Below are 135,756 nucleotides of genomic sequence, written 5' to 3' on the forward strand. Positions count from 1 at the left end.
CTACAGCTACAGGCACATCGATATGGATGTATCTCAAAAACATAATGTTGAATGGTAGCTGCTTTTAGTGGGGTTGCCACTTCCCATGCCCTGGAGGGAAGTAGTGCAGCCCCCAGGGCAAGCAGGAAAGCCTGACTGGAGAAGCCCAGGTGAGATGTCTGCTACAGGAGATCCACTGTCCGGTACTTTCTCACTGTCCGATGAAAGGCAGGATCTTGCTTACGATGTAGGGGGTCTGAAACATGGGAAAGTGTTTGGGTGCTGAGCAGCTGAAAGGAGTGACAAATGTCATTCCAGAATCCCAGAGGAAGATGCGAGATTCCTGAAGCAACAGTGAGCAAAGAAACCAGCTAACTCACTGATAAGCCTAAGTTTTAATTGATATTTTAAAATGGAAATAGGTCAGGCACGATGGCTCACACCTGTAATCCTAGCACTCTGGGAGGCTGAGGTGGGAGGATGGCTTGAGCTCAGGAGTTCGAGACCAGCCCGAGCAAGAGTGGGACCCCCCATTTCTACTAAAAGTAGGAAAAAAAAATTAGACAGTCAACTAAAAATAGAAACAAAAAATTAGCCAGGCGTGGTGGCACATGCCTGTAGTCCCAGCTACTCAGGAGACTGAGGCAGAAGGATTGCTTGAGCCCAGGAGTTTGAGGTTGCTGTGAGCTAGGCTGAGGCCACAGCACTCACTCTAGCCCTGGCAACAAAGCGAGACTCTGTCTCAAAAACAAATAAATAAATAAAACATAAAATGGAAATAGTTGCAGGACAAATCGAAATTGCAAAGACATGGAGTCAACCTAACTGCCCTTCAATTCATGAATGGATAAAGAAAATGTGGTGTGTGTATTATATATCATGGAGTACTATTCAGCCATAAAAAGGAATGAAATAATGTCATTTGCAGCAACTTGGAGGGAATTGGAGACCATTGTCCTAAGTGAAGTACCTCAGGAATAGAAAAGCAAACGTCATATGTTCTCACTAATAAGTGGGAGCTAACAGATGGGTACACACAGGCACAAAGCAATATAAAGGACACGAGAACCAAGAAGAGGGGAATGTAGGAGGGTGGGTATGGGATGAAAACTTACCTATTGGGTACAATGAACACTATTCTGGTGAGGGGCACACTAAAAGCTCTGACTTAAGCATTATACAAGATATCCATGAAACACTTGTACCCCCTTAATTAATATTTTGAAATAAAAAAAGAAAAAAGAAATAAATAAAATGGAAGTAGTAACTTAGAATTTAAATTCCTGGTGATATCTCACTGGAGGTGAAGTTGGGGGGTGGGCAGGGCAGATAGAAAACCAAATACATTCTAAGAATCTCATCTTATTTTGGAGGGCAAGTAATAATGATTCGTTCTAGTTTTTTATGGAAAATTGCATTTAAATGTTATGTTAAAAGTAAATGAATGGGCTGGGTGCAGTGGCTCACACCTGTAATCCTAGCACTCTGGGAGGCCGAGGCAGGTGGATCTCTAGAGGTCAGGAGTTCAAGACCAGCCTGAGCAAGAGAGAGACCCCATCTCTACTAAAAATAGAAAGAAATGATCTGGACAGCTAAAAATATATAGAAAAAATTAGCCGGGCATGGTGGCACATGCCTGTAGTCCCAGCTACTTGGGAGGCTGAGGCAGAAGGATTGCTTGAGCCCAGGAGTTTGAGGTTGCTGTGAGCTAGGCTGACACCACGGCACTCTAGCCCGGGCAACAGAGAGAGACTCTGTCTCAAAAAAAAAAAAAAAAAAAAGTAAATGAATGAATACCATATTAAAACGTAAGGATAGTCCCTTGGAGGGCAGTGACTGGTTAGGTACACAGGGAGAGTTTCTGGTTACTGCTAATGTTCTATTTCTTAATCTGGGTGCTGGTCACATGGGTGTGTTCAGTTTATGATGTGTATTTTCCATGTATATATCATTCAATAAAAAGTTTTTAAAAGTTTAAGAGTCATAATTAGAAGAACATAAACAGGGCTGGCTGTGGCGGCTCAACCTGTAATCCCAGCACTCTGGGAGGCTGAGGAGGGAGGATTGCCTTGAGGCCAGGAGTCTGAAGGTGCAGTGAGCTATGATCATGCCATTGTACTCCAACCTGGGTGACAGAGCAAGACCCCCTCTCTTAAAAAAAATTTTTTTAAAGAAGAATATAAATAGAATATACATCTTCCAAACCTTTAGGAAAAATATACTTCATCAAACAGGTAAAAGGAAAAACAGAGAAAAAAGAATAAAAATGACAGGAATTAACTCAGATATATCTGAGAAAGACATAGTGTATTAGGCTGAACTCACCTATTAAAGAGACATATGTTCAGATTGCGTTACAAAATAATCCAGCTATATGCTGTTTGTAAGACAGACACCAAAAACAAATTGGTAAAAAGCTAGAAAACAAGAAAATAAAAAAGTTATAGCATAAAAATACCAACACAAATAAAGCAAATATAGCAATATTAATGGCAAACAAAATATAATTCAACACAGAAAGCACTAAAAGGGACCGAGATGGATATTTCATCCTTGTAAAAGGTATAATACACCAAGAAGCTATAGTAGGTGTAGGGGGCTGAATAATCTCCCCACCCTCCAAAATATGTCCATGTCCCAATCCCTAAAACCTGTGAATGTCATATTATTTGGGGAAAGGGTCTTTGAGATGTAATTAAGTTAAGGATCTTGAGATGGGGAGATCATCCTGGGTTATCCAAGTGGGCCCTAAGTCCAATGGCCAGTGTTACAAGAGACAGAAGAGAAGCTGCAGACACACAGAAGAGAAAGCTGTGTGGAGAAGCACAGATCGGAATGGTAACGCCACATGCCGAGGAAAGCCTAGAAGAGCTGGCAGCTGCCAGAAGCCGGAAGAGGCAAGGAAGAATTCTCTCCGAGAGCCTTTAGAGGAAGCATGGCCATGGGGACTCCTTGATTTCAGTTTTCTGGCCTCCAGACTGTGCAAGAATAAATCTGCTTTTTCAAGCCACTCAGTTTGTGATAGTATGTTACAGCACCCAGAAAATCAATACTAACCAATAGTTGTATGCATTTGTGCATCTAACAACATAGCTTTGAAACAAAGTAAACTTGTGGAGAAATAAAGAATAAATTGAACAATTCACAATCAGCAAGCTTGATTTGAACATACCTTGCTCAGATCAAATACACAAAAAATAAAAAATATACAGGAGTTGAAAATATATATTAATATAATCTCAACAAGGAATACATATTTTTTTTTTTTGAGACAAAGTCTCACTCTGTTGCCCAGGCTAGAGTGCCGTGGCGTCAGCCTAGCTCACAGCAACCTCAAACTCCTGGGCTCAAGCAATCCTACTGCCTCAGCCTCCCAGGTAGCTGGGACTACAGGCATGTGCCACCATGCCCAGCTAATTTTTTCTATATATATTTTTAGTTGTCCAGATCATTTCTTTCTATTTTTAGTAGAGACGGGGGTCTCATTCTTGCTCAGGCTGGTCTCAAACTCCTGACCTCGAGTGATCCTCCCACCTCGGCCTCCCAGAGTGCTAGGATTACAGGCGTGAGCCACTGCGCCTGGCCTACATGTTCTTTTTAAATACACATGGAACATAAAGGAAATAACAAATTCTAGAAAGTGAAAAAATATGTATTAGGGTTCTCTAGAGTAACAGAACAAATAGAATGTATACACACACACACACACACACACACACACACACACACGAGAAAGAGATTCGTTTTAAAGAATTGGCTCACATAACTCATGATTGTATGGGCTGGCAAGTCCAAAATCTTCGCTAAAGGTCAGCAGGCTAGAGACCCATGGAAGATGTAATATAGTCTTGAGTCCAAAGGCAATCTGAAGGCAGAATTCCTTCCTTCTCAGAGGAACCTCAGAATTTTAAGGCATTCAACTGATTGGATAAGACCCACCCACATTATGAAAGGTAATCTGCTTTATTCAAATTATACTGATTTAAATGTTAATTACATCTAAAAATACCTTCACAGCAACAGCTAGACTGGTGTTGGACCAAATGACTGGGCACCATTATTAGCCTAGTCAAGTTGACACATAAAATTAACCATCACACCATAGGGGATATTTATTGTCCACTACAATAAATTTAGAAGTTTGCAATAAGAAGTTACCAAAACTCATCTGAGGGATTTCTGCTTCTGGGAAGATGGAATAGGTATACTTGCCCCTATTCCACCTAAGTACAACTAAAACCCTGGACATTATATATAAAACAAGCATAAGAACATGAAAGGTGAAAAGAAGGCAGAAAGGTTAGGGACCTTGGGAACCAAGGAACAACATGATAGCGAGTTCCCTGGATTTTCTTTTTGCCTCATATGACCACTCTTGTAGGTGAAGAAACCCAGAAACACCAGTAGGCACAGACCAAAAATAAAGCCCCAAAAAAGCCTTCCATCTCTAGCCAAAGGGGCAGGAGTAGGCTAGGAGTAGCCTAGAAAGGTAGAAAACTTAGAAAATAACCACTCCATCCCAGCCAAATACCACAGAAAAGTGTGGCTCCACCCATAGCCACACCAACAAAAGTGAAGTGGGGAACCTAGATTTCCACCCTCCCAAGGCTGTGATGAGGCACCCTGACATCCGTGCTGTGGTGGTTTCAGAGAAGGCCAAAAAGGGAGTGAGGACTTTCACTCCTGCCAGCTGGTAGTGAGGCCTCCTGCATTGCGGGGTCAGTGGAGACCACATAGGGAACTGGAACTCCCACTCTCAGCCAGCAGTAAGGAGGACCCCCCTCCTCTACCATCAGATGTCAACAGAGGCTGAGGGGGGAACCTGGACTTCTACTTCCACGTTCCAATATAGAGGCAGTACCTCCCCTTTCACTGCTAGGGCAGTGCTAGGGTAAGTGCTAGGAAAGAAGGTTTAAATAAGATCTAGAACCTCATATGATAATACAAACATGTCCAAGTTTTCACTGAAAATCATTCATCATACCAAGAACCAAGATGTCAAACTGAATGAAAAAAAAATATAGATGCCAACACCCAGAGGATAGAGATGTTGGAATTATCAGAAAATATTTTAAAAGAGCCATGATAAAAATGCTTTAATAAGAAATTATGAATATACTTGAAACAAATAAGAAATATAATGCCACAGCAGAGAAACAGAAGATGTAAAGAAGAAGCAAATGGAAATTTTATTTATTTATTTATTTAGAGACAGGGTCTTGCTCTGTCACCCAGGCTGGAGTACAGTGGTACAATTATAGCTCAATCATAGCCTCAAACTCCTGGGTTCAAATGATACTCCTGCCTCAGCTTCCCAAGTAGCTGGGACTACAGGCAGTCACCACCACACCCAGCTAATTTTTTGTACAGATGGGGTCTTGCTGTGTTGCTCAGGCTGGTCTTGAACTTTTGGCATTTAGTAATCCTCCTGCCTTGGCCTCCCAAAGTGCTAGGATTACAGCCATGAGCCACCACACCTGGCCACAAATGGAAATTTTAAAGCTGTAGAATATAATAACTGAAATTAATGCTCAGTGAATGGGCTTAACAACAGAGGGAACAGAGAAAAGAATCAGTGAACTGGAAGATACAATAGAAATCACCCAGTCTGAACAACAGAGAGAAAATAGACTTAAAAAAAAAAGGCCGGGCGTGGTAGCTCGCGCCTCCCGAGGCGGGTGGATCGCTCGAGGTCGGGAGTTCGAGACCAGCCTGAGCGAGACCCCGTCTCTACTAAAAATAGAAAGAAATTATCTGGACAACTAAAAATATATATAGAAAAAAATTAGCCAGGCATGGTGGCGCATGCCTGTAGTCCCAGCTACTCGGGGGTCTGAGGCAGAAGGATTGCTTGAGCCCAGGAGTTTGAGGTTGCTGTGAGCTAGGCTGATGCCACAGCACTCTAGCCTGGGGAACAGAGTGAGACTCTGTCTCAAAATAAAATAAAATAAAATAAAAAATAAAAAATTCATAGACCAGAAAAAAAGAACTTTGATTTTAAATGTAAAATATAAAATGATAAAGCTTTTATAAAACAGCACTGGAGAAAATGTTGGAGGTATAGGGCTAGACAGCATTCTCAGCATTGACACTGAAAGCATAATCCACAAGAGAAAAAAAACTGGTAAGTTGAATTTTGTTAAAATTTAAAACTTTTGCTTTGTAAAAAATCCACTAAGATGATGAAAAGATAACCTACAAACTGGGAGAATATATTTGCAATATTTGCACATATCCAATAAAGAACTAATATTTAGGATATGTAAACAAGTCTCCAAAATCAACAGTAAAAATAAACACTCAAATTAGAACATGGACAAAACACATGAAGAGACATTTTACTGAAAATGGTATAGAGAAGGCAAATAAGCACATGGGAAAAACCCTTTCAGCATTATCACCCATTTAGGGAACTGCAAATTAAAACCATAATGAAACATCACTACACATCTATCAGAATGACTAAAATATTGACACCACCACATGCTGACGAGGATGGGGAGAACCTGGATCACTGATAACATTGCTGGTGGGAAGTAAAATGTTACACCCACTCTGGAAATGTTTGTCAGTTTCTTAAAGTGAACATGCGACTACTATATGACCCAGAAATTATAATCCTGGGCATTTATCCGAGAGAAATGAGGACCTATGTTCACACAAAAATACATTCCCTAATGTTTATAGCAGCTTTCTTTGTAACAGCCAACAACTGGACTCAGCCCAGATGTCCTTTGACTGGTGAATGGTTAAACAAATGGTGGTAAATCCATACTATAGAATTACCACCCAGCAATAAAAAGAAACGAAGTACTGATGTATGCAACAACCTGGATGGATCTCCAGAGAATTATGCTGAGTGAAAAAAGCCAATTCCTAAAGTTTACATGCTGTATGATTCCATTTATATAACATTCTTGAAATGACAAAATTGTAGACATGAAGAACAGATAAGTGGTCACCGGGGGAAAGGAAGAGTAGGGATGGGAAGGAAGTGTGTGTGGCTATAAATGGACAATATGAGAGATCCTTGTGATGATAGACGTGTTCTGTATCTTCACAGAACAGTGTCAATATTCTGGTTGTGATATTGTACTATAGTTTTTCAAGATGTTACCATTGAGGGAGACTGGGTAAAGAGAACGTGGAATCTCTCTGTACAATTTCTTGCAAATGCATGTGAATTTATAGTGATCTTGAAATAAAGTTTAATTGCAATAAACACCTGAAATTTTAAAAATATCTTTGTCAGCAACTCCACTTAAAAAATAAAAATTGATCTGGACCATCTTCCAAGAGAAAAAGAAAAAAATATAATAAATAAATAAATAAAAATTGAAAATACAATTTTTATCTCTTAAAGCACATTATGTTGTAAGAAACAACAGTTCCAACACCAACCTTTTTTTTTTTTTTAAATAAGGGTATTTAGGGTCCATTGAACTTCAGAATTGGTTTGATACAGCCACCAAGGACCTGGTTTCTTTCCATTTTCTTCATTATACATTTATAGCTTCATCATAAGGGCAGATCGCCTTGTGATCATATGTTGGATGCCAACAGCTTGCCTGGGGTTACATCTTTCCTTGTCTACATTCAGAGAAAGTTTGTATACATCAACCATACAAACAAGTCTTGGGTTTCATTATGAAAAGACCAACTGCCTATTTCTGTCCCTCGGCCAATTACTATGATCATGGGACTACCCATGGAGTCTACTGAATGGTGTAGGTCCACTCAGGCAGCTGAGACAGACTCAGTGTCACCAAAAATTCTAAGGATGAGGTAACAGTAGTTTCTCAGAAAAAAAGGAGGAAATAGGCCGGGCGCGGTGGCTCACACCTGTAATCCTAGCACTCTGGGAGGCCGAGGAGGGAGGATCGCTCAAGGTCAGGAGTTCGAGACCAGCCTCAGCAAGAACAAGACCCTGTCTCTACTAAAAAATAGAAAGACATTAACTGGACAACTAAAAATATATAGAAAAATTAGTCAGGGGTGGTGGCACATGCCTGTAGTCCCAGCTACTCGGGAGGCTGAGGCAGTAGGATTGCTTGAGCCCAAGAGTTTGAGGTTGCTGTGAGCTAGGCTGACACCATGGCACTCTAGCCCAGGCAACAGAGTAAGACTCTGTCTCAAAAAAAAAAAAAGCAGAAACTGGTTCTTTGAGTAGTCCAATAAAATAGACCAATTTTTGGCAAGTTTGAGGAAGACAGAAAGAAAGGCAGCAAGAGAAAGGAAGAGGGAGAGAGAGAATGCAAATAAACAACATTGGGGGTCATAACTATGGATACGGAGATTTTAACAAGTGATGAAAGTATAAATGTTTAAACTTGTAGTGATAAATTTGAATATCCACTTGAAATAAATGATTTTATTAGAAAATATAAATTACCATGGGTGCAAAAGTACAGTTAGATAGAAGGAATAAGTTCTAGTATTCAACAGTATAGTAGGGAAATTATAGTCAATAATTTATTGTATATTTCAAAGTAGAAGAATTATGTTTCCAACACAAAGAAATGAGAAATGTTTGAGGTGATGGATATCCCAATTACACTGATTTGATCATCACACATTGTACTATGTATCAAAACATCACATGTACTCCAAAAATATGTACGCTATTATGTATCAACAAAAAATATTAGCCAGGCATGGTGCATCCTCCTGTAACCCCAGCACTTCGGGAAGTCAAGGTAGGAGGATTGCTTAAGGTCAGGAGTTTGAGGCTGCGGTGAGGTATAACGGTGCCACTGCACTATCCTGGGTGACAGAGCAAGACACTGTCTCAAAAAATAAACAAACAAATAAACTTTAAAAAGAAAAGAGGCCAGGTATGTAGCTCATTCCTATAATCCTAGCACTTTGGGAAGCTAAGGCAGGAGGATTGCTTGAGCCCAGGAGTTTGAGGTTGCTGTGAGCCAGGCTGATGCCACAGCACTCTAGCCTGGGCAACAAAGTGAGACTCTGTCTCAAAAAAAAAAAAAAAGAAAGAAAAGAAAAGAAAAAGAAAGCAAAATGCAAGTATATTCAGCAAAAACAAGCAGCTTAAAGCTCAACAGCCACAGATACCTGAGGGTGGGGTCAAGACCAGTCCCAGCCAGAGAAATATGGACACACAACCCAGATCCCCTGACGCCACCTATCCTGTAGCCCTCATTTATGCAGGTCACCAGGCACCCTCATACCAACTCACCTTATGCCCCAATGTTAAGGTCCCTACAGTTGTCTTCCTTGGCCACAGAATAGTCCATTTTGGCGCTGCCAAGACCCTAACATTTACTGCCTCTATCCCATTTTGGAATCCCAGGTTGGTTCTCCATGCTTCAGTCCTAATGTTTTTGGCTGTTCAATTCTACAAAATAGGGAAAGACACCAGATGTAAAAGGTCACATGTAATGATTCCCATTCAAGAGAACACTTGAGGTAGATAGACACAACAACATGGATGGATTTCAGAAACATTACGTGGTGCAAAAAGACACAAAAGGCTACATACTGTATAATTCCATTTATATGAATTCCTAGAGCAGGGAAAAGAATAGTGGCTGCCCATGTGGAAAGAATTAAATAGAGGCACAAAACAAAGTTATTGGGGTGATGGAAATGTTTCATGTCTTAATTAGGGGTGGGAGTTACTTGAGGGAATAAATTCATCAAAACACAGAACTATACATCTAAAATCTGTGCATTTTATTTCATATAAATTAAACTTCAATAAAGAATATATGATAAAAAAATGAAAAAGAAGTTATAAATTACCATTGGGCGCAGTGGCTCACGCCTGTAATCCTAGCACTCTGGGAGGCCGAGGTGGGCAGATTGTTTGAGCTCAGGAGTTCCAGACCAGCCTGAGCAAGAGTGAGACCCTGTCTCTACTAAAAAATGGAAAGAAATTAGCTGGGCAATTAAATATGGAAAAAATTATCTGGGCGTGGTAGCACACACCTGTAGTCCCAGCTACTCGGGAGGCTGAGGCAGAAGGATTGCTTGAGCCCAGGAGTTTGAGGTTGCTGTGAGCTAGGCTGACGCCATGGCACTCTAGCCCGGGCAACAGAGTGAGACTCTGTCTCAAAAAAAAAAAAAGAAAAGAAAAGAAATTATAAATTACCAAAATTTTCTCAAGACATATTAATAGGAATCTCAACAGATCAGTAATTAGGGATTAGAAAGGTATTCAAAAAGCTATCTCCCAAATGGCATCAGATCCAGATGGGTTTATAGGTGAATTCCACCAACTGCATAGAACAGAAAATCCCTATGATCTATAACTGTTCCAGAGAATATCAGGTTTTCCAACTTATTTTTACAAGGCTAGCATAACCCCAATCACAAAACAAAACAAAACAAAACAAAACAAACAAGCCAACAGAAAGACAAAGATCCCCAAAAGAAATCTACAGGCCACTCCTGTTTTCTAACTTAGATGCAGAAGTTCTAAATAAAATGTGAGCAAATCAACCCAGAATCATATTAAAAGAATAATTCATAATGACCAAGTAGGTTTAATTCTAAGCATTCAATGATGCAAAATTTGAAAATGTATTAACATAATTCAGGACATTGACATCTGAAGAAAGTAAAACATAGGATCTCTTCAGTAGATACCAAAGCATATGGGTAGCTTTTCCATGTTTGGAAAATTCTTCAACTTAGGAATGTTTGGAGAAGCAGAGCATACATAGTATTACAGAAGCTGAAAATGCCAGATACTTGCTTTTCCTGATTGCCTTGCAGCTAAGTCACAGGCACATGACCAATCAGACTCACCCAGACTTTGAATTAGGAGTTAGTATCACAAGGGAATAGGGATGGTATAGGATTCCTCCTTCGCAGCAGGGGAGACTGTGGTAACACTGACCTTCTGGCTCAGCAGCTGGAGCAAGGCAAGCTTCAGTGCCCTGGTCTTGCAGCAGGAGCAGAGTTTTGCTCACCAGACTGGTTCTGCAGCCTGGGTCTGGGCTCTGTTCCTGGCTGCATAGCTCCATGTCTAGTTCTGTGAATTCTGTGAAGTAGGAATTCATTTTAATGAATTCATTTGCAGCCTATTTAGCCAGAACATTTTCCATTGCTGACAATAAAAAATTCTGATACTAATGCAGTAAAAACAACAATTTTGGGGTCCTTACCATCATTGCTTCTCTCTAGACAATCTTACACCTCACTTCCTCATACTAACTGCCTTATTTTCTCCACATTTTCCAATACTTTTTGCAGCTAGCAAATTATATAAATAGCAAGTCTAAGGCCAGGCGTGGTGGCTCACGCCTGTAATCCTAGCACTCTGGGAGGCCGAGGTGGGAGGCTCAGGAGTTCGAGACCAGCCTGAGCAAGAGCAAGACCCCATCTCCCTCCCTCCCCCCCCCTATATATATACACACATATATATATATACACATAGCAACTCTATGAATTAACTGGCTCAAGTGTCCGGTCACCCACCATAAGCATATAGGGGCAGGCTCAAGTGGGTGCATGGTGCTCCTTCTGGGGAACAGTAAAGGGTGCATTTTCATCATTAGAAGGGACAGTGGACCAACAAACAGGGTGGCTGACTTTCTGAAATAGACACCTTACCTGGTCTTGGGAAGTCAGAAAAGACTTTCCAGAGGAAGAAATTCTGAGCTGGAACTTGCCAGATAAGTAAGAGTTAGGCAGAAGGTGATAAGGGGTGAGTGGAAAGTTCAGGTACAGGAAGGAGAATGATCAAGAAAGAGGGTAGAATGGTAAAAGGTGGGGTGGGACAGGCAGGCACCGGCCAGATCTCACAGGGCCCTGCGGGCCATGCTGGGGATTTTAGACTTCCTCCTGAGATCTGTAAAGAGCCACTGGGGAGTGGAAGGGTGTGAGCAAATTTGCAGCTCTGAAAGAACACACTGGTGGAGAATGGACAGGAAAAGGGAAATCAGAAAGTTGGGACACCAGTGAGGCGGCTATTGCAGGGATGCGGTGAGGAGAAGATGGTGCCCTGGACCAGGAGTGGTGGCAGTGGGGATGGAGAGTAGACTGAGAGAAAATGGAGATAAAAATCTGCAGAACTTGGTGATGGGGTTGGATGTGGGGATGTAGGGATGTGGGGATGAAGGCAGGGAGGAGTTAGGGGTGACTATCAGGGACCTTGTTTGTACTGACTGAATGGTTAGGTCAATGAGTAGACGATGGTACCATTCACCAGGTTGAACAAACACCGAGGAGAGGCTATTTGGAGAGAGATGATGGGCTCAATTTTGAACCTATGTTTTAGTGCCTGGGGGACATCCAAGTAGAGAAGTCCAAAAGGCAGTGGACACATGTGTTTGGGTCTCAGGAGACAGGTCTGGACTAGAGATACAGATTTGAGAATAATTGGGGTATAGGTGGTAGAAGGTATAGGGGTGTAGGCAAGGGAGTGAATGAGGACAATCTCGGGTGGTTGTGTAGCATAAGAGGAGGGCCGAGGAACAAACTCTGGGGCAAATTAATTGCTCAGCAAGTGCAGAGGAAGGGGAATCCATGAAGGAGATTGAGAAGGACCAACGAGACAGGTAACAGGAAAACCAAGAAAATTACAGGGTCATGTGTCAAGGAGGGAACAGCCATGGGTCCGCAGCCAGCAGGAATCCAGTGGAGTCACCATGGAGAAGTGTCCAGTGCACGCAAAGGAACGGAAGGCACCAGTGACCATGGCAAGAGCCAAGTCAAGGGAGTAGCAGGGCAGAGAAATCAGCCCAGCGTGGAGTGAGAAGACAGAGGGAGGTGGGGTGGGAGAGAATGAAAATTGGGCAACTCTAAGAACACAGCTGGAAGGGGAAGAGAGGTGGCATCTGGAGAGGTTCTTAAAAGATGGAGGAGGGTGGTGTTTGGAGGAGTCTGTGGAAGGGAAGCAGGAGAGAGCAGAGCAAAGGGAGTGCCTGGGGGAAGCTGTCTGGGGGAAGCTGTGGAGGGAGGCGATAAGGGCCTGTGTCCCAGGGGGACACTGTTCCCTGGCTCACAGGAGTCCCTATCAGGCTGGCGTTTCCTCCCCATTCCCAACCCCTTTCTGCCCCTGGCCAAACCCTCCCTGGGGCTGGAAGAGAGAGGGACCAGTCACACCCTGTAAGCAGCTCTGTGCCTTCGGAGGTCTTTCCGCCTGCCTGTAAGCCAGGGCTGGGGCTGGGGAAGGTATGGAGAGCTGAGGACCTGGAGCTGGCAGTCTGGGCTCTGGGGGCAAGGGTGGGAGAGGGGAGCAGGGAGGATGGAGCTGTGGCAGCTGAGTTTCTGGGAGGGAAGCTGTGGGGGACTGGGGGCTGGGGGAATGCTGGGGCGTCCACTCAAGGCCCGCTTGCCCACAGGTCCCCATGCCTCTCCTGCTCTTGCTGCTCCTGCTGCCAAACCCCTTACACCCCTGTGAGGTCACCAAAGTGGCCAGCCAACTAGAAGTGAACTGTGATAACAAGCAACTGACGGCATTGCCTCCAGACCTGCCAAAAGACGCAGCCATCCTCCACCTGAGTGAGAACCCCTTGCACACCTTCTCCACGGCATCCGTGGTGTCTTTCCCTCGCCTCACTCAGCTGTACCTACGTCAGTGCGAGCTGGCCAAGCTGCAGATGGATGAGAAGCTGCCACTGCTGGAGACACTGGATATATCCCACAATAAGCTGCAAAGCCTACCCAGGCTCGGGCCAGCACTGCCTGCTCTCAGGTCCCTGGACGTCTCCTTCAACCAGCTGACCTCCTTGTCTCCAGGTGCCCTGGATGGCCTGAGCCAACTCCATGAGCTCTACCTACGTGACAATAAGCTAAAGACTCTGCCCCCAGGACTCCTGGAACCCACACCCCAGCTGAAGAAGCTCAATCTAGCTAACAACGGGTTGAAAGAGCTGCCCTCTGGGCTCCTTTTTGGGTTGGAGGACCTGGACACCCTCTACCTTCAAGGGAATTTGCTGTACACAATACCAAAGGGCTTCTTTGGGACCCTCCTCCTGCCTTTTGCTTTTCTCCATGACAACCCGTGGCACTGCAACTGTGAGATCCTCTATTTCCGTGGCTGGCTGCAGAACAATCCCCAGAATGTCTATTTATGGAAGGAAGGTATGGATGTCAAGGTCATGACCCCCGATGTGGCCAGTGTGAAATGTTTCGATTCAAGCAAGGTACCCATCTACAAGTTCCCAGGGAAGGGTTGTCCCACTCTTGGTGATGAGGATGCCGAGGACTATGATGACTATACAGATGAGGACACTGAGGGTGATAAGGTGCGTGCCACAAGGACTGTGGTCACCACAGCCCATATAACCCACTGGGACCTACCCTACTCACAGTCTACTGCTTCTATAGACAGCCAAATGTCTTCCTTGCATCCAGTGCAAGAATCCACTGAGACCCAGACTGCATTCCCAACCAGATGGATCCCAGATTCTATCACATTCCCAACTACCATGAAATCCATCACAGTCTCCCAAACTCCAAAACCCACCAGTAAACCCACCACAACCCTGACCCTCCCAGAGCCCTCCACAACCCCGACCACCAGCCCAGAGCCCACCACAACCCCGACGACCACCAGCCCAGAGCCCACCACAACCCCGACCACCAGCCCAGAGCCCACCACAACCTTAACCACCAGCCCAGAGCCCACCACAACCCCAAACCCCATCATATTCTTAACTACCATAGAACCCACCTCACTCTCTACCACCTTAGAACCTATCATAACTATCATCCCTGAATCTGTCCACCCTAGGGTGGCTCAAGGGAATTTAGATAGCTCTAGAAATGGCCCTTTTCTTAACCCCGACTTTTGCTGCCTCCTCTCCCTGGGCTTCTATGTCTTGGGTCTCCTCTGGCTCCTGTTTTCCTCTGTGGTCCTCATCCTGCTGCTGACTTGGGTCCAGCAGGTGAAACCACAGGCCCTGGACAACGGCCAGAGTGCTGCTTTGGCCACAGCCACGCAAACCACACATCTGGAGTTGCAGAGGGGAAGGCAAGTGATGGTGCCCCGGGCCTGGCTACTCTTCCTTCAAGGCTCACTGCCCATTTTCCGCTCTAGCCTCTTCCTGTGGATACGGCCTAATGGCCGTGTGGGGCCTCTGGTAGCAGGACGGCGGCCCTCAGCTCTGAGTCAGGGTCGTGGTCAGGACCTGCTGGGCACAGTGGGCATTCGGTACTCTGGCCACAGCCTCTGAGGGTGGGAGGTTTGGGGACCTCAAGAGGCTCTGATGGTCTCTCCTATTGGGATCTAGCTGGGGGTGGGGGTTGGGGGTGGATAAGGAGCACAGGGTCACGGGGGCCATCTTCATTCCTTTCCTTTGTCAGGAGCCCTCTTCACACTGCACACACAACCTCAGAACCAGCAAATCAGGAAGGGCAGAGAGACGGAGGAGCTGGGTGGCTCATAGGACAAAGCTCCCATCACTGCACAGGGTGTTGCCAGATCACATGGCTATCACCACTGCGTTTGGGAAGAGTTTTTAGGAAAAGCAAATAAGCAGAGCAGAGCGTAGCTCCCACATGCATCTGAGCACAGAAGACAATTCAGAGCCATGGATCAGGTTATGAGCACTAAATTGTCTCTGGGTGTTATAAACATGGGTGTTTTTTTTTCTTTTTCTCCGTTTAGCATTTTCTAGTTTTCCATCATCATTGTGTATTACTTGTATAATAAAAATTAAAAAAAAATTTAGTTTCTTTGGAGAGGGAAAGAGTGGCTGGGGCACCTGTCATGAGAATTCCCAAGGCCCCAGGTGCCCCCAACCTGGTCATAACTACTCACCCACTAAACCTCCCCAGCCTGGGGCTGCTCCTTCTGTCCTCCAGGGTTGGACACCCACAGGCCACCCCAAGCATCAGGTCCAGTTCAAGAACCTTAAGTCTCCCTGGAGTTTAGGGACACTATTGAGGCCCACCTTCCTGCAGCCTGCAGTACTAAGGGCAAAGGTACCCACCTCAGAGGTGCAGCTCTCCTCACTGCCCAGGTCAGTGGGACGAGAAAGGTGTGGACCCAGCAGTGTGTGCCATCTCGGAGGGTTTCACTGAATAGTCTTGGGTTTCCTGCCCTCAAGCTAGGACACAGGCAAATGGAACCCACTTCTCTCCCCTGGTTCCACAGGGCCTGCCATTCCCTACCCACACTGGTGACGCTTCCCCTCCTGCCTTGTCTCCAGCCCAAACCAAGGCTAGGGACCCAGGGAATGGGAGAGAAGGCTGGGCTTTTCTGACTCCATGAAGATCCCTTTCCTCTTGATGGTACTGAAGGACCTGCCTAACCGGAAAATCTGACTGCATCTCTCCCTGCTTTGAACTTCTCCCCAGGTAGAGGACAAACTCCTGAGCTTAGCAGTCACTTACTTCTGAGCTTGGTCAGTTCCATGCATTGACCCCACCTAACAGTTCAGCTTCACCTCTCACAGCAGACACTTCACAATCCTCGCTGCAACTATTGCCAACTTCTCATGGATCACCTGCTCTCCATCAAAGTTCTCCAGGCCTTTGCCCTCACTCTAGCCAGGAGTGCAGCCCCTGTCCTGTCCCCAACCACTGGGGAGGTGTCTCCTAGGCTGGGCCGGGTGCTCTGAGTTAGCCTGCAGTGCTCTATTGCTACACTCTGTTTCCAGCTGTTTCTACATAATCTTCCCCTTTAGAGCAGGAACTCCTTAAGGACAAGGCCCAGGACATGGTGTGCACACAGGGGCCAAGAAGGGAGGCAGCAGCAAGGGTGCCAGGGTGCTGAGCTCCACCTCTTCTCTTGACAAGGTTCTGCCAAGGGGACAGCTCCCACCTGCTGCCTGCCTATCCCCTGGCCTGGCACAATGCTCTCAGGCTGCATGCTGCCCAGCACTCCTCTCAGTTTGACCTTCCCATGCCCATGTATGCTCCAGGAGGTTTTTAGGGTCCTTAAGGGCTGGGCCTGGGAACCAAACATCTCCCCCTAAAGAAAGGATAAGGCAGTCACTCCCCAGCCTGGCACCCAGATCCAGTCTCTGGCCAACACCCTCCTTTTCCTCAAGCCTCCAGGCTTTGGGCCTGGCTCCAGCCCACAAAGGTCTGACTTCTCCTCTCAGAATTTCTTTATTCCCCTTCCCCCACCTTTAGGCTGCAGAAGCAGTCACCAGACCCCAGGGGCTTTTCCTGGGGATTATGTGAGGCGATTTGTGCGCCTGCTGCATGCTTGGGCCAGCGGCTGGGAAGCAACACACAAGGCCTGGAGTCCGGGGTTTCCTGGCCCCGTCAGCTGCTGTAGCAGGATGGATCTACACAGCATTTGCACAAAACCAGCGGGTGCTTTTTCTTTAATAATTTTTCTTAAAAACTCCAGTTCCTGTTCTCCAGGGACACCAGATTCTTTGTCCAGTCTCCTCCCCTCCTAAACCCCACAACTCTCCAGATTGGGAGTAGTATCACCAATCCAATTTATTATGTCCTCAATGAGGAGGAGGAAGGGCCAAGTCCTCCCACTTTAGACCCTTTGACCATCTTGTTAGCTTCTGCTCTCTCCTGTCCCCTCAGCTCTGCCTTGGTTTCTCCACTGACAAGGGGGATCTTCTGTTGTCCTGTGTGCCCTGAAACTAACACCCAGGAGGAGACCAGAAATCCTCAGGGAGTTCTCCAGCTCCCCACAAGTCACAGCCAGCGACAGAGTTGTCATAGGATCAGGGCAAGCTGGAACAGGGGGTAGAACAGACCAAAGTCCTTTACCGCAAAGGAGGAGACCACACTGTGGAGGGGAAATAAATAGAGGGGCCCAGGGCAGCAGAATCCAGGCCTCTGGGGTGCAGTGACCGTAGGAGCAGCAGCCAAGTGGCAGCTCTGGCACACTGGCTCCAAGCCACCTCAGCTGCTGAGGAAGAGACGCTTGTAAATCTTGTTCATCTGCTCCAAGAAGATGAAGGTGAGGACAGTGTGGGGGCCCAAGCGGGCATAGTACGGTGTGAAGCCTTTCCACAGGCTGAAGAAGCCCTCGTAGCGGACAACCTTCAACAGCACATCCTAGACAGACAGGCAGGCAGGGTGCGGGGGCTCAGACCTGGCCTCTACAGCTCTGTTTCCCTTATCCAGCCACCTTCACAGCCCTCCCGGGGCACCCAACACTCCCACCCAGGCCCAGCCTCGCTTTCTCACCAGCCCATTCTTGTATTCTGGCTTCCCATCAATCATTCGCATGTTCTGGATCCTGAAGGAGAGGAGGTACGGATGTGAGAGAGAAGGGGGCCCTCCCACTGCCCCCCAGACCCAGGCCTGCACACTCACCGTGTCTTAGCAATGTCCACAGGCATGGAGGCGGCAGTGGTGACGAGGCCGCTGATCATGCTGGCGCAGAAGTGGCACAAGATGTTGTCAGAGAAGTAGCCTGGAGGGTGAAGTGGGGGTGGCAGTCAGCTAAGAGGTGGCCCAGGCCATGCTGGGAGCTGAGAGCCCAGCTCTGGGTCTCACCTGAGTCCAGCAAGAACTGCTTCGATTGGGAGTAGGAGGCCAGCTGGGCAGCATTAACGACGACAGCCCGAGCCATGGTAGGGATGCAGCCCTGGAGGTAGGGGAGTGAGAGAAAAATCAGAAACACCTGAGACCAGACCCCATATCCCTCAAATCTCCAGACCCTTCACTCACCCGCCAGAGTGTGGGGACGCCCTCTTCCCGGGCAATTCGAATCAGGGCATTAAACACGTTTTTGTAGCCACGGCGCTGGTCAACTGGAAGCCTGGTGGGAAGTCAGAGAAAAACCAAGATCAGGAGAGCCCACCCTGCCCCACAGGAGCAAAAAAAGGGAGACCAGAACAGGTAAATGCTCTGTTCTAGATCTGGGATAAGAAACTGGTCTCTTCGTCCTGGATTCCAGGGAATGGGGCTGGGGGAGGCTTGGGGCTGGGGGAGGCTCTGACGTGGAACTCACCGGCCATCAGCAGTCATGCGAATAAGAGCCACCTCAGCTGGTGTTCCCACAAAGGCACCAGTTGCACCTGCGGTCATGCCAATCAGAGCCTTCAGCAGAAAGCCAGGGGGTGTACCATCAGCCCCAGTCAGGCGCTCAAACAGCACGGTATAAATGCCAAGGCGTGTAGTGGTGTAGGTGGCCTGGCGCAGCAGGCCAGCGGATAGCCTGGGAAGCAAAGGGGTCAGTACGTCAGACCAAGGTCTAGAGCTGCCAACCCACACCCTACCCCATATCTTGAGGCCCCAGTACCCAGTGTAAATGCCCCTCAGGCCTTCTGCCTTCAGGATGCTGGTGAGGGCATGGAAGCTTGTTTTGTACTCCCGAGTTTTGGCTCCTTCCCCACTCAGCTGCATCCGGTTCTTCACCAGGTCCAGGGGCTGCACAAAAACTGTAGCTCCCATCCTGCGGGAAGAAGGGGTGGAGTCAAGGGTCAGGTGTCCCAGATCTACAAATGCCCACTTGAGACTGCCAGCAAAGAGTTACAAAGGTCATGCAATTAAGGATTCAGGACGCTGGTGAGCATGTGTATGAGTCTGAAAAGTCCAGAAGTCCAGTAGGGGCGATGCAATGAAAGTGCTCCAAGTAGCTCCGTGAGTCAAGAGGTAACCTGGGACCGCATGCAGTCCGACGCAGGAAAGGAAAGGGGGGGGGGCATCCACGACCTGGGACTCCGAGTAGTCCTGCAGGAGCCATTCAATGACCTGGAACCCCATACAGCCAAGCAGAGCCAAGCAATGGCTGGGAAACTCAAGTGGGCTGGCGGGGGTTGTGCAATGACCCTGCATGCAGTCCAGCAGGGGCCGGCCCTAAAATGGGCTCCTGGCAGCCCATCAAGGCCCTCGCAAAACACTAGGGATCGCGCTGACCCCGTGCCGGCGCAGGTCACTGCAAAAGACCCAGAGATAAAATGGGCCCGGTTCCTTGCTCCCGTCCCTTCCTCCTCCTTTCCCATCCCTGGGGCCTGAGCTTACCCGGCCAGGCCCCCGAACAGGAACTTGACGGACTTAGGGGAGGTACGGGGCTTCCCGTCTACCCCGCCGGCCCCAGGACTCGCCGTCGCCGCCATCGCCACTCAATGGCCCTTAGCTCCGGGTCCCGTGCGCGCGCGGCCCCGCTCGCGCCCAAGGTGACACCGCGCGCGCAACAGGGCGAAGGCGCGCGCGCACACCCCTCTGGCTCTCAGGTCCGGCACCAGCTGGAAGCTGGAGCGGGCGCAAGCGCGCAGCGCAAAGGCGGCCGGGAATAAGGCGGAGCTGAAGGAGGAGCTTGAAGGATACGTGCGGGAAGGGGTGTGACTGATCTAGGAAAGCGGAGCACAGGCGCACTTTTTACCGAATTGGAATCGCGGGAAAAGACAGAAGAGTTTGTTTGAAGATCTCGCGAGATCGAGAGAGTCAGGCTGGCCAAAGTTAGAGCTCTCGCGATAGATAATAGTAAGATTTCTGCTGACTGGGGTTGGGGCGGAGGTGGTGAGTACTCTCGCGAGATTTGGAGATACGGCGACGGCGGCAGCCAGAGGAAGAAAGGTTTGTAAACAGGGCAACTCCAAGATCCTGGGCACTAAGGCGGGGACGATTAGGTCATCTTCTGAGGCATCGGTGCTCCCTCCAACTCCACAGGCACCCCCTCCATTTCTAACCTTTCTTTTAACCAGCTTTTTAGGACCGGAAGTCCATTTCGAGCGTCCAATGCTGGAAGCGGCCTGACTTTTTTTACCGGAACCCCTTTTCCAGGGGATAGGAAGACGGACTACCTGGCCGGAAGTCCCACCTTCTTGAGCTCCCCCACCCTTTCAGAAGTTTTTCTGTCACCTGTGTTTGTCTCCGTTCCTCTCCCCGTTTTGTCTTTATACTAGAAAAGGATACCTTTAGTGCCTTCCTCCCAGCTCCAGTGAGCGGGTTAGATATCTCACTCCCCGAGTTGGGATTCCTTGTCTGGCGCCCCCATGTAGCTGGGAAGTGGGACCTGGGGGTGGTTGGACCCCTGGGATCCTAAAGAAGGGGCAGGGAAGGCGCAGAACTCCGCTTCTGCTCCTGCTGCCAGGACGCGGCCTTCTTAGCCTCTCTCCTCCCGCTGCCATGCATCCTGCGGCCTTCCCGCTTCCTGTGGTTGTGGCCACTGTCCTGTGGGGAGCGGCCCCCATTCGGGGGCTCATTCGAGCGGTGAGTCTGAGGGGCGGGGGGCGGGGGCGCTGAAAGGAGGGGTTGCAGGCTGAAGAGGAACATGGGTTTTTGTCTGCAGACCTCAGACCACAATGCCAGCATGGACTTTGCAGACCTCCCAGCTCTATTTGGGGCTACCCTGAGCCAGGAGGGACTCCAGGTGATTTCCTTCCTTTTTTTTTTCTATTTTACAGAATCTTCCATCCTGAGCAGGGATTGGGAGCCTTGTCCTGGGTTAAGCTGATGGTAGGAAGAGTCAAGTTAGGAACCAAGTGCACGAGCATGTCTAGTGTAGAATCCAGAATCTTGAGGGAGAAGTCCAAGTGTCCAGCCCTGGAACTCCCAGCATATCAGGGAGAACCGAAAGTGGATTAAGATAAAAGGCAGGACCAAGTTAGTGTTTATCAGTACGGTGTCAGGAGCCAGTTATTGGTTGTATGACCTTGAGCAAGTTAATTATCTCTATGAGCCTTATTTTTTTTTTACTGTAAAATGGGATAATAGAAGTTATCTTAGGGTTATTGTGAGGATTAAATTATATAAGCAGTTTTGCGGTACTTCATTACAATGACTGCCACATAGCAAGAACTCAGTTGGGTCATAGCAGTAGAGTTGTGAGATGGGTAACTGGAAAATTGAAGAGAGGGGAGTATGTTCTGTATGAGTAGTGTGTACTGGAGAGGAGAGTGTGAAACAGAACTTGAGAGAAAGTGACAAGGTTGGGTAGAGAACTGAATTACAATCGGTGGGGAACTGGAAGGCAGAATTGAATTAGTCTGGAGTACAGGGTACAGTTTAGCCCATCTGGGACAGGGAGAGGGTTAAGGGGGGGGGTCTGGAGAAAGGATGTTTGATGTAATTGCATGTTTAGGAGGCTAAGAGAAGATGTAGATTTCTGACTTGGGTGTGATGCTCTGACCCCAGGAATGAGAAGGAAGTGAGGATAGAGAATGTGCAACATGTGGAGACCAGTGTGCTTGGTGGGTCCTGTGGAGAGCAGAACCTAAGGACAAGAAATCTAACAGTTTGCTTCTCTTCCCCAGGGGTTCCTTGTGGAGGCTCACCCAGACAATGCCTGCAGCCCCATTGCCCCACCACCCCCAGCCCCGGTCAATGGGTCAGTCTTTATTGCACTGCTTCGAAGATTCGACTGCAACTTTGACCTCAAGGTTGCTGAATGTGGAGTGGGAGCTGGGAAGCTGAGAGTGAAAAAAGGCACCACAGGAATGAAGAGGGGCAAGGCCCATGGTGGCTCCTTATCCTATGCCTTGTCTCCCTAGGTCCTAAATGCCCAGAAGGCTGGGTATGGTGCAGCTATAGTACACAATGTGAATTCCAATGAACTTCTGAACATGGTGTGGAATAGTGGTAAGGTTGGGGGATCTGAACAGCTGGGTTTTCAGTAGAGCTCAGACAGAGATGGTGGGAGGGTTGAAGCCTTAGGGAAAAGAAGCCAATCCTTTGGCTGGGATGGGGCAAAATTGCCAAATGCCAGGGTTCCCAAAGGATTTGAGGAGTGGAACTCCAGGGTTGAGTCCCTGGAGTTAATACCCTGATCCCTGCAGAGGAAATACAGCAGCAGATCTGGATCCCATCTGTGTTTATTGGGGAGAGGAGCTCTGAGTACCTGCGTGCCCTCTTCGTCTATGAGAAGGGGTAGGACATGTCCCTCCCTCCCGCTCGTCCTTCAGCAGTTCCATGCCAACTTGAATCTCAAGCCTCACTGCCCCATCCATTCAGCCTCAGGTCCTTCCTTCCCTGACTCCTGACTTTCTTCCCACTCCCTTTCCCACCCATGGGCCCTATCCAGAGCCAGTTATTTTGACCCTCTTTCATTGTGCCTTTGCCTTCTTGCCCCTGTGAGACGGGTCTTCCTTTCCCCAGGGCTCGGGTGCTTCTGGTTCCAGACAATAGCTTCCCCTTGGGCTATTACCTCATCCCTTTCACAGGGATAGTGGGACTACTGGTTTTGGCCATGGGAGCAGTGATGGTGAGTAGCTCAGGGAGTGTGGTGGGAAGACCTGGGGCCTATAAGGCCAGACTGGATCTGGAGTTGGAGGTGGGGGTGGTTTGTCCTAGATTATTCAATGTTGCTTCCTAAGCCTGGTCTATCACTCCCCCTTTCCCCAGATAGTTCGTTGCATCCAGCACCGGAAACGGCTCCAGCGGAATCGACTTACCAAAGAACAACTGAAGCAGATTCCTACACATGACTATCAGAAGGGTGAGGGGTTTAGGGGAGAGGAGGGCCTTTTCCACAGCTTACCTGGTTCTGAAAGAGTTTGAGCCTGGGAGATAAGGGGTAAAGAAAGCTGGTAGTGAGAAGATATCTGCCTGAAAAGCCATCATTTCTTCTCTGTGTACCCACAAATACACTGACAGAAGAGGTGGACTACAGGAGATGGAAAGCAAAGATGGTTAAGTAAAATAGTTGAGGGAAATGATGGGGGGACAGACATTGCTTATAAGGGAGGTGGAGGGAGTAGAAAAATGGAAGGAGTGGGGGGAGGCTTGAGTCAGAAAAGGAAAAAACAGGTAAGGAGGGGCTGGGTCTTTAGGCCCTAGAGCCTCCAGTGCCCATATAAGGCTGTAGCAGAAGCCCTGCCCCCCCACTTCCGCTCCTCCCGCTCCGTACCTCTCCACCCTCATACCTCCCCAAAAACCCACTTCCCTTCTTACCTCTGCTTCTCTTTGCTCGTCCCTTCTAGCCCCAAATTCTTCCATGTTCTGCCCTGGCCTTATCCTGCCTGTCTTAGCTCTTCCACTGGCTCTGTAGACCAGGGAAAAGAATTTTTGCAAGACTTAGCTCTACTACAGGCCTGCCAGAGTGAGTTCTTGTGGGCCGTGGTTCAGGATGGCTCAGTGATGGAGTAAATTGCTTTTCCTTCTCCTCCAGGGGACCAGTATGATGTCTGTGCCATCTGCCTGGATGAGTATGAGGATGGAGACAAGCTGCGAGTACTCCCCTGTGCTCATGGTGAGGCCCTCACTGCCTGTGCCTGTGCCCCTGTGCCACAGGCAGGCACCAGGTGCTTCATTCATCTCATTCCTCGCCACAGCCTATCACAGCCGCTGTGTGGACCCCTGGCTCACTCAGACCCGGAAGACCTGCCCTATCTGCAAGCAGCCTGTTCATCGGGGTCCTGGGGACGAGGAGCAGGAAGAAGAAATTCAGGGGCAAGAGGAGGGTGATGAGGAAGGGGAGCCAAGGGACCACCCTGCCTCAGAACGGACCCCACTCCTAGGCTCCAGCCCCACTCTTCCCACCTCCTTTGGTTCCCTAGCCTCAGCCCCTCTTGTTTTTCCTGGGCCCTCAACAGATCCCCCCCCCTCTCCTTCCTCCTCTTCCTCTTCCCTTTCCCCTGCCATCCTGGTGTAATACTTGCCCCCCACCCCCATACACAGACACCTCTGGTGACCTATTTGCACAGATCCTCTTCCTCTAGTCTTCTAAGTTGAGGGATAGGGGACATTTCCATCCCAGGTTTCTCCCTTAACCCAGCCCTAACATTTTGAGGGCACTTGAGGGGGAGGGAGGCAAAGGGACTGGGTCTTTACTTTTTGGGTTAATAAAATTGGTTTTGTGGACCAAGGAAGGGTGAGATCATTCTCACACAGCAAACTTAGCTTTGAGGGAATCACCCCTATTTTGCCCTAAAGGGGCAGGGGAGTACCAGGGGAGACTAACCTGTAGTCATAGGGACAGCCCCAGCAAGCGTTTGCTGTGACTCAGAGAGGGGGGAGCCCCACCCACATGAGGCTGACTCAACTGGCCCTGCCTTGCCCGCAGGCCTGGACCCATTCTCTGGTCTGGATGGCTCTATTCCATTACCCCAATTTGACTAGCACACTTGAGGACCTAGGCCTGCAAACAGCACTATGGAGAGGCTGGGCTAACTGGCCACACAGGTCTGAAGCAGGTGCTTAGTCCTGGACATGGAGGCCAGAAGCTCAAATTCCTGTACTTTGTAGTGCCTCAGCCCTCCTGCTCCCAACCCCAAGGAGGATAAAGGAGGCAAGTCACAGTGCCTGTCCCCTAGTCTGACACCCAAGCTCAAACCACACAGCACCTTGTTAGTAGAATCTTTTTTATTCAGAAAAAAACCCCAAAAAACAAAAAAGTTTTCCAACCACACACAGGAGGGGTATGGGTAGGGGGAGGTGGTCTGTCCATCCAGCCCTAGCCCCCAGCCCATGTGGTTTTGGCAGCAATAAGGGGTATGGGGTAATGGCCCAAAAAATAAAAATGGTGTATGTGTGTATGGGAAGGAGACGGGTGCAAAAGCTGTGGGGAGTGGTGGGGGAGGGGAACAGATGAGGTCAGTACTGGGAACGCCGCAGGTGGGAGGCCATTTCATAACATTTCTTGTTGATCATACCGCCGTGGACACCTTCTTTGCCCATCAACAGGACTAGCGCTGGAGAAAAGAGAAAGGAGGCTAGGACCCAGGTGTCACAATTTCACCCCCTGCCAGCTGTTCAGCAGCTGTCCAGCCCTGGGGGCTGTAACCCAACCTCTTGCCTCCCAACCCCCCCCCACACACAGGCAGGCTGTCAGTCACCCTGAAACAATAGGGCTTTTCAAAAGGGGAAAATCAAGCTTAAAGGCTGGAGAGGAACAGACTAAAATTTAGGGGTCAAAGGCTCATAGACTGCTGACTCATGTGTTCAGGCTAGAAATGGCTGTGGATAAGCCTCCCATCTCCAAGTTTTAACAAAAGAGCTCAAAAGAGAGCTAAATGCTGACTTAGGACCCTAACAATACCTACTCCAAGAAAACAGTTTCTAATCTGAAAAGGCTCAAGGCAGGAAGGAACTTAAGAGGTAATGCAGTTCAATACTTTATGTTACAACATGAGGAACTGAGACAATGAGGGACTACCCAATATCCCAGCACACAGCAGGCTGGGTGTAGAATGCTGGTCTGACTCCCTTCACATTGGGAAACACACAGAAAATGGACCCGAATAACGGAAAGAGTAGGGATCTCAGAGCTACAAAAAGGGTAAGACTCAGAAACTCACTCTTGGCAGTCATGGTGACAGTGACGTTGAAAGTGGGGGCTCCGCCGGTGCTCTTGGTACGAAGATCCATAGTAAATTCCCCATCCTGCAGCAGTGAGTCCCGGATCACAGAACATTTCTGGCCCCCAAGTGTCAGCCCATTCACAAAAAAACTTGACCGGTCTTTGCCAACCAGGACACCAACCTCAGCTGGCTGGAAGAGGAACCAAGCACCCATCAAGTGAGTCAGTACACCAACATTCCCACCTTGTTCTCTAAGGACCCACCTGCCTTCCACTTCTCCGGGAGGTAGAACCCCCAGCGGGGAGGTGTATGCTATATGCTCTGTACACATCAATGAAGCTTAAGACACTCTTAGGACTTTGTAAAGTTAGTCCAGAAAAAAATCATGATCCCCAAACCTAGAAAATGGGACCAGGGTGGAAAGGATGACATACTCCTCTTAAGACTTAAATATCGGGGTATGACAGGGAAAGTAAACCAGGTTAATAAAGGAGACCAAAGTTAGTAAGAAGTGGGGAGTCTCAGAACTCTCCTTCAGGAAAAGCAGAAGCGGAGAGGGGAAGGGAGGGGGCGGGCAAAGCAGGAGAAGCAACTTTGCCCTTATTTGGTCAAAGGTTCTGTAGGAGTTGTTAGGGGCCCGGACGCCTGGGTCTCCAAGTAACCTCGAGTTTAGGTCCAGGTATCTATGCTCCGAGATGAGGAAGCCAGACCCCTGGGGGCTTTCCGGGAAAGTTGTAAAACTTTTTTAGGGTGACAGGGGCTAGACCCTGCAAGCCAGTTCTCGGGTCTAGATACCTCAGGGAACCTTTCTCCCCATCCCCCTTACACCCCAAGCCCCCACATCCGGTCCCCTCCCGCCCGGAAACCCCCTTTCCCCCCTTTTGAACTTCCGCTCCCCCTCCCCACTTCCGGGCAGTGTGGACAGGGGAGGTGGTGGTGGGGACAGTAGTCATCCCTTATTCCTTCACTTACACTATCTTATAACTTCTCACAAAGTGACCCCGCTCCAGGCTCCGCCAGATGGCGGGAAGGGAGGGCGAGGGGACTTCCGGGATTGGCCTCATAGGAATGTTGAGTCCAACGTGCCGAGTTGGGGGGGTGTGTGTGTGTGGCGGCCTCGCCCTCTCTAACGGAGTTGGGATGGGCAGGGAGCCCACAGAAGACGGGCATGAGACCAGGGCCACGCGCCTGGGGCTCCCTCGCGCATAAGGGGGAACAATGGTGGAGGGGTCGCAAGCCGGCGGCCGGAAGGGGAGCTGGGGATCCGAGGGTCGCCAAGACCTTGCTCAAGCACAATCCCTGGTTAAAATTTGCAGCGCGTACCCGCCCCGCCCTGGAGGAGGCGGAAGTGGGCCGCCGCACCGGGTGGCGCGCCCCTCCCCGCCCTGTGCCCCGGATGTAACGCCCCGTCGCGGGAAGCGGGGCGGCTGGCGGGATGGGCGCCGCCGCCTGGGGCGTAGGGCTTGAGGGGCAATGAAGCGACCACCTCACGTGCAGCCGCCATTCGCGCCGCTTCCAGGGCAAGGACCTGGTTAGGGCCTTTCGCTGCCCTCCCTAGACCGCGCCCGCCCACACCCAAGTCCCTCCCAAAGGGTCCAAGCCTGACCAGTGTCCCGGACCGCCAGGCCTCGCAGTACCGTGATGTTGACGAAGGTTTTCCCGGGGACGGCGGCCCAGACGGAGGGCGAGTCCTTGTAGCCCACGATGGCCGCGTCCTGACAGGTCCCGTCCGCCATGAGGTTGTCGATGTAGGCGTTCCACCCGGCCATGGCGCTGCTACTGGGGCTGCTCTCGGCGCTGCTGCTGGACCCGCGGGCTGGGCTCGGGCTGCCTCGGGCTGGCGGGCGGGGGGAGGCGGAGAGCTCGGGGCACGCGCTGCCGTCCGGACCGCGGCTCTGCTAGCTGTGCAGCAACCCTCGCACCGCCACTTCCTGCTCCTCCCCCCCCCCCCGATTTTTATTTGCAAAGGGCGGTAGGGGCGGGGCCTGCTCCCCATTCCCTCCCTCCCCCTCTCGCCTGCCCAGACACCGAACTTTGCAAATGCAATTTTAAAAATCCCTCCCCCTATAGCACAATTTGCAGAGTTCGATGAAAAGCAATGTAAAAGGATGGGGGGGGTGGCGGAAGAGAGGCTAAGGTTAGGGCCTGCTCCAGTTCTCATAGACCATAAACCCGACTTTGGTATAGGGGAAGGTAGTGAGCCAGAGGAAGGAAGGAAAGAAAAAGGAAGAAGAATTAGCAAGCTGCAAATTTAGCAAAGTAAAGAGAGTTCGGGGAACCCAGGGTTAAACGGAACGACTCCTCCTTGCCCCCACCTCCGCTGGAGGGAAGGACCGGCGGGCGGCGGCGACGCGTGCGCCCGCGCCTGCGCCGGGGCCGGGAGGGAGAGCGCGTGGGGTGTCTGGGGCCGGCGGCAGGTTGCACCGGCGCGCGTCCGGCTCGACCGACTCAGACCCACCTGGGAAGGAAGGCGAGCGCTAGGACGTGTCTCCTGCCTGACGGAAGGGGCGGGGGCGAAGGCGTGCGTGCTGCTGTCTCTCCATCCTTAATTTTACTGACTCAAGAAATAAGAAAGCAAAGGGGAATTTGACAAAATACCCCAGTCATTCTCAGAGCTGAAGGCACCCACCGGAGCTCTTCTGTCCCCAGCGTCTGCCCGGAGTCGCACAGTTTGGGTTCATTCGGGCCCATCCCCACTCCAAGAGATTATGCCTACTCTGGATCTGCTCCAGGCCAGGGCCTCACTCCACGTCCCAGCCCCGCCCGTCCCGGGCCAGCAGTTTGGGTCACCGGCCGTGCCCCTTGGCCCGTCTCTGCAGAGGTCACTGAGAGCGGGCGCCCGCGGGACGAGACGGGCGGGGCCGTTTTTCAAGGCGGAAAAATACTAAAGTTCCAAGATTGACAACTTTTCAAAAGGGGAAAGTCCCTTCTACTTTGGGCTCGTTGGATTTTTTTCTTCTTTTCCAGTAAAATTTGTGCTAAGTACTTGAGTGCGATTAGTTCGCTGGATGCCCATCGGGAAGGGGTAGGGCAGGTCGGCTTAGGTGACCAGCCCCCGACGGACCCCTATCCTCTGAGGGGCTTGGCTGCTTCCGGTCCCTCCCGCAGGGGGCGCCGGGGACACGCAGCGCCTCCCGGGCGGGAAGGGGCTTCGTTATGTCTTGTCCTCCGGAGCGAGCGCCCATACCTGGCGTCCACTCCGAACTCCGTGGGCCCCGACGCCCCCCGAGCCCGTGTTCCTCGACAGCCGCTCGTCTGAGTCACAGGCCGGCTCGGGCGGGGCCGCTCCCTGGCACGTGGCGGTGCTCCCAGCGCGCCATCTCCTGACCTCTGGCCTGCCGCACCCCCCACCCCAGGGTGGAAAAATCCCGGGAGGGAGCGGCCAGAGATAAGGGGGGAAGGGCACGATGGAAGACGGGAGTGGGGGCTGGGAGACACGGCGCGGGGCAGGCGGGGCGAGGAGGAGAGCTGGGGACAGGGCCACCCGGGTGAGTCACCCGGCGCGGGCCGCTCCGGCGCCGGCGGGAGGGGCCTCCGAGTCCAGGGCCAGAAGTCGAGGCGCTCCGTGACCCCCTGCCTCCGGTCAGCCCGCCGGGGCTGCAGCAGGACTCGGGGCAGACCCCGCACTCCCCCCAAACCCGCCAAGGCAGAGAGAGCTGCCGAGTATAGAGACCCACTTCCGTGCAGCGCTACAAGCAGACCGACCGCTGGACGGGTCCCTGGCGCTCGGACGCTCACAAAGGGCCACCTCTCCTTCCGTCCATTCATTTTTTTTCACTCCTGATTCAACACCAGTCATTGATGGGCTGGGGCCGCGCGCCGAAGCGCCCACAGTCTGTAGGGAAAGGGGCTCGGGACCGACTGTCTCCCTGCTGGGCGACAAATGCTGTCCCAGCGGTTATCAGTCGGGCGCCGCGCCAGCTCAGAGGGCCGGTCTAAATTCGTCTCCCAGTCCCCTCACTCACCCCCCGCGCTGGCGGGGAGAGGGCTGGATGGGGTGGCCCCGCGAATGGCCGTTATGAGGATCCTGAGAGGTGAGACCCTCTCGCTGTTTGCGTGGGGGCTTCAAGTTTAGACCTCAGAGCTTTCCAGAATCCCCACCCCTCCCCACACTGAGGGCAGAGGCCAGCCGGGTGAGCAGAGCATATGTGGATGTCAATCCTGCAGCCCCTCTTCCAGGCCCCCTCCCCAGCCCTGCAGGGCTCAGGTTACCCTTGGCCTTTCCTAAAGGGCACTCCTTCCTCTTCAACCTTTGCAAAAGGGGAATACAATCCTGGGGAGGGGGGACAAACCTCCCAATCTGAAGCCCCTTCCTGCCCCTCCCAAAAGGTAGAATTAAAAGTGGAGACCTTTACTGTGGGACAGAGAAAGTGGGGGGGTAGTCACTGACCTTTGGTGAGGGGGCAGGTGCTCGGGGCCAAAGGCTTCTGCTTTAGGCTGCAGTGGGCATTTGGCTACCAGCCCAGTGTGGAGGGGGTTGGATGGAGAGAGAGAGAGGCGGGGCTCACTGGGGACAGGGTGGCTAGGAGATAAATGCCCAGCCTGCGACAGGGTGAGCTGACACTGTCCCAGCTGCCACCTAGACTTGGAGCTCCATCCAAGCCCCCAGCGAAGACATCCCAGGTCTGGTGAACCTTCCAGCCCCAGGGGGTGGAGGGGGTAACAGGTGTGCATGGTGCTGGCTTGAAGAAAGGCGGGGGGAGATTTCAGCTTTTTTCCTCCTGGGCCTGGGGGTGCTTGATGAAGACTGGCCAGGTGGAGCAAACAGGACAGGGCACGCTGTGGGAGCACCCAAGGATCTCTGGAAAGGAGGCAGAAGGGATGGAAGTAGAAGGGCAGGTAGGGAATTGGGGACCCACGAAGATTTGGGAGCGGAAAAATGAGAACCCAAAAGGATTTGAGGGCTAGGAGGCCATGGAGAACAGACTGCTTGACCCGAAGGGTGGAAAGAGAAGGCACAAGCGCAGCTTTGGGGAGATGGGGGCTCGAGAGTAGTTATGAAAGATCCAGGCCACTGGATTCTTAAGATGGGAGGGTGGAATAGGAGCTGTTCTGAGTGGGGGAGGGGGCTGCGCCTGCCTCTTTGGTCTGTGACCTTTTTGTGGGGTATTTTTAGCTCCAGCACCTGCCTTCTTGGAGTGGGGAAGACTCTTAAAGGGCAAGGGATTTCTGGTTCCTTAAGAGATCAACTGTCCACACTCACTCACACCTCTTGTCCTGCAGCCATGGCCATGCAGAAAATCTTTGCCCGAGAAATCCTGGACTCCAGGGGCAACCCTACTGTGGAGGTGGATCTGCACACAGCTAAGGGTAACACAGGCCCATTGAATGAGTTTGCTTCGGAAGACCCCAACTCCATGTGTCCTTCCCCCAACTCTGTGCCACATCCTGTCCTTTCACTGGGGTCCCCTTCCCCAGACTTCTTCCCAGGCCAACCTGGCTCCAGAGCTGGGAGCTGGGAAAAGCAGGAGTCTCTCTGTGCTCTATCTCCTGTCCCTGGGCTCAGAGAGAGTACCTTAGCCATTTGGGGGGTGGAGGGTGACTGTGATCTTCCCATTCCTCCTGCTCCAGGCCGATTTCGAGCAGCTGTGCCCAGTGGAGCTTCCACAGGTATCTATGAAGCACTGGAGCTGCGAGATGGAGACAAATCCCGCTACCTGGGGAAAGGTGAGGAGAGACCAATGGAGAAGGAGCCTGTGCAGGTGGTTTTAGGACATGGGCACAGAAAGGGTAGAGGACTGGAACCCAAAGCTTCTTGAGGAGATGGGGTCCACAGGAAGAGGCCTGATTGATTCGGAGATCCCAACACCCTCCTCTGGCCTCTCTAGGAGTCCTGAAGGCTGTGGAACACATCAACAAGACTCTAGGCCCCGCTCTGTTGGAAAAGGCAAGTGGGGGAGCCTGCTCCCCACACCTCCTCCCCATGCCCCAGGCAGCCCCCCTCCTCCAAATATTTTCACTTACCCTTCCTACCGCACATGCCCTGACTCCTGAGAAATCTGACCTGAGCTCTCCCCTCCCCAAACCTGCCCTTCCAGAAACTAAGCGTTGTGGATCAAGAAAAAGTTGACAAATTTATGATTGGGCTGGATGGAACCGAGAATAAGTGTGAGTGAAGGGCTAGAGGAGGGGAAGGGATGGGGTGTGGGAGGGGTGGGGAGAAAAGACCACAGGGGCTGATGGGTGGCTGGGGTTATTTCTGTGTCCCACATTTTGGGGCACTGGTAGCTGGATTTTATTCATTCCACAGGCATTTCCTATGTCTGCTGCCTGCCAGGCCTGGGCCTGGCTCTGGATACAGCCGTGCAGCTGACACATTTCCCTGGAGTGGGGGCTCCCAGAGCTCCTCAGGCGGCTGGGTAGAGATCTGTTAACAAAATCTTAATGCCCAGTGGTTAGCAGCTCTGGATTCTTTCTGGGGTGACCAGAGGGGATGTTCAAAGAGATAACTCCAAACCCTGCGGGAGAAGCTCTCACCCTTTCTTCCTGCTTGCCTCCTTCCAGCCAAGTTTGGGGCCAATGCCATCCTGGGCGTGTCCTTGGCCGTGTGTAAGGCAGGAGCAGCTGAGAAGGGGGTCCCACTCTACCGACACATCGCAGATCTTGCCGGGAACCCTGACCTCATACTCCCAGTGCCTGTGAGTGCAGCTGCCCCAGCCAGATCTCACCTTGACCGAGCTGCGCCACCCAGCAAGGGGTGCTTAAGCAGCCTCTTGGAGAATCCACCTTCCAGACCCAGCTCCAAAGAGGCAGTTTCCTGAAATCCAATCTCTCCTGCTGTGGTCCAGCCCCTCCCTCTTTCCCACAATCCAAACCTTCCCTTAAGCCTCTCTGTGCTTCCTTCCCTTGCCTGTAACCCAGTTCCTTCACATTCCAATCCTAGGCTCAATAACTCCAACCTCATTCCGCCCCTGCACCCCAACCCCCAAATCAGATTGAGAACTTCTTCATGGCAAGGATCTCGGCATTTCTTTGTATCTTCTTTATTCTTTTTTTTTTTTTTTTTGAGACAGAGTCTCAGTCTGTTGCCCAGGCTAGAGTGCAGTGGCATCAGCCTAGCTCACAGTAACCTCAAACTCCTGGGCTCAAGTGATCCTCCTGCCTCAGCCTCCCGAGTAGCTGGGACTACAGGCATGTGCCACCATGCCTGGCTAATTTTTCTATATATATTTTGTATATATATTTTTAGTTGTCCATATAATTTCTTTCTATTTTTAGTAGAGACAGGGTCTTGCTCTTGCTCAGGCTGGTCTTGAACTCCTGAGCTCAAACAATCCGCCCACCTTGGCCTCCCAGAGTGCTAGGATTACAGGCATGAGCCACTGCACCGGCCAGTATCTTCTTGAGTCCTTATTAAACTAATGCCCTTTTAATGGAAACACTTTAAATTTAATCTCAATAATAATGTTACCATTTGTTGTTACTTATTAGGAAGATTGTATAAGAGCATGGACTCAGTAGAGACAGACGGCTGGGTTCCAATCCTGGCTCTGCCTGTTTACTAGTTGTGTGATTTTAGGCAAGTTATTTAACCTCTCTATGCCTCCATTTCCTCATCTGTAAAATGATGGGGCTGGGGTGGGCAGGGGGGGGGCGGCTAATAATAGTACCTAGTTAATAAAGGTGTCTTGAGAATGAAATGAGCTAATGTGCACCAAGCACTTAGTACAGTGCCTGCCGTGTAGTGAGTGCTATAAAAGTGTTAGCTATTATGTGCCAGGCACATGCTATGATCTTTACATCCAATTTCTAGAATTTTTAGCAAAAGATCCTGCAGGGAAGTAGATGTTGCCTCCTTCCAGCCAAGTTTGTTGTCCCCATTATATAGAAATGTAAAAAGAGGCTCTGAGGAGCAAAAATACTCACCCTAGACCACTCAGCTAGTAGGGAAGCCAAGATTCCACCTCGACCCCTCACGCCCCAGCCCAGGTCTGAGCGCCCTCTCCCATCCCCATCGCAGGCCTTCAATGTGATCAATGGGGGCTCCCATGCTGGAAACAAGCTGGCCATGCAGGAGTTCATGATTCTACCCGTGGGAGCCAGCTCCTTCAAGGAAGCTATGCGCATTGGAGCCGAGGTCTACCACCACCTCAAGGGGGTCATCAAGTCCAAGTATGGGAAGGATGCCACTAACGTGGGTGATGAGGGCGGCTTTGCACCTAACATCCTGGAGAACAATGAGGGTCAGTGCTGAACACCCTGAGGGGCAGAACCCCTGGTTTCCCCCACAGGAAGGGAAGGCTGCAGACAGGGGGCACTGGAGTATCAGGTCCTCTCTTGCTCCTCTTCCAGCCCTGGAGCTGCTGAAGACAGCCATCCAGGCTGCTGGTTACCCAGACAAGGTGGTGATCGGCATGGATGTGGCAGCATCTGAGTTCTATCGCAATGGGAAGTACGATCTTGACTTCAAGTCACCTGATGATCCCGCACGGCACATCACTGGGGAGAAGCTGGGGGAGCTGTACAAGAGCTTCATCAAAAACTATCCTGGTGAGGCTCCCAGGTGTCCCAGTGTTCCTGCCCGACTCCCCTGCAACTGCCTAACACCGATTTCAGTGTTATCCCCATCGTAATCCTCATCCCAGCTCTTCAGACCTGTCACCCCTCCTTGAGGCTCCTTCTGACCTCTCACCCCATCTCTGCTCCCAACCCCACCAGTGGTCTCCATCGAGGACCCCTTTGACCAGGATGATTGGGCCACTTGGACCTCGTTCCTCTCGGGGGTGGACATCCAGATCGTGGGGGATGACCTCACGGTCACCAACCCCAAGAGGATTGCCCAGGCCGTTGAGAAGAAGGCCTGCAACTGCCTGCTGCTGAAGGTCAACCAGATCGGCTCGGTGACCGAATCCATCCAGGCGTGAGTGCCTCCTGACTCTGGGGCTCACCATGCCTGCCTCAGCCCCCGCTCTGCCCACTCCAGCTACAGTCTTGCCAACGAACTCCAAGTCTACCTTTCCCCTGGCACCTGACCCATGGCCTGCTCGGCCTCCAGGCTGTGATTAACCCTTGGCCTGACCCCAAGAGCTTTGCCACTGTGGCCCTGCCATGCCCCAACCCCCAGCCCATGCCATGCCTCTCCCCCAGATGCTGCCGTTCCTCCCACCAGCATCTCAGGAGCCCAAATTCAAGATCAGAAATCTCTTCTCTCCTTCCCAAACAACCTAGTCACTGCCTTCCCTGCCACGTGCCCACTACCCAAAACAGAAGGGAAAAGCCCCACCCAGCTCCTGGCTTTCCCACTGAGGAGGTCCCATAAGGCCTCATCAAATGTCCTCCCTACCCAGCTGCAAACTGGCTCAGTCTAACGGCTGGGGGGTGATGGTGAGCCACCGCTCCGGAGAAACTGAGGACACGTTCATCGCCGACCTTGTGGTGGGGCTCTGCACAGGACAGGTACTTGTGGCTTCCCTCTACTGAGTGTCCGCCCAAGTTTTCTTGGGGTCCTCGGCTTCCTGCCCCGAGTTGAATGCCACCACAGGCTGCTCCCTTGGGGCCAGGCCCAACCGCTCCTCTCCAGCCTCATTCAAATTCCTCTTCGCTCCTCAGATCAAGACTGGCGCCCCCTGCCGCTCAGAGCGTCTGGCCAAATACAACCAACTCATGAGGTACAGAGGGTACAGAGGGCCTGGGCCTGGGGGAGCTAGGGGCTGCTGGGTTGGAAGACAGCAACTGTGACTTTGTCTGCATTCTAGGATTGAGGAGGCTCTTGGGGACAAGGCTATCTTTGCTGGACGCAAGTTCCGTAACCCGAAGGCCAAGTGAGAAGCTGGAGGCCCCGGGCCCCCACTGGACAGATGAGGCCTTCGAGCCTTTCTTCCTGAAATAAACATGGTGCCAACCAAGACAGTGGTGTGCTCCTTTGTGGGAAGGAGGGAGGGTATGCCGGTCTCTGGGCTGGGAAAGACAGAGGGTGGAGGGATGGGGGCGGGAAGAGAAGGCAAACAGACTGTATATCCTGCTGGGACAAAGCAGAGGTGAGGGACTGTGTCCGAGAGGAAGCTGGGTGGATCTAGAACAGAGTTCACATTTTGGAAGGAGGTTGGGGGAAGCAGATGCCACATGTGAAATGAAGCTGAAGAGGTGCTGATGGAACAAGAACCAGCTCCAGGAGGAGGGGAGCAGGGTGTGGGACCGAGGGTCCTGCCACTCCCATAAGGGAGAAGCTGGAGAGGGCCTGCTGCAGGGTTGAAGTGGTCTGTAGAGTGCACCATGGAGTGAAGGCTGCAGTCCCAGGGAGTGCTTTGTGAGGGTCAGAGTGTTTTTGTTTTTGTTTTTTGAGACAGAGTCTCACTCTCTTGCCTGGGCGAGTGCTGTGACGTCAGCCTAGCTCACAGCAACCTCCAACTCCTGGGCTCAAGTGATCCTCCTGCTTCAGACTCCAGAGTAGCTAAGACTACAGGCATGCGCCACCATGCCAGATTAATTTTTTTCTATCTTTAGTAGAGACGGGGTCTGGCTCTTGTTCAGCTAGTCTTGAACTCCTGAGCTCAAGTGATCCTCCTGCCTCTGCCTCCCACAGTGCTAGGATCACAGACGTGAGCCACCGTGCCTGGCTGAGGGTGAGAGTGTTAATGACAGCAGCTACCACTTCTAGGAAGCTTACAAGGATCTGGAACTGTTCTAAATATTTGACATATATTAACCTGTGCGACCTTTGAAACAATCCTATCAGATAGTTACCATTATTATCCCCAGATCACAGATGAATAAACTGAGGCACAGAAGGTTCAATACTTTACCCAAGGTAACAGTTAGCAACTGGCCACCTGGCTCCAGTGACTGCCCTCTTAACAGACTGTATGTTATAAATCCCTATGATAGTGCCAATAATTGCCCATCTCTGACCTATACAAATAGAAATTTTACTGTTCAACCTAAAATCATTCCATTTCTTCTGTCAGTGGCTCCAGGACCTACCTTTCTGTGTATAAAAAAATTAGGACATTGGGTCAAACAGTGTTTATTGAATGTAAAATAACTCCAGCCCCACAGGGAAGAAAATTCCAAGGAGAATGGAGAATAATACAGATTAAATACCCACCTGTGCATTCACACTCTCTTTCACACGACACACACACCACATACATATCCAAGCTCCAACAGTGACAAACACCTGCTTCCCCCCAGCCTGAGTGACAGCTGGTCAGAGGTGGTTCAGAGGTGGGGCTCCAGGATGGGTTCTAATAGCAGCAGCCTTGTCCTGCCCTGCCCCCTGCCCTGCCCCAGGGGTCAAAGGGGGCTAGGTGGGGTGCCTAGGAGGTAGGTGGCAACTCTTCCCCGCTCTGCCGCAGACGCTTCTTGGCTCGGATCTCATTCATGGCCTCTTCAATGGAGCGTGTGTCCCTCTTGTTGGCCACAGGCACTGGGGGCAGAGGGGAGGGTGGGGAGGGCCCAGGAGCCCTGTGCCTTGGCCTCCGCTCCCTCCCCGCCCCCATCCTCTTCTTCCCAGCCACCCCCGAGCCCGCACTGTGGCCTCACCACAGCCGTAGGTCTTGTTGGCCTGCAGCATGTGGGCCGCATCCTTGGCTGCTCCCTTGCCAATGAGGTGGCTGTACTTGTCCTTGTAGTCGCTGGCAGGGCTCACTACCACAGGTCCCTGTTGGGCTGCCTCCTCCTCCTGCCGCTGGGCCAGCTCCTAGGGGTGTGGAGGTGGGGCACTGGTGCTCAGGGGCCAGACCCCAACCCCTCCCAGGTGGTGGGCTTCAGGAGCTACCAAGCATAGCTCACCTTCAGCTTCCGTTTCTCCTCGGCTTTCTGGGGGTCCCATTCCTCTCCACGACGGTAGGAGTCCAGCTCTTCATCTGAGGGTGCAAACTCCTGGAAAAAAAGGGAACGATGGGGTCAGGGTCCATATAAATGTTTAATCACATTCCTCTCCCTGCCAGGGGGTGTGGGGATAGGCAGAAAAGGGGAGAGGAGAGAGTGAGGAACTCAGGCCTTTCACCTTTTTAAAGATCATGACATAGCGACACTCATCATCTTCCCCAAAGGAGAAGGATGTCAGGCCAGCCACTTCCACCACGTCATGTCTGGGAAGGCAAAGTAGAGGGGAAAGAGTACTTTAAGTTGAGCCATGAGGGAGTCTAGCACCCACCTCTCGAGAAACCTCCCACTCGCCCCTTCATGCCCACCTAGCCACCCATTTCCTGCCTCCCCCAGCCTAGAGACACTCACAGTATACTCCTCTCTATCTTGTTCATTGGCTGAAACTTTTTCTTGACCTGCCCACTGTCTTGGATGAAATCTGACACCTCCTTCTCCATCTTGGAAGAGGGAAAAAGAAGATAATATAAGACAATGGTTCCACCAAATGTCCCTCTCCCCAATTGGGCCAATGACCCTTCTACACCTCCCCAACACCCTCTCCAGCCTCCATGCCACTGGCTTTCAGGCTTCACCTCTCTCAAGACATTTTCAGCAAAACTGAGTCCTCAACCTTCCAATTCTAACTTATTGGAAGTCCTTCCTGAGGCTGCCTTTGATCTCTCCAGTTGTTCTCACCCTTTTACGAAACTCCACTTTCTGTTGTTTCTCTTGCTCTTGTAGTTTCTTCAGGCGGGCAGCCTGCTCTGGGGGTGAGAAATGGCAGCATGAGGCCAGGGTTGGAAGCATGGGTGCAGAGGGTTTGTAAGGCTTCAAGCGAAGTCTGATGTCCACTGGGAGGTGTCAGGCTGGGCAGGTAGGATTACTGTTTACTTACCCAGTATTTATCAACATTTATTATATACAGTGGTTCCCCCTTATCTTCCGGGCACACGTTCTAAGACTGAACAGATGCCTAAAACCTCAGATAGTACCCTATGTATGTTTTTTCCTATATGTACACACCTATGATAAAGTTCAATTTATAAATTGGGCACCATAAGAGATTAACAATAATAATAAAATATTATAACAATATACTGTAAAATTATAACAATATACTGTAAAAAAACTTATGTGAATGTGGTCTCTCTCTCAAAATATTTTATTGAATGTAATATTGTCAGACTGCAGGTAACTAAAACCTTGGAAAGCAAAACCTTGGATAAGGAGGGACTAGTGTACTGGGCACTGTGCTAGACACTGGGGTACTAAGATGATTAAGACATGGCATAACCCTTTAAGAATTTAAAGTTTAGTGGGAGTGACAAAGATCAGAATCATGCTTAACCCTCTTTCCCAACTCTGCTAGGGAAACCAATGAACACTTATTTAATGCCTACCACATGCAAAGAATTATAAGGCCTCTGGTGAAGTGAGGAGAAGAAACTAAGTCCTTGGCTTCCAAGAGTTTATCATCTCATTGTCTACATAAGAAAAGGGAAATTATTTAACTTCCTATATTTTGTAACACCCCTCACTTCCCACTTCTACAGACAGGATGAAGCTATAATGGCTAATCTGACACCTTCTCCTTTGGGAGTGTAAGTGTCCAAGGTTAGCTGCAAAGGAACTCTCCACCCTTGGGTCTTATTTAACTTCCCTCTTCCTCAGATCCTGCCTCTGCAACAGATCTCCTCTGCCTCTGGAGGACAGGGATGCATTTCTAACCTGGGCCCTCTACTCTTGCCTGTCTTCCCTCATGATGTGATTTTATTGCCTCTTGAGATTTGGGCACATGCCTCTTCCTACTCCTGTTCAGCCTGAAATGCCCCCTCTCCTCTCTTCTACCATTTCAAATCCTTTACATGCTTGAGGCCCACTTCTTCAATAGGATCCGAATCCCCCCAAGCTTCACTGAACTTCTTGCCATTTTTTAAATCCCTCAATGCCTTTGCACATGTTCCTTCTGCTTCGAATGCTTTTGCTCCTCTTGCTAACCTTCAGATCTGTCACGAGTCAGAGTTATTCATGTCTTCCTCTGGGCTCCAAGTGCATTTGGGTCAGACATCCACTACAGCATGGACTGAGAACTAACATAATGTAACTTTTTATTTGTTTCCCCTAGCAGACTATAAGCTCCTGGAAGATAGGGACCCTGTTCATTTCCTGTTCGGTTATCCTCTGGGGCCCCTGACAGCCTAGGGGCTCCTATTTCTCTGTCCTCACTGAACATCAGCGCATCCCATCTTGGCCACTGACTGTTCCCTAACTGGTTTTTCAGTCTTCTTTGCTTCTGGAGTGGTAGCATAAGATTATGGCTAAGAACTTAGGCTTAATAGTCATACCTGGGTTTGAAATTCTGTCATTTACTAACTATATGACCTCAGGCAAGTGACAAACTCTGAACTTCAGCCTCCTAGTTTGTCAACTGCCGCTGGTGATCCCCCACCTAGACAGTCATTAAGCATTAAATAATTCCAATTCCCCATTCGCATTAAGCTCCCTCTTTCCTCAAAACTTTCAAATATATGTCTCGTCTGCCTGTAAAAACTTCGCTTCCCCCTTTCATTTGCTGAATTATCTATTCTTCAGGTCTTGGCTCACTGCAGACTAGGTTAGGACCTCCAAGTAGCTGCCCTCATAATTATTTTTCTTTCAGAGCATTTATCATGTTGGTTATCAAACTTCCTTGTGATCATTTCATCAACAAGCGTCTCAGCCCCGGACTGTGGGCTCCTTGAGGGGTACCCGTGGTCCCTGGAAGTTCTGTAAATAAGGGACCATGTTTAGACATTCAGTAGCCCTTGAGCACTTTGAAGGCATCCTGCCTGCCTTGGCCCGTCTCGGGCAGTTAGCGAGCTCGTCCATGGTAAAAGTCTGTAGGGTTGGGAGCTGGAGTCCCCTCCAAGGCACTCGTTCTGCCAGGCTCATCCACACGCCGCAGCGCGAGCCACCCCGGAGAGGCCCCGGCCGCCCCGCCGGACCGCACCCTACGCTGGCCGCCGGGCTCCAGCCCGCCCGTAGGGAAGCAGGCAGGGAGACTACGGCCAATCGGACCCGGCGGGCATCCTCAACCCTCCAATCAACAGCACGATCCGCCCGGGGAGCTCGGGAATTTAAGGCTACAGAAGGGAAAAGCGTTGTTAGAGGAAGGCAGAAGGGACCGGGTTAAATCAAGCAGGAGGGGCTTCGGGACACCGAGAGGACCCAGTAGCCAATGGGAGGTGCTGAGGGTGGGGTGGGTCAGAGGAAGGTCGAACAAGCCTGAGGAGGTAGACCTTTAAGTTGAGCTAGCCAATAGAAATGAGGAGGCTGTGGATGGGCGTGTTGGACGTCCAATCGGAATAAAGAAGGAGGTGGGCGGGGCCGGGAAGAAGCGGTGAGGGCATCCTACCAATCAGAGCAGGCCAACAGCGGACAGGCGGACGGCCGGCTAATTGGAAACAAGGACTGCGGAAGGCCAGGGTGGGGAGAAGAGGCGGGGGCTGGAGTTAGGCTTCAGGTGGCCAATCATCGTCTGCTAAGAACAGCGGGCGGGTCGGCAGCCCTTTTAGGGACTGTGAGGGTCTCTGAAGGGGCTCGTGAGGGGTCTTTCAAGGAGGAAGAGGCAGCATCGTCCAAAGAGGGAAGAATGCGGTCCTGGGAACCGGGCGAAGAAAGGCAGTTGTGAATTTGGGATCCTCACCTCGGGCCTTGCGCCGAGTCTCCTGGTCACCGAGGCTGGGTGGCTTCTCCATGGAGCTCAGGATGGAGCCCAGTAGGTCCGCCATCTTGGGAGTGACTGAAAGGGGGCGGTGCGTCTTAAAGGGAAGGGGGAAATGCCTTTAAGGCCGGAAACACGTCGGAGGCGGAAAACCACGCGCCAGCCCGGCCCGGATCCGAGGCCCGCCGGGCGTGGGCACCTCCTGCTGGCCGAGGCCCCGCCCCGCCCCCCCGAAGACAGAGGCCGGAGGCTGGCTGGTGCAGCGATGTTTAATGGCAATTCGTATAAACCAAGCCCATGCACAAGTAGAAAGTGCTCGTGGAGCCTGCAGGAGGCCCCTGCCGCGCCAGGGAACCGCGAGCCCGGCCGTGCAGCCCTCCCCGCGGCGCCTTAAATAGATTCTTCACTATACTCTGTATGTTACAGTATGTACAAGCCCCCTCCCCTCGGGGGACAGGGGCGGGACTCCGCAACGCGTTCCTATGTACAGCCCCTCCTCTTTGGCCCCGGGTTGGCGGCCAGAGTCGGGGTGATGGGGGAAGACAGGGCCAGAAAGGGAGCTAACAGACGCAAACATGCGGAGTCGGGGTGGGGGCAGAGTCAGCCCTGAAACACGAGGGGCGCGCGCAGCGAAGGCAGAGGTGGGGGCCGAGGCGGATACATTCAAGAGACGCGTCGAACAAATAAATAAGGCAAGTCAGGAAGGGGCCGATTGGGGTGCAGGCAGGAGGGAGCTGAGAAGGGGCAGGCAGGGCTCCGTAAATCATGGCTGAAGATGCAGGTGTGTGGGGCATGGGTCTTCTGGAGCCAGGGACCAAAAGAGAGGGGGTACGACCAGGAGGTGTGGGGCAGGGTTGGGGAGGAGGATGGAGGGCTCTGAGGGCTCCAACAAAGGTGAAAGGGAAAGCTGCCGACAGGGCTCCCCCTGCCCCAGAAAGCCTTCTCCCTGTTAAGACTGCAAGAAGCGCCCCAGGGTGGTGAGAAAGGCGGTGGAGAGGTCAGGTGGCCAGTCCTGGCTGGGGAAGCCCTTCCAGCTCCTGGTTCTGCTTCAATTCCCTCATCCTGCGGAGAGACAAGGAAGAAGTCAGAGGAGACTGGCGGATCAGGGGAGGTGGCAGGGCAAAACCAGGCGAGAGAAGGCTTGAGTACCTGTGTCGGCAGCGCCGCAGGAATCTCATGATCTTCCGGGCTGCCTGATCCTGCTTCTTGGTGAGAAAGGAGCCTCTGGTGGAAGAAAGAAAAGATGGACCTCACAGAATACTCAGGCACCCCATGCCCTCAGCCCCGTAGGAACCCTAGACAGGGAAGGGTGGGAGGCAAGATGATGAGGAATAGGGAATGGGCATGGACACAGTGGGTAGGCAGAGGGCTGGGGGGCTGGGGCGTACTTGCTGCGGGCAGGCAGGGTGCCAGAGGGCCGGTGTGGAGGCCCGGGCCTGCGGCGGTAGGAGCGGTAGTGCTGCTGAATGAGCACAGCTGCTCGGCGGCTCTGCTGAAATCGTTTCTGCTCATAGTAGCTTCGGAACTTGCTCTGGATCAGGATGGCTGCCTGGGTCATCTTCTTGTAGAGTGCAAACTGCAGGGGTGGGGAGAAGAGACAGGGCTGAAATGGAGAGACAGAGACCCAAACCCCTGAGGGTCATCCCCAACTTAGGCTGATGCAAATCTCTTTCTCTAACCCACACACTCATGGAAAAGCTGAATCATCAGACATCACACCCAGATCTCATGCCTAATACCTTAAGTGCAATCCAGGTCAGCTTGTGGAAAGAGAAGGGGAGTTAGGGCTCTGGCAACATTCTGGGTGCTCTAGGCTGGAATGGGTGTGTAGGGGGGTGGTTTGGTGGGTATGCTTTTGAAGAAGGGTCTTACCTGCTTGTATTTCCTGTAACAGCGCTGGATCACAGCTGCTGCTACCTCCTGCTGCTCCTTTAGCCGACGGCCCTGAGGAGAGAGAAGGAAGTCCCAGCACCTCATGGCCTACCTGGTGGACACTTGACCTGTCCCTTCAGCTTTTCTGGGGTTCCATGACCCCTTACCCCATCTAAGACCTGTCTGGATGACTGCTCTTCCTCCAGTATTCCTGGGAGACCAGTCTTCCCTGACCCAAGATTGTGTAATTCATCCTGAGACCCTTGGATCCCTGACCTTGTACTTCCGGAAGGCTGTCTGGATGACTCGGGCTGCCTCATACAGTTCCCGCTGCTCATGATCTGATAGTGTCAACAGGGCAAAATCACTTTCCATCTTGCCACTGGTAGATGCAGAGAGAAACTCTGCCCAGGAAGGTGCTGGGGGGATGCCCAGGCGACTTCGCTCAAAAGGCAGTTCACTGTGGGGATAGGGAAAAGGGTTGTCACAGGGCATCTGATGTCCCTCTTCTCCCACCTAGGAATTGCCATGAAGGAAGACCCCCAGCAACTGAGTCTGCAATGAGTGGCTTCAGAGTTCACCAGCCAGTTCAATTCCCTTCTCAAAGGCCCTAGGGCCTCAGCCAGAATGAAACTTTGGCTATGGGGAAGCCAGCTTCCTCCCTTCCTCCCATCTTCCTATGAAGAAGAATCTGGCGGTTTTGTCCTCAGCTGGTCACCTGGGAGGGGCTGAGCTGGGGAAATGATCCACATTATCCAGGTAGCTGGCCAGCCAGGACATGGTCTCGCTGAGCCCCACAGCCCCTGTCCGCTCCCGCATGGAGGCTCCGGCCTCAGGCAGCCCCATGAAGTCCTCTCGTTTAATCCGCTCTGGTGTGGCCTCAATGATCTGTTTGGCCAGTGAGATCATGTCCACCTGGATGACAGGAGAAGCTGAGTGAGCTCTTAGAGGCCCCAGCTGCCAGATGTTCCTGCCCTGATTAAGCTGTAACTTCAGTCCATACTGCCAGATGCTGAGGATTCAGGAATTGCTCTCCCTGCTAACCCTGTCTTTCTCAGCGCTGTTCCAGACTCATTCATTTGTAATTATTGAATTTCCACTTGGGTATAGCCCTCTGTGCTAACATGTTGTGGAGAACGTAAGAAGGACATACTCCAAATGGGGATTCAGAAGCTGAGTAAATGGAGAACTTGACATCCTTTCAGGCCGACCAGCCACTGTCCTACCTGGGCCTGCCTTGGCCCTGCCATCCATGCCCACACTCACCCACTTTGGCTCTCTAAGAACCACGTGATACCCTGTTGAATGGCTCCTGCCTGGCCTTTGCTCTGGCCCTGAAGCCTGTAGCACTTCCTGCTGCCCACACTCAACACAGCCTATCTTGTGGGATTCTCTAGGTTTTTTGTACTTCTAGTACTACCCAATTACTCCATTAGCCTCTCTAAAGCAGATATATCCCAGGGTTTTAACAGAGAAGTATGAGGCTACACTTGAAGACTCATTCTCATTCTTTGAGTCCATAAAACCTTAGCTTTTACCATGTGCAGGCCTCCTTCCCACCTCAGATCACTGCCACATACCTCCATCTTGCCAACCTGCTGCTCCACACACCTCCCAGCTGCCGTCCATCACCCTGGTTCCCCAAGAACCTTTTCCTTTCACGGAGTAGCAGGAAACTCCTACAACCCAGCTCTAACTGAAGATATTCCCAGAATTTTTAACCTTTGCTGCCTGATGACTTCTGAGTCACAAGGTCTGAAAGGAGCTAAGCAAAGGGTTACCTTGCTTCTCCTCAAATGAAGGTAAATGGCCCCTTCTTCCCAATTTGAAGCCAGACTCTGATTGTGCTTCACGGAATAGCCTGCCTCACCCTACTTCTGCACCCCACTCCACTTCTGGCCCTCATAATTCCATGAACACAAGCAGTACCGGGATCACATCCACAGCCTGTGGCCTGTCAGCATCCTCTGGAGCAGCCTCATCATCTGGGGCTGGAGGGAGGGCAGGAGGGGAGGCTGGGGGCCCTTTGGAACTGGTGGCCTCATAGTCCATGAGGAGTAGGGGAGCCTCTGGGGCACCAGAGGAGAGCTGGCCTGGGACCATCTCCTCCATAGTAATCTCAGAGGCGGGCAGAGGAGCAGGGGGAGGACTGCCATCTGGGGCACTAGAATAGGCTGATGTGACAGAGAAAGTGCCATCCGACAGCTCCGAGGGCGAGGAGACGCTGCTCAGACCTGTGCAGAGAGGGAAGAGGGTGAGGGCAGTAGGAGCCATCAGCCAGCCCTCAAGGCTCCTGCCTCCCCCATCCTTGTTTTCAGTCTCCCTGCCTGTTTTTGCTCCTGTTACCTTCCCATCCCTGCCTATTCCTCAGTTTGCCTCCTCTCTCACTTTCTGTCTCCACCCTTTGGCATTGCCCTGGCCTATCCTTCAACCCACATCCCTTTCTCACAAGACTGGGGGCAGCCCTCACCAGTGTCTGGGCTGGAGGAGGGTGGCAATAGGGCAAGTGGGGGCTCAACTGAAGCCTCCCGTCTCTGCAGTTCCTCAAGGCAGCGGGCAAGGCGCACATGACCCCGGGAATGAGCCACTGACAGGGGTAGACGGCCCAGAGAGTCAGGAATGCTCAGCGCCTGTCGGTTCCAACGGAAAAGGAGCACAGCAGCTTCCAGGTGTCCCAGGGCACAAGCCCACATCTGAGGAGAGGGGCAGGAAGTGGGGCAGGGAGGTGGGGGTGCAGGTGAGGCCCAGAGCTCCTCCTCCCCAGGTGGCCACATCTTCAGACCCCAGCCCACCCCACTGCCTGCATCCCCCAAAGCATCTTCCCTTTGAAGCACCATTCCCGTTGCCCGTTACCCCAAATGCACTCAGGAATCCAGCATCCTCACCAGAGGGGTACAAGAGAAGTGATCCACGTTGAGTGGGTCAACCTCTTGCTCTAAGTCCAAGCTTCCAGTCTCCACGCTCCTGGACAGTTTGGGAGAGGGACAGCAGAGCCCAGTCAGGGAAAAAGCAGGCAAAGTAAGAATAAGAAGTAAAGGGACTGGGAAGTGAGCAGTCTAGAAGCACTAAGGCCAGTGGGATGAGGCAGTCAGAGACTAATCAGCTGAAAGGAGTCAAGATGTCAAAGTGTCATAAGTCAGGGGATATTAAAGTTCCCCAAAATGCAAGTCCTCCCAGCCCCTCTCCCTACGCACAATGACCCCAAGTTCTTTCTTGGCTCGCCCAGGTCCTCTGGTTCCTCCTCAGTCCCCTGATACTTATGTCCCAGGGGCTGCTCAGCCCCCTCCCTGCTGCCCCTGCTTACCGCCACTGGCTCAGGGTCTCGATGAGGCGGGCATAGCCCTGGGCAGCGGCCAGGTGCAGGAGGCTCATGCCTCGGAAGGGGCTTCCGTGGGCCAGACGTTCAGGACCCCTCCAGGTGGAGCGCGGGATCATGCTCTCTACCAAGACCACCACCCGTGCCTCGAATCCAGGCCCCTGGCCTTCATCCTGCAGTACACACGCCCTTATGCAGAGACCTGATGTCGGTCCACATCTGTCCTTTCACTTCTAATTCTGCCCCCTCCCCACACTTCCTGCTCTAAGTTCCCACCACCTAGACCTTTGGTGGCCCATGTTCGAGTCCCTGTGTGGCCTCGGTGTCCCCTACTCCCACAGCCACTTCCTCCAGCCCATCTGGCAGCTAGACTTCACACATCCTTGCCCATGTTGTGCCTTCACATCAGCTCAGATTAGTGCCATATCCACACATGGCTTCTCCCCTTAGAAGCCAGAGTCTTCTCTGAGCCTCTCCCCAGCCCCCTTCCTTCAGAGACTCGGGACCCACAGCGCTCTGAGCCCCAACTCTCCTGACCCCTCCTCCACCCTCTCCTTCACCTCCAGCCTTCTTCAGACCAGAAATAGTCTGAAGCCTGTCATGCCAAGAGGGTGCCCAGAATAGCCACTCTTGCCACGGGTGGGGGTGGACAAAGGGTGACGTCAGGGATAAGGAGGGCTTGCTGGGGAGGCTGAGGACAGGACAGCAAGGAGAGTCATATACTAGAGCCATTTTCTTTAGGTGGACCCTCCTCCTGCTCCCCTCTGTAGACCACCTCCCTCCTCATGGAAGTACCTGTATCGTAGGAGCATCAGGACCCTCGCGAGGTGCCCGCCCGGCTGCTGCAATTTCTGCCATCCGCTTCTCCATCTGTTCCAGTCGCTCCAGTATGGACATCCGGAACTGGTTGTCTGAGGGGGAGTGGGTATGGGAGGCTGAGTGGGCAGAGTCTAGGTGATACCCCGAACACCAAAACTGGACCCATCCCAAGATCTGGGAGTGAAGACACAGAATCACATTCTTTTCTCTTCCCCCAAACAACAGCCCTTTAACCCACTCACCTTCTAAATAAAGCCTACCAGGACTCAGTCCTTAAACTAGGGCTGTTAATACTACCCGTAGGCCTAGAACCAGGATCCAGAACCAAGACTGTTTCCTTCAAGACACAGAGATGGTAGGAATTTCCAAACAGCCATCTAGCTCCCAGCTGCCCCAAATCATACATGTACACACTCTCTCCCCAGCCTTTTCCTAGGTGAAATATTCTGTAGTTCTTACCCCAGACACTACTTTTGTCACCCATGCTGGGGCTGAAGGACTCCAGGGTCCCTCCTCTCTATTAAATCACTGCCCAAAAGAACTCAGGGACTGTGATTTGAAAAGCACCACCCCCTCCTCCCGGCCCCCTGCAGCTGTCCACAAAGAGGATGGTGGGGCAGGGAAGGTGACAGAGATAGCCATGTCTTCCTCCTCCTCTGCCCCCTCCCACCCCATACACAAATACACACATGCACATGCACACACAAACACACACCCCAAGCTGTATCTGTCCCCTCCTGAGATCAAACAAGGACATGGAGAGGAGGCAGGAGGGGATCAGAGCCATGGGAAAATAGGCACAGGGAAACAGGGTGACGGCTGGGGATGTTCTCAAGATGCCAGGATAAAAGGGGATGAAGGTATAAAGGTGATAGCAGGGGAGGGGTAGAGAGTGATGAACAGAAACTCAGGTAAAACAAAGGGAGGAGAGAGCAGAAAAGATAAACAAGGTGAAGGAGAGGAGAGAAAGGACAAAGGAGGGCTGGGGTGGGAGGGAGTACCAAACAAGCAACAAGAAAGGAAGATAACAGAGACAAGTTAAGACATTGGTTCAAGAATAAATTGGCCGGGCATGGTGGCTCACGCCTGTAATCCTAGCACTCTGGGAGGCCGAGGCGGGTGGATCGCTCGAGGTCAGGAGTTCGAGACCAGCCTGAGCAAGAGCGAGACCCCGTCTCTACTAAAAATAGAAAGAAATTATCTGGCCAACTAAAATATATATATATATATATATATATATATAAAATTAGCCGGGCATGGTGGCGCATGCCTGTAGTCCCAGCTACTCGGGAGGCTGAGGCAGTAGGATTGCTTAAGCCCAGGAGTTTGAGGTTGCTGTGAGCTAGGCTGACGCCACGGCACTCACTCTAGCCCGGGCAACAAAGTGACACTCTGTCTCAAAAAAAAAAAAAAAAAAGAATAAATGGAAAGCAGACAGATGGAAGAGACCCATAGGAATGATGGTAAAACAAATATTAGACAGAAGTAGAAAAGATAGGTGATGAATAGTCACAGAACAGGATAAAAGCAGAACAGGACTGAGACCTGGCCAGATCCCCAGGTAGGCAAACTCAAGTCAGAGGCAGGCAACCTAACATACACACTCGGGCTCTGATGGGGGCTGGCTCCAAAAGTGAGGCAAAACTGGGGACCAGATCCCCTGAGAGAGAGAAGTAGGGATGGAGGGAGACAAACTCAACACGGACAACAGCAGAACTGAGAGAAACCAAGAGGCAACAATAGAGATACCAAGAAGAAGAGAGAGAAAAGCAGACCTCAAGAAAGCAGCAAGAAAAACAGAAACAGTTCTCAAAGCCACAAGAGAGATAACCAGTAAAAGGAACAAAATCCCAGATTTAAATAAATAAATATACCTACACACGAGTATGTGTGTCTGTTTGGATGAGAAAGTACACCATAATATCAGCAGTAGATATCACTGAGTAAGCAGTATTATCGGAAACTTGAATTTTATACTTTGTGCTATTCTGTAATTTCCAAATTTCTTATAATGAATACATATAAAAAATGTATATATATATATTTTTTAATTTTTAGACAGAGTCTTGCTCTGTCACCCCAGCTAGAGTGCAGTGGTATGATCATAGCTCACTGCAACCTTGAACTCCTTGGCTCAGGCAATCCTCCTGCCTCAGCCTCCCAAACAGCTGGGACTACAGGCACACACCACCTTGCCCAACTAATTTTTTCTATTTTTAGTAGAGATGGGGTCTCACTCTTGCTCAGGCTGGTCTTAAACTCCTGACTTCAAGCAATCATCCCACCTTGGCCTCCCAGAGTGCTTGGATTACAGGCGTGACCTACGTGCCTGGCCCTGAATATATATCTTTATAGCCAGAGGGGAAAAATAGAAATTTAAATACACATATAAGCAGATACATACTCATGCATAGCACCTATATATTGCTATAGACCCTGTCCCTGCCCCAGCCTCTTGGCCTTCCTTGTCTAGATCTCATCCTTTGGGATGGAAGGGACAGGGCAAGAACTGGGATGATGACAGTGCCAAGAAGCTGTGTGTGGTGGTGCAGGCCTGTTAACCAAGCTGCTCAGGAGGCTGAGGCAAGAAGATCGCTTGAACCCAGAAGTTCAAGACCAGAAACTAGCCTGGGCAACACAGTGAGACCCCACCTTAAAAAAAAAAAAAGATGGAGCCAAGATTTATGGGGAAGAAGGGGTGAGAGAAGTTTGCTGCTGCATTCAGAAATGACCAATGAAATCAAATTGAAAAAAGAGTGGTAAATGGGGGGCTAAGTGGTGGCCACATGAATCCTGAGGGGTCTAGGAATATGTCATGCTCAGAGGTTGTAGGGCCCAACACTTGGGGTCAGAGGGCTAGGTACTCACCGTCCAGTGACAACCAGTCAAGCTGAGTACTAGGCAGAGACAGGAATCGGCGGGCTCGATACTCAAAGAGCACAGAAGCAGAAAGGGGCCCCTCCCGCCCTGCCACCTGCAAAGACACCAGCCCTACCTCATGGGCTGGGGAGGGCAGGATCAGCGAGAAGGGCTCTCTTTCCCTGGCTCCTTCTCTGGTCACCTGTGTCAGAGCCACGGACAATCATTCTATTTCTCTATCTCCCTCACTCCTTTGCTGTACGCCAAGAGGCTCCTGCTTCAGTGGCCTTGGCACTAACTGGGAAGGGAGTCCATTCATTTGACAACTTAATACCTACTATAGGCCAGAGACCCCTTGGATTATAGACTCTGTAGTTGAGGATGTCTGTTATTCAGTAACAATGTTTGGAAGCTGAGGGTTAAGAGACACTTGTACTTATGAACAATTTGATGGTGGATAAACCCCTTGATCTCCAGATCACAAGGCCAGAATCATTACCCTGTTACTAAGGAGGGGAAAGGGGAGCTAGGTGCTCATGAACAGTGTCCAGTGAGAGTTGTGTCCCAGGGTCTGAATGTCTATGGCTCTGAGGATGGCACAACTAGGCCCTGATCCCAGATCAGGAGCTGAGACTTTTTTTCCCAGTCCCCAGCTTCTCTGGTCTCATCCCTTTTCTTTCCATATGTGGGTGAATGGGGCTGTTGAGATTGGGGGAGAACACTCTCATAGACAGCAAAGCTGTCAACCCGCCACTCCAGTGGTCCTTGGGGTCCCACAGTAAGGCTGACTGTGGAGTGCAGGGTAAGGGCAAGGTTGGAGGCAAAAGGGCAGAGATGAGCCTTGGCAATGAAATCTAGACCATTTCTGCAATGACAGAAATGTTCTATATCTGAATAGAATAACACTAGCCACATGTGGTTATTGAGCACTTGAAATGTGGTCAGTGTGACTGGGGAACTGAATTTTAAATGTTATTTAATTTTAATTAAATAGGTATATGTAGCTAATGGTTACCATATTGGACAGCACAGGCCTAGAAGCCAATGTCCTTCAATATCAGGACTGGTGAGAGAAGACTAACATCTCTTCTTTCTCATTCTCCCAGGATTGGAGTTGGACACTGCAGTTCTACCTAAGCCAGAGAGCCTAGATGGACATTAGAGATCCCTTTGGTCAATGCCTGACCTTATAGGAGGGGAGGCCAAGGACCCAGAAAGGATCAGACTTTTTCTGAGGTCACTGGTTAGCTAATGAGATTTCCTGGACCAGAATTTAGATTTTCCAACACCTAAACCCAGGCTCTTCTGCCTGCTGGGGGAGCTTGGAGCTCAACCTCAGGACTGGATGAGGTCCTCATGCTCTCAGACTAACCCATTTGCTCCCAGTGCTTCCCAGAAGCCTGAAGGTCTTGATCTGTCCTAACTGCCCATATGTCAGTCCCTTCCCCACCATTCCCAATCCCCATACCGGGACAGTAGCAGCGTAAGACACCAGGCTGGACAAGTGAGGCTGGTACTGCGATGTGATCAAAGACACAGGAGTAATGCTCAGCGGCCTCTGTCCAAGGACCTGTGATGAGCACCTTGACCCCACCCTGCAGAGAGAAGTCAGAGAGCATGTGATTGGGAATTGGGTGTTCATTCACTCGCTCATTCATTCATTTATTCAGATTGTTAGAGAGTATCTACTGTCTAGCTGGCCCTGTGCTAGTGTCTGGGGATACAGGAATGGACAGGACCCAGTGGGGTAAGGACAGCTAATCTACCCCTCTGTCTCAACATTCCTGCCAAGTGGTTACCTCATCTCTACCTGAATCTGCCAGAAACGGGTAATTCAGGGCCTCCTCCAAGGCTATAACATAGCTGTCATCAGGAGGAAGTTCTGTTCTTAGGCTAATTCACCCCCACAGTAGTTCCTCCTTTCCCTCTTAGAGGTAGAACTTCTCCACTGCTGAAGACAATCTTTCAGCTACTTAAAGTCTGCAATCATACGTCCACTGTATTTTTTCTTCTCCAGGCTGAAAAGTCCCAATTCTCTGCCACTGAGAACAGTCACCAAGGGAATGAGGTCCCCAGGGGACTCTGGTAACCATGCTAACACATGGAAGGGAGAGGAAGAAAGGGTTAAGTTAGTGAGGACTATGCAAACAAGAAAGAAGCTGTACTCTACATAAAAATGGGGAACCTAGAAGCCTTGAAAATTGAGAAAAACAGTTAAGAGTTAATACAGTTCCTTCTGGGGAGCCAGAAAACAAATGGGCAGGAGAAGGGAGGAGGTAAGCCTGCGACTCACCTCTGGGTAGGACCACTCTGGGGAGAAGTCTGTGATGGTGCTAAGAGCAGGAGACAGCTGGGGGGTTGGGGCAGGGATGCTTGGAGCTTCGTCGCTGATGAGTTCTCCCATAAGGTCCGGGAATGATGAAAGACTGAAGGGCTCCAGTTCGCTGGCCCCACCAGGTCCTCCAAACAAGGCCTCCCCTCTTCCTACCCTGCCTGATGGCTCCAAGGGGGCAGGTGAGGGTGGGGGTGAGGGAGGGGGTGAAGGAACAGGTGGGGCAGCTCCCTGGCCCTTGAGCTCCTCCCCACTGTCATCATCTTGGATGAAGAAGCAGTTTCCTCTTCTCCTACCTGCTGCTGACTGTGGAGAGGGACCCCGAGCAGCTGCCTGGGGCTCTAGGGCAGCAGCAGGCTCTAGGGCGGGACAGGGGATATGGGCAGCCTCCGCCTCAGGGAAGTCTGGGCTCACTCCCTGCCCCCCTCCATATGTCTGGCCCCGCTGGGGGCTGTTTAGAAAACGATCAGGGTCAAAGGCAGGACTGGGAGGAGCTGGTGGGGCAGAGGGCTCAGAGCCTACGACCACAGCCAAGCTCATGGAAGGCCTAGGATCAGCCTGGGGAGCCAAGTGCCTGGTGGGCGTCAAGCCCCCAGCACGCTGCTCCAGTCCCGTCAGGAGGAGGATAGCAGTGCCTCCTCTCGACGAACTCCCTTGAGAGGTGGGAGGGCTAGGTCTGATTTCTAGGGGTTCTGCAAAACCTGATGAGGAGGAGGAAGAGGAAGAAGAGGATGGGGAGGTATGTGCCTTGGGGAGCTCTTGGGGAAGTGGGGCTATCAGTGGAGGAGGCTCGGGGGGATGGGGGTGGGGGATAGAGGTCAGGGTTAAAGCTCGGGGCTCCACTTTGGGAGAGATGATGCGGTGTTTCGTGCTGCTGCATTTGTGGGTAAGGCTCCCAGAACCTGGAGTGGAGAGGAGTGGGGAGGAGAGAAGGCATAAGACACATCCTTCTCCAGCCTTCCTTTCCTGGAAGCCTCTGTAAAGTATTTCCCAGGACTTCCCTACAGACCAGAGGTGTAATACTGATTGTGGCCACCAGGAGGCATCAGAAACATCCGTTCCCTCTCCTAATTCCCCTCTCCCACACCTTTCCCCCTCAAAATAAACAGGACTGGAGGAACATTGCAGGAGAAAACTGAGGGCTTGGGAGAGTAGCTGAAACAAAAGTAAAGGCATAGAAAAAGGACAAACTAACAGGACCATTGTTGGGGGTGGGGGCACAAACGAGGAATAAAATTAAGGCTGGGTGTAATCTGTGGTGCTGGGGGACAGGAATTGCTAAAGGTAGAAGGCAGAAAAGGCCACTGGTTGCCAAGACCATTGAGTAAAAAGAGCTAGGATCAGTGTGCACCCAGATGGGAAGGCCTCTGTTCATCTGGCCCATCCTTCTGGGACATGCAAAAGACTTGTAAATCAGCATGCAAATCCCATCAAGACAGATATCCCTCTGGCTTGAGTAAAAGCAGCGTGGTTAGGTGGGAAGAAGGCAATGTGGTTAGGGTCAGGGTGTCACTCACCAAGGCCTCCACTGCAGAGACAGGCGTGGGTTCGGGGTGTAGGCTTGGTTGGGTGGGTGTCCAAGATCTGCTGCACCAGCTGTTCTACAGAGAACTCCTCTGTCCCGTTCCCACAGCTCCACTTGATGCCATGAACTAGAGAAGTTGGGGGGAAATGCTGTGGGACTCCCACAAAACAGGCCCCAAAGTACCTTGATGGCTCTTCCAAGCACCTGACATGCTCCAGGACTTCTGGCTGGGTGAACAGAGGCCAGCAGCATCAAGACTGCTTGGACATGTAGCTTTAGTCCCTTCTCTGTATTCCAACACCTAAGAACGCACCAGGAATCCTAGCACCCTCCCAGCTTGGAGGGAAATGGTCACCCCACAGGTTTTGGGTACAGAACCCTGGTCCCTTTGGGAGGCCCCCGTTTCCACTCTACCCTTGAAGCTCTATCCTCGTCCTGCTGCCTTACACATGGGCTTCAGCTGTCCCAACAGCTCCTCCCGGGACCACTTCAGCCACTCTCGCCGGTCGCTGCTGATGGAACAAAAGATGGGGCTGCAGCCCTTTCCACAATCCTCCAGGGCTGGGACGTTCAGGTAGTGCACAAGGACGATGTCAGGGTTCTGAGAGTACAAGGGTACACACAGAGAGCCATGGGGTCCTGAGGTCTAGAGACTGAGCTTCCCAGTCCTCACTTTCTTCCTGGGCACCCCTCCCAAACTCATCCCCAATTTTTGGCTTTCTCTATCCCCTACCCCCACTCCCTCCTTCCCAGGCTACTTTCCCCACTCAGAACCTAGTCATCCTTCCACTTCATCCTTTCAGACCCATGTCCCTCAAAGAGCCAGGAAGTGTCTGGCTCCCTGAGCTCTTCTGTCCTTACCTGGAGCAGCCAGTAGCAGCGCCGATGGAATGTGGGGACGATGGAAGAGTGAACGTAGCAGCCATAGAGACACTGCCAGGAGACAGGCTGGGGTGGGGGGAGGGCTAGTCTGCTCCCCAACTCTTCCTCTGTTCAGTCCCTTTGCAGGAATCCCAATCTTTCCACCAGTTCCTCTACAATCCTTCCCCCACCCCCAACTATTCCCCACCCCTTTCAAATCCCAGCAGCCCTGAATCAGAGATGAGGGATAGAGAGAAGGGAACAGTGGGGCTGGGGCCTTGCAATGAGGATCAGATTTGAGACATGGGACTACCTAGAAATCAGAGGGCAGAGCAAGAATATATCTTAGATGAGGAGCAATGATTGGGGAAGAGAAACCTGTACTTAGAGCATCACTGCTTAGATCCCTCAGGGCAATACAAGAGCAGTAAGGGGACTGGGCATCAGTGTCCTAGCGGGGAGGCATGCCCTAAAGCCTGGAGAGTTGGGTCACGGAGGGAAATGGGAAGCAGAGGGTGGCCTGAGTAATCAGTTAGCTGATCCAAAGTGAGTGAGAAGGGAAGAGTGACCGGGAGGGGACTGAGACAGACAATGTCACCAAGCCCTGGAAGGGCTGGCTTCCAGCTAAGGGTAGAGGAGGGCAGGTTAGGGCAGATGAGCTGAATGTCTGACTCTCTTACCTCCATGCCCTGGACCTTCAGCTTCATGTGGTCCTCTCGGGTGGTCTTCCCATCCTTCCGCTTCTTCCAGAGGTAACCATCCTTCCGGTATTTCACTTTCTTGCGGTTATAGAGGATGATGGAGCCATTCTGAGGCCTGGGAAGGGAACGGTTGGCCTCAAGTTCTGTGAACAGAACCTGGGACCCCTGCCACTCCCCACCTTCTTAAACTTTCTTACCTTGTCTTTGGGGCACAGGATAGCCACTCATCATGCTTCTCAAAGGTGATCAAGTAGGATGCAATCTCCTGTAAGAGAAGAGGCACTCAGGTGGGTATCCCCTTCACAGAGTCTCAGCCTAGCCTCTTGGTTTTCCCCTCAGTGTCTCACTCTTTGCTGAGTTGTGGCAGTTACTGGAGGATGCCTCTAGGTATCTGGACCGAGCAAGGCCCACTGCCCTCTTAAGAACCCCAAGTTCCATCTCTCCTTCCCTCTCTCCCACCTGGGGCCTTTATCTTGGGGCCAGGTCCACATTCATCATCACCCATTCTTCACACTGTGTATTATCTTACTATCCTCAAATACCATTTTTATGTTCCTTCCTGACTCAAAAAAACTTCAATGGTTTGACACTGCCAAGATTTCAGATTCTTTAGCCTGACTCCAGGGTTCTCTTTAACAAGGGATCAAACCATTGTTCCCACTATTTACCCATATTGCACCTGCCATTCTTGCCAGATGGGTCCATTGATTCTTCCCCAAACATGCCTTGAGCAGTCAGCTCCTGCATGTTAGTGCCCTACAAGCCTGAAGTGCCATGTGCCCACTTCTCTATGTCTGGAAATCCTAGCCATCCTATAGATGAAATCCCTTTCCAGATGCTCTGTGAAGCCCTGCTGGCCACTCTAGCCCTTAAAGGCTCTATTGCACTTAAAATGACACACATACACCCTTTACTGAAAGTTCTCTTCTAACATCAAATTAATAATTATTGACCATGAACTACATCCACGGCACTAAGTGTGCAGAATACAGAAGGTGAGTAACACAAGGACTGTGCCCTCTAGAAAAGCCAGCATCAGTGGTGGCTAAAAGCAGAAGCTCTGGTATGAGTTAGATACTAGTTTGCATGAGGTAAACTGGTTTCCTCATCAATAACATGGGGGTGAGGGTAATAACAGGGCCTGTTCTATAGCGTTCTTAGAAGGTTAAATGAGATAAGGCAGGGCAAGTGCTTAGCACAGTGCCTAGTATGTAAGAAATTCTTTACAGGTAGTAGCTGTTGTTTTTACCAAGGCAGATATGCTAAGAAATGGGCTCCTACAAGATCTGTATCTTTCTGCCTCTCCTCTTATCTCTAAAGAGCCTAGAACAGTGCTCTGTGCTTATGAGTATCAACAGACACAGAAAGACCCCCCCGACTCATCTTCCTCCAGTCCCCTAGGGCTTTCTGGGCCCTAATCCCCCAGGTCCTTAGAAAACCTCATTTGTATTCCACCGTAGCCGCTCTGGAGGCAGCAGCGGGCAGCGAGGAAGACATTCCAGCAGCTTCTTGGGGAGAAAGATCTTCAGGTGGTGGCTATTCTCTAGAAGAAATTAGAAGGGAGGGCTTAGTGTGCCACCCTGACATCCCTGTGATAGACAGCCTAGGGGGAAAGGGCTGAAGAGGATCTGGAGCACTGGGGAAAGCTGAAGCTGTGACAAGGAAGGCAGGGAATCCAAGAATTAGAAGGCCGCCACAGCATGGGGAGAACAAAAGGCCATGCCCAAATCAGGAACCTGGTTTGTGAACTCACCAGCAACCTCGGTGGTGTCCTTGGTATTCATGGTGAGGGATCCAGGGGGCAAGGTCACCCCCGGCCTGAGGGGCCGGGGGGAGGGGGAGTCTGTGCTGGGAAGGGAGAGACAAAGGTTATGACAGAAGTCCCCACATTAATCCAGGATGAGGAGTATGAGGCAGGGGAGGGAAAGGAAGGAGCTGGACTATGATGTGACAGTAGAACCAGGGAATGGAAGTGAGGGAACCCAGACACGGTGCCAGGAACCAACATGAGTGGAGAGACAGAACACAGAGAGTGAGCAGGAAGAAACGGGTTGTGGTGGGGGAGGGGAAAAGGCTGGCAGGGCTGGGGCCTCAGAGACCCTAAAGCTTGGGCTCTTGCTGCTGCTGGGGCTATGGCCAGGTCAGGTCCTGGAAGTTGGGATTCAGAGCATCCGGTCCCTGGAGGATGGTTTGACAAGAGAGCGTGGATGCTGGGGGAAGGGCAGGAGATTCTAAGTCCTGGTGGAGAGCCAGGCCTTAGAAGACACACCCTGAGTTCCTTCTCTATTTGATTTTTCCAAGAGGAAGGGCATATCTGATAACCGATCCTAACCTACTCTCTCTTCCCGGTTAGTTAGGGCCTGGTAGAATCTGGGTTACACACCCAAGACCCAGGTTCCCACCCTCAGGACAACCTGTCCTCCACCCCAAGGCTGACAGCCCTCTCCACCTCTCTCAGCCCCCTCCCCAACCGCCTCTGCCTCCCCTGGCCTTCAGGCCTACCCTACCCCATCTACCGCGCTGGCTTCAGCCAGAGCCCCCGCCCTCCTGGGGGAACAGATGGGAGCTGGAGGAGGCTCTCAGCGCGGGCTCCAGGTATCCGAGATGGAGAGGGGGAGGAGGCCCGTCGGCTGTGTGCAGTGAAGCTGGGGTTGGGGTAAGGACTCCGCCCCAGGGCGCAGGTGCGCAGTCCCGGCTAGGCAGCCTGCCAGGGTGCGGAGCAGGAGCGGGTCCTGGGCTGCAGGCCGCTCCGACGGCCGGCGCTGGGGGGCGGCCCCCACGGCGGGGTGGTGGTCCCCGGAGAACCTCCGAGGTGGGGGGTTCCCGCCCGCACTGAGGGATGTTCTGGAGAAGCCGCGGAGCAGAGTCCGCGGGCGCGCGGAGCGCGAGGGACAGTGCAGGTGCCGGGTGCGGGGGTCCCCGGGACAGTCCCCGGCACGCGCTGTTTCGCCGTGGGGCCCTGAGCGGAGTGGCGCCCCCTGGCGCGGGGGAGGAGGACGGAAGCGGGCGGTAGGAGAGAACCGGGAGGAGCGACGACGGTCCCCGGCTCAGCGCTCCACGTCCGGACTTGGTGGAGCTGCGCCCCCTGGCGCGGGGGCGGAGAGGCGGGCGAGAGGCCCTGGCTCTTACCTCCCGGGGTCCCACGGGTGACGGCAGCAGCGGCCATTCTACCCCACACCGACCCCCCCTCCCCAGCGCCGGCTGACAGCGGCGTCCGACGTCACTGCGCACGGGGCGGGGCCTCCCAATTAAGGGGATGGGGATCGGGAAGGCAACCTGGGGTCAGCACACGTGGGGTTCTGGGTGGGGCGCTGGGGGGAGGGACTCGGCTTCCAGGGCCCCGAGCCAGGCCAAGGGACAGACTGCTGCGAAGGGGCAGCAGCGCCGAGGGGCAGGATTCCGGGTCCCGGAGGCGGAAGCTTGGCTGATTGACGTGACTCCCGGTCTGGGAGAATGGGCTGGGGGCGGTGGTCCAGTGCTGGAACCCGAGGGGCTGGGTGAGGAACCCCGGAAGTAGGGGGCAGGATTTCCCTCGCATCGGGCAAACCTCCTTGAATTTGGGGACCCAGCCCGGCTTCATTGTAACTGGGCCCTCGAACAGGTAAAAGGAGCCCTCCTTCCCCTCATTCCCTATTAGCTTCTCCATCCCTGCTTCACAGGGAGAAAGACAACTCCGGACTCCACTTGCTTGCTTTTTAATAACGGAACAGAGAGAACACAATGCCAGGAGCTGGGCTTAGAGGAAAACAGGACTTGGCGAGCTCCTGTGAGAGGGGTGGGTTGAGATGGGGGCCCAAGGGGGCTGTTAATGCCTAGTTTGGAGGATGCGAAAGGCAGTTGGAGAGGCTGAGGAAGGGGAAATGCCTTCATTTCAGCAATAGGGGCTATTCTAATGGTGGAACTAGTTTTTGGTCCCTCAGGGGGACCATCAATATCTTGGGCACAGATGGTCTCTCCTTACTCCTCAGACTCCAGGTCCATCTCCCAGGGATTGGTAAGGGGGTTCCTATTGGCTGTGACAATGCTGAAGGAGGGCAGAGAGCGCAGCCACCTGGAGGAGCAGGACTCCTGGCCCAGGGGACTCCAGGGAGACCAAAGCAGCTGTAAAGATAAAAGAAATTGAAAAAACTACAAAAAGTAGGTCTTTCTCCAGATTTCCTAGTTCCAAAGCCCACGTACCCTCCAGTCTTTGCTTCTCACCTACTATATTTTTGCTCCTCCCAAATCCAGCTATCCAACCTGGCTCACAGCATCTGCTGTCTCTCGATGCAAGACCAGGGATCCACATCACCCTCCACCACTCCACCAAGTTCCTCTCCAATCATACCTGGGCTCTGCCAGGAGTGAGCAAATGGCCCTCTTCCTGTGGATAGGTTGCCCTTTCTTCTTCCTGATCAGGGTGTTCAGTGGTGCTGGGGAATCCACAGCCCTCTTCGGCAAGCACCAGGGGCTCACGTGCAGCCCCAGAGCTGCCCCACTGGGCCTTCTTCAGTCTGTGGAGACAGGCTTAGGAGAGAGGTGCTGGAAGCCATGCTTCCTATCTCTCCATTCTTTACCTTTCTGTTCTGAAATACCTCCTGCTGCGACCCAAGGGTGTAGTCATTTGACCTCCAATCCTCCATTCCCAATTTTCTGCTCTTCTCAGACTGAAGCATTTTTATTCCAGGGACTCAGAGGTGACTTCCTAGCTCCTCACTGTCTTCCAGTTATATGGTGTGCTTTCCTGTCTTCAGGGACTCACTTTCCACTCCTTCCAGCTCATGTGGCTCACCCTCTATCTTTCATATTCCCTCCTCCTTTCCACATTACAGAAATTGTTTCAATCACACCAAGCCCACGGCTCCTTCCCAGACAACCTCCAATTCTCTCAAAGCTCTCAACCCCTTCCTTAGCTCTAACCATCCTGCCCCCAAACCCTGCTTGGCTCCCAGAACCCACATGTCTCGCCTCCTTACTCATTGATGGTTCTCTGGCGCCTCCTTAGGTCCTCCAAGTGATAAGAGACAGCCCTTACCCGGGCGGGGATGCCCCCAGGTCCCTGCTGCGTTCCCTCCATACGTGGCCTCCTCTTTCTTCTGCAAAGCATCTCAGGGGGTGGTAGCCCCTCAGGAGGGTACAGGCCAGGCAGGGAGAAACCAGTGCCTCTCTGTGCCAGAGAATGGGGGAAAAGAGCTAGAGGAAAGAACTGGGTCTCTCAGGGGAACTTGAACTGAACTAGGGAGTCAGGGGTCTTGAGAAACCCAGCTGTAATCTTGCAAACATGATGATTGATTCATGGAAAGGAGGGTCTGGTCAGTGCACTGGTTGGGGAATACCAGAGGGAAGAGGTAATAAGGAGAGCTGGGGACATGATGACAGTGCAATTTTAACAGAGAAGTATGGAAGGGCAGAGAGATTGTCATACCAGCATGGGTGGAATGTACTTTTCCTCCCTCCAGGTGGGGCTGTGAAACACACAAAAAAAGGCCTAAGTGCAGAGAGGACACCCCCATCCATATTCCTTCTCTAATGACCTCTCCCAACCTCCTGTCTGGCATAAGGAGCTACAATGTCCAGCCAGTGGGAAATTATCCCTAAACTAGGGCTTATTGCTATAAGGATTTATGGTAGTTAAAAATTACACAGCCTCACCTTCCCACTTCCAGTTAGTTTCCCCTTTCTCCTTTTCTACTCACCTGGGCCTTTGACTAAGGTTCTGCCAGAAGGCATCTCCATAACGCTGGGTCATTGGTCCAAGGCTCTGGGAAGGCATGTTTGGAGGTGGAGATCGGCTGACCACCCTGGAACATCTGAGGTTAGGACAAGGCAGGCTCAGGTCTGGCTCTTTCCTTACGGCATCTACTCACCCCAAGGATTCAGGTGCCTGTCTTTCTGTGGGACCATACAGCTGCCCACATTCCCTCAGGCCATGTCCTCTCTTAACCAATCTGGCTGAGGAAAGTGATGATGCCTTTGATTTGAAAGGACATTGAGGGTGGAGACTGGCTATTGTTTGAGCCTCAGATCTCACTGAACCTCACATTTCTACACCTCATAGCCAGAGAACATAATGTTTAGCAAGCAGAGTTGTTAAAGGGGAAGGCCCTGGATACTTAGGTGATATGACAGGCAGGGTTCCTTTAAGTCACTGCAAGGATCCAGGAGAGATAACCTCTGTTTACCCCTACTTTGTCTCCCCTATCTCAGGACTAATATCTTTGTATTAAGAGATAGGGAGAAGTGTGCAGAGCTGTTAGAGACCAGTGGCCCTCACTTCCAAAGCCCACAGATTGAATGATTACTGCACTCCTGATCTCTAAAAAGTGGAGTGTTCTAGGGCTTAGGTCTGGGGCCCTTTATCTTCTCCATCTCTTCTTAGGTGATCTCACCCAGACCCATGACTTTAAATACTGCCAATGTGCCAACACCTCCCAAATCTATATTTCCAGCCCTGGTTCCTCCTTGGGCTCCACTCAACATCTCCTCCTCAGCCTTCCCCCTCTCCCTGAAAGGCACCCCAAATGCCCAGTTGCTAGGTCCAAAAACGTGGTGTTCGTCACTTTCTGTCACCTCCCATGTTCAATCCATCAGCAAGTCCTGTCAGTTCTACCTTTAAAAAACTGCATATCCTAATTTGACCACTCCTCACCACTTCCACTCCCACCACCATATTCCTGATCACCTTCCCATTCCTGGACTATTGCAATGGTCTCCTCCTCCTCTCCCTGTTTCCATTATCATCCCCCAACAGTCTGTTCTGCACAAAGCAGTAAAAGTACTTTTTAAAAACATGATCATGTGAGGGCAGGGCACGGTGGCTCACACCTGTAATCCTATCACTCTGGGAGGCCGAGGCAGGAGGATCACTTGAGCTCAGGAGTTTGAGATCAGCCTGAGCAAGAGCGAGACCCTGCCTCTACTAAATATAGAAAAAAATTAGCCGGGCAACTAAAAAAAAATAGAAAAAATAGCCAGGTGTGGCTTGCACCTGTAGTCCCAGCTATTCAGGAGGCTGAGGCAGAAGAATTGCTTGAGTTTGAGGTTGCTGTGTGCTGTGAGCTAGGCTGACACCACGACACTCTAGCCTGGGTGACAGAGTGAGACTCTGTCACAAACAAACAAACAAAAAAGATCATGTGAAATGATACAAGGTTGGAGATATACTTCAAAATAATTTGGGAAGTAGGAAGCTAGATGGGATGAGTGTAGAAATGAAAAGATTATCTATATGATGATAATTATTGAAGATAACTAAAAATCGTACATTGGGCTCATGATACTATTTTCTCTACTTTTGTATTTGTTAGAAATTTTTCCATAATAAAAAAATTGAAGAAAAAGAAAGGCTACTCATGTCACTCACTGCTTAAAACCTTTCACTGATTTCTTACTGCCTTTAGAATAAAATCCAAACTCTTCTTGATGGCCTGTAAGGTCCTGCGTGATCTGACCTCTGCCTAACTCTCTGACTTTACTCTCTACTCTTCCATTTATCACCAAGTTTCAGTTACACTGGTCTGCTTCCTGTTCCTAGAACATACCAAGCTTATTTCTTTCTTGGGGCTTTTTTTTTTTACCTACTATTCCTTCTTCTCCCCCTACCCCACCATTTTTATGTAGACTAGCTTCTTCTCATTTTTCAGATCCCAATTCAAATTCACCTCCCCAGAATAGTCTTCCACAATCACTCTATCTAACCTTGTGTCCCTCAAGACATTTAATTTTCCATTATTTTATACTCTTATTTTTTAATGGTACTCATCACTAGCTGAAATTATATGTATTTATATGTTATGCATCCCCTCCCTGCCAGGATGTAAGCCCTATGAAAGCAGGACCCCATCCTACTAATGGCTTAATCACTCATGCTTAATACAGTGCCTGGAACATTGCAGTGTTCAAAACCTATTTGTTGAATAAACTCATGAATCATCAATCCCCTGAGACCAGGCATTGAGCTTCCTGTTCCTTATTTCCTAATCCCTTTAGGGAAGGACCCAGGCATGCAATCTTCCCCCCATCCCATCCCCATCCTCCTCACCCAGTGGGGCGAACTCACTTGGCAAAGGGTATGAGATTGTCTTCATCTTTCTGCACCTGCATGACTGGACTGGGCTGCATAGCTGGACTGTCTCCTCTTTGGTGCCGGGAGAATAAAGGAAAATGAATCATTACTCAAGTAATGGCTGTAGGAATGAGACCAGTAGCAGATCTAGGGACTAGAAAGAGAATGTGTGGATCCTGGAAAAGGAAAGAGACCTTAAAAGTTATGTCTAGTGCTGGACTATTAATTGAACATACAGGTTGAAGATGGTGAGCATAGGAAAGGTAGATGTGATATAAGGTAAACGGGAAAGAAAATTTTCTGAAGCTAATGTATAGAGTAAGAGAAATTTACAGATGGCAGTTAAGTGACTTAACTGGCAATATGGGATGATGAAATGGAAAAGGGTGACAGGTGGAGACTGGATGGGGCAGAGGCATTTGGAGGTAGTTGGTGGTTGGGGGAAGTTAAAGAAGTGGCAGAATTGAGGGCTGGTAAATCAATCAGGTATGAGTGAAAGTTAAGTGTCAAAAGAGTAGTTGGTCAATTGGTGACAAGGAAGGAAGGTGCAATTGGGAATGTCTGTAACATAAGAAGGTGCTGGGCACAGTGGCTTGTGCCTGTAGTCCCAGCCTGTTGGGAGGCTGAGGCAGGAGGATCACTTGAGCCCAGGGATTTGAGGCTGCAGTGAGCTATGATGGTGCCACTGCATTCCAGCCAGAGTGACAGAGACAAGACCCCGTCTCTAAAGAGAAAAAAATATTAAAAAATGAAAAAATAAAGAAAAAATAACAATAAAAACAAAAGGGGAGCAGGAGGTCAGCTGCACAGAGCCAGGAATTAGGGACAGCCAAGGATGAACTGAGAGCCAGCTGGGCTGGATACAAAAGGTAATTAAGAATACTAGATAAGTCAGGAGAGTGCACGTAGGTTGCACAAAGGTTAAAGAAAGCAAAATGGAATCTATTAGAGATGAACTAGTATTTATCCAAGAGAAACTAAGAATGGGCTGAGAAAGCAGTTACATGAGGTGAAAAATGGAGAGAGGAGTAATTAGGCCTGAGGTGGCAGATGGGGAGGATCGGGCTGAAAGCGTGGGTGGGGTGTCAGTGGATGGGCCAGAAGGGGGTCAGCAGAACTCAGGGGACAGTTGGACACTGAGGGGCATTGAGACCTCAGGTAGTTTGGGCCTCAGTGGGTGACCTAGATCTAAGGGGCAGGATGGAGCTTAGGAAACCAGACAGGCTCCTCCGCAGCTGACCCAGGGAAAGCTAAGGCCTTGAGGGCAGCCCACGCTTGAGAGGGTGGATGAGGACCTGAGGGGTCAGGCTGGGGCCGAGGAGACGCCTGGAGCCTGGTGGTGGTGGTGCAGCCCTGCTGGAGGGAAGCCCACGCCTGAGGGCGCGGCTGCCTGAAGGGACTAAGGGGACCCTTGGCAGGTGGACTGTGGCATGGCCAGACCTGCCGGGCAGCCAAGCCCGAGAGCATAACTGGAGGCCGAGGAGTCCCTCTGGCTGTGGGCCCAAGACTGAGGGGCATTCTGGGGCCGAAGCGGCTGGCTAGGTCGGGAGGGCTGGCCTGGGCCTGAGGAGGGAATTCCCGCCTGAGGAGGGCTTGCGGGCCTGAGAGGAAAACCAAGCCTGAGGAGGTTGTTTGGGCCTGAGGCAGCGCCCAGGGCCGCCTGGACAGCCGAACTTGAGGGCCAGGCGGAGTCAGAGCGCCTGAGTGGCTGCACCGCCGTCGACCGAACGTGGCCCCCGCACCTGAGGCAGCTGCGCAGTGAATTCTAGAACTATCGGCCCGGCGGCAAGCTGGGGAGACGCCGCGATTGGTGCCGCGGGAATAGCCGGGAGGCGCCGCGCGACTGGGGGCGGGGCCTGAGCGGACCCGCCTCCTGGGCGGGTCCAGACGGATGGCTCCGCCCCCTGAGCGCGCCTCCGACGGCGGCGACGTGCGCGAGTCCGGGGCCTGGGTCCCTTGCAGGGTGTGCCCCCACCTTCCCCCGCTCCTTAGGCACTTGTAACTCTGTCGCCTCGTGGCGTTCTGCTCCGCTTCTGTGTCCTCAACTAGTTCCCGCGTCTCCGCTCGGTGGGGCCCACAGTCCGGGAGCATTGCCCCTTTAACAAAAGTAGCCTGGGTCGCTCCGGCCCTTCTCCGGACGGCGCGCGCCCGCCCGTCCGCGCGCGCGCTCGCCTGTCCCCCGCCCCTTGCTCCCGCCCCAGCTCGCGCTGCCCGGGCGGGCGCCGGCCGCTGGCGCCGCTACTGCTGCCGCCCCCGGGCGCGAGTCCGCCGCCCGCCGCCCGGGGACCCGGCGAGGGGCGGGGGCAGCCCCGAACCGGCCCTGGATCTCCCCCACTCCCGTCTCACGCTTCGCGGAAAGTTTGTCCCTTTGCGCTCCGCCAAGCTGCTCCAGGAGCCGAGCCGCGACGAGGTGAGAGCTTGGGAAAGGGGGGGAGGGTGGAGACGCCCGCGGAGGAATGTGCCGGGTTGGGGGGCGGGGAGCGGGGTCCCGTTTGCGTGCCCTGGCGGGGCCGTGTAAGCTCGAGAGCCCGGATCATGTGCTGTTTGTCCCGCCGAGGCGCAGAGAGGTGCCAGGCCCGGGCGGCTGTCTGTTGGCTGGACAGGAGGACGGGATCCGCATGGCCGCCCAGAGAGGCCGGGCAGGGGCCTGTTTGAGAACTGCCCGGAGGGCAAGATGCAAATGGCCCGAGACCCCCTTTTCTGGTCGGTCGGCCCCACCCCAGCCTGTACCCCACTGCTCCTTTGCAGATGCACCGGCCTACCCCTGTAACTCCCCCCATACCCTTACTCCACTGTCCCCCAGCCATGCCACCCCATTCCCTGTCCTATAAGCCACGGCGGTGTCACCATCGCGTGTCCCCACCAGTGTCCTTCGCTCCCCTGGTCAGGGTCTGGGGGGTCAGGGCTGTTTTTCCTGAGCCAGCTTCTGTGATTTCAGCTACTCCCTTCCAGCCCTGGGACAGACCATCGCCCTCACCCCTCCCATGCTCTGCCCAGAAAGGCTAGTGAGGTGGGCCCAGCATGACAGGAGTTTGGGGTCCTTTGGGGCCACAGTAGGGGGCCCAGCATCCCTTATCCCTCTCCATAGTCCTCCACCCTGCTGTCTGTGGGCGTGGGCTGCTCAGCCTCTCCTCCCAGGGTGTGGGCACCTGATCACCCACATTCCTAGGCTCCAGCCTGGCACCTTCCCCAGGGCAGTGGACGCCATAGCACTAGCTCCAGGCTGGGGCTAGGACTAGTCTGCTTACCTTCCTTTTTCCTCCCTTTTAAGGAGGTCCGTCTCTTCCCCCTTTCCTAGACACAGGTATAGGGGGTTCTCCAACCATTGAGCCCTGGGGGTTGGTATAATGGATACAGGATGACCCCACCCTCCCCTGCCCATTGTCCTGGATCCTGAGGAGGAAATGCGGGGGGCTGGGCAAGGGGTTTGGGCCCACAAAGCAGGTCCTGTGGATCCCAGTCCTAGGCTGCATCTCCAGCCCGTGGACTTTGCCCATTGGCAGTCTCTGCCTCATGTGTGCAGATCGTGGGCCCTAGATGGGAACTGTTTTCTATTTCTCCCTTGCTGAACCTGTGGGGGACTTTTAGGACAGATTTTGTGTTTGGGGTTTTCTCTCCTCTCATCTCTCTTCTGGACTCCCAATTTGTGCTTTGGCCCCAGAGCTCTGCTCACTGCCTCTTTAACATCCCTGTGTTTGCTATCTTCTGTCTCTTCTTCCTTTCTTTCTCCCATTCTTTCCTTCATTGCATGACCTCAATCTTGCCTTTTGTGTCATTTCTCTCATTTTCTTGGTGTCTGTGACTTTTTGCTCCTCCTCTCCCCTTCCGCCACCCTCAGTGTCTCTACCCATGTGTCCCTCTCTCTGAATTGTTCTCTGTCCTTTCTCTCTCTCTCTCTCTCTCCTCTATCTGAACGTTCAGTACACTTGTGAGTACGAGGAATAAAAATATCACCGTCCCTGCCCTTGGATTCACATTGCATTCAGCCACTCCAGAGGGGCAGCTATCCTTACCTTTCCTAACATTTCCCTCTTGCCCCTTGCCCTCTGACTTAGGAACCCCAGGCAGATCTCTGCAGCCACAGGTGCCTCCTAACCACTCTTCCCCCACAACCAGGGTTTCCCCCACAGCCCCAGCTGGTGTGGCCAGGCCCCAAGTGTAGGATGGGGCTCCTCCTACGAGGGCCGGTGGCAGCCAGAACTGATACAGCCCCCCTCGTCTGGGGCCAGGACGCCAGGTAACTCTGGGGTGATGGCCCAGGTCCCTGCAAGCTGGGATATGGCTGGGGAGAGAGGCAGGAATACCTTTGGGAGTCCCTCAAGACAGTGATATTTGGGAAGAAGGCCAGGGGACCAAGAACTGGGTCCTTGAGGGAGTGGGTAGCTGGGGTGGGGGGTGAAGAGATGTTTCCAAGGAGAAGCTGGGAGGCAATGTCTGGGTCCCCCCAGTGACTCTGACCACCCCTTCTTTCTCTGTCCTCCAGCTGAGGAGGGCAGGAGTGTCTGGAGCCATGGCTGGTGCTTCCGTGAAAGTGGCAGTGAGGGTTCGGCCCTTCAATGCCCGTGAGACCAGCCAGGATGCCAAGTGTGTGGTCAGCATGCAGGGCAACACCACCTGTGAGTGAGTCCCAAGGGCCTGGCTGGCACAGGCGGGGAAGGCCAGGCCCACCACGCAGGCCAGTCCTGCTGGGCCAATCTGGGAGGAGGGCTGTGCTGGGCACAGAGCAGGTGCTAGTTATAAGGGCGGGGGCTGGGGCAGCGTGGCCTCTCCGTGTCCCCAGTCCCCAGAGGGGAAATGTTGGCCTGGAGCCCTCCATTGCCCAATCCAGGGAGGCAGCTCAGTGGGGGCGGGTCCTAGGAAGCCAAAATTAGCTTTGGTAGCTGGAGGGGGTGGGGAGTATTAAAGGGGAGAGATGAGCTAGGACAGAGGTGGGAAGTGGGATGCCTGGGTTCCAGGGGCTTGTGGGGGTGTGGGCAGAGGCTGGGAGTATGACCTTGGCTTTCCTTCCTTTGCCCTCTCCTGCCCCCTCAGCCATCATCAATCCCAAACAGAGCAAGGATGCACCCAAAAGCTTCACCTTTGACTATTCCTACTGGTCACACACTTCGGTGAGGTTGTTTGGCTGGGGAAAGAGCTAGGCAATGAGAGATAGGGAATTTAGGTACTGGGGAGGGAGCATTGCTGTGAAATAGGACCTCCAGGGGATTGGTTGGGACTGGATTGGGAGGACTACAGCCCCTGGGTAGGGGTGGGTAGGACTCTTAGGTTGTGATTGGGACCACAATGGGGGCTGGAGTGGATCTTCAAGGATAATTAGGACAATGATGGGGGGTGGGGCCACACAGGGCCTTTGGGCAGTCATCAGTGATGGGGCAAGACTCTTGGGACAATGACTTTAAGGACAAAGTCATTCAGGGCTCCTTTTCTTTTTGTCTGCCCCACTTTCACCTAGGCTGAGGACCCCCAGTTTGCATCTCAGCAACAAGTATATCGGGACATTGGAGAAGAGATGCTGCTGCATGCCTTTGAAGGCTACAATGTGTGCATCTTTGCCTATGGGCAGACTGGGGCCGGGAAGTCCTACACCATGATGGGGCGGCAGGAGCCGGGGCAGCAGGGCATTGTGCCCCAGGTACGTGCTCGGGACCTGGCCAGGCAGCCAGGGCAGGAGCATCTTTAGCTGCCCCTAGTGGAGGAAGGACAGGGCTCTAAGGATTATGGAACAGAGACCTGGCTCTCTGAGGCCTTTAGTGACAGGGAGTATGATGGGAGGTAGGGGTTGACTGCAGCCTGCACAATCAGGGCCCTTTGGGGAGGGGTTCTTTGCCCCTGCCAGAGACAGCAAGGCGCAGTGAGAGGGGCAAGACCTTGGCATCAGTGAGCCTGGGGTTTGAGCGCCGGTTTTATCACTTCCTACTATTTTACTTTATTTCATAAATTATTTTTGAGCATAGTTCTCCTACAGGCTTGCATACCGTAGGCCAGGCGTTAGCAGTAGAAAAAGCTGGTTGTAGAAAACTGAGAGTTAACCCTGACTCTCTGGCTGTGCAGCACAGTGTCTTTGGAGTTATGATACCTGGGTTTTCATCCTGGCTTGATAAATGTTATCGTGTGATCTTGGGCAAGTGAGGTTGTTTTCCCATCTGTAAAATGGGCATGACCCTTCTGTCAGGGATGTGGGAAGGGTTAAGTGGGGTCACTTGGGACAGGCCTGGGGCTAGGCACTACAGGTGTGCCCTGAACAGAAACGTCTCTGTGTCCCCCTGCAGCTTTGTGAGGACCTCTTCTCTCGTGTTAGTGAGAACCAGAGTGCTCAGCTGTCCTATTCTGTGGAGGTAAGCCCAGGTCTTGGTGGGGAGCTGAGAAGGGGGCCCAGTGTCCCTGGGCAGGGAGGCAGGAGAGCAGAGCCCTTAAAGCTGAGGGCAGTCTCTGGAGTCAGATGGCCTGGAATCTAACGCTGGCGTTGCCAGTCCCTAACTGTGACTTTGGGCAGTGATTGCATCGTCCTGAGTATGTTCATCTGTGAAACGCCAATGACCCACCTCCTGGGGTTGCCGGGATTCACTGAGCTAGCATACACAAAACCTTCGCACCGTGCTGAGTATACATTAGCAGCAATCGCCTGTATCGTGTCCAGTGGAGTTCAGGTTAAGTTTCATAGTCGGTGTTATTGCTAGCTTTGTGACTGACTTACTTTTCCCACTCAGGTGAGCTATATGGAGATCTATTGTGAGCGAGTACGAGACCTCCTGAACCCTAAGAGTCGGGGCTCTCTGCGGGTCCGGGAGCATCCCATCCTGGGCCCCTATGTGCAAGACCTGTCTAAATTGGCTGTGACCTCTTACGCAGACATTGCTGACCTCATGGACTGTGGAAATAAGGCTCGGTGAGGCAGGCTGACAGAGTGAAGGGGAAGGGAGTGGGGTTAGGAAGTGGGGAGGCGGGATCCAGTGACTTACTCCCTTTGGCCCCCAGGACCGTGGCCGCCACCAATATGAATGAGACGAGCAGCCGTTCCCATGCCGTTTTTACTATTGTCTTCACGCAGCGCTGCCATGACCAGCTCACTGGGCTAGACTCAGAGAAGGTGGGACCCCCTCTACCCTGCCTCCCCATCCTCCTTTGGTAACGGGACAGGGATGTAGTGGAAGGGGCTTGGGCCTCCCTCCCTGCCCATGCTGGGTTGAGTGCCTCTGTGAGGCTTCCGTACCCCTCTGCTTGCCCATTAAATCAGGGTGTTACAATTCTTTGTTTGCTGGTCCTTCCTGCTGGTTTCTCAGGGCAGGGCTTGGTTTCCACTGTGTGTCCCTTGTCCTTGCTCTCAGTGGGCTTGTAAATATTTGTAAATGAATAAATGAACAGATAAATGAACAACCAACTCCTCACTATTGTTGTATATTCTATTTCCTCCTGTCCTCTTCCCTCACCCCCTCCTGGCTGTCTCCAACCCTTGCCAACTGCCCACCTTCCTGCTAGGCAGCTCCCCTGCTTGGCCTGCCTTGGCCCCCACCCACCCCAGTCACCTCCTGCCTCTTTGCTCTGACCCCAGGTCAGTAAGATCAGTTTGGTGGACCTTGCCGGGAGTGAGCGGGCCGACTCCTCAGGGGCCCGGGGCATGCGCCTGAAGGTGAGGGGGCTTCGGAGGGGCGGGTGTGTGTGGGGCAGTGCTGGGGGCTCTGTGTGGAGGCCACCAACCACAACCTGGGACTCCCGCTGGGGAGGGGAGGAAGGGGAAGTGGATCCGATTGGGAGGGGATGATCCTGTCTCACTCTGTTCATCCCTTTCCAGGAGGGCGCCAACATCAATAAGTCCCTGACTACTCTAGGGAAGGTGATCTCGGCCCTTGCGGATATGGTGAGACCTGGGGGCTGAGAAGAGAAGGGGCTCGGGAAGGGGCCTAAGGGGGTGGCCCACCCTAACCCCCTACGCTCTTCCATCCGCCAGCAATCAAAGAAGCGGAAGTCGGATTTTATTCCTTACAGAGACTCTGTGCTCACTTGGCTGCTCAAGGAGAATTTGGGTGAGGGTCTCCTCCTCTCTCTCTTTGCTGACTCTGCCATTAGCCCATTAAGACCCCCTTTGATATGCCTAACAAATCCCCTTGCCACCCCTGGAATCCCAAATCCCCATTCCCATTGTCGTACCGCCTCTCCCCTAGACCCAGGGAACATCCTTTGAAGATTTCCTGATGTTCAGATCAGAGCCACACCCTGCCAAGCCAAGGGCCTCACTGACCTGGCTACCCACAACCCTCCCTGGTTTCACACCCACTGCCATTCCATCCCCCTCCACTGATGTGTGACCGTCCTGCTGATATCTGATGTCCTCCTGACCTTACCTCCCCACCAACCAGATTTCATGCTTAGCGCCACAACGCTTACCTTCACCCTACCTCAGACGTGACCCTCTCAGACCCCTGCTTGGGCACTGAGGCCCCCTGACCCCATGACCCAGTTTACCTTTCTTAGGACCCAGCTCAGCTAGAGCGTTTCTCTCTTCTCTGTTCATAGGTGGGAACTCCCGCACGGCCATGATCGCAGCCCTTAGCCCTGCCGACATCAATTACGAGGAGACACTCAGCACTCTCAGGTGTGGCTTTGGCTCTGGCAGGGGTGGGGCAGCATGGGAAGTGACAAGTTCAGAAGCTGGTTACTCAGAACCTTGCCTGTGAGACAGGGCAGACCCCCAACCCTGCCACAATATCTTGTGACTGGGGAGGGAGAGAGGGAAATGGGCAGCAGACCAAGGGTGCTTGTGCCCGGGCCTCACCAGTCCTGCTCCTCCCTCCTCCCCCAGGTATGCCGACCGCACCAAGCAGATCCGCTGCAATGCCATCATCAACGAGGACCCTAATGCCCGGCTGATCAGAGAGCTGCAAGAGGAGGTGGCCCGGCTGCGGGAACTGCTGATGGCACAGGGGCTCTCAGCCTCTGCTCTGGGAGGTAGGGTTCCAGGGAGGGGCAGCTCAGGGGTGCCCCTTGGCCCACCCCATCCCTCCTCACTTGTCTGGGACCAGGGAGGGGCCACCCACCATGCAGCCTTGTCATGTGTTCAGTGACATGGACACAGATAGGGAAAGGGGACTTACGTCTTCAGATGTTATAGAGCTGAGGGGGACTAATTCTCTGGGGAGGGTCGGGATTCAGAGGGACCTTGAAAGGCTCCTGGAACTAATAAAATGACAGGTGCGGGCATAAATGGCACGTCTTACATTTATGGGTCGAACAGTAAATCATTAAGAAGAGGCTACTGGGGCACCTGCCTTGCCACACGTTCTTGTAAAACATCAGGATTTTGTGGCCCATAAGCCTAACTGTCAAGAGTGGAATGGTTTCTAAAACGTAAGCCTCAGCCTCACTGATGTGGAACGGGCCGTGGGAGAGGCCGTATCATCCACGCTGACTGGGTTGGGCGTGGGCCCTGGGATCATCCCACTGAGGGTGGTCATGGTGCCGAGGGCCAAGTGGGGGGATCAGGGTGTTCTTTGGAAGAGAAAAAGGATAAAGTAGATATGATGTTCGCCTTCCAACGTTTGAAGGGTTTTCTCGAAGAAGAAAAAACAGTATAATCTCTCATCCCAGAGGGCAGAACTAGAAATGGGCATGTACACATGACCTGGGGCCGATTTCAGCTCAACACATCTAAGACCTTCTTGGCAGTGCAAGTCGTCCAACAGTGGAAAGAACTGGCTGCCTCATTCACAGTGAGCTCTCCATCCCGGGGCACAAGCAGAGACAGGGTCCCCATTTGTCAAGGCTGGCAGGGCTTGGTGGGAGCTGACCAGTTGTCTGCTGAAGTCCTCACACGCTGGTCCTCCATGAAGCTCTTGCCTTCTCTGCATCTCCGATCAGTTCCGTCTTTCCTTAGCCTCCTTCTTGTACCTCTTTCTCCCTCCCAGGCCCGAAGGTGGAAGAGGGGAGTGTCGGAGGTGCTCTGCCAGCTATGTCATCTCCCCCTGCCCCAGCTTCACCCTCGTCCCCCCCGGCACATAATGGGGAGCTGGAGCCGTCATTCTCCCCTAACGCCGAGCCCCAGATTGGGCCTGAGGAGGCCATGGAGAGGCTGCAGGTGGGGAGCTGGCGATGGTGGCAGGGGTGGGGGGGATCAGGGGGCTGCTGGGATTTTACTTCAAAACCCGGGTTGAGGGGGAAGAAGGAATTTCAGAAGTAGTGTGTCCCCCAGGGTAGGCACTTGTCCCAGACTGTCCTGATCCCTGCCTGTCCTTATGCCCCCAGGAGACAGAGAAGATTATAGCTGAGCTGAATGAGACGTGGGAGGAGAAGCTACGCAAGACAGAGGCCCTGAGGATGGAGAGGTCTGGAGGGCTGGGGCTGGGCAGACAGCTGGAGCCCTGGAAGGAGTGGGGGGAGGGTGGGTGGTCCCCGCAGAGGGGGAAGTCGTGGGGAGTGGTGATAACACTGACATTTGCCTCTCCTTTGCCCACAGAGAAGCGTTGCTGGCTGAGATGGGGGTTGCTGTCCGGGAGGATGGGGGAACTGTGGGCGTCTTCTCTCCAAAGAAGGTGAGTGAGGGATCTGGTGAGGAGGCCTAGGGAGCTCTCTGGATGCTGAGAGAAGGCAGGAGGTGGGAGGGTAGTGAGTTTTAACCCTGCTCTCTCCCTCTGAGGTCTCTGGCTTGTCCCTCTGTCATCTCTGTCTCCTTCCCTGCTACCTCTTCTCTGTGTTTTCTGGCCATCCCTGCCTTCTCCCTTCGTCTGTCTGACAGCCAGAGTCCAGTGCCTGTGGCAAGGACTCTAGGGACCACAGAAGGATGACAGGGTCCCTGTCCTTAGGGAAATTGCAAGAGCTACTTAGCATCTAGGTCTTTGCAAACATACATTCACACGTTTGCATGTGAGTTCATGTGTGGAATTTATCTTTGGATTCATTAGAAACTGATCGTAGTGTTTACTGGAGAGAGGGAGAGGACCTGGGAAGTTGGATGTTGGTTAGGATAGAGACTTAGGTGCTGTATGCGCTTTTGTATCGTTTGAATTTTGTACCTTGTGCACATGCTACTTACTCAGAAAAATAACTAAAGAGATATACTTTTTAGAGGGATAATTTGGGAAGATAAGATTGTAAAGGGCACCTAGAGGAATAAGCACTATGCTGTAAGGCAGCAATTGTAAGTGTAACGAGGGGTTACTGTTGGAAGCGCCAGTGTGGCCTGGAGATATACAGCGACTGGTTTCCTGGAGAAGGTGGTTTGGAAAGTGGAGCCTGAAAGATGGGTGGGACTTGGGAGGTACAGAGGAGTAGGGACAACATGTGGCAGAGCAGACTCAGGGTACGGGGGTGGGCTGAGTAGGACACATCAGCGCCTGACGTGTGCCTGCTAGGTAGTAGGTGCTCAGTGAATCTGCTGAGAGGAAGGAGGGAAATAGGGCAAGAGTGGTCAGGCTCAGGTGGAGTCAGGAGTGATATTCAAAATACTTAGTAACCAGCCAATTGAGACTGACCAATCAGGAAGGAAGTTGGTGTAGACAGCCAGCACAGCTGTACCAGCATGCGGCCATGAGGGGTGATGTGGAAGCCAGTTTGAGCAGAGCAGGAACTTCCAGTCCCACCAGGGAACCAGCCCAGCCCGTCTGGTCCATGGTGTGAAACAGCATAGGACCAGGCCCTAAGTCGATATACTGTGTGCTGGGCCAGACAAGGCCCCCAGGGGCTGCCTGGAGGAGGTGGTGGGTTACTAGAAGGAGGCTCCTCTCTATTTTGTAAGGTCAGGTCCATCTGGGAGACTGAGCAGGCAGGGATCATTGAACCCTGTTCTGAAAAGAGGAGAAGGGTTTGCCTTGCCAGCCCAAGCCACAGCAAGGGAGTGAGAGAGCTGTGGGTGGGATTGTGGGCAGCAGGCCAGGCTGAGGGGCTGGGTACCCAGGGCTTTGGGTCCTTCTGGGGGAGCCAGACCCTTCTGGGACCCAGCCACACTTGGGGAGGGAGAGGGGCTACAGATGGTTCTTAGCATGGCTTCCAGCCCCCTTTGTGTGCCTGTACCTGGGGCACTTCCACTGCAGTTGCAGGGGTGGAGAAAAGGCAGAAACGAGGGGGGACACTGACGGGTGGGTGTTCCAGTGTTTCTTTCCTGAAGGGCTTGACATTGCACAGGGATGCTACCCACTAAAGCCTGGAGACTAAAGGGTTGTTGTTTTGTTTTTAATTGTTTTTATAGAGGTGTACTATATGCCAGAGAGAGTGTTCAAATAGTATTAAAAGGTGAAAAGTAAACCCTCCTTCCTTCCCACCTTAAAGTTCCCCTCCCAGAGGCAGCCTCCATAAAAAGGTCTTAATTTGTTCTCCCAGAGACAGTCTCTGCAGGTACAGGCCTGTGTTACATATAATTATACGTGTTTGCATTCTCTTTAGTAGTTGTGGTTGCATACCGTATTTTAAAGGTTACTGTATGTTTTTCACAGTGTCAGAGTATTCCACTCTGTAGAGGTAGGATAATTTACTTATCCAGCTTCTTACTGGTGAACATTTAGATTGTTTTCCATTTTTTGTACTACAAACAGTGCTACAATGGATAGTCTTACAAATAAGTGTTATCCGTAGAACAGATTCCTAGGAGTGGAGATTTTTGGGTCAAATGATAGACATTTAAAATTTTGATCTATATTGCCAAAATGCCCTAAGTGTGTGGTGTTTTTTTTTTTTTTTGTAGACAGAGTTTTACTCTGTTGTGCAGACTAGAGTGCAGTGGCATCATCATAGCTCACAAGAGCCTCCAATTTCTGGGCCAAGTGATCCTCCTGCCTCAGTCTCCCCAGTAGCTGGGACTACAGGCGTGCACCACCACGCCCGGCTAGTTTTTTAAATTTTCTATAGAGACTGGGTCTTGCTATTGCCCAGGCTGGTCTCAAACTCCTGGGCTCAAGCGATCCTCCCGCCTCAGCCTCCCAAAGTGCTGGGATTACAGGTGCGAGCCACCGAGCCCAACTCCCTCTGAGGATTATAACCATGCCAATTTATACTCCCAAGGGCAGCATAACGAGAGGGCCCATTTTCCTTCATCCTTTTCAACATCCCACGTTAATCAGGCTTCTTGATCTTTGCCAGTGTGATTCGTGAAAAAAGGTATTCTGGGGTAATTTGCTTCTGCATTTTTCTCAAGGTGGTGAAGATGATATACCAGATTCTGGTATGTTTAAAAGGCATGTGTGTCTCAGAAGGAAGAGCTGTTATATTCACGAGGGAGGCAGGTGTGTTTGGTGGGGCTGGCTGCAACCAGGAATGGTTGGATCCTAGGGGAAAAGCTACAGTTTGTCTAGGAGAGAGCCCGCTCTCACTGGGAACCCCCCCACCAGGCCTAAGGACTTCTTCAATCAGTGATCTTCAAACCTACCTCCGAGCTTCCTTTTCAGGGGCTGAGGTCAGAGGACAGGACCACATTCTGGGCTCCCCACCCCCCGTCTGGGTCTGAGCGGCTCCCCGCTTATCTGCTTGACGTCTAGGCTTCTAGATAAGGTTTCATTTGAACAAAGAGTTTAAGAGCTGGACAAAAGTTGAAAAGCACTGCCCCAAATTGTGTCCCCTCTCCCGGGGATAGATCACTTTCTGCTTCCAGAGCCCATCGGTGTTTGTCCCAGCAGGCCTGACACTACAGTGTAGGGGGACAGGAGATCCCTAGGGAGAAGTGTTGCAGCAGCAGTCATTGGGGTGCCACACATCGTATCCACTGTGGACGCAGCCTTGGGCTCTGACCGTTCCGGGTGGGTCTCAGAGGAATGCAGGGCTACGGGGTGTTTTCCTTCTGCACCCTGTGCTTTTCTGCCTCTGAGCTTCTGTACACGCGCCTTTCACCTGGAACGCCCTTCCTTGTGCATGTCCACGCCCTCCTCATCCTCAAAGGCCAGCGCCCATGTGACCTTTCCCATGAAGTCCTCCTGATCCCCCCAAACTCCCCTTGTTCTTCACTTCGTTCCTCTTTGCATGTGAGTATAGTGACATTCAGCTCCCTGGGAACAAATGAATGAATGAATGAACTAAGTGAGGGCATGAGACGATCAGAAACTCTTCTACAAGGCATCCGTTTCCCGCTTGTAACTGTGTTTCCACACCGAATCCCACCTCCCCAAGTTGACTCTGAATTCCTTCCCAACCGGACGGCAGTGTCTGGGTTTGACTCGTCTCCGTCCTGCCCAGTACGTCACTGGGCAAGGTAGAAAGCCCACAACAAATCCTTGTAGAGTAGAGGCAGGCATTCTTGGGTTGGGTTGGAAGGCTTTGGAGAGCTTCGTGGAGGAAGTAGCATTTGAGATGGGCAGTGAGGGATGTGAATGATTTTGACAGGTGATGGTGGGTGTGGGGTGGGGAGGGAGGCTGTTCCCAGGGAGGCCTGTGAGCAAGGGCTCAGCAGTCCACTGGGGGGGGACACAGAGCCAGGGAGAGAGGCCTGGGAAAGGGGCATGGGCAGGTGGGCTGGGACCCTGATGTGGAGACGGCCCGGGGGTGCCAGGGTAGAAAGCAGCCTCAAGTCAGGCAGGCCTGGGGTGCCACCTGGAGAGGTCCCAGCAGAGAAGCAAGGACATGGCCACAGCAGGGTGGGTGTGGGGAGCTGGAAGACCTGCGGATGGCAGGAAGTCAGGTGGGCCTGAGGTGGGGTGGTGAGGGCCGCGGCAGCAGGCAGTAGGGAGGGAGACTTGTCCAGGCCTGGCAGCCAGTGGCACAGGGCGGTATAGAGGCACCAAGGCCTGTGTGCTACCCAGAGTTATGCGCCCAGGGAGCACAGGGTTTCTAACAGAAACAGAAGTCAGGAAAAGGTGCTTTGGGGAAAGCAGTGGGCTGGGTTTTCTCTGCAGAGTGGCATGATCATCACCCAGGTACTCGGGATAGATTTGGTTTTGGGGGCCTCGGGCAGGGACAGCCCCAGGCAACTGTTGCAGTGACCTTGGCCCAAGGTGAAGCAGGCGTAGGGAGGGATAGTGACAGCCAGGAAGGAGTTGGGGAGTCTGCTTCAAGAAATGACGTGTTTTGTTTCATTGGCTTTTAAATTGAAGTGACACTTTTTATTTTTAAATTATAATTAAAGTGATCCATGCTCATCAGAAATTCAAGGTGTAATGAAAGGTGGGAGTGCCAGTCCCCTCCCCAAGTCCCCTCCCTATGCAACAGAAGTTTTAAGACGTATTTTGGGGGAAGAAAGGATGGGACAGAGGGAACACAACAGGAGAAGAGGGTGCAGGTGGATCCCAAGGCTTCCAGTCGGGAACCTGGTGGGTCGATGCACTTTGGCAGAGACGGGGCTCTGGGGAGGGCTGCTGACCTGGAGGGTGTGGGTAGGGGGCAATGTTTGTAGGCCCCTGTGCGAGGAGAGGGTGGATCAGGCTGTCCTGAGGTGGTTTAAGGGGTGGGAACCAAAGAACCAAAGCGGGTTGTCGTGGCAGAGGGATGATGGAGGTGTTGGGGGTGCTCCCCAAGAGTAAGAGAGGGACGTCTTCTCACACTTCTTCCTCTCTCCCTCTCATGCCACCCCCTGGCTGGCTGTCAGGAGCCTTCTCCTGACCACTGTCCTCTCACCTTAGACTCCCCACCTGGTGAACCTGAACGAAGACCCCCTGATGTCTGAGTGTTTGCTCTACCACATCAAAGATGGCGTCACCAGGTAGTATGTACCCAGCAGCCTGGGGGGTGGCCTTTCTTTTTGGGGTGCAGCCACAGAGGGATGGCCACATTGGTGACTCCCTTTCCTGGTGGTCACTTGAGACACCTGGGATCTCTAGACAGCTGCCTCCATGGCCCTGCTCACTCTCCTGGCTTCTGGAGAAGTTGCTGAGTCTGCCTGCTCGGCGTCTGTCCTGCCTTCGCCTGCCAGTTTGGTCAGGGCGAGACAGCTCTTGATTTAGCCGGACAGAAGTGTTGGGAAACAGACCACTGTGTTCTTAGCCCCTAACACCATCGCCTCAGCATCCCCTGGTGGGACTGTTCCTGGGGAGGGAGATGGAAACTGGGCCCAGCCCTGTGTTGTTGAGGGGCAGTGTCCCCATGGCAGGGCAGGTAACTGACGCAAGTGGCTTTACTGGTTGCTGCAAACGAAGCCTAGGGCTTGGTGCCTCCTGTAAAGGGATGAGAGTGCCCTTCCCTTCTCACACAGCCATTTGCAGCTGTTCTTTGTGGTCATGGTGGCTGTGGAGTGAACCCTCAGGGTGATCAGCCCTGTGGAGGGGTGGGAGGCATGAGGCTGAGGGTGCCCCTCCACTCCAGGTCACTTCCCCCCTTTGCTCTATAACATGATGACTAAGAACATGGCTTTGGAGTCAGGCTGACCTGGGCTCAAGTCCCAGCTTCGCCACTGTGGGGCTGCATGGCCTCGAGCAAGTTACTTCACCTCCCCAAGCCTCAGCTTCCTCACCTGTGAAACGGGAATGATTGCGCTTGGCTCCTTGAATTGGATGGACTCGTGCTCAGGAGGAGCTTGGTGAGTGTATGGCACATGCTCAGAAAGTGTTGGCTGTTGCTTCCCCAGGGTCGGCCAGGTAGATGTGGACATCAAGCTGACCGGACAGTTCATTCGGGAGCAACACTGTCTGTTCCGGAGCATCCCTCAGCCGGACGGAGAAGGTAATGGCTGAGGGGTGAGAGTGGAGTGGTCAGACAGGTACCACATCTGACCCCACACAATACAGAGGCCTGGGTCAGGCACCAGGGAGTGCGGCCAAGTAAAGAGGGGGTGTGTCCTTGCCCTCAGAGGGGCTTCAGGCTCACAGGTGTGAGTTGGAGGGTACCAAGGGCCTGGCTCTCTGTATCCAGCCTGAGAGTGCAGACTCTCAGGTTCTGCAATGGGCAGGGACTGACAAGGGTCCCGGGGCAGAAACAACACTTGTGGTAGCCAAAGGGTGTGATTTTGACGAAGAGTAGAGCTCACTCTTCCTTGATCTTTTTAGCCTAAAGTAGCACCCTGGTCATTTTTTATGAAAACCTATATTCATTTCAGTGGGATATCTGAATTTCTTTGCGTGGAAAATCTGCTTCTGCCCAACTATAACTGCAAAGGTTTCTGAGAGTTCATGGACCATGTGTCCCTCTAGTTCTAAAAGTTTCATGGACTTTAGTCCATATATGGCCATAGCAGCAAAAACTTTTAAGAATCACAAACCCTAAGGGTGAAGGTAGTAGCCTGCAGACATATTAACAAAACAATGCTCGTGTGGTTCAAGCTGTATTTTTTGAGGTCACCAGTTTGTTCTGATTCAATCGCTTTAAAAAAAAATGGAATGATTTGGGTTCAAATAGGCCCAAGCGAAGTTGAGCTCTGTGAAAATGAGCTGGGTGAGGCAGCAGGACGTGGTACACATGAGCCCTCCGTCAGCTTACACCCTGTCCATGGTGCATCAGAGACCTAGGATTGCCTGGTCTAATGCCTTTGAGGGGACAGGGACCTGGGGCATGCATGGTCAGCATATTTTTATAAATGAGAAAAGACACTATCGTGTGGCTTATAGTCAGGTTAAAGACGTACCTGTTGGGATTCAGTTTGGTTGAGGGCCAGCAGATGAAGGCAGTTGTTCTGGTCTGGTGTGAGTGCTCAGTGGCCGCAAATGCTTCTGGCATTTTGGGCTGAAAGGTGGTAAATCAGTTCAGCCCAGTGAGTTTATTGCCGGGCTGTGGTTCCTGTTCTGTGGTTGCCTCAAGCCACGTGCTGGGGGAGACATTAAAGCTATACAAGGCCTGCAGAGCCAGCCCACCAGCAAGGAGCTCGCTGTGTGTTTGAGGAGACGAGCACAATGCACCAGACTGAAATACGTCACAGGGAAGGCAGCTGATGTTTCTGTGCCCCAGAGGGTGGGGGCTGTAAAGGTGTAGTCCATCGGGCCTTGGTTCTTATGGCAGATTTAAGACTTGACCAGAGATAGGCAGAGAGGACGAGGGCAGCACAGACAGAGGTTTGGACGTAGAATAATAGCTATTACTGACTGACCGTCTACTATGTACCTGCACATTTTGTCATACAGCTCACAGGTGAGGGAACTCGGGCTCTCAGGGGTTTGCCTAAGACCTCACAAAACTGCGGAAAATGGCAGAACTGGATTTGAACACAGGAGAGTAGCCTCCAGGGCTGTGCTCTGAGCTCTGGGTCCAAGGACAAGGAGAAGGCTGCCTGGGCCAGTCTGGAACGGTCATCTGTCTCCTCACTTGGCCCCATTTTCTCTCCATAGTACCTATTCCCTCCTTTAGAGGAGACTTTAGGTTATGTGCTTTTTAAAAACTAATAGAATTAAAGGGCCAGGTGCAGTGGCTTACTCCTGTAATCCTAGCATTTGGGGAGGCTGAGGCGGGAGGACTGCTTGAGCCAGGAGTTTGAGACCAGCCTGGGCAATAGTGAGACCGCCATCTCTACAGAAAATACAAAAATTAGCCAGGTGTAGTGGCACATGCCTGTATCTCAGCTACTTGGGAGGCTGAGCAGGAGGACCACTTGAGCCCAGGAGTTTGAGGTTGCAGTGAGCTATGATGACGCCACTGCACTCTATCTAGCCCAGGCAACAGAACAAGACCGTGTCCCTGGAAAAAAAAAAAAAAAAAACTAAACCAAAGCTAATAGAATTAAATGACTTCAGATTACCTTGTTTATTGTCTGTCTTACTGGCCAGAGGTAAGCTCCATGAGAGCAGGGATTTTTATCTCCACTGTATTTCCAAGACCTAATAAAATAGTGCCTGGCAAATAGTAAGAGTGCAGTGTATCTGTGAAATCAGTTGGAGGAATTTGGGGGCACCACAGGAAATACAGAAGTGAAGGTGGGGTTAGACTGGTGCCCACTATAGCCGTCCACATCCTATCCTGCTGCCACTTTCCCTGCTGCTGTTCCCCTGACCCATGCTGATGCCTTGGCTGTCTTTCTGCCTGTCCCCTCCCTTCACTCGCCAGCTCATTTCCAGCTTTCTGCCCCTCAGCTGAGTTCTCCACTCTCTTTGTTCTCCCACAGCATCAGTAGTTCCCAGTCCTGCCCAGTGTCATTCTGGTTTTTGTGTTTCTCTGTTACTTTCACTATAAATAATAATAAAAACTAGGCCAGGTGCAGTGGCTCACACCTGTAACACCAGCACTCTGGGAGGCCGAGATGGGAGGATCATTGGAGGCTAGGAGCTCGAGACCAGCCTGGGCAATGTAGTGAGACCCCATCTCTACAAAAATTAAAAAAAAATTCGCCAGGTGTGGTGGCATGCACTTGTAGTCTCAGCTACTCAGGAGGCTAAGATGGGAGGATTGCTTGAGCCCAGGAATTTGAGGCTGCAGTGAACTGTGATCTCACCACTGCACTCCATCTTGGGTGACAGTGAGACCTCGTCTCTAAAATACATAAATAAAAATTTACGTTTGCGTATTATTTTATGGTTTACTTATTTGAGCCTTTCAATCACTCTTTAAAGAAAGACTTCATTATCCCATTTTGTAGAAGACCTTAGAAGTTAGATGACTTGCTCAGCATCCCTGGCTAAGGAGACACAGAGCCTGGGTCTTTGGGATATCTCTCCATGATAATTGGCACTGCTCCTTGAGGGCAGGGAGCTTCGTCTTGCATCTTCATGTCCCCAGCAGGCAGCAGGCTCAGGGATTTTTTTTTTTTTTTTGAGACAGAGTCTTACTCTGTTGCACAGGCCAGAGTGCTGTGGCGTCAGCCTAGCTCACAGCAACCTCAAACTCCTGGGCTCAAGGGATCCTCCTGCCTCAGCCTCCTGAGTAGCTGGGACTATAGGTGCACACCACCATGCCCAGCTAATTTTTTTTCTATTTGTATTTGCCCCGCTAAATTTTTATATTTTTAGTAGAGACGGGGTCTTGCTCTTGCTCAGGCTGGTATCAATCTCCTGTAGGCTCAGAAATTTGTACTGAGGAGCACCTCTGTAGATGTTTGGGTCAGGTTGATTTTATCTTGTCATATGCTGTGGCTTGAGATTAGTCAGGTGACAGTTCACAGGATGCATTAGACAGAGACGTGGGCTAGGAGCCTGCTGGAGGAATCTGGGCCCGGGTAGGGAGAAATGTCAGTGGGGAAGGTAGGAAGGGACATCTGCAAGGCAGAAATGACAGGCCCTCTATCCAATTGAACATGAGGAACGAATCCTTTTGAGAATTTTTGTAAGCTGCTGCTGGGGAGGATGGTGGTGGGTGAGTAGGGAGCCATTGCAGAGGCTTCTGACATTGTAGTCGGGGCTCTAATCCTCCTTCTGCTCTTCCTTTCCCGTGCTGCCTGCCACCAGAGGGGCCATGGCACCCCCACAGGTACTGGGGGTGGGATTGGTGGTGCATGTGTGGTTTTGGGGGATAAGGCAAGGTGGGAATCTGTGACCATGACTGGCCTTTGCCCAGGTCTGATCCTTCCCTTCCTCTCTCCCTCTGCTCAGTGGTGGTCACGCTGGAGCCTTGTGAAGGGGCTGAGACGTATGTCAATGGGAAGCTTGTGACAGAGCCGCTGGTGCTGAAGTCAGGTAGAAGACATGGCTGCATGTAGGAAGTCCTGGGGGAGGGCTTTCTGGGCACATCCTGGGGAATAAATAAGAAATAGCATGAGGCTATGAAGAAGGAACTGGAAAGTGAAGATGAAGGGTCACGTCTTGGTTTCTCTTGCTGCCCCAGGGGAGCAGGAAGAGGATGCCAAGCTCCCCTGATTCCCTTTGGCTCACAGGGACAGGGTGTTTTCTGAGGATAACCGGGGCAGTGTCGGCTCTGATTGCTCTCGGACTCGGGGTGATGGGAGAGAGGGTGTCAGGGCACCTGGGACTGGGGAGGGACCTGTATACCTTGGGTGTGGGGATGGGTTTGCTGCTGTGGGGGAGCGAGTCTACTTTTCCCTCTTTCCTTCCCTAGGGAATAGGATTGTGATGGGCAAGAACCACGTTTTCCGCTTCAATCACCCGGAACAGGCACGGCTGGAACGGGAACGAGGGGTCCCGCCACCCCCAGGACCACCCTCCGAGCCTGTTGACTGGAACTTTGCCCAGAAGGAACTGCTGGAGCAGCAAGGCATCGACATCAAGCTAGAGATGGAGAAGAGGTATGAGGTGGGGTACCTGTGCACCCCGTGGCCTTCCAGGCCACCCCCCCAGGCCCCCAGACCCCAGCATCCTTCTGTTTGCAGACACCCCACTGAGATGGCTCTTCCTTCCCTCCCTGCCCAATCCCAGGCTGCAGGATCTGGAGAATCAGTACCGGAAAGAAAAGGAAGAGGCTGATCTTCTGCTGGAGCAGCAGCGACTGGTGAGGGCAGGCAGAGGCTGGGGACGGGATGGTGTGCACATGCGCTGTGAGCCCGACTCTGCTCTCAGGGCGTGTCGTCTGACCTGGAGTGGGAAGTGGGCATGCCGGCGAGAGGAAGGGGTGGCATCTGGGAGGAGAAAGCTAGGAGAGAAAGGGGACCGGGCGAGAAAACCGTTGCCTGCGGGAACTAAAGCTCCTCCCAGCTGACCAGGGCCTGCTAGACTCCAGTCGATCCTGGGCTGCCTTTATCATTCTCATTTCATCCAAGTACCACCTCTGCTGCCATTTACTTAAGATTTTTTTTTTTTTTTTTTTTTAGACAGAGTCTCACTCTGTTGCCCAGGCTGGAGTGAGTGCCGTGGCATCAGCCTAGCTCACAGCAACCTCAAACTCCTGGGCTCAAGCAATCCTTCTGCCTCAGCCTCCCAAGTAGCTGGGACTACAGGCATGCGCCACCATGCCCAGCTAATTTTTCTATGTATATGTTTTTTAGCTGTCCATATAATTTCTTTCTATTTTTAGTAGAGATGGGGTCTCGCTCTTGCTCAGGCTGGTCTCGAACTCCTGAGCTCAAACAATCCGCCCGCCTCAGCCTCCCAGAGTGCTAGGATTGCAGGTGTGAGCCACCGTACTTGGCCAAGATAGTTCTTTAAATGGGCTTTTAAATTTTGTACAAAATCTCAGATTTGATTAGCTACAGCTAATACTTAGGATGACTTTTTCTGTTCCAGCCACTTAATCCTGAGCACACATCTGTGAGGCAGATACTGTCCTGAGCTTCACTGTGTAAGGAGCAGAGGTTAAGCAGTGTACCCAAGGGTGCTGTCAGTCAGGGGTGGAGCAGCCTTGAACCCAGGAGCTCTGCAGGGGGTGTGTCCGGTGTCATTGGGACACTCTGGGCTGGGCCACATGGGCTCTGGATGCCCTGAGTCCTCTCCTCCTCTTCTCTCTCTGGTCCCAGTATGCGGATTCTGACAGCGGGGACGACTCTGACAAGCGCTCCTGCGAGGAGAGCTGGAGGCTGATCTCCTCCTTGCGGGAGCAGCTGCCCCCTACCACGGTGCAGACCATCGTCAAACGCTGTGGCCTGCCCAGCAGCGGCAAGCGCAGGGCTCCTCGCAGGGTCTACCAGATCCCCCAGCGGCGGCGGCTGCAGGGCAAAGACCCCCGCTGGGCCACCATGGCTGACCTGAAGATGCAGGCAGTAAAGGAGATCTGTTACGAGGTGGCTCTCGCTGACTTCCGCCACGGGCGGGCAGAGATCGAGGCCCTGGCCGCCCTCAAGATGCGGGAGCTGTGTCGCACCTATGGCAAGCCCGAGGGCCCTGGAGACGCCTGGAGGGCCGTGGCCCGGGATGTCTGGGACACGGTGGGCGAGGAGGAAGGAGGTGGAGGTGGCAGCGGTGGCAGTGAGGAGGGAGCCCGCGGGGCGGAGGTGGAGGACCTCCGGGCCCACATCGACAAGCTGACGGGGATTCTGCAGGAGGTGAAGCTGCAGAACAGCAGCAAGGACCGCGAGCTGCAGGCCCTGAGGGACCGCATGCTCCGCATGGAGAGGGTCATTCCCCTGACCCAGGTAGGGGGCCCCTGGCCCGGCCTTCTCCCTCCTGTTCTCCCCACCCTTAGATCTTCCCTTTAGGAACCTGAACCTTCCACCTCCTTCCCCCTCTGTCTTTGGAAAAATTGTACTGAAGTACAGCACAGATTATCTCAGTGTAGCTTGTGAATCACGTGCCTCACAGTCACCAGGCTGCTAATTAAAAATGCAGATTCCTGGCTTCCACCCCAGACCTACTGAAATCCACATCTTTGGGGATGAATCTGCATTTATAATAAGCTCCCCAGGTAGTTCTGAAATATAAAGTTTGAGAACCACTGATATCAAGTGTATAATTTTTAAGTTATTGCTTGAAGAATGCTCACCTGTCTGTACTACCATTTACTCTGTGGTAGCCAATGCGTTCTGTGTTACCTTGTTTAATCTTCACATAGCCTGTGAGTTCTAGTGTTATCACCTAGTCCTGTTTCGCATGTGTTCTCTCAATAAATAAACATTTGAGTGCCTACCATGTGACAGGCATTGCGCTAGCCACTGGGGTCAGTGAAACCACAGACCAGATTTCTACTTTAGTCTTGCTGTCTCGTGGGGGACAGCAGGCAGTCATTCAGAGTTGTAGCTTGTGGTTCCTGAAGGCTTGCCTCTGAGTGCACCGTCTGCTTCAGCCCCACTGTCTTCCTTGCTGCTCCTTGACCGTGCTGGGCATGCTCCGGCCTCAGGGCCTTTGCACCTGCTGTTCCTGCTGCCTACAACACTTTCCCCCCAGATGGCCACAAAGCTTGTCCGGCACTTCCTGCAGGCCATTACTGAAACAATTACTTCTTATGAATCCTCCTGTCTATTCATTGCAGCCAACCCTGTGCTGCTTTTCCTATCCTTCCCCGCAATCTTCTTCTCTGTGTGAAATATAATTTTTGACAACAGCACTATGCATCAGGTACTGTTATTATTGACATCATCTTAAAGATGAGGAAACTGAGGCACAGAGAGGTTACGAGCCAAAGATCCAACTGCACAGCCAGGAAGTGGCAAGGTCATGATTGAGCTCAGACCATCCTAAACTCCTACTCTTCTAGCTGCCTTATCTCTAGGTCCTTCTAACTTATCCTCCTGACTCCACATGTCTCAGGATTCAGTTCTCATATCCTCCTTTTCTCTCAACCTTCCTCCCTCGCAGGATCATGAGGATGAGAACGAAGAAGCCGGAGAGGTCCCTTGGGCCTCCCCGGAAGAATCAGAGGCGGTAGAGGAGGCAGCCCCCGGTGACCGTGCACCTTCAGCCAGGCCCCCCTCACCGCCCCTGTCCAGCTGGGAGCGGGTGTCACGGCTGATGGAAGAGGACCCTGCCTTTCGTCGTGGCCGCCTTCGCTGGCTCAAGCAGGAGCAGCTGCGGCTGCAGGGACTGCAGGGCTCGGGGGGCCGGGGCGGGGGGCTGCGCAGGCCTCCAGCCCGCTTCGTGCCCCCTCACGACTGCAAGCTACGCTTCCCCTTCAAGAGCAACCCCCAGCACCGGGAGTCCTGGCCAGGGACGGGGAGCGGGGAGGCCCCAGCTCCACCCCAACCCCCTGAGGAGGTCACTCCCCCTCCAGCCACCCCTGCCCGCAGGCCTCCAAGTCCCCGCAGGTCCCACCGCCCTCGCAGGAACTCCATGGACGGAGGGAGCCGATCCAGGGGTGGGGGTTCTGCTCAGCCTGAACCCCAGCACTTCCAGCCCAAAAAGCACAACTATTATCCCCAGCAGCCCCAACCTTACCCAGCCCAGCGGCCCCCAGGGCCCCGCTATCCCCCATACACTACTCCCCCGAGAATGAGACGGCAGCGCTCAGCCCCTGACCTCAAGGACAGTGGGGCGGCCGTGTGAGTCCCTCATGGGGCAGAGAGGGCCTGGTGGGGCCCCTTGCTAGGAGGATGGGAGACGCCCAAGATGCTGCTTCCCCAGAAGCGCTGGGGCAGGGAGGCCCAGGAGATGAGAGAGAAGGTCCGAGTAGGTGATAGAAGACATGGGGAGACTGAGCGGGAGGCTGAGGGAAGGAATAGGGCACAGAGTTGCCAGGAGCAAACCAAAGTGAAGGAAGAGCGCTAGGAAGCTGCCTCGGGCCGCCCCTTGCAGAGGGGGGCCCACAAACGCTGCTATGGGTGGGGTGGGGGGCTGGGTGCCGCGTAGCCAGTGTTTGACTTTCTTTTCGAGTGGGGGGGAAGGAGGAGAGAACTGAGAGTAGGGCTAGTTCTCCTCCCCAGCCCCTGTCTGTCTGTCTGTCTGTGGTGGGTTTCTGTTTCCAGGGAGGTGTGGTGAGATCATAAGTCATTCCCCCTCCCCTTCCAGGCCTCCTGCTATATTTGGGGGACCTGACTGGTTTGGCTAGAGTCCCACGACGATGTGGAGCTCTTTAATAAAGGATAGCAAACAGAGGCAGCTTGTGGCTGGTTTTTGCTTTGGGGTTTTAATGAAGGTGTAGGTTACATAAGTAAAATGCACAGATCCTAAGTGTACGTCTCAGTGAATTTTTACATGTGTGCTCCCTTGTAGTCACCACCCAGATCAACATAGAAGAATGTGTCTATCTTGTTTTTCTGAACTTCCAGGGTTACATCTCCTCTCTTCAGGGTGCATGACCCATTCTTTTTTCCCCTGCTTTCTTTTTCTCCTGTCCAGAGTCTCCATCTCTGCCCAGAATACCACTCATACTCCTGGACAGAGGGAAAGGGAGGTAGAGGGACGACCAGCCTGTCGATGCCCCACTGGCTCTTGCTACTAGGGAAGGATTTGGGGGTTACGGAGGGGTTCTGCCTCGTTAAGTCACCTAATTTGCCTGAAAGTTCTCCCAAGTAGCCACAACTTCTCCGGATAGTGAGCGTGCTGGGGAAGCTGGCTGCACCTAACTGATTGTTTTCATCCTAGCTGTGTTACTTGCCTTCTGGCAGGGTGTATTCAGTATTGCCAGTGGTATTTTATTTGTCTTAAGACTTTTTAAGAGAGATGCTACCTGCTTGTTTTAATGTTCTGGCTTGGAGCAAAAAGCCCGTGACAATGCCCTGTCATAAATGAGATCACATCCCTGCTCTGCCTTCAGCTTGCCAAACTCTGCAATCCGTGTTTTCCTCCTCTTCTCAGGAAAACACTTCCACCCGCTTGAAACTTAGAGCTGCTTCTCTGCAGCTTTGTGAGGTCAGTCTTGAGGTGCCAACAGCCAAAACCGTAGCTATATTATCCCAACTGCGTGGCCAAACCACAGCTCTGGCAAGGATGCGATTAGGTTCACTCTTGGTTTCTGCACCTGATGGGGGCTACCTTTATTTTGGCGCCTTTAACTGCCAGGTCTTCGAAGACCTACTGACCATGAGCCAAGATCTGGAATGTAATGGATACTTTGGCAAGTGTTTACTTGAGCAGTTTATAATTTGGTCGGGCAGACTAAAAGTGTGAAAGAAAGTGATAGAATACAAAATTCTTGGCCGGGCGCGGGGGCTCACGCCTGTAATCCTAGCATTCTGGGAGACTGAGGCAGGAGGATTGCTTGAAGTCAGGAGTTTGAGACCAACCTGAGCAAGAGGGAGACCCCATCTCCACTAAAAATAGAAAGAAATTAGCTGGACAACTAAAAATATATATAGAAAAAATTAGCTGGGTGTGGTGGCACACGGCTAAGTCCCAGCTACTAGGGAGGCTGAGACAGAAGGATAGCTTGAGCCCAGGAGTTTGAGGTTGCTGTGAGCTAGGCTGACACCATGGCACTCTAGCCTGGACAACCAAGTGAGACTCTGTTTCAGGAAAAAAAAAAAAAGAGAAAACAAAGTTCTCTGCAGGTTAGAGTGAGTTGAGTGATAGAGTGCTGTGGGAGTCGAGATGGGAAAGACAGCTTGCTAGTTTAAAACACAGTTGGGGCCCAGCCTGGGGGCTCATGCCTGTAATCCTAGCACTTTACGAGGCCAAGGTGGGAGGATCACTTGAGGCCAGGAGTTTGAGACCAGCCTGAGCAACATAGCAAGATCCCATCTATAGAAAAATGGAAAAATTAGCTGGATGTGGTGGCATGCGCCTGTGGTCCCAGTTACTCAGGAGGCTGAGGCAGGAAGATCGCTTAAGCCTAGGTGTTTGAGATTGCAGTGAGCTATAATTGTGCCACTGCACTCTACCCAGGCAACAGAGCAAGACCCTGTCTATAAAAAAAAAAAAATACAGTTGGATTATTTTTCCTAAAGACCCTGCCTTACATAAATATGTATTATCTATCTTTTTGTGTGTGTGTGGCATGACAGTAGCTGCATAGGTTATCTACCATCTTAAAAACCCACTTCTCCAGTCTTCCAAGTCAATCTTTAATAATGTGGTCATCCACCTGATGGATGTTTAGATTTTATTCAGAGAAGTGCCCATCAGTCTCTTACCTGTGCTACACGTGCCAGCATTCCACACGCATTTCATTTAGTCCTTAAAAATAACCCTGTAAAGTAGGTCTTTTGTCTCCATTTTTTCAGATAGGAAGATTGAGATTTTTTTTCAATCTTTATCTTTTTGAGAGACAGGGTCTTGCTATGTTGCCTGGGCTTAAGCGATCCTCCCACCTCGGCCTCCCAAGTAGCTGGGACTACAGATGCATGCCACTGTGCCCATCTTCTGAAGACTAAGGTTTGATTAGATTAATGAGTTGACCAAATTCATACAGTTCTTGAGTGGCAAAGTTAGGATTCCAACCCAGGTCAAACTAACTAAAGCCCAGACTCTATCTCATCCCTCTGGAACATCAGATATCATCTCTGCTAGAAACCACTGGCCTTCTCAAATTAGGTCTTCTGAACTATTTCATGAGCCTGCCTCTAGATTCTCGTCTCTTCCAAGTTGCCCTGTGAAGAAGTGAGAGCCGCTATTTTGTGGGCCTCTGGAATCATGCGAAGTCACCTAAACAATCTGCCAGTTTTCTAGCTCACTCAATTTTGACATTTCTACAGTTTCACCCTTGGTTTCCTTGGAAATTCAGTTGGCTTTTCTTCATTTCTTTCTTTGGAGATTTCTTTCCTTTTGTTGGTTATTCATTTAGACATTTTGTTCCATCACCTAGAATTTTTGTATCTTGAACAAATTTGGAGATCTCAATGTATTTTTTTTTAATAGTCTTACTTATGCCTTTCTATATTCATAGTTTCTAATTTGGTTTGGTTTGAAATTGTTCTTTTCCCTTTTAAAGATTTAGTGTTCACAGCTACCTGATGTCACTTTGGTTCAGGGGGACTGTGGGTAGTTTCTACTCATGAAGATCCACCACTCCTGATGAGTCACATGCTACTTGTACCATCATCTTATTCCTTTATAAGGAGTCTTGGGGACCCTGGGCATCACTGGGGTCCTATTTCCTGTACCAGTGGAATTTTAGGGAACACCATCCAGGGTGGTCTAGTTTTAAGTATCCTAATTAACCTAATGTGGCTTACAGGCTCTCCCTATATGCCTGGTCTGTCTCTTGAAAGGCAAGAGGAGACTGTGGCATGATCTGGATAGAGTATGTTACATCTAAAGGTCTGGTCACCAGATGTGAGTTGTAGAAACCGCTTCTCTCATCCCTAAACAATTCCACAGTTGTAGGAGCTGACATTAACCTGCAATGTCCCTGATAGTCTCCTCCTTGATGAGGATCTCCACCTCAACTCCTCCAGTTCCTTCCCCCACCTACCCTCCTTCCCTTAACACCTTAACTGCCTTATGAGTTGTATTTAACTCACGTTAGTTTTGACTCTGCAGCCTCATGAAGCATATGTAACTCACAAGCATATGTAACTCACATGTCTCTTCACCTTGGGAACTGTGAGAACTATTTTTCAAGTTGTATATAACTCACGCACAGAAAAAAATTAAAAATAAAATTTTCATTAAATTAGAAAGGATCATTTTGTTTTCGAAGTTTTTATTCTATTTTCGTAATAAAACACCGTGGCCACAAGGAAAATTTTCTTCTGGTGTGGCAGTCAATGTGTTAAGAAGTGAGGGAATTCCTTCTCCAGTTCCTAACCCCCACCCTGGAGGTTTTCAGATACCTGGGAAAATGAGCTCCAATCCTTTAAAGCTTTTTTACAAATGACTGGGGAAACTGGGCATTCTCGCAGAGCCTTCTCAGCTGGAGAGGAGAAGCTCTCCTTTCTCCAAATCCAGGGCCCCACCCCAGCAGGTTAGGGCTATAATCAGAACCCTTGGAGCACACAGACTTGGACTCTTGCCTCCTCACTAATTAGCTGTGTTACTCTGAGTAAGTCGTGTTCTCTGGGCCTCAGTTTCCTTTTTCTCTCTATAATAGGACTAATAACTCAAGCTGTTGGGAAGATTTGATGAGATAATATGTGCAAAGGGCCTAGCACATATTAGGAACTCAAGGTTGGTGCTATCCCTTATTCCTTGCTCTGAACTGAAAATGAAGCCTTGGGAAAGAAGGAAAGTGCTGCAAAATGAAGTCAGGTCGCAAGAGACGTCAAAGCTCCTCTGCAGCTCAGCCCTCCGCAATGGCTGGCACCCCGCTACCCACCAAAACTTCTCCCCAAACCCTGTTGTTCCACTATTGTCCGCCAGGGGGAGAAGAGGCGCACGTTCCCTCAAAGGCCGCCTTCGCATGCGCGCTCACAAAGCCTTGAGAGAGCCAGGCCGTGCGGGGCCCCGCGGCCGTGCGCGCCCATGAGTCTCCCGGGGGCGGGGCGGGAGGACGCACGCGCAAAAGTCTGGGCTGCTGTTCCGCGCGGCTGGAGTTGGGTCCGGAGGCCTGGTCCTGGGGTGGGGAGGGAGCTAGGTGGCGCGGGGAAAGCAGGGGCCCTGCGGGGATTTCTTCTTCCTCCAGGACTAGCTGCCATCTTCTTTTTCCAGAAGGGACGACCTGACACGTTTCAGAGTTAGCATGTCCCCCTCTTCGTGGATGCTCTTGAGTTCCAAAAAAAGGGAAGAGAAGTATTCATTAAGCCACTTCTGCCATAGCGACTTTGCAGGGGAAGTGGGTCGACCTTAGGGGAAAGGTTGACCTTACTAGAGGAGGTTTTAGATTGGGGTTTGCTTTGTTTGAAATTTTACAAATACCGAAAAGTAGAAGGAAGAAAGTTGAAGTAATCCATGTTTCCATCACCCCAAAGTATCCATTGCTGTCATCTGAAAATGGATCCTAAAATGTTTGTTCAGCAAGTATTTATTGAACTCCTACCTACACTAAGCACTTAGCACTGTTAGGTTGTGGAAGAACTACAGAAGGGAAAGAACGATGATCAGGAAACAGGATTTTTAGAAATCTGTGCAAATGAGTGCATGTTAGAATATCTTTAAGGGACAATTCCATAGCAAATGACAGAATCACTAGGAAAGATTTTGGACAAGAAAACCCACAGAAGAGAGCAGCTGTGGATATGATGAGAAAAGCATTACAATCTGTATTTGAATCTAATTGAACATTAGAGAATATATCTGAAAAATTAACCCAATTCTCTGATTTCATTAAATTTTTCTTGTAAGGTTTTCATCAGATTTTTTTTTTAATAAAAATGCTTTATTGTACAAATCTCATGACAATCTCAGACCCAGTCCAAGCCCACGGCCCCAACCTATCCCTGGCTCCAAGCCTGCTCTTTGGTCTTCACCCTGCCCTGAAGTGTCCATGAGCGTGCCCACGTGTGGGGAGGCCTGCTTGGGCTGGAGGCACTAGGGCACTGTGGCAGCCTCAAGGTGAAGACAGATGGGGTGGAGTGAGGGCCCCATCTGCCCAGGCTCAGGGTTTGCAGGGGTCCACACAATCCTTTCCACTGCGGAACACACGGTAGACGCTGGTGGGAAGGAACATGGCTCCAGCGCCGAGCACGGAGCCCACCTGGATGGCCACGCCAGCTGCCAGCAATGCAGGCCGGCCCCTGCCATGCAGCAGGGAGCTGGTGGCCACCTTCACATATGAGAACATGCCCAGACACAGCACCCACGACAGCACCTGAGAGGGGGGACATAGCAGAAGGCTGAGCATCATGTGCCCCTGCTCCAGGGCAAACCCCCCTCCCCACTTCATGTTCCCACTGTGCTCACCACAAGGACCACCCCTGCAGAGGTGCCCACCAGGGGCGGGCAGGGGCTCAGGCTTGCCAGCACCATCAGGTATGCCCCAAAGAGTCCAGCCAGCAGAGAGAGACCACCCAGCCCTGCCAGGGACCTGTGGGGGGTGAGCAGAGACTCAGGGCTAGCTGCACCAGGACCCAGCCCCCACCCCTAAGTTCCACCCACCCACAGGCTTAGGGCCCCTTGTGCACCTGCACAGCACACCCATGGCCAGGAAGCAGGCAAGGGGGTTGGCGGCACTGCCCAGCACCACAGCCAGGTGGTAGGCCAGGCGCCCGTAGGGCAAGCAGGAAAAGCTCTGCACTGCAGGCAGCACACCGTTGGTCAGTGCACTGGTGACGGCCAGCAGGCCCAGCAGGCAGGCACCCTGGGCCGAGAGCCACCAGTGGGTCTCAGGATCTGGGCCACAGTTGGTGCCCACTGCCTGGCTCGGTGGCTCCTGCAATGGCAAGGCCTCTTCCTCCTCCTCCTCTGTTCCTGGGGTTGCCACTTGCAGTTCAGGCCCTGGGCCCCCTGCAGGTACAGATGGTAGTGATGGCAACAGCAACAGGAGACCATGGAAGGCAGCAGCTGAAGTGACCAGAAGGGCGGTCAGTGCCCAGAAGAAGGTGCTGGCAGGAAAACGCTCAGGGATGTGAAGCGGGGGACCAGAGGTGGCGTTGGTGGGGGCTGGCGGGCACTTGAGGCGGCCCACACCCTGCACTAGGGCCAGCACACAGGGCAGCAGGGCACTGAGCCCCTGACCCAAGAAGAAAGACCTTAAGAAGGGAGGTGGCAGGTGGCTCAGGAAGGGCAGGAAAGTGACATTAGAGGTGCAGCAGGCCAGTGCCAAGACCAAGGCCAGTGTTAGGAAGGCCACAGAGTGGAGCTGCCCTGCCACTGGTGCCACGTGATGCCACAGAGGGGCCAGCAGGGCTGTGCCCACCACGGTCAGCGCCTGTACCACCCGGATGGGGACCTGCTCGCCCTTGCCCGGTGCCAGCCGCCTCCACAGGGTCACCACCAGCAGACCCAGGTTCCCCAGCGCCACACACACAGAGAGGTATGAGGGGAGGCTCCAACCTGCAGGGAAGGAATGATGCCATGTCACAGGCACGATGGCTAAGGGACAAAGAGCATCCGCAGCCCCCCTTCCTGGGCGCACCTGCCCCAGCTTCCCTGCACCTCCCTCCCACTCACCCTCTGGAAGATCTTTTACCACCACAGGCAGCTCCACCCAGATCCCATTGACGGCAGCCCACGAGCCCATGCCGAAGAGAGCCACCAGCAGGTGGGTCAGTGCCAGACGGCCCAGCGCGGGTGCTGCCATTCAGCCCAAGGCTAGGCCCTTCAGGACAGCGCCAAGGTCACAGCCAGCTCTTTCCCCACCTAGGTCCAGAGACGCTTTTGCTCTTCTGGGAACTGAAGACCTCTGGTAGGTAGCTTGGAAACGGGCATGCGGGACACGGAGCCGGAGTCAGGAGACAAGATGGCCAGACTGCCAAGACCCGGGGACCTGGAGGGAGCTCGGCGAAGGGGCGGGGATGGGGAGGGAGGGGCTAAGCCCTCAACCTGGCGGGAGCGCGGCGCCGCACCGCCGGCGAGCGGAGAAGCAGGAAGCCGGCCCAGGCGCCGCGGCCGCGGGAGAGCAAGACGACGACGGCGGAGGGAGCTGATCTTCCTACCACGGCGCACCAGGGGGGCGAGCACCGCCACCGCGCACGGACCCCGGGACAAGGGCATCTCTCAGGCGCCACGCACACCCCGAGGGCTCCTGGATGCCGGAGGCACGTCGGGCTTGAGGAGGGAGTGGCCGGCGCGCGCTCTGCCCGGAAGGGCGCCGGGTCCGGGCTCCCGACGCCTGCGGGTCCGCCACCCGCTGGTACTTACTTCTGCCACGCGAGGGCGCCGCCCTCCGGCCCCGGGACGCAGCCCCAGCCCGAGCCCGCAGCGCCAGGGGTGCGGCTGGGATTCGGGACGCTGAGGGCAGGCCTGTCCGTAGATTTTTAAATCACGAAATAATGCATGTTAATTGTACACAGAATCGTCAACGCTGTTAGAGTTTTAATCCTCAGAGGAAAATGAGGCCCATAAACCTAAGTGACTTGCTTGGACTCCAGTAGGGTAGGACTGCGACCAGACCCCCGCTCAGAGTTCTAGGCTGGTCCTCTTTCCGTGGCATAGCGACAGCGGCATGTGGCTCAGGCCTTACATGGCATTCTCGTTCACTTACCGTCCATCTCAGGGATCGCTCTGGCCTACCTTGTTTTTGTATGGCCTGCGAGCTAAGAATGGTTTTTACATTTGTAAATAGTTGGAAAAAATCAAAAGAAGAATCAGATTTCCCAACATGTAAAAATTATATGAAATTCAAATTTCAGTGTCCATCAGTACAGTTCTGGTGGAACACAGCCACTCCCACCGTTTACATATTTTCTGTGGCTGCTTTCCTGCTAGAAGGGCAGAAGGGATTGGTTTCCACAGAGACTGCGTGGCCCTCAAAGCCTAAAGGGTTTACCATCTGGTCATTTACAGAAAAAGTTTTCCGTTCTATCTCCCTCACTAGGAGGTACGTTCACTGACAGGAGGTACTTTGTCTATTTTACTACCTACCCTATTCTCAGAGATCATAGGTGCTCAAGTTGTTGTTGAGTGAATGAACCAATAAAACCCTAAAATCTGTGTTTTTTAAAAAAAACACAAACCCCTTAGGTGATTTTGATGTGTGATAAGGGTTGGCCTCGCTGCTGAGGGGACAGGCTAAACCAGACAGAAATGTGGTCAAATTGAGGTTCCCACAGTAATACCAAATAATGGTGTTTCTAATACTCTGAGAAGATTAGAATTAAAAAGACATGATCTATTTATCCAATACTTTTTTGTGCTTAGTATGTGCCAGGCACCGTTCTAAGTATTTGAAAAATATTGGCGGGGCACGGTGGCTCACTCCTGTAATCCTAGCACTCTGGGAGGCCGAGGCGGGTGGATCGCTCGAGGTCAGGAATTCGAGACCAGCCTGAGCAAGAGCGAGACCCCGTCTCTACTAAAAATAGAAAGAAATTATCTGGCCAACTAAAAATATATATAGAAAAAATTAGCTGGGCATGGTGGCGCATGCCTGTAGTCCCAGCTATTCACTCAGGAGGCTGAGGCAGTAGGATCACTTAAGCCCAGGAGTTTGAGGTTGCTGTGAGCTAGGCTGACGCCACAGCACTCACTCTAGCCCGGGCAATAAAGTGAGATTCTGTCTCAAAAAAAAAAATTAACAAATGTAATATTTGTAATTAACAAATGTAACAGCCCACTAGAGCAGCTACTATTGTTATTATTTTTTCATTGTACCCTCTGGCAGCAGATAGCTACTATTATCCGATTGCCCCATTTACACATGAGGAAACTGAGGCCCGTAAAGATTAAGATACTCCCCCGACCTTCCACAGAGGGGAAGCAGAGCTGGGCTTTGAGCCTTGGTGATGGTCTAACTCCAGGGCCTGTCTCTTAATTTAGAATTTCACTTCACCTCTAGGCCAGAGGTGTCTGCCACTGCCTATGCGCGAGTCAGTTATTGACAATTTATAACGAAAATTCCCTATGTGTTAGGGACCTCGCAGAGGAGGAAAAGAAAAATAATAAAGTACAGATGCTTCTCTTGGAATGAGTTTGAGACAAAAGAGATCTCTATGTCTTGGGAAATGGAGTTCTGGCTGAAGAGAGGCCGAACGCTAGAAAGGCTGCAACAAGAGAGGCGGGACCCACTCAAACGGAGCCGTGGAGCCGGCTGTGAACAGTTATTGTTCAAAGTGTGCCTGGGGTGGTTGTGATTTCTAGGATTATAAAAGTGCCTTGTGTGTGGGGCCCACTGACGGATGGATACTTGAAGTAGGAAGCGGAAGAACGTTACTTAATGGAGAACATCACTGGGCACTGCTGTGTCCCGAGATCAAATTTGTTCACGTGTGGGGTGAGAGGGCTCATGGAAATGGGAAGATAGGTCATTGTAGTTTTCAATGGGAAGTGCCTCAAACCTTGGGCTTCACCCTGAATTTTCACAAAACAGCAAGGGATGAGATGGAGAATAACCAAGGAGACGGAGTATCTAACTTGCCAAGGTGCAGAGTCCTTCTCACTTGGAGGATCCCTGTGCTTCTTGGTGGACAGGCTCCCTGGGGTACTCCACAGAGGCTAAACAGCCCTAAGGCTATCACTTGCCAGCTCAGCTCACCCTAATGCTATAGCACCATGTGCCCCAGGGAACAGGGTGTCCGGGCAAATAACACTTCTTAGATAGGGAGCGGGTGAGTTTGCAGGGAGTGCAAGGCTGTCCTCATTCAGCAGGAAAGAAGATGATGGCTCCTCCTGCTCACTTACTGTATCCAGTGCACGCGGCGGCAGGGGCAGTGGCAAGGATTTTCCAAGTCTCCAATTTCCGATTTTTCACTCGTAATTTCCTTACCTATTACCCAGAAAGTAGCTGAAATCCTAGACAATTGTTAGGGTTCCTATTTTGAAGACCTCATAGCAGCATTCTCGTGCTGGGGGTAGGAGGGAAGAGTGGATGCAAAATCCTCACAGCCTTGTGGGGCACTGGGCTGGCCTCAGAGTAGGCACCATGAAGGCCCTTATTCATGAATCATGCACGGGATAAACTCTCCTTGCTGATTCTGTCTTACTCCTCACCTGTGCAGAAGGTCATCCCAGATGAAAGTTGCTGCCTTCCAGTGTTTGCCTTCTGCCCCGGGGGTAGCCCTCCACCCTCTCTATCTTAGGAACACCTGGCCTTTGATCTCAGAGAAGGAGGTAAGCCCAGTCCTATCTCATTGCTTGTGGCTTCAACCTGGCTCCTCCCAGATGGATTTTTTTAAGACAGAATCTCACTCTGTTGCCCAGGCTAGAGTGCCATGGCGTCAGCCTAGCTCACAGCAACCTCAAACTCCTGGGCTTAAGTGATCCTACTGCCTCAGCCTCCTGAGTGAGTAGCTGGGACTACAGGCATGTGCCACCATGCCCAGCTAATTTTTTCTATATATATTTTTAGTTGTCCATATAATTTCTTTCTATTTTTAGTAGAGACGGGGTCTTGCTCTTGCTCAGGCTGGTCTCGAACTCCTGAACTCAAACGATCCGCCCTCCTCAGCCTCCCAGAGTGCTAGGATTACAGGCGTGAGCCACTGTGCCCGGCCCCAGATGGATCTTGAACTCTTCACTGTGGGTAGTTGTAAAGGACCACTGTTCTCACCCCTCCAACATGACTATCTCTGGTCTCAGGCCTGGATGTGACGAGTCATCTGGGGTGGGGGGAGGTGGAGAACAAACCCAAGCAGCTAGAACAACTTAAACTTTCAGGGTGGATTTATTTATATGTTTACTTTAGAGACGGGGTCTCCCTCTGTCACCCAAGCTGGAGTGCAGTGGCACAATCATAGCTCACTGTAACCTCAAACTCCAGGGCTCAAGAGATTCTCCTGGCTCAGCCTCCCGAGTAACTGGGACCACCACACCCAGCTAATTTTTTATTTTTATTTTTTTGGAAATGAGGTCTCCTTATGTTGCCCAGGCTGGTCTCTCTCGAACTCCTGGCCTCAAGCAATCCTCCTGCCTCAGCCTTCTGAGTTGTGGGCTTCACTGTATTTATTTTTAAAAATATTTATGGAGGGCCCACTGCTTAGGATGCATTTTACTATGTATTTTGGATGAGACAAAGGCATATTAAATACATATATAAAATCCTACAGGGCCTGGCCCTGTCCTTCCTCTCCTGCCTTCTTTCTGGCACTCTCTGCCTCCCACCAAATTGCTTAACCAGATTGCTTATGGTTCTTTGCAGATATCACAGGGTTTCCTGCCTTTGTGCCTTTCCTCTTCCTGGAAGGGCCGCCACATCCCACAGCTGTGGCTGGCTCCTACTCAGCTGTGAATCTCAGTTTAGCTGCTGTAGTCTCAGGAAACCTTGATTCCCTCAGTCTGGTTAAGTACATTTTCTTTTCTTTTTTTTTTTTTGAGACAGAGTGTCACTTTGTTGCCCTGGCTAGAGTGAGTGCCGTGGCATCAGCCTAGCTCACAGCAACCTCAAACTCCTGGGCTTAAGCGATCCTACTGCCTCAGCCTCCCAAGTAGCTGGGACTACAGGCATGCGCCACCATGCCCAGCTAATTTTTTCTATATATATTTTAGTTGGCCAGCTAATTTGTTTCTATTTTTAGTAGAGACGGGGTCTCGCTCTTGCTCAGAGCTGGTCTCGAACTCCTGACCTTGAGCGATCCACCCGCCTCGGCCTCCCAGAGTGCTAGGATTACAGGCGTGAGCCACCGCGCCCGGCCTTACATTTTCTTTTCAAGCTGACTCTGTCACTACGTTTACCATATAATAATGCAACTGTAAATTTTGTACTTGTCATCTCCCCTTGACCTTGGGCTCCTTGAAGTGAGGAACTGAACCTTATTCACCCTTTGTGTTTTTTTCCTTTTCTTTCTTTCTTTTTTTTTTTTTTACTGTCACATTTCACACACAACTTGTTCACCCTTTGAATCAGACCCAGATTTTCCTTAATGGAGATCACAGTATAGTAGGCAGGAGAAGCCATTGTGAGCTTATAAAGTGATTGTGTCAAGGTGGGAGTGATAAATACCAGAAGAGTAGCATAAATGAGGAAACTGAAGCTGTGACTTGCCTAAAGTCACTCTCCACTTCTTGGCAGCTGGCCAGAGCCAGGAGCCCAGCTCCAGCTGAAGGAAGCAGGCTGGGAAGGGGTCTGAAACCAAGCCAGTCCTTAGCCTCAGATCTGAAGGCCTTGAGCCTCAGGGAGGTTATGACTCAGATTAGGAGCTCATATCATAAACAGGCAAGTGCTCTGGTTGATGAGGCAATGAAGAGCGGTGGAAGCAGCCCTAGACTGGACATCAGGAGACCTGGGTCTCGCTTCATGCTTTGTTCCACTTGCCCTGTCGCCTTCACATCCTCTTCAGTCCGTAACGAGAACCCATTGGCCAAATGGGCCTTCCCAACATGCCATATCTTTCCCTGAGCCAGGAATGACTTCTGTCCTTCCGTAAGTGTCTCCTGGGCAATACACTGCCTTTCCTTAAGATCCAGCTCAGATTCTTTTTTTTTTTTTTTTAATTTTTTTTTTTTTGAGACAAAGTCTCACTCTGTTGCCCAGGCTAGAGTGAGTGCCGTGGCGTCAGCCTAGCTCACAGCAACCTCAAACTCCTGGGCTCCAGCGATCCTACTGCCTCAGCCTCCCGGGTAGCTGGGACTACAGGCATGTGCCACCATGCCCGGCTAATTTTTTCTATATATATTTTAGTTGGCCAGATAATTTCTTTCTATATTTTTAGTAGAGACAGGGTCTCGCTCTTGCTCAGGCTGGTCTCGAACTCCTGACCTCGAGCGATCCACCTGCCTCGGCCTCCCAGAGTGCTAGGATTACAGGCGTGAGCCACCGTGCCCGGCCAGCTCAGATTCTACCTCCTGAGAGAAGCCTCTTCATCTTCCTCACAGCTGCGGGCTGAGGGGTTCTCTTCCCTCCTCTGAACTCTCATAGAAAAAATTTGTATACCTTTGTTAGGAATCCGAATCTTGTTCTGCTTTCCTATTTACTTACGTGCTTATCTTGTTTCCCCTACTAAATTATCCCCATTAAATGTCTCCCTCTTTGAGAGCAAAGACCATATTTATTTGTATAGCTTCCTTATTACCTAGTTTATGGTAGACGCTCAACTATTTGTTGACTGAAAGGATGACTCTCTTTTATCAGTAAAGTGCAGTGGCCAAAGGCATGGCCAAAGGTACTCACTAGTGACTTTGGACTGGTTACTTAAGGTTTCTGTGCCAAAGTTTCCCCAGCAGCAAATGGGAATAATAGTACCTGCCTAATGCGGCTGCGTTGAATGGTCTGTGGACACGTTGTAAGCTCTGAGTGTCAGCTCCTAGTCTATTCTTTCTTAGAAATGTGTCCGAGCAGGAAATGTTGTCTTTACTATTGAATCACTGCCAGCCGGGTGATGAGACTTTTTCTATCCCTGACTTAAGGGCTTCTTCCCTCTCCCTCAAATCTGCTCTGACCAAATCACTGATAAGCTGTGAAATGTTCCCAGAGAGCTTTTCTTGTCCTAGATATTTTTGTGGGTTACTTGGTTTGGGTCTGCAGTTTTAAGGGAGAGTGCAGATTTACTTATTAATTTGTGTGGGTGTGTTTTACAAGAAGGAATACCTTTATATGGGTCCTGATTTTCAGAGAACCCATAGAGGTTTTTATATTGGTAGAGTTAATTAGAGCGAGAACAGTGATGTCACAGAGGGTTAATAATGACCAGGTCCATGAGTCAAGTCAACATCTTAAGATCAACACTAGTTTACAACTTATGTACTTACTCAAAGACAGTTTTCTACGACAAATGCTCAAACAGTCGAAGATTCCAGTAACAAGCATTTAGAGGATCAAGGTTACAAAGTAACAACCCTTCTAATATTAAGGTAAAGCTCTTTGCCCCTTTTAGAAAACCAAAAGAAACTGAAAGCCAGGTTTAGCAGGACAAGATACAGAATCAGTAAAGATTTGACTTAAATTTTATGGCGACTGGTGTGTCAACATTTCCCCACCTTATTTCTTGTCCTTCTGAAAAACAAAGGCTAATGACTAACCCAGGGCTTTGCATTATCTAAGCATTTCAGTCTGCGTCCAAGGTATTTGGTTTGTAGGTTTTTATAATTCCACAGGCTGAGGTGGATTTTTCTTTGGATGAAAGAGATTGAGGCGCTGAAGCAAGAAGAGGTGAGATCAGATAAACAATGGAGGGAAAGTGGGCTCCCAGCCCAACGGAGGGAAAAGACGCATGTTACTTTGATTCTGATTGTCTGCTATTAACCACGCTGAAACTCTGAAGCTGAGGGCAGCTAGTCCTCCGCCTGGTTTTCTACCCTACACCACCAATAATTTCTGTTGTAGAAACTTTTCCTAATTTTAAAGCTCCGGGTTGTATCCACACTTCTTTTCCCAGAACCCACATCTGGCCTGCAGGGAAAAGGAGCCTTCCCAAGCCCTGTTTTCTTTCAAAGAGGGGACAAACTGCAGACACCCATCTTGGGTGTCTTCCCAGGCACGGGCCGCTGAGCTTGTCGTCTGTTCTGGTGCAGGCTGGGTGGGAAAAGGAGGAGGCTGCCCGGGCAGGCATGATCTTCCTCATGCTCTTGCTTATCACCTTTTAAGGGCATTTATTCTGTTTCTGTTCTGACAAACAAATAATAAGATTTTCCATGGAGGACTAGACAGAGGAACCTCACGAGGGTGGGCATATTCCTGCTTTCTGTACAGCTTTGCAGGGAAGGAAAAGGGAAGGGATAGGCTCGGAAAGCCTGACTGTGCATCCTTGAGCTGTGCGTTGTCTCCGTGAAATGAATATCGCAGCTTACCATTATCGCATGCAAGCACTGCCCTACAGCTGAGAGTGAGTTCAGAGCAATAACCACAGAGACTGCATGAAGATTATGTTTCACACCGAAGAGCAGCATTCTGGATGGGAGACCACTTGTGAGTATCGGGTGTTGTAGGCTTAAAAAAAAAAAAAAAAAAGCTACCTATAAGCCAAGTGAATAAAGTACAACAGGACTGTGGATATTTTTAAGCAAACTCTGCAGGGCCCATCAGAATTGGAGGAGGTGGGGAGTCTAGTCCTGGCTGTGAGTTCAGGTTTTGGCTTGGACCCTAAACCAAGCCATGGGGAGGACTCCAGCTTTTTGTTCCTCATTTTGTGCAACTGCTAAATGAGCAGCTTGGACTAGTTGATTTTTAAGGTCTCTTGTGGCATTAATATTTTAAAACTCTATAATAACAGCTTCTTAACAGCTTTAAGAGGTTTGGAGCACTTGACAGAGGAAGAATAGCTGACATTTTTTATGTGTTACTGGGAACCAGGACAAGTTGGTACCCAGTGGAAGGAGTCTGGAATAGGAAGAAGTGCTGGTGTCAGTCCATGATGACCAGATTTGTTCATTGGTACATGTCAGACATCCTTTTGGGACTTTCACAAATAGTTGGGGAGTACTTTGGATTTGTGGGTCTGCATTGGCAGGTAGAGTGCAAGACATGAGTTATGTCAACATGCCTTAAACACAACTCACTTTGCCCAACCCAACTTTCCCACTTTCCAATACTACCACCAACTTTCCAGTCACCCTGGCTCAAATCTCAGTGTCATTTTTGACTCCTTGCTGCTTTTATCTGATTATAGCTACAGCCAGGAAGCCCTAACAGCTTGTTCATTCAACAGATATTCTCCAGCTCCTCCCTGCTCAGCTCATTACAGAATTTGCTGTTGGTACACTCAGTTTGGCACTTGATTGCACTGTTCATTTGATGTGGGTGCCCCTAAGTGTCTTGACTTCAACTAGTCTGTATCCTCCTAGACAAGGACAACATCTCACCTCTCTTTGTATCTTCCTTAAGTCCTAGTTACAGTCCTGGGAGTCACTGTAGGTCCTCATTTGCGGTATTTGTATGTATCTAGATAATATGGTTGTAGGTTCTAGGGATACAGCAGTGAAAAAAAAAGAAAAAAACAGACCGTAATCCTTGACCTCATGGATCATACATTCTAGGGGAGAGAACAAAACAATAATTAAGATAAGTAAATAAAATATATTGTATGTTAGATAATGATAGCTGTTAAGAAAAAATAGGCCGGGTGCGGTGGCTCACGCCTGTTAATCCTAGCACTCTGGGAAGTCGAGGCAGGTGGATGGTTTGAGTTCAGGAGTTCAAGACCAGCCTGAGCAAGAGCGAGACTCTGTGTCTACTAAAAATAGAAATAAATTAGCTAGACAACTAAAAATATCTAGAAAAAATTAGCCAGCCATGGTGGTGCATGCCTGTAGTCCCAGCTACTTGGGAGGCTGAGGCAGTAGGATTGCTGGAGCCCAGGAGTTTGAGGTTGCTGTGAGCTAGGCTGATGCCACAGCACTCTAGCTCAGGCAACAGAGTGAGACTCTGTCTAAAAAAAGAAAAAATAAAGCAAGAAAGGGGGATATAAAATGTGTGAGTGGAGGGAGGTAGGATGTTGAACTATTGGATAGGATGTCCTGACTTCTGAGTAGAACATAAAGGAGGCCAGAGGGTTAGGCAAATGGCCTCTGGAGAAAGAGCATTCTAGAAAGAGATAATAGAATGTGCAAAGGTCCTGAGGCAGGAGTTTGTCTCATATCATCCATGAACAGTAAGAAGATAATTATGCCTAAAACTGTTCACTGTATTTTTCCCCCCTGAATTTGGGAAAAAAAAAAAAGAATAGAGTTTAACTAGATCTCAGGAATGCCTCACTTCGACATAGGCTTAGCCTTGGTGGTCATTGTCTCCTTCTGCAGAGCCCACAATTTCTGGATGAAAGCACAAGGAAGTGCAACTCAGACAAGGCCTTTCACCACGATTTCAGTTCACCATCGAGTTGGAAGCCTAGAAAGGATCCACCTTTCTAGTGTAATAGATGGGTTCCTCCTCCATGCCTAGAGCACCCTTAAGAGGAAGAGAAGGGTGCCCCGCTGGTGCTCCAGGGTAGTGCCTCCTGGGTGCGCTGGGGAGCACGAGCTGCAGGGCTCTGCCTCTGGGCCCTTACAGCCTTTCTCCCCTCTGCTTTGAAACTTTTGATTTAATTTGATGCTAGTTCATTCCAGTCAGAATTTGCTCAGTTTTTTCTTGTCTATGTTTCTTTTTCTGTTGTCAGTTTCATGTTCAGGTTCACAAGTTTGTTTTAAATCTCTTCTCTTGACTATTATATGTTGTTCTATTTCCAGGGATTTTTCTCTTGGCATCAAGTTTGGCCTGCTGTCACCATGAATGCAGTTTTCTGAAGTTCTGGCCAATGCATTAAGACTGGAAATAAAAATTGCATAACTAGTGAAGGAGAAACAAAATCATTCTCTGTAGTTGCTCTAAGTTATACCTCGCAACCCCATGAACATAAACTGAAAAAAAAAAAAAAGGTGGATATAAAAAATATTTACCAGTAACAAACCAGAAGTAGAAAATGAATGGAAAAAGTATTTGGATTCGTGATAGTAACAAAAAAACCCATAAGATAACAAGGAATAATCTCAAATGTGAGGACATATATAATCATATTAGTAGCTAACATTTATTGAGTATGCAAAGCACTATGTTAAGTGCCTTACTTTGGATAACTTAGATTTTACATGTTTGCTTCCCCATTGGAATGAGTCTTTGTGTTAACAACTCCACTGTACTCAATAAATGCATAGAGATCTTAAAATATGTTTGATTGATTTTACCAGGCTCCTCTAGTGGACCCAAATTTCATTTAAGGTTGCTGAGTCTAGCTGAGGTCAGTAATTCTTTTGGCCCTTAGGGAACCCAAAACCTTCTATGAAGAAAATAAGGTTGAGAAAAATAAAAGTAGAAGTGGGAAAAGAGACACAAAAAGAGAAGAAACAGCCAAGGGCAAAGCACCAGGTACATATGATAGGGCCCCCAAAGGTAGGTCAGGGGCAGCTCAGAGTCGTGAATCCACAGGCTGCCCACACAAAGAACTTCTCTGTCTTTACCGATCGTCAAGTGCTTCACCCTTCGTTCAGTCCCGCCACTCTCCCTCATGTTTTCTCTTCCCCCAGCACAGGTTTCTGAGCTTGTTGAGGGCACAGGCTGTCCTACCCTGTTGCTTCCCAATTTGGAAGCCACAGTGTTCTTGGGAACTACATTTTTAATGGTGGTCACTGGGGTGGGGGTGGGTGGGTGGAGTGCTGCTGAGATTGTAGCAAGAGCACAATCTCAAGATTGTTAATCTCACAAGATGGTTAAAGATAGGGTAGCCGGATAGGTGATAAGCTAAGATCTGCTACTGAAGACAGAGAGCAGGCATATCAAATAAGTATATCCTAGCTATACTTTAGTCAACAAATATTCATGCAGCCCTATTCTGTGCTAAGGATATAGCAGTGAGAGGGAGAGCAAAAACAACAGACAAAAATCCTTGCTTTCAATGGACATTCTAATGGAGGAAAAAAAGCAATAAACAAAATAAATGAGTAAAATATGTAGGATGCCAGATGGTGATAAAGTCTATGGAGAAAAATAAAGCAAGGAAAGCAGATAGGGGGTGTTTGGGGGAAGAGCACAATTTTAAACTGTGCATTCTCTGAACTTCCTCATCTTCCTCAATTTATGTCTCTTCATCTATATCCTTCCCAGATTTCAGGATACTTTAAAATTTAATTTTGAAAATAATCAATACATTTTTACAGTATGGAATTCAGAACAAAAGTATCAGCACCCAGTCTTCCTTCCTAAAGAAAAGATCTCTGAATCTTTCTGGAGATAGTCTGTTCATATAAAGCAAATATGTGAGGTTTCCCTCTGTCTGTTTTTTTGTTTGTTTTTCACACAATTGGTAGTATTGGTAGTATTCAGTAAAAACTATTCTGAACCTTGTTATTTATTTATTTAATTATTTATTTGAGCCAGAGTCTTACTATATTGCCCAGGCTGGTCTCAAATTCCTAGCCTCAAGTGATCCTCCTGCGTCTGCCTTCTGAGTAGCTGGGATTACAGGCATGCAGCACCATGCCCAGCTGCCTTGCTTTTAAAATTTTTTTTTGGAGACAGAGTCTTGGTCTGTCACCCACGTTAGAGTGCCATGGGGTCAGCCTAGCTCACAGCAACCTCAAACTCCTGGGCTCAAGCGATCCTCCTGCCTCAGCCTCCCGAGTAGCTGGGACTACAGGCACGTGCCACCATGCCTGGCTAATTTTTCTATTTTTAGTAGAGACGGGGTCTCACTCTTGCTCAGGCTGCTCTCAAACTCCTGACCTGAAGTGATCCTCCCGCCTCGGCCTCCCAGAGTGCTAGGATTACAGGCGTGAGCCACCGCATGCAGTCTGCTTTTAAAAATTTATTTTTCTTTTATTTACTTTTTAAAGAGACAGAGTCTCGCTGGAGTGCAGTGGTGCAATCATAGCTCACTGCAGCCTCAAACTCCTTGACTCAGTCTTCCTACCTCAGCCTCCCAAGTAGCTGTACCACCACGCCAAGCTCCTTGCTTTTATTTTTAAGATAGTTTCATATTAGTATATAAAGAACTTCCTCATTCTTAATCATTCTTAATTCGTTTTATGGCTATATTGCAATTAATTTAACCACTTCCCTATGGATACATTTAAGCTATTTCAAACCATTTTGTATCATGAACAATGTTGCACTAAGTAACTTTGGACATATGTCAATTCACACACAATGAAGTCTATAAGCATTTTGCATTAGGGAAGATTTGCTCTCCCTGTTGTAATTTGTACCAATTTGCACTTCTCTACCAACCAACAAGTGCTCATCTCCCCTCTCCCCCGCAACAAAGTTGTATCAAATTTTCTTTTTTAAATTTTCCAGTGAGCTAGGTGAAAATATGACACCTATGGGAAATAAAATTTACACCATATGTGTTAGTCTGCTCAGGCTGCCATAACGAAATACCATAGACTAGGTGGCTTAAACAACAGACATTTATTTTCTCACAGTTTTGGAGGTTGGAAGCCCAACATCAAGGTTCCAGCTGATTTGATTTCTGGCAAGGGCTCTCTTCCTGGCTCACAGATGTCTGCTGTCTCACTGTGTCCTTGCATGGCCTTTCCTCTGTGCTTGTGGGGTGTGGGGGCGGGGGAGGAGCAGTTGGAGAGAGGTAGAGGGTGAGAAAGCTCTTTGGTGTCTCTTAATATAAGGACACTAATCCTGTGATTAGTGTCAATTAATACTCCAAATACAGCCACACTGGGAGTTAGGTCTTCAATGTGAACTTTGGGGGACACATACGTTTAGTCTGTAACACCATAGTCTATAGCAGAGAATTTATATTGGAAAAGAATCATATAAATGTAGTAAATGTGAGCACACTTTCAAAGGAAATTCAGAGCTCATTAGGTGGTGTTGAATTCATAGTGGAAAGAAACGTTATGAACGTAACAACTGTGGGAAAACTGTTTTGGCGGCAGTCTCAACTTGTTCAACATCAGAGGATTCACAGTGGAGAAATGTTACAGGAAGGTAATGAATGTGGAAGAACTTTCTGGAGGAGATCATACATTGTTCAACATCAGAGAATTCATCTGAGAGAAGATCCTATGAGCGCATTGAGTGTAGAAGAGCCTTCAGCTCTAAGTTTTATGGAACACCAGAGAATTCACACTAGGAAAAAACTATTAATGTAAGGAGTGCAGGGAACATTTAGACATAATTCAGCCTTACCGGTCTGGAGAGTTCATGTTAGAAGAGAAATTACCCTCTGAATATAATGACTTCAGGAAAGCCTTTCCTCAGAGCCCACATCTTATTCTACATCACTGAAACCACTTAGGACAGAAACCCTATAATTTGTTGAATGTCGTAAAATCTTTCATCAGTGCTCGAATCTGATTCCACATCAAAGAATTAATTCTGGAGAGAAACTTGGCAAATGTCATAAATGTTGGAAGTCCTTCAATTATAGTTTGTACCTTTTTCAACCCCAGAGAATTCATGCTGGAGAGAAACTGTTTGAATGTAATAAATGTGGAAATGCTGTTTGGCCTAGGTCAATCTTTATGACAACATCAAAGAATTCATTTCAGGGATGAATCCTATGACTGTAATGAATGTGAGGAGAGTGTCAGCCAGACTTGTACCTGAGAATCTACACTGCAAAAAAAGAGTAATGTCAACTTGAGCAACTCAAATGTATTTATGGATTTATTTCATGATGTAAAGCTGCTAATTGGGCTGTGTATGCACCTCGTCCATTCATACTTTTGTTTTGGTTTCTTTTTATTGTGGCAAAATATACATCTTATAAAATTTACCATCTTAACCTTTTTTTTTTTTTTTTTGAGACAGAGTCTCACTCCGTTGCCCCAGGTAGAGTGCAGTGGTGTCATCATAGTTCACTGCAACCTCAAACTCCTGGGCTCAGTGATCCTCTTATCTCAGCCTCCTGAATGCCTGAGTAGCTGGGACTACAGGTGTGTGCCACCAGGCCTAGCTAATTTTTTTTCTATTTTTTAGTAGAGACGGGGTCTTGCTCTTGCTCAAGCTGGTCTTGAACTCCTGAGCTCAAAGGATCCTCCCCACCTTGGCCTCCCAGAGTGCTAGGATTATAGGCATGAACCACCACACTTGGCTCCATCTTAACCATTTTTAAGTTTACAGTTCTGTGGCATTAAGTACATTAACATTGTTGTGCAACCATCACCGCCATCCATCTCCAGAACTTTTCCACCATCCCAAACTGAGACTCTGCACCCATTAAACACTAACTCTCCGTCCTCCACCCCCCAGCCCCTGGTAACCACCATTCTGTTTTCTGTCTCTATGACTTTGACTATTCTAAGAACCTGACATGAGAGAAATCATATATTATTTGTCTTTTTGTGACTGGCTATTTATTGGAAATTAGTGGAAGCCTTTTTCCTTCTTATACAACATAAGCAGTTCAAATATCTTTGTAAGAATGTGAAATCCTGATATCACTTACTGTCATTTCCTACCCAGAATCAGGAAAATACAAGGTAGCTCTGAAATTGTACAAACTCCATAGAGGGTACTGGTACGTTTTTTTGTTTTGTTTTGTTTTTTTGCACCAAGATGTAGTTTGTAAGTGGGAAGAAGAATTCTAAGATGCTGTAAAAAAAAAAAAAAATAGAGCCCCCCCCATGCCTCTAAAGGGTGAAGGGGTGCTGGTAAAAATGAGAGAAGTGGATGCTGACCATTGGACCATTTCAGTTATTTTCTGCCACTCAGAGTGAATTGAATTACCTTCAGGATGGTGCATGTTATGAAGACACATCATTGCTAACCTGAGTTAATGCTCAACTCTGTCCCAGGACTAGGTCCCCTGGGCTGCTTCTTGTACCTTCCCATTCCCTCTCAACATACACAGAGCTAAAGGATATGGGCACCCATCCAGAACCTCTTTCAAGACAGAACAAGGGGCCAAAGGGCAGGGACTGCAGTGAGGTGAGCGAGGTGTCTGGGCTGCAAAATTTAAGGAGGCACTTATCACTGGCATGACCCTGAGAGTGAGGGCCACCTTAAAGATCATGCTCCTGTGTCTCCCTTGCCTCATCCTAGTCCAGGCCCTGGACAGAAGCCCTGAAACTCGGATGGCTTGCTTGGTGGGGACAAACTGGCGCCTGGATCTCAGGGGTCTTGGAACAGCTGGAGCAGAAAGAAAGGGATGGAAAAAGGAAATGGGGGAAATGCTTGGGAGGAAGCTAGCCCAGGAAAAGAGCTGTAGGAATGGGCTCAGTCACAGGGCTTAGCTAGAAAAACTGGGCAGCTCTATAGTACAGATCTCTCACCTCCAATGGTACCAGTCATGGGCCTCCCTGCATTCATTCACTCATTCATCGAGTGCCCCTGATATTAGACACATTGCTGGCTGTGAGAAATAGGTTTTGGTTGGACTCTTCAAGCAAGGAGTGGAGGTCTTTAGAAGCTAGCTCAGGTAATGGGGCTTTATTGAAAGGTCCTTTGCAGTAAAGGGTTACCTCAGCAGGCCTGGCATGCCCAAACCCTGCACATTCCAAGGGTTTTCAGGACTAGTGCTTGATTGGTTCCTGGGAGATAACCCCTAAGCCCTTGGAATATCCTGCCTGATAAGAGTGGCTTCATATACCTGACAAAGATAGTTTATGGTAATAATGTGATGTAGCATGAACGCCTGTTTTTATATGACATGGGGCTCTGGGCCAGGCACTATCAGTTTGACTTCTGGGTGGTCTGAAGACTGAGTAGCTGAAGTCAGTCATGTGGGCACTCCAAGCTTACATGACCAACCAGCAATAAAAATCCTGAACTCCAAGGCTTGGGTGAGCTTCCCTGGTTGGCAGCATTTTGTACGTGTTGTCATACATTGTTACTGAGAGAATTAAGCACTGTCTGTGTGATCTCACTGGGACAGGACAACTGGAAGCTGGTACCTGGTCTCTCCTGAGCTCTACTCCATCTGGCTTTTTTCCTTTGCTGATTTAATTTGTATCATTTTACTGTAATAAACTGTAACAGTGAGTATAACAGGAGCGTTCTGTATTTGCTGAGTCTTTCTGAATCATTGAACCTGAGGTGGTCTTGGTGACCACTGACATAGGTACTCATGCAACAGAACCCAGAAAAAGCTGAACAGGTACTGAAGATAGGATGAATCAGAATCTCTAAAAGCTCTGTACTGCTCAGAAGCAGAATGTTGGTACTTTAAGACAGGAGTCTGCCAACCTCATTTGCCAGCAAATTAGTAAATGTGTCTTTCCTTCTCCTCAAAAAAAAAAAAAAAAAGAGCTGAACAGGCAGACTTCAGGTTGTTTTGGATCCATGACAACTCAAAGGATTTCAGTAGCAGAAACTTGCAGGTCTTCACCTTCATCCTCCCACTAGAGACTTCCCCCCTTCTCCTTTTCAGATAACACTGAAAGAAGAATTAAATATACACTATTTTTACTGTATTGTTGTTAACATTCCCCCCTTCTTATTCTATTTGTGATGCTACTTGGTCTTTTTTTTTTTTTTTTTTTTTTCCTTTTGAGACCAGATCTTGCTCTGCTGCCCAGGCTGGGGTGCATTGGCCTCATGATAGCTCACTGCAACCTCAAATTCCTGGGCTCAAGTGATCCTCTCACCTCAGCCTCCTAAGTAGCTGGGATTATAGGCATGTGCCACCATGCTCAGCTAATTTTTCTATTTTCTTGTACAGATGGGGTCTCACTCTTGCTCAGGCTGGTTGCAAACTCCTGGCCTCAAGCGATCCTCCTGCCTTGGCCTCCCAGAGTGCTGGGATTATAGGTGTGAGCCACCACACCCAGCAGCTACTCAGTCTTAAAAGTTCGAAGATTGTCTTTGTATCTCTGTCACAACCTCTATTTGATCTGTCATCCTTTCCTTCTAATTTTTTTTTCTACAAAGTAGTCTTTAAAAACAAAACTGGGGGTCTTAGTATGCTTTATCAGTTGGATTGTTTGGCAGTGGGTAGCAGAGACCCAAAATAATAGCAGCTTACATGTGATCTGAGTTTATTTTTTTCTCACATAAAACACCAGAGGTAGGTAATTCAGGGTTTCTAGTGAGCCCTTACCGTCACCTGGGACCCAGGCTGATTCTAGTTTGTCACTCTGACATCCCCAGTGTGCAGCTCCAACTTGCAGGAGCAAGATGGAACTCCTGTCATCACAACCACGTTCCAGGCAGGGAGTGGAGGAAGGCACTTGCTGTCTGTCTCACCAGAAATTCTCCACAAGCTGCCACTTCCATTCCTGTCCCACAGGCCAAGGCTTAGCCGCATGGCCACCCCCAGCTCAAGGAAGGCTTGGAATTATACTCTTTACTGAAAGCAGCAGTATGCCCAGCGAAACCTCCAGGATTCTAAGAGGGTGAGTGATATTGGGGCAGGCAATTACCAGTCTCTGCCACAGTTGTCTTCACATTTTTCTCTTCCTCAGGGCCCGCGCTTCCCTGCCGTATGTACCAACAGAAATGGCTTGTCCGGTCTGGGATGTTGATTGTGATATTACTTATTATGAGCAATACACTTAAATACTGTTGTAACAGTGTGCACGTTTAAACATGTCCCTTGATATAAAAATAATTAGAAGAACATCTAGAGCAGGTAGATTAATCCGTATATTGAATTTTATGGGTTCATCGAAGTGTAGACATGGGATTTAAGATACCCCATCTATACAAAGTGGCAACCGTGTCAGGTTAAGTGCCCTGAGGCTCAACTTTTCCTCCCTCTCACCCATTTTCCTGGCCACGGTTAGATTCTTGTTTGTAGGCTCCTGGCGCCACCTGATGCCCAGTGAGAAAATTGTCTCTTTATCCCCACGCAGGGAGAGGACACCTAAACGTACAAACAAATCTCCTTTTCTTTCAAGATTAAGTTTACTTAACTCCTCATTTCAGATAATCTTTTCACACAAACACTCTTTCCCACTCCCCTCTTCTTCCAGCTCTACCGCAAGAAAGTATCTCCATCTCCTTAATTACGGTGCAGGGGCTGCGGTGGGCACTGCCATAGTACATAGTTCCCTCCTAGTGCCTGGCAGGTGCTAAGTGCTTTTCATGCAATATCTCATTTAATTCTCACCAGAACCCTATGTATTAATATTATTCCCATTTCACAGGAGAGGAAACTGAGGCTCAGCGCTCAGGGCACTTTCCCGGGTACACAGAGCTAGTAAAAGGCAGAAGCCCCAGGATAGTGCAGGGTGGGCACCATAGTCTGTGCTTTGCCAGTGGTTCTTAATCCTGGAAAGCTCTTTTCGAAGTACCAATGCCTGCCCTCCCTCCGCACTGAATTGATCTGAAGTAAGGCATGGTGTTATAACTGAATTGTGTCCCCCCACATTTATATGTTGAAGCCCTAACCCCCAGTGCGACTATATTTGGAGACAGGGCCTTAAGGAGGTAATTGAGGGTGGGTCCCCAATCCATTATGACGGGTGTCCTTATAAGAGGAGGAAGCAACATCGGGAGTGGCCGCACACAGAGGAAAGACCGCATGAGGACGCAGTGAAAAGGTGGCTGTCTGCAAGCCAAGGAGGAGAAACCAAACTTGCCAACACCTTGATCTTGGACTTCCAGCCTCCAGAACTGTGAGAAAATAAGTTTTCTGTTCAGTCACTTGGTCTGTGGTACTTTGCTGTGCTACCATAGCAGACTAACACATGTGGACATCAATTTTTTTTTGTAGTTCCCCAGGTAATTCTAAGGTGCACCTAGGATGAGAATCAGGGCAAATCTAAGCTGCACTGCTAAATTCAGTTGTAAGCCAAAGAGATAACCCTAAGAGAAAAGGCAGCCTTGGATCCTAGGGTGAAAATGGGCTAATGATCTTTGGAACGCTTGAAAAAATGCAGGTCTCTTCAATAACTCCATCTGCCCCCTCATTTTCTCTTATTCTCATTCTATTAACTTAATGTCATCACTCAAGGTAAATAGAATATTTCTCACTCATTTTCCCTTTGTTCCATTTTATGGCTAGTATTACCAGAACATTCTTTTTATATTGCTCATGGCAAGGGCATGCTATTTTGCTTGTGTAACTGGAAAACACATTTTTGTGGGTCGTTAGGAGAACTTACCCAATATTCATAACAATGTTCCAAGCAAATGTATTTTAGGTTTCAAATAACCAACGTCAAAATGGAATTTGGGAGCACTTCCTGCATGTAGGTTTAAGGATGTCTGTCTACTTACGTGTCTTGGCATATGTTTACTAAAATATTCATTATTAAATCTGTTTAGTGTCAATTTTACTGTTTGGGCTTGCTGTGTTACTTGGATACTAAATTTAAATTTGTTCCTCAGGGTTGAGGTGGCTTTTAGATTTAGTGATTCCCAAATGCATCAGAATCACCTGGGTACTAAAATACAACTAGCTCTGCCCCCATCCTGGACCTTCGAAATCCATCTCCTGAGCTGGGCACTGGGTTTCTGGAATGTGAGCTCCACTCACCGGGGGCCCACCTTATATTTGTGTGGTATTACTGGATGCATGTTATGTGACACTGAGAAACTTTACAGCTTGTGATATAAAATTCATTTTATGCACAAAACATGAAATAAAGCCAATCCTCTCAAATTAAAATTCCAAGAGTCACAATTTGAATACTTGTGAAGGAAATTGTAAACAATTCACATGATTCATGCTAATGTTGATAAATACCTGCCTCCCTTGTGAGTATCATGAGAATGTGGCAGTTGTTTTGCTCTGCTTCTGAATCTCTGGTGGTGATGTTGTAGATTATGCTGTCATTTTAATTTTTATTTATTATTTTTGGAGACAGAGTCTCACTCTGTTGCCCTGAGTAGAGTGCCGTGGCATCAGCCTAGCTCACAGCAACCTCAAACTCCTGGGCTCAAGGGGTCCTCCTGCCTCAGCCTCCTGAGTAGCTGGGACTACAGGCGAGAGCCACCATGCCTGGCTGATTTTTCTATTTGTAGTGGAGATGGGGTCTCGCTGTTGCTCAGGCTGGTCTCGAACTCCTGAGCTCAAGTGATCCTCCCACCTTGGCCTCCCAGAGTGCTAGGATTACAGGCGTGAGCCACTGTGCCTGGCCTATGCTGTCATTTTTAAAGGTACTATTATGTCACAGCCAAGAGGGACCTAAAGAGACATGACTAATAAATGCAATGTGATATTCTGGATGAGATCTCAGAACAGAAAAAAGACATTAGGTAAAACTAAGGAAATCATAATGAAGTATGGACTTTAGTAAATAACAGCGTATCAATTCATTAATTGTAACAAATGTACCATATTCATGTGAGATGTTAATAGGGCAATTTGGGTGTGGGGTATATGGGACTCTCTGAATTACCTTTGCAATTTTTATGCAAATCTAAAACTGTCCTAAATTTAAAGTTTATCTAAAATAAATAAAAGGATTACAAAGATGGCAAAAAATTACTGCTATAATTTTAAATGTTTTCATATTCTATAACATCATCCTTGTGTTTATTAAGTAATGGTGCTAATGTTTGCATTGAAAAATGCACGTAAACTTTCCTTAAAGTGGGAGTAAGATGTAATAAACTCCATGAGCATGTTTCAACAACTGCTGTGATACTTGATACTATACATTTAGGAGAGAGCACCCTGTGAAATCTTAGAGATAATGAACACAGCCTTAAAGTAAAATGAGTATATTATAGGTTTATGAGCCATGTGATGGCATCACTCCACTTCATCCTTATTCCTACTGGAGAAATTGTCTTAAACTATGTGATGCCTTGAGAAACATGTTTCTCATTTCTTGCACAGCTCTGTACTGGTGGTTTTCACATCAGGCATATGATGGGCAGATATGGCAGATCTCGTCCCCATTTTCAGATAAGGGAACCAAGAGGTTAGGCAACTTGACTAAGCTTCCAGAAATAGTAAATAGCACAGACAGTATCAGAATCCAGGTCTTGTGATGCTTAATCCAGTGCTATTTCAACCACTCAGCAATGATAGTCCCCACTGTAAGCAGTAGAGCTGTTCCTTAACCGCTGAAGGGTATGCCCACCTCGTCTTCCTCCTTCCTATCAGAATTCCACTTTTACTCAGGCGTCTACGTCTCGTCTGCAGCATGTGAGCTCCAGATGGCCCCTCAAAAGTCTAATCAGGGGTTCTCAACCCTGTAGTACATAGGAGTCACCTGGTCTTGCCTCCAGAAATTCTGAAACATTTGGTCTAGAAAGCAGCCTTGGGATTTTTTTCTTCCCTTAAGACTGTGTTATCTTGCTTAATGTTGCTGCCAAAGACCAGAAAAGGACCTGCCCATTTAATCTGAGTTGAACAAAGTTGTGGAGCTCTGATTGGATATCATTTTTGCTGATCTTATCCAGAGAGGTCAGAACACTTTCCCCTTTGAAGCAGATGCCCGGCTTTTGGCAAAACCTTTTGGGTCTTCTCCTCAACAAGGTAGAATTTCTACATCTCAAGATATAAAAAAGAATTCACATGTTAGATGAGTTTAGGGGAGATGGCTAGTTACACAAGCTGAGGGCTGAAACAAACAGTAATATCTGAATGTTGCATGTTACTGTTGTGAGTAAACACGAAAGGGGTGGAATAGTTCTTTGTTCTCGGAGGGGGCTAAAATGTCCACTGCATTGCATAATTTAATACTTAGACCTTGTCAAGAGAAGGAAGTCCCTGTGAATTGGAAAAGCCCTAATACAGTCATTTATATCCCTCTCCACACTGCCCAGTCTCCTCTGGGTTCAGCACCTGTCTCCCATCATCCTAACAACCCACATCCCATATTAAGCAGTGGTTACTAGGATGATGGGAGATGTGACCTACTTACCCAGTTTGGAGATGTTTGCCCATCTCTGCCAGTGATGCTATTTTTCCCCTGTGGGCTCTGGTGACTTTCAACAATTGCCCATTAGTGCTGGAAATGGGCCCAGATTCTTCCAACATTTTGGCACCAATGACACTGTCTAGAACAATGTGTCCTTCCTTGGGTCCAGCACCGGTAGGTCAAATCACATACTTAATCATGAGTGGGAAGAGTCTAATTTAAAGCATCTGGAATGTGTACCTTTAAACAATTGCTTATTCAGGTGGTCCTATGAAAAAATAAGATCGGATAGAGTTTAAAAAGTGTGTCCAGTGAGACAAGAAAGAAGGAACAGAAATTAAGATAGATTTTTAATTTTTTTTTTGAGACAGAGCTCACTCTATTGCCCGGGCTAGAGTGCTGTGGCATCAGCCTAGCTCACAGCAACCTCAAACTCCTGGGCTCAAGCGATCCTCCTGCCTCAGTCTCCCGAGTAGCCAGGATTACAGGCATGCGTCACCATGCCCGGCTAATTTTTCTATATATATTTTTTGTTGTCCAGCTAATTTCTTTCTGTTTTTTTAGTAGAGACGGGGTCTTGCTCTTGCTCCGGCTGGTCTTGAACTACTGAGCTCAAACGATCCACCGCCTCGGCCTCCCAGAGTGCTAGGATTACAGGCATGAGCCACTGCGCCCGGCCTAGGATGGATTTGAAGTATCTGAAAACATCAGCTCCTTATGCTGGTTGCACACATACTTCACCCCAATTCCATTTGAGAATACTCCTATTTATTTATTTAGGGACAGGGTCTTGCTTTATCACCCAGGCTAGAGTACAGTGGCATCATCATAGCTCACTGCAACCTCAAACTCCTGGGCTCAAGTGATTCTCTTGCCTCAGGCTCCCAAGTAGCTGGGACTACAGGCATGTGCCACCATGCCCAGCTAATTTTTTAGTTTTTTATAGAGACGGGGTCTCACTCTTGCTTAGGCTGGTCTTGAACTCCTGGCCTCAAGCAATCTTCCCACCTCGGTCTCCCAAAGGGCAAGCATTACAGGTGTGAACCAATGCACCCAGACAGAATATCCCTATTTAAAGTTTTCTAATATCCCTAGTCATTGAGATTACCCAATCTCATTAACCAATCATCTGATTGTTAAATTTTGGTTAACTGACTCTCAGATATTATACAGAAATTGTGGACTCTAGTGTCAGCCAATGTTCCTCATCAAATCCTATGAAAAAGTTGAATTCAGATAACTATTGATCTAATGTGATACGAGGGGCTCTGGAAAGTCAGCTGGCTACTTTTTCTCTTTTTACCACCTTTACCCTGTGCTTAAAATTCCTGCCACTAGTTTTAGACTTCTGGGTTAAGGTACTGTTTCTTGAAGGCCACTGTTATAATTCAAGATAATCTCAGAAGACTTTCCATATAGGCATTTGTCAGTCAACATGTACAAACCCTCTCTGGTCAGCACTGTGCTACAGACGCAATCCCTGAAGGTGGGGCAGGTTGTTAGCACTGGGTGGGGAGATGGAAAATATTCTTACAAAAGTACACAAGCTATGACAACTCAACTTAACTCAAAAATGCTAAGAGTCAGGAAGGGCAGTGGAGGAGTGGTCACAGTGAAAAAGAAAGGAATTAGGATGGCTTTGTGCATGTGATTGTTTGGAATGAGGTCTTGAAGTAACCCAAATATACCGACACCAGCCAAGTAACCCAAATACCATCATTACACAGGATTTTATTTATGCATATGTAAGGCAAATGTGGATTTTCTGAATGTTAGAGCTGAAATTTCCTGTGTTGATCATTAGTTGATTATAAGAAAGTTTTTGTCATAGAGAAGGGATCTTGTTGGAAGACTAAATCATTCATCAAAAAAATTTTTTTTGATGTCCAGGATGATTTCTGTATCTTAAAAAAACTTTTTTGATCAGTCACATCTTGACCATTAGCTGAATAATAGCCAAAAAAAGGGGTAGAGGCAGATTGTATGTCATGTGACTTTAGGAAGGCTGTGAGGTTGTAGTGAGAAGAGGCTGGGTAGAAGTCTGCAGATGTGGGTGCCAATCCTGGCCTCTTTCCTTCCGATCCAAGTAAACTTGGGCAAGTCACTAAACTTTTTTGGGCCTCCTTCATCTATAAATACCTTATCGACAGGTGCCATAGTTTCAAGAGACTCTACTATGGTTAACATATGTGAGAGGACTTTATAAATTATGTTAGGTATTTGTAAGGTTAGGATTTGTTATTGTTCTTTTAAACCATGCCTAAAAGCTTTTCTTTTGCCTGCCTGGGTAAGATTATGCATCATGATTTCTTATATGGCACTGAAATAGTGAAGTCAAGGGGGATAATTTGAATGACTCACTACTGGAGGGGGTAGAGTGAGTTTGAATGAAGGGGGAAGGCAACAATCCCAAGATTAGTCTGGAGAGAGAATTTGTGGGCGTTGGCAGCAGAATTAAGTATCAGAAGCTAAGAGACCCTTTTGTTTGAGAGAGACCCTGCGGTATCATCACAGTCATGGTTTGCAGTGGCAGTGGGGATGAGGACAGCATTGTGGGGAGGTGTGTGGCATAAGGGAAAACACAGGATAGTGAGTAAACAGAGTGTGGGAGATGATAAGTGGATTGTGTTAGCCTGAGGAGAAAGTGTGCATCATAGAGAAGGGATCTTGCTGGAGAACTGAATAGTTTACTGAAGATTTTTTTTGGATGAGCCATATCTTGAGCTGGGAAAATAACACTATGAAAATACAGTTAGAGCCACACATTTATGGCCAATTGGGTTTCAACAAAGATATCAAGAACATACAATGGGGAAAGGACCAACACTTTAATAAATGATGTTGGGAAAACTACATAAAGAATGAAATCAGATTCTTATTTTGCACCGTATCCAAAAATCAACTCAAAATGGATTAAAGACTTAAATGGAAGACCTAAAACTGTAAAACTACTAGGAAAAAAACACAGAAGAAAAGCTCCATGACATTGGACTTGGCAATGATTGTTTTTAGGTATGACCCCAAAAGTACAGGCAGCAAAAGTGAAAATAGAAAAATAGGATTATTTCAAACTAAAAAGGTTCTGCATAGTCAAGGAAACAATCAACAGAGTGAAGAGAAAATCTACAGAATGAGAGAAAATATTTGTAAGCCATACATCTGATAAGGGGTTAATATCTAAAATATATAAGGAATTCAAGCTACTCAATAGCAAGAAAACAAATAATCTGATCAAAAAATGGGCAAAAGACTTGAATAGACATTTCTTAAAAGAATATATACAAATGGGCAACATATATGAAAAAATGTTCAACATCACTTATCAGGGACATGCAAATTGGTTTTAATAAAACTATAATGAAATACCACCTCACACGTGTTATAATGGCTACTAACAAAAGGACAAAAGATAAGTGTTGGTGAGGATATGGAGAAAAGGGAGCCCTAGCACACTGTTGCTGGGAATGTAAATTAGTATAGTCATTATGGAAAACAGTATGGAGGTTTCTCAAAAAATTAAAAATAGAACTACCATATGATCCAGCAATCCCACTACTGGGTGTATATACAAAGGGAATGAAGTCAGTATGTTGAAAATATATCTACACTATGTTCATTGCAGCAGTATTCATAATAGCCAAGATATGGAATCAACCTAAGTGTCCAGCAATGGACAGAGAAAATGTGGTATATGTACACAGCGGAATATATTATTCAGCCTTCTTTTTAAAGAAGGCAATGTCATTTGCAACAACATGGATGAACCTGGAGGACATTATATTAAGTGAAATAAACCATGCGCAGAAAGACAAATACAGGGTGATCTGTCTTATATGTGGAATCTAAAAAAGTCAAAGTTATAGAGGCAGAGAGTAGAATTGTGGTTACCAGTGTCTGGGAGAGGGGTGGTGAGTTGGGGAGATGTTGGTCAAAGGATACAAAATTTCAGTTGGACAGGAAGAATAAATTCAAGAGAGCTATTGCATCATGTGGCAACCATAGTTAACAGTGTATTGTATTGTTGAAAATTGCTGAGAATAGATTTTAAGTGTTCTCACCACAAAAAGTGATAAGCACGTGAGGTAATGCATATGATAATTAGCTCAATCAAGCCATTCTACAATATGTATATATTTCAAAATATCATGTTGTACATGACAAATATATACAACTTTTGTCAATTAAAAATAAATTTTAAAGAATAGAATTGTGAGTTGTTCTGGCAGCCTTAAGCTTCTCTAGTCACATTGGGAGCTTATGTGTCCCTGGACTTGGGAGACAACGGGACTCGATTTTCCTCCCAAGTTATTTTCTCAAAAAAGAGCCTCAGAAATATTCATGTAGGACTGCCTTGGCCCCAGGATGGCAAATAATTTCAGTCACGTGCAAATTCAGACTAATTAGTAGCAGCTGTCTGTTGTGCTGTGTGTGGCTCTAAGGCACATTCAGGGATTGGATAAGTGGGCAAGAGCATTATTATGTCTGTCTCAGTGGTGTCTTGCCAGTGGTGGCAATTGTGCTGAATATTTTGCTGACCTTGTGAAGACTCCAGAGCGCTGGTGATGAGACTCACAGACTGGGGTAGAGCTTTCTTTTGCTTTGTCCTCTGAATACTTGCTCCTTTTTACATTCAGCTGTTGCCATAGTTCCAGTGCAGCGCTCCCACCACCACTTGCAGTTCACCTTCCTGAAGCCCAGCACTGACTCTTCTTCTAGGGAAGCCTTCTCTTCCCTGTCTCTCCTTTCATGGCATCAAACCATGAAACAGTTATTGGGAGGCTAAGTTTTCAGGATGTTCCTGCATTTTACCCTATGTGAAAGGGGCGCAGGTTTCAGTTAAGAGAGACATGGAACCTTACAGGACCCCAGAGGGCACCTCTTAGGCTTAGAGAATTTGCCCAAGAAGGATCTACCATTCAAGCATAGTAAAAACATGACCTTGCTGGGTCAGGCTCAGAATTGGTTGCTCTGACTTCCTTGGTACAGATGCTCTTTGAGTTATGATGGAACCATGTCCTGATAAACCCAACATAAGCTGAAAACATCTTAAGTCAAAAATGCATTTAATACACCTAACGTACCAAACCTCATAGCTTAGCCTCGCCTACTTTAAACATGATCAGAACACTTACATCAGCCTACAGTTGGGTAAAATCATCTGGCAACACAGTACACTGTAGAGTATCAATTGTTTACCCTCGTGATCACTTGGCATCTTGAAAGAGTATTGCTCTGCATATCACTAGTCTGGAAAAAGATCAAAATTCAAAGTATGGTTTCTACTGAATGCTTTTGCACCATCATAAAGTCGAAAAATCCCAAGTCCAACCATTGTTAAGTTGGGAACCATCTGCATAATTGTTAACCCTAGAGTAGGAAGTTGCCCTTTTGCTCTACTTCCTTACATCTTCATGGCTAGAGGTGTGAGCAAGAACACTGAGGACCTAACTGAGCCTTGATTCAGCTTTAGCAAGGTGGGTGCAAGACTTTTGGTCATTTCTTCCAGAATCCTAACAGTATCTTACACTTACAATGCTATTTAAGTCTGAGAGAACACTGATTACACATACTCATAGTTCAGTAATACTTGGAATGTGGTCCACAGATAACTGAAAATACGATTATGAATAGCATTAGGCCCAAGTCAGAGTTGTAAACTAATTTGAGCGATGATGTGGTTTGAAATATTAGAAGGGAGTGCAGCCAGTGCTTGTAGCCCTCCTTCTCACATCTTCCACAGACACAAGAGTCAAGGGGTAATAAGAGTAATATGTTCTTTATTTTCCATGTCCCTGTCCCTGTGTGAATTCAGGAAAGCGGTCAAGGTTCCTACCTACCATTTTTTCCTCCAGAGGAACAGAACTGCTCATGCCTACCTATAAACTTGATTCTATGGAAGTCCTGAGCCTGTCTGTAGACCTTGAAACATCAGCCTCTGCCCTTACACATCCTCATATACAGAGAAAATGGGAACAGTATTTATGGACCATATGTCCTGGTCTCCTTCCCTCAGTAGCTTCCCATTGCTCCAGATGGCATCTAAGGTGCCTACTGTAATCAAGCAGATGGTGGGCAGGGGAGTAGCTGGGAGGAGACAACTTATTCTTTTCACTTCTAACCCACATACGAGGGCTGATCAAAGGAAGCACTGTAAATGTTGGGGCAAATGATTCCAAAACTTTAGTGTGCATCAGAGCCATGAAGGGCTTGTTAAAACACATATTGCTGAGTGCCAACTCCAGAGTTTCAGATTTAGGAGATCTGTGGATAAGGCCTGAGAATTTTCATTTCTAACCAGTTCCTAGGTGATGCTAATGCTGCTAGTTCATAGACCACATTTTGAGAACCACTGACCTATGTTATTTTTTAACCTTGGCTGTAGGTTAAAATTATCTGGAAAGTTAAACCAAAATAAAACAGGCCGAGCGCGGTGGCTCATGCCTGTAATCCTAGCACTCTGGGAGGCCGAGGTGGGAGGATTGTTTGAGGTCAGGAGTTCAAGACCAGCCTGAGCGAGAGTGAAACCTCCATCTCTACTAAAAATAGAAAAATCATCCGGGCATCGTTGTGAGTGCCTGTAGTTCCAGCTCCTCAGGAGGCTGAGGCAGGAGGATCGCTTGAGTTCAGGAGTTTGAGGTTGCTGTGAGCTAGGCAGACACTATGGCACTCTAGCCCAGGTGACACAGCGAGATTCTGTCTCAAAACCAAGCAACCAAAACCCATGCCAGATCATATCTAAGATCAATTTCAACAGAATCTATGTTAATGGCTGCAGACATCAGTAGTTTTAAAGATTGCCAGGTGATTCCAATGTGCAGCCACAGTTGAGAATCACTGATTTTATGCTAATAAGCAGATGCCCATTAATGCAGGTGTTCTAGATAAAAGTCAGTAGACCCAAAAGTCTTCCACTCTTGGTTCTGAGGCAGGATACTTTTGTAGTCTGGCTATCTTTCCTTGTGATAAATGTAGCTGGCAGTGATCTTGATGGAAATTGACACCTCTTGGATCATGGCTCAGAGAAAGATTTGTCAGAGTGAAGAAGGTTGAAATGGCAACCGTGGAAAATGGTAAAGAAACTGACTAGGAAAACAGAAAAATGATTTCTGGGCACAAGTCAAAGACCTCTGATAAGCAGAGATCATAAAATTATCTCAGGGCTCTCCTCTAAAATGTGTGAGTTTTCCCATTCACTGTTAGTAGTCCTGGGAAGGAACACAGACATTCAGACTGAATCAGGGTTAACAAACTTCCCATGCAGTTGCATGTGGTAGGGCAAAGGAGTGAAGGATATTGGTGTGAGAGTGGCTAAAGTGAAGGACTTTCGAGTCTAGGGCCTAATCTCAATGATGAATTCAAAAGAAAGTTTTCCTTTCTGCTAGGTTGTGTACTGGATATAAACACAATATCCCTTTCTGAGGGTAGTCACTCCTTTCCCTATTTCACAGGATTATGGTGACCCAGGCTTTACTAATTATACTATCCCTTTCCCCCTAATTGGTGCAGGGGTGAGCACCAGTTTCAAACGGGCCAATCCTAGTCCTTCCCTGTAACTCACGTTTGGGATGGATAGTGTAATTTGAGGCAACATTAGATAGGATGGAAGGCTACTTCAACGTAGTATAATCTTTGAACTGAGACCTAAAAACAAGAAGCTTATTGTGCAAAGCTAGAGGAAAGGCAGAGAAAGTAACAAGTACAAAGGATCTGAGGCGAGAACGGGCCAAGCTTGCTCAGGGGACATAAGGCTAACGCAGAATGCTGTTCCCATTGCCTGAACGGCTCTCCCCTATATTCTTAACCCAGGTAATTCCCGCTCAACCTTCAGGTTTCAGCACAAATATCACTCCCCACAGCCCTCCCTGAACTCACAGCAGGTCTCCCTTCGCCACCGCCACTGACCGGCCAATTCCTGGGATCTAGGAGCTTGTGTTTATCAGACTCATGGAGCTGGGGAAAGGGAGTTAGGGAACAAGAGGGATGTAGGTAGGGAGCGTTAAAGGGGTCACGCAAGCTGCCTCCGCAGGAAGACGAAGCGGATTCCCAACTTCTCCAGAGCAACGACTGGGGAGCGACAACAGCGCGCAGAGCGGCCAGTCACGGGGCGGAAGTTCATTCCTGGAGCCGTTCTAGGAAACCTGGAGGACCCAGCTCGTCAGTGATCCTGGAGCTGAAGTGGGCATCGTCCAGTATTCAGGGCCATTCCAGGGAGCCGCCTAGGCAGGCGGCGGCTTGGCGGGGTTTGTGTTAGGTCGAGAGCCGGCGAAAAGCAAAACTGGAAAAGGCGAGGAGGCGTTGGCGCGCCGACCGCATGTTCCTCCTGCCGGAGTACGGCGCACGCTGATTGGCAGGATTGCGGCCCGGGTACCGGAAGTGGCCGATGCCCGTCGCCCGTGACACCGGGACAACAGCTGGCCGGTTCTGTGCGAGCGGCCCAGCAGCGCCGGGAGCTCAAGCGGAGTGAGCGTGGGGCGGTAGCGGTCTGCGGTGAGACCTCATTCTGTCACGGCGAGGGGGAGGAGGGCGCTGGGCTCCCAACTCCCTAGTCCGCGATCCGAACGGAAATCCTATGTTTAGGCCCGTTCATGACCCGGGTTCGCTGTGTGACCTTGGACTTTATGGCCCCCCTGGGCCTTCATGTTCCCACCTGCACATAGAGTGTGGGGTCTGGACACTGCCAGGGACCGTCCCAGCTCTGGTTCAGTGCCTGTGCAGGGACACCCGCTATGGTCCAGACGTGGGGACCGATGGGAGCAGTGGTTTTCTCAGACATTCCACCCCCCAAGTAAACCCCTGGGACGAAATGGCCGGTAGTGTCAAAAGCTTAAGTCTCCTGTGGCAGATTATACCCTGTGCTGGCCAATAGAACGTTGGTTTATGAGGGTTAGTTATGGAAAGGGAACAAGTTTAAGCCGCAGAGTTAATAGAACCCTCTTGATTAAGGGTACCAGAAGGAAAACAGAGGAAAGGTGAATAACAGTGCCTTAAATCAAGTATCATCCAGGTTGGAAGAAGGAAATTATTTGTACAAATAGTTATTGACACCAACTATGTGTCAGACACTGTCCCAGGGTTTTTAGATACAAAGGTGAATGAAATACCCAGTTAGCCCTCAACAGTACTGAAGATCATTATGTAGATAAGAGAGTTACAAAATTCACTTAACGTTTGCCAGGTATTTAAAATGTGCTAGGCACTGGGAATACCAAGCTGAATAGAACATCATCCTTATTCACGATCTGGAGAAGAAAACAGACATGCCAATGAACTAACAATACATTGGGGTAACTGCTACAAGATGAATGAGTATTTATCTGTCTTAGGGCCCAGAGGTCAGGGAAGAAAATGGAGGGGACTACCCATGCTCCAGCAGAGATGTTTGTTAAATGCACAAGGTGGGCAATAGTATTTCAGGAAGTGGGAATGACTCAAAGGGAAAGAAGCTTTAAAGAATAGGAAGTGTTTGAATTGTAGGACACTGAGTGTGACTGCAGCTTCCAACAGTTAACGGAGAGTGTGGGACAGGAGATGGGAAAGGGAAACAGGCCTCATCATGAGTACATATGAGTCATGTGAAGAAGTTTTTATTCTGTAGACCTTGGGGAGCAATAAACAGGAAGTGACGTGATGACTATAGTATAAAGAAACAGGTGAGAAAAGGGCTAGTGAAATGCTGGTTCAGAGAACCTCTTTCCTGCAGATGTTAGTGAAGACTTTGGGGGAGGAGGTGGTCCTTGTACTAGAAAATGAGAATTTTGTAGGATTTTGCCTTTAAGAAGTTAAGGGAAATCATGAGTTAAGATGCTTCTATCTAGCCAGGTGTGGTGGCTCTGTGGCTGGAGCCTGTGGTCACAGCTACTCAGGAGGCTGAGGTGGGAGGATCCATCAAGGCCAGGAGTTTGAAACCAGCTAGATATAGTGGGACCCCGTCTTTAAAAAAAAAAAAAAAAGCTTTTATTTGTAAGTAACAGAATCCATCTCAAGCTGGGTTAAAAACATGCACGTATGTAAGTTCTCATAATTAGAAGTCAAGAGGTATAGCTGTTTCAGGACTGAATTCATCCAGTGGCTCTGGGCTCCATTTCCCCTTGATTTTCTCAGCTTTACCTGCCTTCATTCACAAGCTGGTAGTGAGATGATAGCAGCAAGTCCAGGCAACAATATATAGAAGTCTCGTGGTTCTCTCAGGATGACAGGAAACTATTCCTAGAAGCTCCCCCCGCGCCAGAAAACTTCCTCAAAATATTGACCCAGATGAAAGCATATGTCCATTTCTGAACAAGGGATTTCCTAATCCTTGCTGTTTTTCAATCAGTCACTTGCAAGGCAGATAGTATTAATTTGACTGGGTTAACTCATTTGCGGGGTACTCCTGGAGCTCTTGGATGAGGTTAGATTTCTGGCAAAGAGTGTGAGGCCACTGCAGACATTTTGCTTGAATACCTCTTAAAATAACTTTGGAAGCTTTGTGTCCTCTTGCAATTGTAAGACATACAAAATGTTTCCATTTCTCCTTATAAATTTTAATAGTTTCAAAGGATGTTATTTTTGATGTATTAAAATTTTGACATTTCAAAATAAAACCTCACCCCAATGTCCAGATCCCTTCCCTTGGTTCTGTGTGCTTACCATATTCTTCACCCTCTCTGTAACCTCCATCTGTTAGCATCCCACTTCTCCCTGCCCTGTTCATTTGCATCCCATCTCAGTCATCTCAGCCATGTCCTGGCTAACATTCCGAGTTCCTCACTACCTCAGTCTTCCACCATGCACATCTCCCAGGAGTCCCGGGATGCCAGAAGCATCGCTGGAGAAAGTCAGGAGAGCGTGATGATTGGCTCCTCCTCACACTGTTGGTCTCCAGCATGCTTGTCTCATAAGGAGGTTGTGAGGGTTAAACAAGGTAATATCTATAAATTGCTTAGCACATAGTAAGTGCTCATCCCTACTATCTCAAAATGTCAGTGCATTCTTGCTTATTTTCTCTCCTTCCATATCCATCTCAACCTTGTACATTCTACATTGAAGTCACAATGTTTTCTCTGTTTTTCTTACTCCTCCTGTGCTTCCTGGCCTCTGAGGCTTTGCTTGTCCGCTTTCTGCCCAGAATGCTGTGGTACAGTAGTCTTCAAACAGAATATGTGAAAGGGAGTGCACACACGCTTTCTGTAATATCTATGGGCAGATTGCTGAGTGGAAATCAATTTCTAGACCTTTGACTTTAATTTATTTCCTTGCCTATGACTGAACTGCTTGAGAATGGGTCTGTGGCCTGCAGGTTTCTCTTTTCTCACCTCCTCTTTCACAATTGCTCTTTTCCGCCTTAATAAAGAAAGACATATTTCTCACCACTCCCTTCTTAATTTTTACTTATTTTAACTATAGTACATCGTTCTGGAGTGGAAAAACCTCTGGAGTGCCATACAAAGGGACAATTTGTTAAAGAAGTGAGTTTCTTGAGCCTTTTGTAACACAAGTCCCAATCTTTGCTTTCAACAAAATTTTAAAAAGACCTAATCAGGCTGCCAGTCAACTGATAGATCATTTAATACTTCTTTATACAATCACAATGTGGTTTTTGGCAGATAAATTCAAAGAATTAAGTGATACTGCTATCACAAGAGATTGCTGTAAACTTGGATTTAGGCAATTTGAGCAAAACCAGGTCCAGTCACAGTAACTAGTCAGTCTGATAAACATAACAAAAAGGTGGTTTTTAATTCAGAAAAAGGGTATGTAGTCAATTATAATATCTCTGCCCTGTCTGCTTTCAGAAGTTTAGGGGATGGAAGGGGCTATCTAGATGGAGGATAGGAAAAAAAGAAGTCAGACAAAGAATTGGCAATACATCTGTAATCCTGCTGTTTGACACGTGTTGATCTGCCTGATAGGCCAGACCTTGGGTAGAGAAGGATATACCACATTAAGAGTGGGATAACTCCCGTCATTAAGAATTTGTAACAGTGGTTTTCAAACCTGGCTGGGCATCAGATTCGCTTGGGGTGCTTGTTAAAATACAGATCCCTTGGCCCCCCCCCCACCCTGAGATTCTGAGAGGTCTGAGGTAGGACCTGGAAATTAGTATTTTTAATAAATGTCTTTAATTTGATTCTTATGCACCTAGCCTAGTTCTAGGCCAAGAACCATTATTTAAGAATCATTCATCTTACTATACGTTTCTGCTATGATTACAGGCCTACTAAAGAATTTCCAGGGTTTTATGTGGCTTCCCATGTAGATTTTCATCTAGGCAGTGGTCCTTTAGAAGTTTTATTTCTCATTGTGAATTAATAGGCATAAGGTTTATACATCAGTATTTTGTGAATGAGGGTTTCTGAGCCTGCTCTCCTAAGGTGCATTGAAAAGACATATCCAGGTCTGCAGAGTTGCAGATCCTATTCTGGACCCAGTAGAGGTCTGCCTGTTGTCCCCCATCTGAAGACCAAGAACAGTTAACCCCCTCTTTTCTGTTGGCACCTCCATCTTACCTCTTTCCAGAAACATCTAATTTCAGATTTAGAAAAGTAAAGAAGTGAGACACAGAAAGATAGAAAATCGTGTTTGGGAATTTGAATTTAGGCTATGAGAAGTGGAGTGTTTCCACATGAGGATGAGACCTACTGTATGGCCATGGATGTGTGTGTGGGAAAATCAACCAAATGGAGACTGGCTTTGGTTTGTATTGCAGAAGATACCTATAAAGCAGTATTTAACAAATGACATTAATAGTGTGTCACTGGCAGAATGCGAAGTAAAAGAATGGTCGAGTGGGGTCAGATACAGTTGGGGAAGACTTTCTGAATTTGAGTTTTGAACCAGGTCTTGAAGTAGGGGATAGATACATACCTAATTTCTATTGTATCTTGTTTTACTAGGTGAACAGATTATTTTGCACTTTGTGTGGTACAGATGTAGGTTCTACAAATGCTGACTTTGAAAAGAACTAGATGATGTAAAAGAAGCAACTATAAGAGACGTGAGGATGAAAAAGAAAGGCCAGACAGGGTTGGAAGTTGTTCTTGCCTGGGTATTAGAGAGAAATTTATTTAAGGCAGTGCTTCCCAAATGAGATGGTACCACAGATGAAGAAGATAGCTAAATTCTTTACAGCAGATCCTTAAAATTATATAGCTATGTATTATCTATTAATATAATTTTCAAAGATTTCAACAAAAAGGAGAAATCTAGCTTTTGGGTACCTTCCCTTACTCCATGGGAAAATTAGAGAAGATGCCAAGGTGGGGGAAGCTGAAAAAGATTCCAGCTCATTTTGAGAGGTAGCACAAAGAGCTTCCAAGACGCCAGGGTTCCTGTGGGAGATCAAGTTCCTTCTAGGTATCAGGGGAGGTACAGGCATGTGCCACTACGTCCGGCTCCTTTTTCTAGAAAAAGTGGGTCCCACTCTTGCTCAGGCTGGGCTTGAACTCCTGGCCTCAAGTGATCCTCCCACCTTAGCTTATTTGATAATTTTTAATTACCAGGGCTGCACTGATGAGTGACTAGAGAGGCCCCAGGGTAGGAGGGTAACAGTGACCAACATCCTGCAGATGACTGGAGGCTGGGCAGAGAAAAAGGGAAGTACAGAGTCACCCTCAAAGTTACCACTTTCCCCTCCCCTTACCATGTGACCCCAGTCTCTTCTGCCCCTCGGTCTTCATTTCTTCAGTAATCTCATCTTTTCTTCCCTCTTAACCCCTCTCTCTCTACTAATACCATTCCTTCTAATATAAACATCTTTCAATCTCTCCCATTAGAGAAAATCCTTGAGCTGAGCACATGTTACTGTCCATCTTGGTTTTCTCCTTTCATCCACTTTTTTTTGAAAGAAGCAGCAAACTTCTGCTTCTAAAATTCCACTGAATCTGTTTTCACAGGTCATCCTGACCACCTAATTGTCCCAGTAGACATTTCCCATTATTATACTACTAGATCTCTCAACTACATTGGATCCTTTTTTTTTTTTTTGAGACAGAGTATTCCTCTGTTGCCTAGGCTAGAGTGCAGCGGCATCAGCATAGCTCACTGCAGCCTCATACTCCTGGGCTCAAGAGATCGTCCTGTCACAGCCTCCCAAATATCTGGGACTACAGGCATGTGCCACTACGTCCGGCTCCTTTTTCTAGAAAAAGTGGGTCCCACTCTTGCTCAGGCTGGGCTTGAACTCCTGGCCTCAAGTGATCCTCCCACCTTAGCTTATTTGATAATTTTTAATTCCCTCTGCCATTGTTCTGGTGACTTCTATGACAAAGTTCAGGTTCTTCACTAACCATTCTTTCTCTTCTTTGCAGACTTCGCTTCCTCTACTCACCCTTTTATTATCAGGGTCTGAATAGGAAAAAGCTCACTCAAATTTATTCACAATGGGATTAATTAAAATGATGTAGATGTGACCAGGGTATTGAGGAGCCTGGGGCTGGCAGCAGTCATCAGCCCTGGGCCAGAAGAGACAAGAGGGAGTAGAGGTTACTGTAACCCAGATGGTGAGACAATGGAATAATTACCATCTCTCAAATCACAGGAAGGAACCAGGAGAATAAATACCCTGACTGCCTGCCCACTTCGCCCTGCTTCCGATCTCCTGCTCGGGCTCCCGTTGGTGGAACACAGCTAGAAGCCTGAGGGCCTGTTGATGAATTCCATACAGGTTAGCCTTCCGGGGCAGAGAGCAGGGTGAAAAGGGTGGAAAGAAGATGTAGAGGGGAAAATGGAAGATAACTGGAGTACTTTTCAATGTTAGCTTTGACTCCAAGGTTTCTGTCTTCAGTCTCTGATAGTTCTCACACTATACTCACGCTGAGTACTCTCAAGTCTGCATCTCTAGTCTTGACACATTAAACTTTAGACTAATATATTTTGACTGATTCCTTGATATGTCTTTGTGGATATCTTGAAACTCATCTTGTTCAAAGCAGAGTTCATCCGTCATCTTCCCTCCTAAACCAGCTCCTCTTTCAGTACTCCCAATCTTCATGGTGCCGTCCTCCATCTTAATACCATTTCCCTCAAATTAAGTGAGATCTGGGCACTTTTTTTTTGACTCCTTCCTCTTCCTTACATCTATATCCAGTCACACACCAAGTCTTGCAGAATTTGACCTCTTAAATCTTTCTCCAGTCTATCTCCTCTTCAGCCCCACTGCTCCTGTTGCTGTAGTTAGAGTGGATCACCACTTGCCTTGATGACTCCTCCAGCCTCCCAACTGATCTGCCTGTGGTCAGGCCTACTGCTTTCTAGTTCAGCCACTAAATGGCCGCTAGTGTGGATCTACCTGAAATACTAATGTGACCATGGACCATGTCACTCCTTGGTTTAAAAACCATGCCATGACTGCATTGTCTAAAAGATGAAATTCCATACCCGCCCATCCCCTCCTTGAGAATCACATTCCACAATTAACACTTTTACTGATGGGAGGGTTATCTTTCTCTGACTTGCTGTGGTACACTGCCCTGGGCAAAGGGCCACTTCAGTGTTAGCTCCAGGTTGCTCACCACCCGAACAGAGGTTAGGCTCATTCTCTCAGCATTTGGACGCACATCTGTGATGGGGATAGCTAAATCTCCAGGGCAGGTGTCTTAGTTAGGAATAGGTTTGGCCTCATGGAACTAAACAGAACAGAACATGAAAGCAAGGCAAAAGCTTATTTCTCTCTTAGATAAATGAAGTTGAGAGGTAGGCATTCCAGGACTGGTATGGCAGTCCTCATAGACCCAGGTTCCTTCTAGCTCTGTTCTCCAGTCCTAGGGTATGCTGGTATGCTCATGGTCCAAGATGGTACTCCAGCTATCAAATCCTGTCCCAGGAACAGCATGGAAAAAGAGAGGAAAAAATTATATCCCCTCATCCATTATTCCCAGTAGCACCGTGTGCTTTCATTCACATCTCACCGTCTCATTGGCCAGAATTTGATCACATGGTCAATGCCAGGGGCAAAGAAAGCTGGGGGATGTATTTCTTTAGCTAGGCTCATTGCCACACTAAGTAGATTTATTATTCTGTTGTGAAGAAGTGGGGAAGAATAGATATTGGGGTAGACAACTAAAATTCTATCCCACAGCGTGGCCAGGCACGCTCATGCCTGTAACCCCAACACTTTGGAAGGCCGAGATGGGAGGATTGCTTGAGGTCAGGAGTTTGAGACCAGCCTGGGCAGCATAGTGAGACCCTGTTTCTACAAAAAAATTTTAAACAATTAGCCGGGCATGGTGGCACCTGCCTGTATGTGCCTATAGTCCTAGCTAGTGGGAAGGCTGAGACAGAAGGATCACTTGAGCCCAGGAGTTCAAGGTTACAGTAAGCTATGAGCAAGCCACTGCACTCCAGCCTGGGTGACAGAGTAAGACCCTATCTCTATTTAAAAAAAGAAAAATCTTTGTTATAGTCTTTTAGAAATTAAAAAAAAGTGTACTCTTTAAGATTTATAAAGGTATTAAGAAAACTGGGCATGGTGATGGACTCCAGTAGTCTCAGGTTCTGGGGAGGCTGAGATGGGAGGATCACCTGACCCCAGGAATTCAAGTTCAACCTGGGCAACACAGACCTTGTCTTTAAAAATTAAAAAAATTGCAGCTGTAAGTGAAATTTAAAAAAATTAAAAAATTAAAATCAAATTTTTTTAATTTTTAAAAGAGTATTAAGAAAATTGTATAAAACAGCTGATTACGAAGTTAATATGTAATGATCAACAGCATTGCTATATATAGAAGTAATAACCAGTTATAAAATATAAGACAAACTCACTAAATGAAAAGAGATACAGAGATATAATGGACATAAAAACAACATCAAGAAAAGTTTGGACTACAAAATTATACTAAAATTTATTTGGAGGCTGGGCGCGGTGGCTTACGCCTGTAATCCTAGCACTCTGGGAGGCCGAGGCAGGTGGATCGCTCAAGGTCAGGAGTTCGAGACCAGCCTGAGCAAGAGCAAGACCCCGTCTCTACTAAAAATAGAAACAAATTAGCTGGCCAACTAAAATATATATAGAAAAAATTAGTCGGGCATGGTGGCGCATGCCTGTAGTCCCAGCCACTCGGGAGGCTGAGGCAGTAGGATCGCTTAAGCCCAGGAGTTTGAGGTTGCTGTGAGCTAGGCTGATGCCACGGCACTCACTCTAGCTAGGGCAACAAAGTGACACTCTGTCTCAAAAAAAAAAAAAAAAAAAAAAAAATTTATTTGGAAAAATATGAGAATAGACAGGAAATAGCTGTAAAAACATTCAGAGGTAACTTTTTCTAACATATCTTAA

The 135,756-nt window shown here is 49.7% G+C and overlaps 11 protein-coding genes and 1 pseudogene across 25 annotated transcripts in view; 6 read left to right on the top strand and 6 right to left on the bottom strand.

Moving 5' to 3' along the window:
• Positions 1-12,974: 12,974 nt before the first annotated feature.
• Positions 12,975-15,612, top strand: GP1BA (glycoprotein Ib platelet subunit alpha). Its single transcript, XM_045527119.1, has 2 exons — positions 12,975-13,093; positions 13,290-15,612. The coding sequence occupies exon 2, from the start codon at positions 13,296-13,298 to the stop codon at positions 15,123-15,125; it is 1,830 nt and encodes a 609-aa protein (XP_045383075.1). The 5' UTR covers positions 12,975-13,093; positions 13,290-13,295; the 3' UTR covers positions 15,126-15,612.
• Positions 15,613-17,199: 1,587 nt separating this feature from the next.
• On the bottom strand, positions 17,200-20,275 carry SLC25A11 (solute carrier family 25 member 11). 2 transcript variants are annotated; one of them, XM_045527126.1, is made up of 8 exons: positions 19,840-20,129; positions 19,118-19,270; positions 18,827-19,033; positions 18,544-18,634; positions 18,370-18,460; positions 18,187-18,286; positions 18,058-18,109; positions 17,200-17,925 (listed from the first exon to the last, which is right to left on the bottom strand). In XM_045527126.1, the coding sequence occupies exons 1-8, from the start codon at positions 19,932-19,934 to the stop codon at positions 17,770-17,772; spliced, it is 945 nt and encodes a 314-aa protein (XP_045383082.1). In that variant the 5' UTR covers positions 19,935-20,129; the 3' UTR covers positions 17,200-17,769. The 2 variants fall into 2 exon arrangements, with proteins under 2 accessions (XP_045383082.1, XP_045383081.1); XM_045527125.1 differs by having other exon boundaries at positions 18,827-19,270; positions 19,840-20,275.
• On the top strand, positions 20,150-24,623 carry RNF167 (ring finger protein 167). Of its 2 annotated transcripts, XM_045527122.1 has the most exons (10): positions 20,150-20,394; positions 20,523-21,030; positions 21,110-21,190; positions 22,074-22,199; positions 22,311-22,398; positions 22,596-22,686; positions 22,915-23,020; positions 23,161-23,254; positions 23,927-24,007; positions 24,090-24,623. In XM_045527122.1, the coding sequence occupies exons 2-10, from the start codon at positions 20,947-20,949 to the stop codon at positions 24,407-24,409; spliced, it is 1,071 nt and encodes a 356-aa protein (XP_045383078.1). In that variant the 5' UTR covers positions 20,150-20,394; positions 20,523-20,946; the 3' UTR covers positions 24,410-24,623. The 2 variants fall into 2 exon arrangements, with proteins under 2 accessions (XP_045383078.1, XP_045383079.1); XM_045527123.1 differs by lacking the exon at positions 21,110-21,190.
• A 478-nt stretch (positions 24,624-25,101) lies between these two features.
• Positions 25,102-27,994, bottom strand: PFN1 (profilin 1). Its single transcript, XM_045527127.1, has 3 exons — positions 27,695-27,994; positions 26,055-26,247; positions 25,102-25,448 (listed from the first exon to the last, which is right to left on the bottom strand). Exons 1-3 carry the CDS (start codon positions 27,824-27,826, stop codon positions 25,351-25,353), a joined length of 423 nt encoding a protein of 140 aa, XP_045383083.1. The 5' UTR covers positions 27,827-27,994; the 3' UTR covers positions 25,102-25,350.
• Positions 27,995-30,590: 2,596 nt separating this feature from the next.
• Positions 30,591-35,902, top strand: ENO3 (enolase 3). 2 transcript variants are annotated; one of them, XM_045527120.1, is made up of 12 exons: positions 30,591-30,680; positions 31,281-31,367; positions 31,629-31,724; positions 31,886-31,944; positions 32,096-32,165; positions 32,562-32,695; positions 34,018-34,240; positions 34,350-34,547; positions 34,716-34,917; positions 35,345-35,453; positions 35,607-35,665; positions 35,753-35,902. In XM_045527120.1, the coding sequence occupies exons 2-12, from the start codon at positions 31,283-31,285 to the stop codon at positions 35,820-35,822; spliced, it is 1,305 nt and encodes a 434-aa protein (XP_045383076.1). In that variant the 5' UTR covers positions 30,591-30,680; positions 31,281-31,282; the 3' UTR covers positions 35,823-35,902. The 2 variants fall into 2 exon arrangements, with proteins under 2 accessions (XP_045383076.1, XP_045383077.1); XM_045527121.1 differs by lacking the exon at positions 30,591-30,680 and having other exon boundaries at positions 31,280-31,367.
• A 1,102-nt stretch (positions 35,903-37,004) lies between these two features.
• On the bottom strand, positions 37,005-42,507 carry SPAG7 (sperm associated antigen 7). 2 transcript variants are annotated; one of them, XM_045527136.1, is made up of 7 exons: positions 41,551-42,507; positions 38,562-38,629; positions 38,235-38,323; positions 38,005-38,089; positions 37,788-37,877; positions 37,539-37,695; positions 37,005-37,422 (listed from the first exon to the last, which is right to left on the bottom strand). In XM_045527136.1, exons 1-7 carry the CDS (start codon positions 41,633-41,635, stop codon positions 37,313-37,315), a joined length of 684 nt encoding a protein of 227 aa, XP_045383092.1. In that variant the 5' UTR covers positions 41,636-42,507; the 3' UTR covers positions 37,005-37,312. The 2 variants fall into 2 exon arrangements, with proteins under 2 accessions (XP_045383092.1, XP_045383091.1); XM_045527135.1 differs by having other exon boundaries at positions 37,005-37,695.
• CAMTA2 (calmodulin binding transcription activator 2) lies at positions 41,824-59,066 on the bottom strand. Of its 6 annotated transcripts, none has more exons than XM_045527131.1 (22): positions 58,983-59,066; positions 57,607-57,701; positions 57,293-57,396; positions 56,051-56,118; positions 55,833-55,968; positions 55,153-55,224; positions 54,739-54,892; positions 54,284-54,418; positions 52,728-53,668; positions 51,903-52,029; positions 50,444-50,578; positions 47,552-47,667; positions 46,745-46,929; positions 46,326-46,404; positions 45,911-46,133; positions 45,370-45,674; positions 44,159-44,355; positions 43,717-43,900; positions 43,441-43,512; positions 42,957-43,144; positions 42,718-42,792; positions 41,824-42,630 (listed from the first exon to the last, which is right to left on the bottom strand). In XM_045527131.1, the coding sequence occupies exons 2-22, from the start codon at positions 57,635-57,637 to the stop codon at positions 42,567-42,569; spliced, it is 3,591 nt and encodes a 1,196-aa protein (XP_045383087.1). In that variant the 5' UTR covers positions 57,638-57,701; positions 58,983-59,066; the 3' UTR covers positions 41,824-42,566. The 6 variants fall into 6 exon arrangements, with proteins under 6 accessions (XP_045383087.1, XP_045383086.1, XP_045383085.1 ...); XM_045527130.1 differs by having other exon boundaries at positions 55,153-55,239; XM_045527129.1 differs by lacking the exon at positions 58,983-59,066 and adding an exon at positions 58,361-58,903.
• LOC123621138 lies at positions 58,413-59,370 on the top strand (annotated as a pseudogene).
• Positions 59,371-59,540: 170 nt separating this feature from the next.
• Positions 59,541-66,795, bottom strand: INCA1 (inhibitor of CDK, cyclin A1 interacting protein 1). 4 transcript variants are annotated; one of them, XM_045527139.1, is made up of 8 exons: positions 66,244-66,333; positions 65,873-65,993; positions 63,892-63,969; positions 61,529-61,642; positions 61,258-61,297; positions 60,809-60,999; positions 60,181-60,346; positions 59,541-59,954 (listed from the first exon to the last, which is right to left on the bottom strand). In XM_045527139.1, the coding sequence occupies exons 2-8, from the start codon at positions 65,986-65,988 to the stop codon at positions 59,811-59,813; spliced, it is 849 nt and encodes a 282-aa protein (XP_045383095.1). In that variant the 5' UTR covers positions 65,989-65,993; positions 66,244-66,333; the 3' UTR covers positions 59,541-59,810. The 4 variants fall into 4 exon arrangements, with proteins under 4 accessions (XP_045383095.1, XP_045383098.1, XP_045383096.1 ...); XM_045527142.1 differs by lacking the exons at positions 65,873-65,993; positions 66,244-66,333 and adding an exon at positions 66,761-66,795; XM_045527140.1 differs by lacking the exon at positions 65,873-65,993 and having other exon boundaries at positions 66,244-66,329.
• Positions 66,099-89,066, top strand: KIF1C (kinesin family member 1C). Of its 2 annotated transcripts, XM_045527138.1 has the most exons (23): positions 66,099-66,307; positions 68,014-68,134; positions 68,381-68,513; positions 68,929-69,005; positions 69,350-69,529; positions 70,167-70,232; positions 70,605-70,783; positions 70,873-70,984; positions 71,447-71,524; positions 71,687-71,752; positions 71,843-71,918; positions 72,409-72,487; positions 72,695-72,840; positions 73,797-73,966; positions 74,134-74,213; positions 74,345-74,420; positions 79,425-79,504; positions 80,366-80,460; positions 84,246-84,329; positions 84,709-84,895; positions 85,026-85,098; positions 86,060-86,674; positions 87,834-89,066. In XM_045527138.1, the coding sequence occupies exons 3-23, from the start codon at positions 68,408-68,410 to the stop codon at positions 88,515-88,517; spliced, it is 3,309 nt and encodes a 1,102-aa protein (XP_045383094.1). In that variant the 5' UTR covers positions 66,099-66,307; positions 68,014-68,134; positions 68,381-68,407; the 3' UTR covers positions 88,518-89,066. The 2 variants fall into 2 exon arrangements, with proteins under 2 accessions (XP_045383094.1, XP_045383093.1); XM_045527137.1 differs by lacking the exon at positions 66,099-66,307 and having other exon boundaries at positions 67,976-68,134.
• Positions 89,067-94,131: 5,065 nt separating this feature from the next.
• Positions 94,132-96,543, bottom strand: SLC52A1 (solute carrier family 52 member 1). Its single transcript, XM_045527144.1, has 4 exons — positions 95,898-96,543; positions 94,910-95,780; positions 94,689-94,812; positions 94,132-94,596 (listed from the first exon to the last, which is right to left on the bottom strand). Exons 1-4 carry the CDS (start codon positions 96,025-96,027, stop codon positions 94,384-94,386), a joined length of 1,338 nt encoding a protein of 445 aa, XP_045383100.1. The 5' UTR covers positions 96,028-96,543; the 3' UTR covers positions 94,132-94,383.
• A 30,121-nt stretch (positions 96,544-126,664) lies between these two features.
• ZFP3 (ZFP3 zinc finger protein) overlaps positions 126,665-135,756 on the top strand; it is a 14,183-nt gene continuing 5,091 nt past the window's right edge. Inside the window, exons 1-2 of one of the 2 annotated variants that reach the window (XM_045527148.1) lie at positions 126,872-126,992; positions 133,024-133,149. The gene's annotated coding sequence lies outside the window, so the exon portion shown is untranslated. Of the gene's footprint in view, positions 126,993-133,023; positions 133,150-135,756 lie in introns of both variants that reach the window. The other variant, XM_045527149.1, reaches the window with a different exon arrangement.

Source organism: Lemur catta, chromosome 15 (genome assembly GCF_020740605.2).
Source record: "Lemur catta isolate mLemCat1 chromosome 15, mLemCat1.pri, whole genome shotgun sequence".
NCBI classification, from domain to species: domain Eukaryota; kingdom Metazoa; phylum Chordata; class Mammalia; order Primates; family Lemuridae; genus Lemur; species Lemur catta.

Coding starts and splice junctions, on each gene's coding strand:
- RNF167 (XM_045527122.1), top strand. CDS start 20,947: ATGCATCCTGCGGCCTTCCCGCTTCCTGTGGTTGTGGCCACTGTCCTG. Junction 21,031..21,109: donor TTCGGGGGCTCATTCGAGCG/GTGAGTCTGAGG, acceptor TTTTGTCTGCAG/ACCTCAGACCACAATGCCAG. Junction 22,200..22,310: donor ACTGCAACTTTGACCTCAAG/GTTGCTGAATGT, acceptor TTGTCTCCCTAG/GTCCTAAATGCCCAGAAGGC.
- GP1BA (XM_045527119.1), top strand. CDS start 13,296: ATGCCTCTCCTGCTCTTGCTGCTCCTGCTGCCAAACCCCTTACACCCC.
- KIF1C (XM_045527138.1), top strand. CDS start 68,408: ATGGCTGGTGCTTCCGTGAAAGTGGCAGTGAGGGTTCGGCCCTTCAAT. Junction 74,214..74,344: donor GAGGCCCTGAGGATGGAGAG/GTCTGGAGGGCT, acceptor CTTTGCCCACAG/AGAAGCGTTGCTGGCTGAGA. Junction 84,330..84,708: donor GCCGCTGGTGCTGAAGTCAG/GTAGAAGACATG, acceptor TTCCTTCCCTAG/GGAATAGGATTGTGATGGGC.
- CAMTA2 (XM_045527128.1), bottom strand. Junction 52,030..52,727: donor CAGAGTGGTCCTACCCAGAG/GTGAGTCGCAGG, acceptor TTCTCTCTGCAG/GGTGGGGTCAAGGTGCTCAT. Junction 46,930..47,551: donor CTGATGCTCCTACGATACAG/GTACTTCCATGA, acceptor TGTGTACTGCAG/GATGAAGGCCAGGGGCCTGG.
- SPAG7 (XM_045527135.1), bottom strand. CDS start 41,635: ATGGCGGACCTACTGGGCTCCATCCTGAGCTCCATGGAGAAGCCACCC. Junction 38,324..38,561: donor AAGTGGAGTTTCGTAAAAGG/GTGAGAACAACT, acceptor CCCTCTTCCAAG/ATGGAGAAGGAGGTGTCAGA. Junction 37,696..37,787: donor AGGAGAAACGGAAGCTGAAG/GTGAGCTATGCT, acceptor CCACACCCCTAG/GAGCTGGCCCAGCGGCAGGA.
- ENO3 (XM_045527120.1), top strand. CDS start 31,283: ATGGCCATGCAGAAAATCTTTGCCCGAGAAATCCTGGACTCCAGGGGC. Junction 31,725..31,885: donor ATCCCGCTACCTGGGGAAAG/GTGAGGAGAGAC, acceptor TGGCCTCTCTAG/GAGTCCTGAAGGCTGTGGAA. Junction 31,945..32,095: donor GCCCCGCTCTGTTGGAAAAG/GCAAGTGGGGGA, acceptor CTGCCCTTCCAG/AAACTAAGCGTTGTGGATCA.
- SLC52A1 (XM_045527144.1), bottom strand. CDS start 96,027: ATGGCAGCACCCGCGCTGGGCCGTCTGGCACTGACCCACCTGCTGGTG. Junction 95,781..95,897: donor GGTAAAAGATCTTCCAGAGG/GTGAGTGGGAGG, acceptor CCTTCCCTGCAG/GTTGGAGCCTCCCCTCATAC. Junction 94,813..94,909: donor GCCATGGGTGTGCTGTGCAG/GTGCACAAGGGG, acceptor CACCCCCCACAG/GTCCCTGGCAGGGCTGGGTG.
- INCA1 (XM_045527139.1), bottom strand. CDS start 65,988: ATGCTCCCGGACTGTGGGCCCCACCGAGCGGAGACGCGGGAACTAGTT. Junction 61,298..61,528: donor AACCTTAGTCAAAGGCCCAG/GTGAGTAGAAAA, acceptor TGTGTTTCACAG/CCCCACCTGGAGGGAGGAAA. Junction 61,000..61,257: donor AGTACATTCCACCCATGCTG/GTATGACAATCT, acceptor TCTCTGGCACAG/AGAGGCACTGGTTTCTCCCT.
- SLC25A11 (XM_045527125.1), bottom strand. CDS start 19,934: ATGGCGGCGACGGCGAGTCCTGGGGCCGGCGGGGTAGACGGGAAGCCC. Junction 18,461..18,543: donor GCGTCCCCACACTCTGGCGG/GTGAGTGAAGGG, acceptor CCCTACCTCCAG/GGCTGCATCCCTACCATGGC. Junction 18,287..18,369: donor GCAGTTCTTGCTGGACTCAG/GTGAGACCCAGA, acceptor TTCACCCTCCAG/GCTACTTCTCTGACAACATC.
- PFN1 (XM_045527127.1), bottom strand. CDS start 27,826: ATGGCCGGGTGGAACGCCTACATCGACAACCTCATGGCGGACGGGACC. Junction 26,248..27,694: donor AAACCTTCGTCAACATCACG/GTACTGCGAGGC, acceptor TTCCTCTTCCAG/CCAGCTGAGGTTGGTGTCCT. Junction 25,449..26,054: donor TGTCACCATGACTGCCAAGA/GTGAGTTTCTGA, acceptor TCTTTTCTCCAG/CGCTAGTCCTGTTGATGGGC.